Source organism: Rhamphochromis sp. 'chilingali' (assembly GCF_963969265.1).
Source record: "Rhamphochromis sp. 'chilingali' genome assembly, chromosome: 13".
NCBI lineage: Eukaryota > Metazoa > Chordata > Actinopteri > Cichliformes > Cichlidae > Rhamphochromis > Rhamphochromis sp. 'chilingali'.
The window spans coordinates 13460840-13605018 of NC_137940.1; the positions used below are offsets into that span (position 1 = coordinate 13460840).

The 144179-nt window shown below is 43.7% G+C and overlaps 1 protein-coding gene across 2 annotated transcripts; it reads left to right on the forward strand.

Annotated features, from left to right (window-relative positions):
• The first annotated feature begins 15588 nt into the window (after positions 1-15588).
• On the forward strand, positions 15589-117054 carry fat2 (FAT atypical cadherin 2). Of its 2 annotated transcripts, XM_080901632.1 has the most exons (30): positions 15589-15819; positions 29139-29225; positions 32911-36177; positions 37307-37618; positions 44285-44343; positions 45747-46058; positions 46850-47057; positions 53334-53473; positions 54650-54712; positions 55337-55549; positions 55788-55998; positions 56955-60622; positions 63028-63424; positions 67426-67625; positions 68866-69019; positions 70677-70910; positions 75820-76209; positions 83411-83622; positions 84605-84742; positions 84824-84967; positions 88335-88532; positions 89282-89882; positions 89968-90168; positions 91672-91829; positions 103292-103730; positions 105000-105153; positions 107201-107294; positions 107385-107533; positions 107619-107893; positions 114123-117054. In XM_080901632.1, the coding sequence occupies exons 3-30, from the start codon at positions 32919-32921 to the stop codon at positions 114620-114622; spliced, it is 13083 nt and encodes a 4360-aa protein (XP_080757758.1). In that variant the 5' UTR covers positions 15589-15819; positions 29139-29225; positions 32911-32918; the 3' UTR covers positions 114623-117054. The 2 variants fall into 2 exon arrangements, with proteins under 2 accessions (XP_080757758.1, XP_080757757.1); XM_080901631.1 differs by lacking the exon at positions 29139-29225.
• The last annotated feature ends 27125 nt before the right edge of the window (positions 117055-144179 follow it).

The window sequence follows — 144179 nt, forward strand, 5'->3', positions numbered from 1 at the left end:
TGATGATACCAGCCCAAACCAGTACTCCACCTCCACCTTGCTGGCGTCTGAGTCGGACTGGAGCTCTCTGCCCTTTACCAATCCAGCCACGGGCCCATCCATCTGGCACATCAAGACTCACTCTCATTTCATCAGTCCATAAAACATTAGAAAAATCAGTCTTGAGATATTTCTTGGCCCACTCTTGACGTTTCAGCTTGTGTGTCATTAGACCACACCCCTTCTCATTACAGAGATGCACATCACCTAATATGCTTAATTGGTAGTAGGCTTTCGAGCATATATAGCTTGGAGTAAGACAACATGCATGAAAAGGATGATGTGGACAAAATACTCATTTGCCTAATAATTCTGCACTCCCTGTAGTACGATGCCTGTGCTTGTGCAGGCGTCATTCTAGCGATAAATACCTTCACCTTATTCGATCTGTAATGAGGTGTCAGACATATTAGTAATAGTGAGATTATCATGAGTGTAAAATCAACTGCTGTATGTGGCAGCGTGCACACCGTAAACAGAACGCATGGTGAGGAGCCGCTGGGCACGTGCAACGTTATTCTCTGAAACACACAACAGTGCTCAACCAATCAGAAGCAGAGGTTTAAAAATACTCCACAAAGCAAGCCAGGTTTTAGCTCAACTTTGTCCTCTCTGTCTCCTACCTTTTGCTTTTCATTTCCTTCTCTCGTTATTTATTTATGATTTTAAGATGAGAACTTGTTCTCGTGCATTTTCACGTTTTAACGGTTTGTTTTTCAACTTTTCCCATTTCACTCATGGTTGTTAAGTGTCACTCAGGAGGCATGGGGTCAATCGTATGAATATTAAGTACGTTCCTCCATCAGATTACCTTTAGTTTGAATGAATCTCATATTTCCCTGTGCCAAATCCTTGAGATGATGGCAGGTATAAATATTGATGTTTATGGTTCTGGCTGCTGTCGGCGTTGTTGTTCGCATAACATCCTAGCATGGTGCCGATGATTATACACCACAGTGACATGTTTAACAACCTCAGAGACACAGTGCGCTGCCTCCCTGCACAACACAAACACCCAGAGAGATGCCGTGTTCACAACAACACGTCCACAAACTCCACAAATAAACAGCACGCCCATATGTATGCTAATATTAGTAGGGAGAAAACTGTGATTTCACAGCTGAATAAATGATTTGCTTCCTATTTGATCTGTAAAATTTCTCCTCTATACTCAAGGGGTAGTTTTTATTTCTCTCCATCTGCTCATTGGCTTCCACTTATTCCTTGAGTTATTCCCTCAGTCTCTCAGCAAGCGAGTTATGCTTGGAAAGAGGGAAGAACCAAAAGATGGAGAGAGCAGAGGAGAAAGGGCTCGCTGAAGGAGAAGAGGATTTTTTTCCAAACTCTGTGTTATTGGAATGAAAAAGAGATGTTCCTAATGTGGGAAAATCCTCTGACATCTGTGCAGGCAGTGAGATGACACAGGCAGTTGAAATCTTTGACCTTATGCTTATTTGGTTATCTCTCCGTTACGAGCTAACAAACATGAAGCTTTACAAGCTAAGGACTCGATGACGCGATGAGTCAAGGATCCATCTGAAAGACCAAAAGTAGAAACGATTATTAAAAAGAAACAAAAAAGTCAAACTGCTGACAGTAAGATTAGTCTGCTGTACTGGCTGAGCTGCACTTGGAGAGATCATTAATCACTGAAAATTTGCTATTATCACTTCTGATTAGATTATCAGACTGAATATAAAAGATGTCTGTACTCCTGTGCCGCCATCCACATGTCAAAGAGGCCACGCCCCTAATAATGAAAACAGGTGAGTTTTCATTATTATCTCCTTGGTGGCCGCTTATCGGGGCCTGGAGCCTGGGGCTCGCTCGGGCCACTTCGGAGGTGGGGTGCCCCCGGCCTCTCGGCCTGGGGCTCGGTCACTCAGGCACGGCTGGCTGCCGGCGGAGCTCACGGGCGCGTCACTGCAACCCCCCCTGGCTTCTGCTCCGCGGCTGCTGAGTGAGCCCTCATCTGGGACTCTCCTCAGCTCTTTCTGGGACAGTGGCGCGGCTGCCCCTCTGTTGGTCTTCCTTGGTCTCTTGTGTTCTGGGGGCCTCTGGATGTCTGGAGTTTTGATCTCCTCCATACCTGCTTCATGCCCTGGAGGACGGGGCTGTGGCCCCCCCACACCCTCTAGCAGATCATTACATGAAGGAACCTTTTAAAAAACAAAACAAAAAAACAAGCGCGTCCATGCTCACAGGTGTACACACGGGTGATCACACCCACAAACTACACCCTTTTTGGCTCCTACCTCAAAGCACACTGTGTTCTGTTGATCTTATGTGCTGCACAATAATGTTTAATATTTAGTATTTACTGTCATATTCCCATATATCATTGTGATGTTGTTTATTCTATTACTCTTGTTCTCTTCTGCTTGTTTTCTTTTTTCTTTCTCAGCAGGTGATCCAGGTGATCGATATATGCATTTTTTTTCTGCTCATTCTGTTGGTTTTTGTTTTTTGCCCTTCTCCCCCGTCCCTCTTCTCAGCTGTTTCTCTTTCCCTCTTTCTTTCTCCCCTTCTTTCCCCCAGTCAAGTCTGTCCCGTATTCAGCAAGTGAAAATAAAAAAAACAATAAAAGGTGAATCAAATGGACCATTACGGCAAGGCTGGGATGGTCAATTTGGTAAAGTAAATCCGTTGGGCATCTTTCTTTGCCTTTAGACAACAATTCTGATGGCAAAAGAGCCAAACGGGACAGGCGGAAAAAAAAAAAAGAAAAAGAAAAAAAGAAAACAGGTGAGTTATAAAAACATTTGCAGTTGTGATGAAGGTGGAAAATACTTACAGAGGCTGCTGTAAAGTTTTACCATGGGAGTCTATAGGGACTGCATCACTGCTGCCTCTGCTGAATATTAGAAGAACTGCAGGTTTTAATGATTCGTGTTTGAGCCCTGGAGGCTGCAGATGTTGCTACTTTTATACGACAAAATTGACATCGGTAAGACCAAAGAAAGATCAAATTATGAATGAGAAACACAAATAATATTCTTTTAGATGCTTCTTTGCAAACAAATATTATACTATTATTATAGAGCGGGATAACATGCAGACCTCATGTATCAGTCTGTTGGAGAAGGAGCTCTAGTCTCTCTGTCTGTGCAGTGAGCGGCTCAGAGGGCGGTCAGGATACAATACAATACAATTTTATTTATATAGCACATTTAAAAAACCACAGGTATGCCAAAGTGCTTCACAGAATGAGTTAAGAGCAGTAATAAATACAAATATAAAATACAAATGAAATATACTAACAGGCGGGTGACATAACTAACCAATAATACACCAGGCATAGTAGGCACCAGTGAAGTCCACACAAAATGCTGAAGGTTAAAACATTATAAACATTAACAAAGTGATAAAGATAAGTTCCAGTACACTAAAAATGTGGGCTCTGGGAGGCGGGGAAAGCAAGGCTAAACAAATAAGTTTTTAATCGACATTTAAAAGATTGAATTGAATCAGACGCCCAAATAGCTAGGGGGAGGTTATTCCAGAGGTAGGGTGCGACAGCGGCGAATGCGCGGTCACCTCTGGTCTTTAGCCGAGATCTAGGTCGCACCAGGAGCATTTGGCCTGCTGATCTAAGCGCTCTCCCAGGGATATAAAAGCTGAGGAGATCCGTAAGATAGCTGGGCATGGTGTTATTTATGATTTTAAAAGTGAGCAATAAGATTTTGAAATCAATACGAAATTTAATAGGGAGCCAGTGCAGGTCGGAAAGAACTGAAGTAATAGACTCAAACCTGCCAGTTCCAGGTAAGAGACACGCAGCCGCATTTTGAACGAGCTGCAGTTTGTGAACAAGGGCAGAATGGAGACCACTATAAAGGGAATTACAATAATCTAACCTTGATGTAACAAAGGCATGGATAAGTTTCTCCAGGTCCTTACGTGGTATGTAGGGCTTGGCCTTAGAGATTAGACGTAGTTGATTGAAACTCGATTTAACTACGGAGGACACATGTTTGTCCAACTTGAAGGAACTGTCCAAGACAACACCCAGGTTCCTCACAGTGTCAGAAAGAGAGTCAGCAAAGGGCCCAAAAATACCAATTAGTTCAGCCCGAGAGAAGGGAGTATCAAAGATTACAATTTCAGTCTTCTTATCATTTAGAATGAGAGAATTGCTCAGTAGCCAGTTTTTAACTTCCATCCATACAATCAAAGAAGTGTTGCAATGACGATGTGACATCCTCAGCTAGTTCAAAATAGATTTGAATGTCATCCGCATAAAAGTGAAAAGAAAAGTTGTATTTATCAAAGATTCGGCCCAAGGGTAACAAGTATAAAGAGAACAGCATGGGACCCAGCATAGACCCCTGGAGGACACCAGAGGTAACAGGGGCAATGGAGGAGGCGTAGGTACCCAATGGTGACAGAAAAGGACCTTTCTGAGGTCTTAAACCAGCTAAGGTTTCAGATCATAGGATGATCTATGATGGAGAACAGTTTGTTCAGTAACCTCCTCGACACGCAGCACAGGTCCTCAGAACCTGGGGCTGATGCCGTTAGGACCTCCTGCCCTGCTCTGGTGTAGTTTCTCCAGCTGTTGCCTGCCCACAGCCAAGCAGGGGTGTGATCCACAGAGTTCACATGGGAGGACAAAAACCAGTGAAAGTGTGGAGGCAGCAGAGGTCTGTGAACTAAACCTGTTGAAATCATTCAGCCCCTTTGATCTCCAACCCTCTCCAGGCTGCCCGCTGCCTCCTGTACCAGTTCTTGCAGTCCTTGCAGTCCTTCACCTTCATCCTTAAGCTGTGCTCCTCAGGTTGTTCCCATCTCCAGACCTGAAGACATTCTTCATTTTGTCGCATTAAATCCGTCTTTTACGTCACTGACACAAGACAGGCGCCAATTATCAGCGCCGGAGAAGCGCCTGAGAAGACATCGCGAACGCTTCCTGGTCATCCAGTGTAGATGTTAGTGAAACTGTTGGGAAGACAACGTTGGAGAAATGTGAACATTTTATTTGTACTGTATAATCTGCAGATTCTGACAGAAATCTGCAACTATCCTTTGAAGCACCACTCCTCTCTAAAACAGCAATAATGATAATTATTAGGTTATCTACATTATTATGTAAATAACAAAATAACTTAAACGTAAAGTCCGAAGTCTTTATATTAAGGGCCATCAGTCAAATAATATTGTTTGGTCTGGGTCTAAACAGAGCACGTTGTGTGTGACATCTTTTGCGCATGCGGGCCGCTTTGAGCGTTCACACTAGAGCACGTTTGCTGTCACATTTTATTTGTAGTGTGAACAAGCAGACAAAAAAATCGGATTTGATCAAAAAATCGGAATTGAGCATTAAGACCTGCAGTGTGAACGTAGCCTTACAATCCGATTTTACTGTTCTCAAAGCAGGACACATTCCCACGGCTGGTGCAATGTTGTGTTCACAGGATTTGATGTGTGATACAATCGAACTGTTACCACATGTCCTCCCCATGTGGGCCTCAGCCTCATCTGGATAAAGGCTGTCATTTAACAAGAGGTAAATACTTCAGTGTCAGTGGGAGTAGATTATCATCAGATCTGCTCGGGGGAGGGGGACGGTGGTGGTGGGGTGTATGCATTAGCAGCGTTTGCTCTGTTTCCTCTGGCGGAACAGCTGACTGCTGGTAAAAAGCTGATGGTGCTGGTGATGTTCTGGTTAAGCTCACCAGTAAAGGCAAACACACTCTGATCTAAAAGTCAAGTTTCATGTTTAACACTGAGATTTCTAACAAATGCTGTGAGCATGTGTGAGCCTCATCAGGCAGCCCAGCAAGGTGGGAACAAACGGGGGTGCAGGGTCCGGGGGGGGGGGGGGGGGGGGGGTTACTGTTTCACAACATGAGAGAGTGGGGGAGGCAATGGAAACCTGAGACACACGTCAGGGTCGCTGAAAGCTTTTCCTCTGTGTGTGTGTGTGTGGGTGTGTGTAAGGAGTTCACACACACCCACACACTGATTTCCACAGTGAAAAAAACCTCCAGGAGATTGAAAGACAAGGCTGATGGCAGGAATGCTGGTATCACTCTGATCGCTGTGTCTCATGAGAGTTCACAGATGAATACCTCAGGAACTCAAACACACTGAAGCATCAGTGCACCCAGCGGCAGAGCTCCAGAGGAGAAACGTGGACTCGATGTCAACTGGTCAGGGCGGCCTCGAAGCTTGTCCCTGTGTTTGACCGAGCAAACACTGTGTGAGGGTGTGTGTGAGAGAGATATACAAGTTAGACTGACACCCCTCCTCCCAGCTCCTGTCCTTCTCCCGACCCTGGATTTCCTGTCACCTGTGTGAGGAGAGAGAGAGCCGGAGTGAGCTTGTTGACAGATGCGTTGACAGGTTTCGGGTGGGGTCAGCTGAGGACAGTTGGAGGCCCTGCAGCCTCGCTCCATCCCTGCACCTGCAGGCCGGTTTTGGCCAGTGTGTTTGTGGCAACGGGTTTCCTTTCACTACTCACCGATCTGGAGGCAACAGCGAGGAACTGAACCTATGAACTCGGAGCTGTCCCAGAGATCACGCCGATGAGTCTTTCATAACACGACAGTTTAACCCACGGCTGCAGCACGAGATTCACTGAAGTAATTTACAAACCAATTTTATTCATTCATCTGCTCATCTACTCCGATAAATTCATAGGTTAACAGTGTAAACCAAACATATGTATGGTTTACACTGCTTACACTGGACATGGTGATGGAGTATGGTCACACACACACACACACATTACATCGAGTGTGTGTATTGTTGCTACTAAACAACAAATGACTGAGACAAGCCTGAGACACTGAGCTCATTCTGTGGATGAACACACACACACACACACACACACACACACACACACACACACACACACACACACACACACACACAGGCTCAGCTGTGTTTTTTCAGTGCGTTTCCAGAGGATCAAAGGTTTAGAGTCAAACTGCACTCAGAAAATCTTTCACAGATTAAAGTGAATCTGAGTAATTGCAGTGGGACTAAACGTTACGACGGTGTTGGGGCCACATTAAGGAGAACACATGAGGAGGAAACGACTTCAATTTTAGTCTCTTTGACTTTTCTCTGAAACGTTTTCTTTAGATGTGAAAAAAAGGACCTCTCCCTCATTCCCAGCATTTCATCTTTGTTATTTTTTTTTAGAAGAATTCCTTCATTTTCCCTTAATGTGGACCTAATCTTCTATTTTAAACGGGCAGTTAAAAATAATGTCGAATGTATAGAAAAAAAGCAAAGCATGCAAAACCAAATAAAGAATAGTCAATAAGCAAAAGTGTCACTCCATGAAAAATTAGCCTGAGCTCCCCAGAATCAGCTGATTTTCATATACAGCTTTAAATGTTTCATTTACCTTCATACTATGAGCACACACAGACGGGTGTCAACTGAGAAACAGCTTTAATACTGTGAAGCCACTAAAGCTTAGTGGGACAAGTCAACAACGGGAGACCATATATCCCAAAGATAATGAGGGACATGGGAACAGGTGGGGAAAACAGCTACAAACACAAGAAGAAACGCTTACCAAAATAAAACAGGAAGAGACACAACGGAACACAAAAAGACAAAAAGACAAAGGTGAAGACTGAAAAGACAGAAATGAGGGAGGCGGGAAAAAAGCCACAAACCAGACTGAAACCAGGAGCAGAAGCTGAAATACAAACGACACAAACCAGGGCCTGCTGTAAGAAAACAGTCACAGGGACAGCTGAACATTCAGTGCTGCACTTTGTAGACGCTCCCTGCAAACAGTCCAGAGGTGTTAGTGGATATGAGAGGATGGGGTATGAGTTTTCACCCCAGAATTTTAAATTTGTGCATTTATTCCCAAAAAAAGAAGCCATGATGATTTTTTTCTTGTAAGCTTGCTTGTTTTTTTTTCATGAAAGTGTCTTTTTTCACAATAATCTGTTGTTTTAAAATAATAATAATAATAATTTAGCCTTTTTTTCATGTAAATTTCACTTTTTTTCAAAATAAAAGCCACTAAGACTCACATTAACACATTAAAGTTTTGGTGTTTGGGGCTAGGACACAGGCTTATTTTAAAATGAATGTGTGGATGTCAACATGCTGGAGTGCAGAGACGTGAGTCTCTGTTAAATATGTGTCCCTCTCTTTCTGTATCTAAATCAGTCAGACACTCTCATCGCTGATCCAGAGCCTGAAAAATTTTTTTTACACATATTTTAGTCATGAAACATGAAACTTCAGACATGTTGACACTGCTGTGTGATTGAGTGAATGCGTGTTTCTGTGCAGAGGCGTCAGTATGCACGGGTCAATACAGTAGCTCTGAAAACGAATGTCACTCCACTCCTGGCAGACACGTTGATATGGTAAATATTGGAGGAAAGGCAAATGATGCATGTTCTACACCAACAGCCTGCAGAAGTGTGAACTCCACCAAAATGTGTCTGCTTAACCTCAAATGACTTGATCTGTCACACTGGTGGAACGTAAACAGGGACAAAATAGTAAAGGTGACTCTGACCAATGGTACAGACAGCAGATGAGTTTAATAAAAAGGTCATAAAAATGCTTTGTTCATGTAAAAGTTAAAAACATTTCTGGCCCAGTTTGGTCTGATATCCTCGATAAATATGGCTGAAAACATCTGCATCTGTAAAGACATTCCTGCTGTCTAATGTCTGACGGTTTAGTTTACATTAAAAGTTAGAGTTACAGTTACAGTTAGAGTTTAACACAAGATTCATGTTCCACCTACAGGACATTGACTTTATGATTACATATGACTTCGATATACTGCATCAATGAACTTAATACTTGACAAAACATGACAAAAAATGGGTGGGACCAGAGATGGGCAGTAACGCGTTACTGTAATCCGATTACTTTTTTCAAGTAACGAGTAAAGTAAGGGATTACTATTGCAAAAACGGTAATTAGATCACCGTTACTTTCCCGTAAGCCTGCAGATCAACAATGGATAATATATTGAGTGCGGCAGATAGTATGAGCGTGCAGCGTTTAAAGCGTGGAAGTACTGACCTTACTTTGAGTTTGATTCCATAAAAAGTGACAAAAACATTAGCGTCCATCGTGCGTGGGAAGAAAACTTCTTTTTGCAGCGAAAAAAACCGCTAAACTTCCGAGCAAGCACCGAGTGCGCTACGACGTAATGGGAAACTCACAGAGAAACTCGCAGATTCTTTAACTGACCGCGGCACACCTGCACCAGGGCAAACCTCCGCCTGCCCCACTCCTGCTTTACAGGTGAAAATAGAGCAACGGGACCGCTGAGTCTTTGACTTTATTTATTTTCTGCTGTTTTACTTGCATCTATTTGAAAGACTGAGTGTAAGCACAAAAAAATATTTTATTTTATGTGCTGGAATGTGCAGAAAATAGGTTTAAATGTTAAACAAATTTCTTCCAGTCAGAGAATGTTGCATATAATAAAATTTTTGCTTGATGCATAAAGTTAAAAGATTAAAACTAATAAAACAGGTTTTAAAAAGAGACTTTTCCATTTGATTACATTTTGTATGATGGATTATGCAGAAAAAGTAGAATTGGGCTGAAAGATCTATCGCTTTATCACCTCTTCAGGTTGTAAATCGTGTTTTTAAAAAGTAACTAAGTAATTAAGTAATTACTTTTGAAAATAAGTAATCAGTAAAGTACATATATATATAGATAGATAGATAGATAGATAGATAGATAGATAGATAGATAGATAGATAGATAGATAGATAGATAGATAGATAGATAGATAGATAGATAGATAGATAGATATACACACACTAACTACACAAGATCTGTGCTAAGCGTTGCAAATCTGCAAAACAGAATTGTTAACGTATTAATTTTAATTTCAATTCAGGTTTGATTTTTTTTTTGTGCGCAACGCAGATTTTCTGTGCAGAGACCGTGCCAGCAGTGTGCAATTGCGCATGTGCGCAGCTTAGAGGGAACATTGGTGGGACCTGAGATAAACTCCTCTAAACTGCCAGGATGCTGTTGATGAAATACGGTAGGAAATACATTAGATGTTACCCAGGCAACAGGTACAAGTGACCAGCTTCAAAAAGATGTGCAGTGAGCCAGAGCAGACGCCCGCGCTACACTGTTACAGGGCAGGCTCAGGGATGGGCTGTTGTAAAGGCCGAGTGGGTTTTCCATCAGTGCACCAAACAGAACTGGAGATGGTGTCTTAAATGTGGCCATGAGTGATGAGGCTGTGATACTGATACTTGTGTCGGGATGAATATGTAAACGTTAAAGTGGTGGACTGAACAGCGTGAGATGGCAGCGGGATGCATAAGGTGGATCTGAGCTTTCATTTCCTCCAGGCTCTCCTGCCCTCTGTCCAGCTTCACCTGCTGCCAGTGGCTTCCTGCCCACCTTCTGTTGGTGTTTATTTCTAGCTCAGACCTCCTCCCTCCTTTTCTCCTCTGTTCATCTGTCTTCCTTGCCTTTCCTCCCCCTCGTCGCCCCCTCCATCTCCACCTTCACCTCTTCGTAGTTCACATTTTCGATCTCATTCATTTTGTCCCTCTGTCACCAGCCCTTTCTCCCCTCTGTGACCTGTTTTCCATTCTCTCTTTGCTTTCTAACTCCCTGCTCACATTTCTCACTGTCACTCTTTCCTCATTGGCATTTGTTCCACACATTGTTTACCTTCCTCCCCCTGCTGCCATCTTTTTTTTCATTTCTCTATCTCACCTTTGACGCTCTTTTTTCTCCTTCTCCAACTTTATCCTCTGTTACCTCATTGCTTCTGTGTTTCTTCAGTCTGTCCAACCTTGGCCTGGAAATCCTGGACATGGCCCCGGGGAAACTTCTGCTCACCTTCTGATGCAGCACTAAAGCGAGGACAGTAGTACAAAGCTCTGTATATACATATACATGTATATGCGCACCAATAGTGAGCAACACTAACTTAAATTAGCCCAAACAATTTAGTCTATTAATCACTAATATCAGCATAGAACCGGCACAGCACAGACTGGAACACAGACTTCAGTTAAAATTTGTTTTATTTATATAGCGCCAAATCACAACAAAAGTCGCCTCAAGGTGCTTTATATTGTACAGTAGATACAGAGAAAAACCCAACACCAATTCTCAACACCAATGAACCCAATTCAGGGAATTTAAAATAGAAAGTAGCTCGTCCACAGAAGGACTGGTAGCTCCCCTTACGATAAGGGTTCAGATCGCGCGAACAGGTGTGAAATGTGTGTGTTTAGTTAGTTTGTTTGTTTGCTTGTTTTAATCAATTTTAAATCATGCTTTTTATTTGCTTTTGTTTCTAATGTCTCTGTAAAGCACTTTGAATCACCTTGTTGTTGAATTGTGCTATACAAATAAATTTGCCTTGCCTTGCCTTGCCAACAATCATATGACCCCCTATGAGCAAGCACTTTGGCGACAGTGGGAAGGAAAAACTCCCTTTTAACAGGAAGAAACCTCCAGCAGAACCAGGCTCAGGGAGGGGCGGCCATCTGCTGCGACCGGTTGGGGTGAGAGAAGGAAAACAGGATAAAAGACATGCTGTGGAAGAGAGACAGAGATTAATAACAGATATGATTCAATGCAGAGAGGTCTATTAATACATAGTGAGTGAGAAAGGTGACTGGAAAGGAAAAACTCAATGCATCATGGGAATCCCCGGCAGCCTACGTCTATTGCAGCATAACTAAGGGAGGATTCAGGGTCACCTGGTCCAGCCCTAACTATATGCTTTAGCAAAAAGGGGAGTTTTAAGCCAAAGCTTGAAAGTAGAGATAGTGATCTGGCATCAAGCTGGCACTTCCGACTGACTGGTGTCATGGCAGAGTGTATTGTCAACCAGATGTGGGCCAGGTCTGGCAATGATGCATTATTTATGCTCCTATTTAACTATTTCAGTTAGAAGACCCAAATGCCATGTTGCAATACTATACTGCTATGGTAGCCAACGTTTCAAATGCATGTTTGACAGGTTTGTGAGTGTACACTTTATCCAAAACCTAGTGAGGGTTTACTCATCTTTGCCAGTGGGTGGCTGTAGCTCAGGTGGTAGAGCAGGTCACCTACTGATCGGAAGGTTAGTGGTTTGATCCAAGGCTTCTCCAGTCTGCATGTTGTGTGTGTGAATGTAGTTAGGAAGCACTCAGTTAAGAGAAAGTGTGTGACTGGGTGAATGTGGCATGTTCTATAGAGTACTTTGAGTAATTTGGGAGAGTTGAAAAATGCTATATATGAATCAGTCCATTCACTGACTAAACAGAGTTTTGTCATGCTACTTTTGCACTATTATGCACATGTTGTTATCACATGGCTTAATTAAGGTACACATTAGGCTGACATCTGGGGCCAGAGCTGAAACTGTTCGGGGCCAGAGCTGAAACTGTTCTCGGCCAGCACAGGGCCAGCAGTGTGTCTGCAACTGACCCGTGGTTGCACACAACTTACACATAGTCCACATACCGCAAAGAATGACGGCCTTTTGGTGGTCCAGATCTGGTTTGCCAGAGGTAATCCACACATGGGCCAGCACAGGACCACCAGTGTGTCTGCAACTGGCCTTGTGCTGGCCCATGTCTGAGCCACATTTGGCAAACCAGATCTGGGCCACCAAAGGGCCATCATTCTTTGCAGTATGTGGGCCATGTGTAAGCACATTGTGTGGGCCATACCAATTTTACTATGTGGGACATTAATAAAGAGAACACAACAATAAATTGGATCTAAACCAGCAGGCTGAGAGTGAAGTGCTCTGTTGGGGTGATACAGTGATTATGAGGTCATGGTCAAGATGGGATTATTATAAGAGCTTGAATGTGAAGAGAAGGATTTTAAATTTGATTCTGCATTTAACAGAGAGCCAGCTAGCTTAGCTACACCGCCTGTGTAGATGGCGTTGTCACATGAACTTTCTCATCGTTGTAGCTGTACACGCCAGGCGCTCAGGCGCCAAAGCATGCAGCAATGTTTTATTCTGGTCTCAGAATGGCTCAGTACTTCTGTTTGCTCTCCATCCACCCATTCTCTTCTGCTTAAGGGTCGTGGAGCCCATGCAATCTGCCATATGGTAGCTGTTTGTTCTGCTTACCTGAAATGATTTCTGTCACAGTCACATCTTTTCCTTCGGAGAGACGAATTATAGCAAACAAACTGCATAAAGCACAGGTTTATTTGGCTCACACAATGATCCCTCTTTGTGACTTCTCCTTCCAACTATTTTGACTTCAAAAAGAAAACTACAGAGGATCATTATTGCTGATAGTGTTATCATTACTGTATTATACCTCTCTGTAATAAGTTGTACTAGAGTCGACCTGTGCTGACAGATAAGTGTGATTTGTGTCCCTCACAGGCCACGGTAAGCCCTTTTCCATTTTTCAGAGTTTATATGACAGGAGAGACTTAATACGTCTTTATTCAGTCATGTAGCACAGAGCAGATACCACCCCCACAGCCCTGATTGTTCTCTGTTTCATTTCCAGCCATTAATGGCCCGGGGCCAGACGTTTGAATCTGTATGCACTCAGATTATTTGTAGTGTTTGCACAGCAGTAACACAAAGCCCGCCGATTCTCTGCTCCAACTGAAGACCACAATGACTCAACTGTTAGTCTCACCCACCACTATCAGCAAGGCAACAGAGTCACAGTCAACTTTGTTAGTTTTGTAGTAACAAGAAGGAATCGGTGGTAAAACTAAATTAAATGCTGAGCCATGAAAAAGAAAATAATTAGATGTTATAAACATTCTAAAAGCCTATTTACACAATTGCAGTCTATGTACTTTACAGTGCAACAAGAGGGATGCAGAGGACTTCTGCTTACAGTCAATCAGACAACTAATAACAGCTGTAGTATGAATCTGTCATAATTCAGTGAAATTTGCTGAGCAGCTAACTATTCATCAGGATATCAGAATATTTGGTTATGATTGTCAGGCTCACGTGCAGCCCTGTGTCACATTACAGCTTTATCATGTGGAAGGAGTGGAGCTGCACAACAGTTTAAACATAATTTTGTGTTTTGCAAAAATATTGTACTAAAGTAAAATATGTAATCCTGCTTATACAGTTCCAATTGAAAGTTTAAGACCACTTGAAAAATGGCAAAAAACATAATTTGCATGGTTGGATCTTAACAAGGTTCAAAGTAGAGCTTCAATATGCAACAAGAAGAAATGGGAGTGACACAGAACATTTTTTGAGCATGCAGTTTAATGAAAACAACACTTAAACTACAACAGATTTTACAGCTGATCAAAAGTTTAGGACCACACTGCCAAAAAAACCCCTGTAAACCCCCCAAAACAGAAATCAAAGTTCCAAACATGAACTCAGTAATGAGTAGCTCCACCGTTACTGTTCCCAAAGTTGTTGATGCAAGCATTGTCATGAGGTGAGTGGGAACATTTCTCTAAATGGTGAAGACGGCCGCATGAAGGGCATCTACTGTTTGGAACTGTTGTCCATTTTTGTAAACGTCCCTTGCCATCCATCCCCAAATGTTCTCAATTGAATTTAGTCAGGGGAACAAGCAGGATGGTCCAAAAGAGTGATATTATTGACATGGAAGAAGTCTTTTGTCCTGCGGGCATTGTGTACTGTAGCGTTGTCCTGCTGAAAAACCCAGAGGTTACCACACAGGTGAGGGTCATGAGGACATGCTCTCTGCAACATCTGGACATAGCCAGGGGCCGTTTGATTCCCCTGCACCTCCTGAAGCTCCATTGTTCCACTGAAGGAAAAAGCACCTGTAAAATGTTCTCATTATGTAAAAATCAAACACATTATTGGATTTTTATTACCCATGTATTGCTGGGCAGCTTGAACTATATTACTGTTATTTATCACAAACAATGATGGTTTAGGCAACAAAGGACTCTTTGACTCTGCTCACATTAGATCTCTGGTTCACTCTTGTTTTATTCACTTTTTACCAAGCTGAGTTCCTCTGTGTCAGGCTCTGAGGTGGAGATTATTATTGGTGCCTTTATTTCATCACATCTGGATTATAGTTAATCACTGTGTTGTCTTTACCAACCTCCCAGGTTGTTCAGAGTGCTCACATTCAGACTTGCTGCCCATCAACCCATCAAGCCCACTTTAAGATTCTGCTATCGACTTTCAGACCTCTGCATGGACAATCACCAGAGTACATCAATGAGCTTTTACATCCAAACCTCCTCAGCAGGTCACTGAGGTCACGTGATCAGTGTCTCAGATCTGTGGATTAAACAGAAAGTGTTATCGAAATGTTTTACTGAATTCTGGGTTTGGCTGAAGGTCTGTGAGCTCTGACCTCAGATTTGTTTTTACCCTTCAGGAAAAATCATATTTGCAATAAGAGAAATGTTAAAAATGAAGAGACTGGATGTACAGGATCAGAAACACACACATATGCACTCACCACAGAGGCTCAGTGCTGGCTGAGGCCCAAAGGCCTGAACCCACAGGCAAAGAAAGGGGGGGCAGCCCACGATCTGGGCACATGGAGGGTGTGTGTGTGTGTTGCACTGACAGAGAGGAGGGACAGTGCAAGAAGTGGGTGGAGATGAGATCCTGAGGGAGTGCTGAGGTGTGTGTCTGGTGCAGATCCTCTGAAGGCGCTCAGGCTGAGACTCACTCCTGTAACTCTGCATGTTTGTACACTCGTCTTCTTTTTCTCATGAACTTTGCACCAAACTGTGATGGGAGGACGACGGCTGTCGCCGTGCGAGCAAAGGATTTCTTTTAAAGTTTCCGAAGCGTGACGGGAGAGGAGAAAGAGGAATTCCTGGAAAAGACGTCTAACTGGACGTCAGGTAAGGTTTCCACGCTGCTTGCTGTTTATTGTGAAGAATAATACCACTATTTAGCACCTCAGTGTCACAAAACAGTAGCCAGGAGGAGCTTTAAACAGGACAGAGGAGCTGAAAACTACATGAAGCTCACATGTGAGAAAAGTTCAGTTTTTGCTTCAGTTTTAAAGCACATGTAGGTTTTCTCCGAGGGCAGCATCTCTCCTTGGGAGGATATCTGAGGTTTAACACAGAGAATAAATGACACGTTTTAGAAAAGAGATGAAAGTGTGAGTGTGTGAAGTGTGTGATCTGACAGGTTTCGCTCCGAGCGTTTGTATGGGAGGAGAGTGAAGGAGCACATGTCAGCGCATGCAGGCTGACGTCCTGAGCTTCAGCCAAAGTTTCTCGGCCTTGTCTTCATATTTGTCCTCAAGCTGATTTACTGTATGAGCAGTTAAATCAGCCTCTGCAGTGCGCTAATAATTTGATGGTTTTGAAATAAGGGTTAGAAGGCGCTGAGGTGCTCCCGTATCCGCCTGCAGGGTCTGCCTGCAAACTGAGTCATGGTGTTTGAAACCGATGGAGGCGAGATAACCTTTAAGGACAAAAACACATAACTTCTCTAAAAGCACACTTTCCCTTTTGCCCTGAACCTGGCTTGACCTCACAGAGTCTGTGTTGTGTCCAGTTGTAATTTGGCTGCCGTGACCCTGGAGAACAGCTGTATCTCCTTCTTGTTCTTCTTCTTCTTTTGTTCGATGCCTTAGCGGATTTGGAACAGCAGCTTGTCTGCCCGTTCTCTGGTCGGCATGTTTGACTTGGTAAGGATTTTACCCTGGACACACCTGGAGCCAGGCCGGCACATGCTGTATGTTAGCTGGTGATCCCGTCAGAGGTGGAGTAACCAGATGCCACATCTCTGATGGGATGTAATAGATTTACTAGAAATCTAGTAAATGGAGTTTCGTGTTTTTTAGGAGTGGATGTTCTGCTGGTATTTCAAAGCCAAGCGCTCCGTCTGGACCAATGGGTCATTTCTCCAGGGCCATTTAATGACAGCGTTGATAACACGGTTGTAATGACTTGTTGAGATAAAGACGTAGCTGGAAGGGTGGCTGAAACTACCCGCCATAAATGAGAGATGGATGGTTAGCTGGGAGCTATTAGTCCAGCCTGCTGGGCTCTTGATGGGACTGAGCTAATGTCTCACAGAAGATTACACAGGATCAAAAACCAGTGCTGAGAGGGCAAAATGAGGTTACATGCACCCTGATTCAAACACACACATGCCTACCAGAGCAGCGACACACTTCTCCTCCTCTTCCTCACCGAGTCCGAACGAGCCTGATTGACTGATAGCTGCTGCCTGTTAGCATCCTGTGGAACTTCTGTAAATACAGTGCTGTGAGGCAAGAGTGACCCTGTGTGATTTAAACAGTCCCGCAACCTCACATCACATGACTCATACCTTCACACAGTGGCTTTGTACCTGTTCAGGTGATCTGTTTTGGTAAACGCTGGGTGCAAAGGGGTTAAAAATGTCTCTCACAGCCACTGTATCAGAATCAGAAAGGGGGTTTATTGCCAAATGTTGAGCAGGTTTACAACATTAGGAAATTGCTGCGGTAACACACACACACACACACACACACACACACACACACACACACACACACACACACACACACACACACACACACACACATATCTGTGACGTGAGAGTTTTTATGAGGGCCTTCAGTGGTGCAGCGCCACATCTCTCACAGATGCTCCACCAGTAAAAGCTTTGATTGTAAAACAGAGCTCGAACAGAGTTTAACAGCAGCATGTAAAAGCTGTGGCTGTCGGGCGTGGGTGGGAGGGGAGCTGCTCCTAAACAAGGAAAAATGTCTTATTTTGATCACAGATGTCGTTAGTCTGCAGACGGAAAAGGACATGAAGGAAAAACGTGTGATTGTACAACGCTGCAGTAACGTTCAGTTTAAAGGAAAAAAAACAGGTTAGTGTACTTGGGGCAGATTTTTAAGATAAGATAAGATAAGATAACCTTTATTAGTCCCACACGTGGGAAATTTGTTTTGTCACAGCAGGAAGTGGACAGTGCAAAAGTTATGACGCAAAAATTAGAATACAATAAGAATAAATACAGTACACAGCTGTACAGAATAGAATAAAATAATATACTATATACAGTAGAATAAAATAGAATAAAAATATACAATAAGATAAAAATAGAATACGAATGCTATATACAACTGAGTAAAAATACAACGATGCCAGAAAAGATTATTGCACTTAGTGTTATTTCACATGTGTGGATGTGTGTGTTTGTTCAGTTAAAGTCTTTGTTGTGGAGTCTGACAGCAGTGGGGAGGAAAGACCTGCGAAATCTCTCCGTCCCACACCGTGGGTGCCGCAGTCTCCCACTGAAGGAGCTGCTCAGTGCTGTCACAGTCTGCTGCATGGGGTGGGAGACGTTGTCCAACAGGGATGACAGCTTAGCCGCCGTTCTCCTGTCACTCACCACCTCCACTGGGTCCAGAGGGCATCCTAGAACAGAGCTGGCCCTTCGGATCACCCTGTTCAGTCTCTTCCTGTCCCCAGCAGAGATGCTGCCACCCCAGCAGACCACACCATAAAAGATAGCAGAAGCCACCACAGAGTCATAGAAGGTCTTCAGGAGTGGGCCCTCCACCCCAAACGACCTGAGTCTCCGCAGCAGGTACAGCCTGCTCTGCCCTTTCCTGTAGAGGGCGTCTGAGTTATGAGTCCAGTCCAGTCTGTTGTTCAGATGAACACCAAGGTACCTGTAGCTGTCCACAGCCTCAATGTCCATACCCTGGATGTTCAGTGGTTGCAGTGGAGAATGCTTGTGCCTGCGGAAGTCTACCACCAGCTCCTTGGTTTTACTGGCGTTGATCTGGAGGTAGTTCAGCTGGCACCAGTCCACAAAGTCTTGAGTCAGTCCTTTGGCAAATTAAATAAAAGTGCACACAGTCGTGGGGGCTGGTCGAGTGTCAATCACATGATTTTTGAGTCATTAAGACAGCAGATAGCTGAAAAAAACTCTGAAAATTGCAGGTACTGCTATAGTTTAGTCAGACTTTTCTCCAAAGGTTCATTCTGTTCATCTGGACGTAGCGTTTTGTGGGAGAAACGTTTCGTCACTCATCCAAGTGACTTCTTCAGTCTCAGCTGACTGCAGGTTTCCCCAATCCCCAAAACAGTACATGTGCATAATGACTGAAACCAGCCCACTGAAGGAACAATGGGCTGGGAGGTCACCTTCATCATAATTATGCAAATTCTCATGACCATTGATCAACAACCACTGATCAATGACCATGAGTACCATTCACAGAGAGTTGGGGAATGGCTGCAATCACAGCACTGTAAGATGGTGAAAGATGTACCCTTAGGCCCCCTCCTCGATTCAGAGATGGTCTTTCCCTTTTCACGTAAATGGCCTCCTTGACTCTCCTGGACAGATGTACAGATGTGTACATCCTGGACAGCCTGCCTTTTGATTGTTTTCTTAAGGCAAAATAATGCATTCTGGGTAAACTTTGAGGGGTCGTGTTCAGTGGGATAGGTGTCTGAAAAAGGTTCATTTTTACCAACACATGATAGCAGCTGTTATCCATGAACCCTCATTAAGTTGCGAAGGCTCAAAAATAAAAATAAAACCTTCAAAGGCTCCAAACAGTAAAAAGATTTGGAGGTAAAAGTTTGCATGGCTTCATTAAATATGTTAAAGATAGTGTAGGTCAGGTGGGGAAGCTCTGGTTGATTTATCAATCTTTGAACTTCTCTGGCCGTGTCAGCGCACTGTGACCACACGTGTGTGTGTGTGTACTTGAATAAAGCTCATTTGATTTGGTGGACACACACAGCCCAGTTTGACGTTGCATGATCCTGACCACTAAAACCAGAAAAACCTCTGAAAATGTTAACATTTAATAAACCACCAGTTATAAAACTGAACAGTAGAGCTCAGATTTTCCACATCCAGCCTGTTTAGTGTCTCTCTCACAGAAAACTGTCTCCGCGCAGCAGGCCAGGCCACCTTACTTTGCCCGGTATGGCAGGCCGAGGCTGATGTCCGGACCGCAGCTCTCATCTGCCTTTGGTCACGATCACCTATGACTCAGAACGGTGAGGAGTCCCACGTGTACGCTGAACCGGGGAAGATTGGACGTTTCTCTTTGAAACCCCCTGCTGAGGTTAGCGTCTCTGCTTTTGTTGTAGAGCAGAGCTCAGAGTAAAGGTCGGACACATTTCTGATCAAACCCAGAACATTAAATCATTTCACTCACTCTTTCCTCAACTCCTTATTTCTGACGGACTCTCCGTTTGAGGTTTCACTCACAGATGTCGGTCATCGAGGCCGGGTTAAGTCCTACCACACTGTAACTCACTCAGATATAACCGTTCAGCTAAAGGCCTCCACGCTCCAGCTTCACTCTGGGTGTGAATGGGGTTAGTTTGGAGGCCATGACCTTTCCAGACAGAGGTCACCATTGTAGCCTCACCCTGACGAAATCCAGCATCTGAATTTCAGCTGTGAAAGCTGCTTAAAGGGCTTAACATCTGCTTTTTAAGTTAAACACACCCCAGAAAGGCCCAGACTGCTGATTTTCATCAGATTACTGTGAGGAAGCTGGACTTTCAGCTCAAATAAAAAAACAAGCTGCCCTGCCACGAAGCTCACAGAGTAATGTTACTCTCAGCCTCATTATAAAGTCCCCCTAATAAAGCCCCGAAGCACTAATTTATATATGAGAACAGGTGAATAATTTGGGATGGTGACTGGAGCTGACCGTGCAGGGGTCAGGGGTCACAGTCATTGAGCTCTGCTAACGATCACGCAGGAAAAAAGCTATAAAGCGAGAGCAGAGCTGTGAGGCAGCTTCCATCAAAAAGAAGAAGTCATGGGGGTGGGGAGTCAGTCAGTCATACCTCCGACTGGCAGATGCCCAAGAGCCCGATTTTAATTGGTACCTGGAAGTAGGAGCGCATACAAGAGCAGCTGTCTGTTCTTATTTGAGTATTTTTTCACTTCATACCTCAACAGCCCTCAAACAGCGGAGCACGTTTCACTTCTCCTGTGAAGGTCCAAAAACACTCTGCAGACCTCTGGCTGTAAAAGAAAAAAGCTGACTGACACTTAACACCATGTAGAGTTTAAAGCCCTCCTAACCTGACACGTGGAGCCATCCTGCACCTGGTTGGTCCCTGAACTTAACCCGAGGTCTTTACAGATCTACGTGATGGAGGGATCTCTGTTCTGGTTTTGTCCTCTGAGGAATAAATCCAGTTGACCAAATGTGTCACACTGACAGAGTCTGCACTGTGTGCTGGTAGAGTCTCGATCAGTCGGACTGTTTCAGGAAACTGAGATGTCTGAATAGCAGAGAGGATGCAGGTGAAAGACAAAATCGCGTGTAAAGACGGGGCATGACTTCATGAGAAAACACAGCGTATGTATGAAAGCACCAATAATGCTGCACGTTACTGAGACAGCAAACAGATAAACTGCAGCTGCACGTGGCCGACAGGGTGGCTGTGGAAGTTCTGCCTTGTTGATAATCACTGATCACTGTGGGGTTGGCTGGTATTCGCTCTTCTTCATAGTCAGTTTCAAGTTCCAACAGGTTTGGCTTCATTGAATCCAACATTACAGTTAGGACTAGCTTTGCAGCGTCTGAGTGTCGGCCTCATTCTGGGCCACAGTCCAAGCTTCTGGAGGTTTATTTAAAGTCATGAGCCAGTGGTCGCTCTGCTGTCTGCTGCTTCATGAATGTAAACGTGAACCAAGCTGCACATTTTCACTTTTCAGAACAGTTAATCAATAATAACCTATGGTTTTTCCCTGATTGTTGGGGTTCTCTCTGCATTACTCTAGGTCTTTACCCACAGAATAACGTACTTTGGTGCAACTGCTGTTGTGATTGAAATAAAACTGAATTGAACTGAAACTGCCAGCCAGAGTCGGCGAGAGCCTTTCCCGTCATCTGTCCATCCACGACTAACAACAATCACTCTCAGCGATGGTCATGTTCGAGATGGCGTTCGTCATTTTTACAGCAGTAGCCTGTGAACTGTGACAGATCCATACCTGGACGATTCCTCTGAAATCACCTCACTAATCTGTCTGAGATGAGCCTGTAGGTGTTTTCGCATCAGAAACTATGAAATGATTGTGTGAGGGACACACACTGTGCATAGATGTTCTGCAAACAGCAGGCATTTCAAATGGCTGCTGACAATTTGCAAACAGTGCACCAATACAGGGATTAGCGGGGATTATAATGGACAACTCTTCAGGATTAATAAGAAGACCTTGAATCCCCTCTGAGGAAACTGGACCTGGCGTCGATGTTATTTTAAATGTAACTTATGATTCATGAGACATCTTCTTGTTTCATGTGCTGCGCTCTGATTGCTGTTCTTCATCAATTTTAAAACTCTTTCCATCATTAAGCTGCAACGATGTGCTGCAGAGCTGCACGTGTCACAGAGCATAAAGCGACCTTTCGTCTGAAGGCGAGCAGCTGCTGGAGCACCTCATTGTCAAATTTGACATTTGGGGCTGATTTTGCTCTTAAAGGAGGAGGAAGACATTCTTTACGCTTTGCAGTCATCAGATCTTAGGTGTTTTTTTCACCTTAAAACAAAAATGAGTACTTAATAAAGTGGCAGCGGGCGAAGCCTCCCCATCCATCACGGTCCGGCGCTGCAGCCCAGACTCATTACTGTGTGAGATTGTCCCAGTGTAACGACCCTCTGTTGTTCTTTTTAATGGCTACCAAGGAAATTGAACTCTGCAATTATGCAAATGAAGATGAAAGTCTGAAAGTAAGTTGAGTTTCTGGCAGAGGAAAACATGCCGCCGTGCCTCGGCCCAGACGACTGAGCGCATTAAAGGATAAAAACTTCAAACCGCATTCTTAGTGTTTGTGTGGCTTCAGAAGAAAAAGGCCGCCACGTTACCGGCTCACTGATGTGCAGCTGTGGGCATGCTGGGACACTGGGTGATTAGTGTCAGTAAGTGATTTGTACTCAGCTAATTACTGATTGGTGGCACAGGTGAAATAACGTGAGCCAATCAGGCTTAAGCTTCAGTTTGAACTGTCTCCAGCTTCCTGCCTGAGCTTTCGGCTGTGCCGAGTTTGCTCTGCACAGAGCTCAGCTGTTTGTCAATAATAAGAACGATCATTTTTAGCTTTAACACAGCGGTTGCTTTGTGAAGCTTTCACTGATTTCTCATCCTGAATTTGTGCACTTGTCATGGCCTCGTATTTATATGTAAACAAGTACAACATAAATCAGGTAAAAACTGCTGATGGGAACTGTTCTCAGACTTAAATACATGGTTTTGTGTATATTTCTGAACCTGCATCCTGTCGGGGTCTCAGCAGGACAAACCTCCGACCTGCTGAGCCTCTCTGTCCGTTTCCTCCGTGCGCCATTAGCAGATGTCCCACACCTGGACCGAACAGGTCGACTCACCATAACCAACACTGGATCCAGCTTTTAGATACGGGATGGCAGTGATAGGTTTGTCTGAACTTTGTGTCTGTTTAAACTTCCTGGATGAATTAACAAACCTCCACGGGAGCTCTAATATCTAACTTTACTTATGTTAATTGAACACTAGAAATGATCGTAGGTCTGCTTATTATGGGCCTAAAGTCAGCTAAAAAGGCTCCCGTGCTGTGCATGCAGTGAGACTAAAGCTCTATGTGTACCTGGGTTTGTAGTATAAATGGATGATTTAGCTGTTAGAGAAATAAATAAAACACTGTTTTCATTTATGGAAGTGAACCTCAGCTCTGTGAAACACCTACACCTCAGCAACTCCTTTATGTGAAGACTGGGATATTAAATTTCAGGGCCCTCGTCTCTGCTCGCTTTTTTCAGAATGGGGGTGTAATCACTGACAAAAAGCAGGAAGTGGGTTGGTGGGATTAATACACTCACAGAGGGAGCAGGAGGAAGAATAATGCCAGATAGTTTCCAGTGACAAAAGGAAAACCCTGAGATCCTTTCACTCGCTCTGCGTTTCACTGCAGTTTCCTGGAGGAGAAGCTTTTGTACAAACATATGGCCGTAATTATTGTGCTCTTCAGGCTGAAACAATGTGCCCTGCCCTCCTGTTATAAAATACCCTCAGGTTTTCACAGCCAGACTGGCAGCTCTGCGGATCCATGATTCAACTTGTTGCAGGAGTCGTCACACAGGAAACAAACTACTACCTTCACGCTCAGTGAAGTGACTCATGTTCAGCTCCTCGTAGCATGGATGAGTAAGAACATAAGAGCAAAAGGCTTAATTTATAATAAAACTGAACTAGACAGAGCAGGCTGGAGGAGGGTTCCACTTTATGCAGGAAGTCAGACTATAAGAATAAACCATTTTTAGAAACGTATCACTTTTCAAAGCAAAACGAGGCCTGAAAAAGAGAAAAGTGTGACGTATTTCAAGGATGAGGCCTCATGTAGTTTTTTTCTTTCCTTGAACAGATGAGTCAGATTTAATTTTTAATTTAATTTTTAATTTTGAATGAGTCTGAGACGGTCATGATCAGTTCAGGAGGAGATAATCTCCATGTGAGGACACTTTGTTCCTCTCACGCTCCCTCTGCCCAGTATATCTGGATTTTTTTCCAGAGGCCTGTGGCAGTTCTATGAATCCAGATTCAGTGATAAGACCCGCCAGCTTCCTTGTGTCTGATGGTGTGGAGGAAGTCATCTGGTTTCAGGAACTGTTTACTCTGACATGCAGCTGAAACCTTTAACTGAGTTTTCTACAAAATGCCCTCAAAGTGGATCTCTTATTTCTTTCTATGACTTTTCCAAAGCAGCTTTGCATGATTAATAGTTCAAAATAATCCTTCTTTGTGCCCCACAGCTCCTCCTCATTATTAATAAAGCTCTTTCAGCTCTGATTGGCTGCCCCCTGCTAACAGAAGTTTTAAACAGCAGGTAGGTGACGAGACCACATTAGAGAAACCTGCTCTATGTGACATCATCCAGAGCTTGGAGTGATAAAATGAGTGTTTGTATTACAGCACATCATCAGAAACATGTTAACGTCAGCATGAACCACTGGGACTCAGAGTTTTTTACATGAATGCAAATTATTCCGATTTTAAATCGGCGTGTTGAAAGGTTGCCCAGTTTGAGTTTTAAGAAGTGTTTGTGTCAGTTTAACTAAGCAAACGTTGTTGATCAATTGATTTTTTTTTTTGCTTTATACTGTGTTGCCAGGAAGTTTACACCTGATAAAATGCGAGGAAATTTAAGATGAAATGAAAAGATTATGCTAAAAATAAAAACCGAGACACAGCAAAGTCGAGAAAAAATAACAAAGATCTTAAAGATTGCTGAAAAAATGTACCAGCATGCACAACTGTGTTGAACTTAGACACTGCAGATAAGATGCACATCAGGCCTCTGTGCTAAAAGTGCTGAACAGAGGCGGCGACCATTAAAGACAGGAAGCTGTCTTTGACCCCATCCAGCTCGCACTGACTGACGGGGCGGGACCAGGATGCAGATGCTGCTCTGTTTGAGCCCTGAGCCATAGGGGTGATGTGGAAATGTAAGCCATGCATTTGTTTGTGCCCCAAAATGAGGTCTGAGGGGGAAGCGCTGAGCTCACTGAACGGACAGTTTGCCATTTCCTGTGCAATGGGGCCGTTTGCTTTCAGAGCAGATCATCTCTCACATTCCTTTAAGTGATTTTCGCTCAAGTTCTGCTAGGATTTTGAATCCACATGGAATTAAATTGTACCTGAGGTGTTCTTACTGATCAAAGAGCTGAGAACTTGTGGTCCTCCTCATGCATTTGCCCTTCTCCCTGACCTGCGCTTCTGTGAAGGATGACATGTATTCCTTCATTTCCTTTGCCTGTAAATTTCAACCAAAAGCACTCCGTGTGTTTTTTAAACCTTAGTCTGTTAGAAATAAGACAGCTTAAATCATCAGCCCAGAATGCACTGCAGATCCAGCGTGCACGCTATCCTTCGCAGGTCAAAATGTATGTTAAACATTTACAGTTTATGGCATCCTAAGGCCCACACAGTGGTCCGTTTATCCAGTGTTTGATAAAACAGAGCACCAGCGCCACTGCAGCCCTCTGAGCAGTGTGTATGAACGCGTGCTGATGAAACAAATCATCCTGATTTGTGAGGTTCATTACAGGCCGGCTCAAAGCTCATTAGATTCAAATGGATTTCATAATGTTTTCCAGTTTCCCAGCGAAGGTCGAATCCATCTTCGTCTCCCTGCTTTGGTCCTTTTTATTTCACCACTAGATGAAGAAGCATTAGATTCCTCCTGTGACTTTTAATGTTCCCAAACTGTGTTCAATACTCTAATATGCAGTAATATCAATATGCAGGTGCAGACTGGCACAGAGCAGACTACAGTCGTACGTAAACTCCTTCAACAAGACGTGTTTATTAATCACTCTTTAATAACTAATTTTTAATAGAATACCTGGCCTACTAGTTTCTCCAAAAAAATGCTAAAATTCAAATCCTATTAGAGGACATGCTTGAACCTAAATCTGCATGATCAGGGAATTCCTGTTTTATGCTCAAAATTCCTCTTTAAAAAACACGTTACTCTACGTCCCCATGCACGTGGTTTAAATTTGTATATCTATTTGTATTTGACTGTCTCTAAGTGCTGCTGTACAAATGGTAAATATAAGACTTATCTTGTTTTATCTTATACTAAAAAATTATATTATATATTTATTTGATAAGATTGCTTTAACCTTGAAATATTCAAACTGGACTAAATGAACATGTAAATGTTTAGATTTGACTGACATGAGGCTGAATCAAACAGCTTTGTCTGAGAACACAACGCTTTGCTTTGATGTGAAGATAAAAAATAATAATATATATAAAGACATTATGCATGTGTATAGTGAGATGTTCAAGGGCCTTTTAATAATAAAGGAGAAATTAAATAGAAAAAACAAACACAGGCACATGACGGGAAATCAGATTCAGGCTTCTCCTTAAAACTTATCATAGAAACTAAAGCAGTGAAACGGGCACGTCTGCTTTCACCTCAGCTGAGCAGGTAACACTTTATAATACTGCTCCGACTAAGGGCTTAATTCTCCTGTAATTTATGTAATTATATTTACTTACAAATAGTTAAAGGTAAGACCAGGGGCGATTCTAGGATCAGAGCTTTGGGGGTGCTGAGCACCCAGAGAGCTGCCCATCCAGGCAAGGTAAACTTTCCTCATCACGATGAGACTTCTTCCCTGTCTCTGTCAGTCCCTGCATCCTTAAATGTCTCCCGTTGTCCCGAGTTCCCTCTGACTGTCCCCTTGGTGCATTTAAACCCCTGGTCCTCCCTGTCCTCGTCCTCTGTTGTCTTCATCTCCATTATCAGTCATCACAATTTTACCATCTCTGTGCAAGTCTGCAAATTTCTTTATTAAATCATAAGATTCTTAAATTCATCAAGTCTCTCTGTGCCTGGGTCCTCGTCACAAAACATGACATCACTGTTTTGTACATTTTAACACAATTTAATCCCCACATTTGTGAAAGAAAAGCAAAACACTTTTTTGGAAAGTCTGTAACAAAACCATCAAATCTGATCAAGGTTATTTAAATGCTGCAAAAGAAGAATGGATTGGAATTTTTAAAAAATACATATACTAATAATTGATGGCATTCATATAGCAGGGCCCTCAAAGCACTTTACAATTCTGGTGGAGGCAGGTACACTTGGTGACAGAAGCGAGGCTGCCATATCGCGCCATCGGCCCCTCTGGCCATCACCAGTAGGCGGCAGGTGAAGTGTCTTGCCCAAGGACACAACGACCGAGACTGTCCGAGCCGGGGCTCGAATCGACAACCTTCCGGTTACAAGACGAACTGCCAACTCTTTGAGCCACGATCGCAGTTTCCTAACCTTAATTACTGCGGGATAATAATGAATGATGCTCACTGTGAGTAAAAAGTAAGCTGGGTGCATTTTTTGGACAGAGATTCACTTTTAAAGTGTATTATAATACAATAGAGATACATAAAAATACACTCCAAAAATAGAAGAGTCCTTGAAATGTACAAAATATTATTAAAAAATGTAAAAAAACTGAGACACCTTAGCCTCTGGTACAATGTATACAATGTATGAAAAGATCTTTACTGCAGATACTAATATGGCTCTGCAGATTTTTTCTTGTCTTTTATCCTCTGTCGCCTCAGCTTGAGGTTGGCAAATCTGTCTATCACATTTTGGTGTTCAAGTCTCTCAAGCATCTCTTTCTCAACTGACATCACAGCCAGGTGCTGGAGTCTGCTTTGACCCATGGTCCTTCTCAGCCAGGTATGGAGCTGACTCAAGACACTAAAAGACCTCTCACAGCTCCAGCTGCTAACTGGGTTTGTTAGGACAACCTGAATAACAGTTTTCAGTTTGGGGAAGATCTGATTATCCAGAAGATTGTACAATGTTAACATATCTGGGATGGCACCAGCCTCACTCTTGAGCTTCAAAAAGTCTCTGGCAACCGTGACTTCCTCTGACTTAAGCTCAATATGGTAATGCAGTGCCAGGGCTGACAACCCAGTTTGTTTTGCAGACTGTGTATAGCAGCTTTAATCCGGTTGTTCAGTCTGACGTCACTAGCCGTGTCTGGGTCTAAACTCCGCTGCAGGTCCATATATCAAACGATCACTATGGCATTACTGAGAGTTGAAAAACTGTCTAAAGTCTTTCATCTTTAATAAAATGATCAGCGTTCTACTCTACCAGGTGTAACAATTGAGTTTAACATCCAGGCATCCATGAAAACGGAATTTATGACATTTAACGGAGTTAGAAGTTAGCAGGGAGTTAGCTCGCTAGCTTCTATCTAAATACAATATAGCATGTCCTGACTGCGGGGTTTTGGAAACAAATTCAAACGTACAGCTCTGTTATCACTTCCAGCATAAATGAAGACAGAAAACTAAACAGCAGTGACGTTTGTAGGGTTACTGAAGTTGGGCTAGCTTGTAGCTTTTCCAACTATTTATTTATAAGTGACTTATGTATGTATGTATGTATATATATGTATATATTGTACTATTCTTAGTTAGCGTATTGTCTGTCTTGTCTTAATGTTGGTTTAAAATGGAGCACTGTAACAAAAAATAATTTCCCCCAGGGATCAATAAAGTATTCTGATTCTGATTCTGATTCTGATATAAAGATGTGCTACGTGACAGCTAACGACACAGCTATGTTAGCATAATATAAACAAGCTAACTTTTTTTCCACTCTATAAAAGTTAACGTGAGTGTTCTCGGTGGTCAGGAACAAATGTAATCGCATGGCAGGATGCTGTAAAAGGACCAAACTTCAGCCAGGAGAACAACTGAGATAATCCATCCACAATACGAGGTTAGTCATTCATATACTGCTGCATGGGCTGGGCTGTAGTTACATCCTAAGGTTTTAAAAACTGAGCTTAAATAAATGATTAGCGGTAATAAAAGCCGAGGGAGGTCAACAGGGATCACTGACTGTTTTAGGAGCTTTTTGAGATCAAATAGAAGAAAATACATAACATTAAACATGTTAACAACACAAAAGCCATATTAAACGCAGACTACTTTAGACCCGGAAGTAGGATTCGTCGCGTCATCATTAAAAAACCGGATAGTTTAATAGTTGTGTTTTTTTCTTTGCCAGTTTAACAGTTTCTGTTGTGCCTGTTAGTACTCCCTGTCTGTTTTCTTACCTGGTTCTTCCTGACCTTGTACTTTCTCCTCATGTTCTCCTCTTTCCTCTCTCCCTCTTTGGACTGACAATCATACACAAATTGATTGTATTCAATTAGATTAAAAAATACTATTAAGATCACTAATAAAAAAGAAGTCCTCTCTCAGTTTACTTTTAACCAAAAGGCAAATAAACAAACCACATGTACATCTAATAAAGGATATAAATATTGAAACACTGATCCAACATTATCCTTTATTGATGAATCATTTGATTTTACACTTTTACCTGAATGTGGCTCCTTTTTTTGAAAAAACTACCTCATATCCATTATGAACCTGGCTGTCTCTCTGTACACAAACAAACACACACACACAACAGGAGTTATAAGGTTAATGGGCATCCAGTCAGTTAGCTAGTTAGTACCTTGGGTTCAATATCGGCACATATGACAAAATAACCAGTTTCTCTCATTACATTTAAAACAGGATGGTGGTAACAACAGTAGGCTGCGGACAATGTTACGTTTTACATTTTAAATAGGCTGCATACATTTAAATAGGAGCAACAGGACGGTCAAATGTTGCTGATTTTACTACAAAGCACGACGGATTGTAGGGTAGCAAACATAGTCGGAAAACACGTTTTCAACACTGCAGGTTACCTGGTGTAATATTTTTCAGCTAAAAAGAAACATGGCCTGACTCCTACCTAACTATATAAAGAGTAACTGAAGGTTAAAGGCAGCTAACATGTCCTGTTTTAAGCCAGGCACTTACACCTCTGCTCCGCTGCGTCTCAGCCACCATCGCTCTGGCAGCAACGGCGCTAGAGCCAGAGCAGGGGAGAGCTGGAACAAACCACTTTGGGAGGGGGGAGGGGTTATCTATACTTTTGTTGTTAAAATGTTCCATCTCAATTACGTACTGTATGCTTTTTATATTTTTAGTAGTGTGTCCCACAAACAGCAAATATTGTCAAAAAAAAGTAAGGAATCTTTGGGGGTGCTTTGATTCATTTTGGGGGTGCTGAAGCACCCTCAAAAATGGGCTAAAATCGCCCCTGGGTAAGACCATTTAAATAAGGAGGTAATAAGTCAGGTTTTAAGTAAGTAAGTTTTAGCGCTTGCGTAACAATATTTCCCAGTTTTACATTATAAGCACGCTTTTACAGGAAAAGAGACATTTGGACTGTGATTATAAAAATAAAGATGTCCCAAAATGTCCACATTTCCAGGCAGCATAAATATTCTCGGTGGAGAGATCAGCGATCTGTGAGGTGTCCTAAAAAAGTCAAGTCAAACCCTGAAGCAGTGCATCTAAAATGTGCCGGTCACAAAATAGACGTGAGCACCAGAAAAAAATGATGGTGCAGAAAGCCTGGCTAAATTACAAAACACCTTGCCTCTCTTTTGAATTCCAAGCTGTGACGTTGGCGTTTGTAATCTGATCAACTGTCACCATGTGAGTGGAGATAACACCCCTCATACCTGTCACCGTCCAGTGAAAGCTCCAGCGCCAGCCTACCTGGAGACTCGGGACCAAACCATCAGCGCGTCCGGGAGTGCTGTTTTCCTAAACCCACATGAGTGTGAGATCGTGTGAGATACTGGTATTCATAACTTTCTGCCACAATAAGGCATCTTTTGTCTTGCCCTGTTGTGTGTTCAGATTTGTTTAGACAACTGAAACCGAATGGTTGGTGTGAAGGTGTGAAGATATTCTATTTGAAATAGCTTATTTTTGTGGAGGAACCGGAGGTAGAAGGGAGAACTTTTCATACCTCTGATCTTGGAAAAAGGAGTTTGTTCCTTCCAGATTCCTATGATTGGATGAACTGTCAGAGACGCAGTGAGGATGGTGTGGGCATCCTCATTATTTTCCAGATTCCTTGGACACATCAGACTCTTTGTACTCCTCTGAATAAAGGGAGCTTCACTTTTAAAGCAGTTGTGTGATTCATGGTTTTAGGTCATTTGTGAGTTACTTTTAGCTTTTTGTGTCCTGATGGGGTTGATCTTTCTGCCAGCACGCCTTGTACACACCATCAATCAGAGGCTTGGACCACATGGACATGATGAACCACAGGAAAACATTAGCATAGGTAGATATGGCGATTCCAGAGATGCTGAAGAGTTATGCTACAATGCTGATGTATGGAAACATGGATTAGGTTCAGAAGGATATTGTGGGTCATGATTTTGAAAGACAAACTTTAAAGTGTAAGACAACACTGGCAGTGACATCCTTAACTTTTGATGTATGTCTTCATCAGATTTGAGTTTTAGGCCTCTACATCATCACGGGGATGTCTTCATCCTAACCCCCTTAAATGATTTCGTTTGTATAAACAAATTGTGAGCAATACATTGGACAAAATGCTGAATGTAGCAAAAATGGAAAAAATCTTTTGATTTTTTTTGCATGATCATCGTCATCATCATCAGGTTTGGTCCAAGTCCATCTTTTCAGAACATGTTCAGCTGCTGCTGCTGTGACTCATTTATGCAGAAAGTGTAAACAGTTTAAAACCACTGTCTTTCCCTAAGGCTAACCTGGTTTAGAGTCTGAAGTTTCCCAGGAAGTCAAAGAGAAAGTAAAAAAAGGAATTATAACTGCACCATATGCCTCCAACCTCCCAACAGACACTGTAGGTCTGTTACTCAGGTCCGTTATTTCTCGCTGCAGCTGGCGCATGAATTGAATCTGATTAAAAAGCATTGTCTTTCAGAACACCTTATAATAAAAGATGCTGTTAAACTGGAAGAATAAAAGACAAAACACACATGTGAGCTTTGTAGAGTTGGACATGAATGTGGGCTTCAGGTAGTGATTGTTGGTTTTATATGTTTAACTTTTTGATCAGGTCTTCCCTGTAAAAGGTTATGGGTGTAGCAGTTTAATGACTCATGCCTCCACGGATAAGTGCTCTCAGTCTCTGAGCCACCCACCATCACCTACCACTCCTCCACACATCGTTGCAATGACTGAAGGCGATTATTGGGACAACTCTGCGCTGCTGATATTCAGCCTCAGAGAAATGATTAGGGGGTATTTGGGCTGCCAACTCTCTGAAAAAGCTTGTTGGCCTGAAACAATCCAGCGTTTTACTGGTTTTACGTTTTGTCAAGACAAGTTAGGACAAGAGTGAGACGCCTCTCCGCAGCCTCCCCTCGGCTGTTGTGTCAATATGCTTTCTCTGTTGTACTCTTTGTGCTCGAGCTTCAGGGAAGTGATTGGTCTATTTACAAAATAGCTTGGAGTGTACATTTCATGTCTTGTCGTGTGATACAGGCAGCTGTTGTCTCTCCCTAAAGGCTTTTCTTACATGACTTTTATTCTTCTCTTTTCTGTCTTTTTTACAGATGTGAAAATGTTCAAAAAGGGGATTATGATGGCAGCTTCAGGAGCAATCCTTCTTGTTTTTGCCTCAGTCCTCACATGTGTGACAAGATCTGAAGGTAGTTATAGACTTGGAAAAGGCAGTTCTCCTCTGCTGTTTACACACCACCTCTACAACGCTGCCATCAACGAGAACTCAGCCCCGCGGATGTACGTTGAGACGCAGGTGAAGATGGGCATTGAAGTGACAGATCCGCTGTGGGACATCAAGTACAACATCGTCTCAGGTGACGATGACAGCTTCTTCAAAGCAGAGGCAGTCAAAGTCGGAAATTTCTGCTTTCTCAGGATCAAGACGCGCAGCAGCAACTCGGCTCTCCTCAACAGGGAGGTCAGAGACTCGTACACTCTCACTGTGGAGGCAAAGGAAAGCACTTTTGGCTTCGAGGCAATGACGAAGGTCTTCGTCCAGGTGCTTGACACCAACGACTTAAAGCCTCTCTTCTACCCGGCATCGTACAATGTGGCCATCAGGGAGGACGCTCCTCTAAAGTCAAGTGTCACCAAAGTCAGCGCTACAGACGCCGACATTGGGAGCAATGCTGAGTTTTATTATTCATTCACCAGCAGAGCTCATCCGTTTGTTGTTGACCCTTTCACGGGCACGGTGAGCCTCATCAAGAGGCTCAATCACACTCGCGCACAGCGCTACGACCTCACCGTATTAGCAGAGGACAGGACAAAAAAGATATCCGGTGTTCAGAAATTTGGGAATGTCGCCAGGGTCACTGTAAACATACAAAAGATGACCATGGCATCTCCAGTTATCACACCGCCCCCTGAAGCTACAGTGTCTGCAGATGGAAAAATAGATATCAATGTCCATGTGGAGGAAGGAGTTAAGCCAGTGGAATCCCTCAATATCATTGGAGGGGATCCCCACAAGTGGTTTGAGGTAATCCCCTCAGGTGTGCAGGGCAGTGACTTCCAAGTGATCTCTACAAAGAGGATTATCTGGTCTCAGGCTCGTTTTGGGTTGAATCTTTCACTGCAAGCTAAAGACAGGAGCTTGCCAAGTTTCCTCTCTCCAATCACACAAATCCACATTCCAGCCTATCATTACAGCCCACTGGCATTTTTGGAGGACACCTACATTGTGACTCTGAGTGAGTTTTCACCCCCACAGACTCATGTACTTAAGGTTTCTGTCACCTCAGTTCCCTTTAACGTTACCTTTAGTATCAAGAACAATCCAGACACCTCTAACTTTAAGATCAATCCTAAAACTGGGATTATCATAACTACAGGGAAATTTGATTATGAGAGGAAAGATCGATATGAGTTTGATGTAATGGCCAATCACGGTGAAGCTGAAACTCACATCGTGGTGGAGATAACGGATGAAAACGACAACAGCCCAGAGTTCACACAGACATCCTATCAGGCCACGCTGGATGAAAACAGCCCTGTTGGCAGCAGCGTGTTGAAAGTAGCAGCTTCAGACAAAGACAAAGGCAAAAACGGCTTTGTGACTTACGCGATTGCAAATTCAGGCCCTTTGCCTTTTACAATAGATCCATTCACGGGCATCATCTCTACCTCCGAACACTTGGACTATGAACTGATGAAACGGCGGTATCACCTGAGAGTTTGGGCGTCGGACAGCGGCGGCCCCTTCAGTCAGGTCAGCGAAAGCCCTGTGACAATAACTCTGAACAACATCAACGATAACATCCCTCTGTTCGAGCAGGTGGGCTGCAATGTTACTGTACCTCTGGATTTACCTGTGGGACACGAAGTCGCAAAGCTGTCAGCTATTGATTTAGATGAGCTGCAGCAGCTGAGGTATGTCATCGAGTCAGGGAACGAGCTCCAAGTGTTCGGGATCAACTCTGTGACTGGAGTCATTGCCCTGAAACAACCTATCCCTCTGCTGCAGGGTTCATTCACTCTGAGAGTTGTAGCCACCGATGGGAAGCATCACTCTGAAGCATCGGTTGTCAGGATAACCATTACTAACCGAGGTGAAGATCGAACGCTGCACTGCAAGGAAACTGGCATTGCCAAACAGGTCACTGATAAACTAATCAAGTCAATCAAACCCATTTTAATCAATCAGGAGGAGGACACATTCTCAGATATCCACATCACCAATCGACATTCTCCCAAGTTTGATACAAGCATTCCCAGTTCGATTGATCTCGTCGAGAACCATCCATTAAATTCAACCATTGTTCAGTTCAAAGCAACAGACAACGACTCTGGGTTTAATAGTAAGCTTGTGTACGCCATCTCGAGTGGGAATGAAGATGGCTGTTTCTCCATTGATACGTTCTCTGGTGATCTTCGGCTAGTTTGTCCACTTGACAGAGAGAGAAAGGGGTTCTACATTTTGAACATCACTGTTTATGACTTGGGAATACCGCAAACTTCTGCGTGGAAATTCATTGCCGTTAACATCATGGATGTCAATGACAATCCTCCTGTTTTCGATCAGCCCAGGTACGTGATCCACGTGCCTGAAAACAAAGAGGTGAATTCGGTTATTTTTACATGTCGCACAGCAGACCTGGACTCAGATATGAGTGGTAAAGTCCAGTATTCCCTCCTGACAATGACCGACATGTTCAGGATGGATGAATTCACCGGAGAGCTGACTGTGACGGGTAGACTGGATCGAGAAAGCTCACCCAAGCATGATCTCCTGATTGAAGCAAGAGACCAGGCTACAGTCGGCCCTCAGCTGTTCTCCACTGTCAACCTGGTGGTGATTTTGCAGGATATAAATGACAACCCACCCAAATTTGTGCCCAAAGTGCATAAAATAAAAGTTCCAGAAGATGTTCCTGTGGGCACGCTGCTTGTCTGGGTGGACAGCATGGACTTGGATCTGGGCAGTGGAGGCCTTGTCACCTATAACCTCAAAAACACAGAGAGCGGGATCTTCCATCTCGACTCCTCCACCGGCGCCCTCACCCTCGAGAGAGAGCTGGACTTTGAGAGGCGGCCATCTTACAATCTCACAGTCTGGGCAGTCGACCACGGCCTCCCTCGCTCCTTGTCATCGTCATGCTTCGTGGAGATCGAGGTTCTGGATGTCAATGAGAACCTCCACCGGCCGGTGTTCTCAGAGTTCGTCTATGAAGCTCTGGTAAAGGAGGACTCAGCTGTAGGGACATCTGTGGTAACTCTCACGGCTTCAGACAAAGACCTGGGCAGAGACGGGGTTGTCAGGTACCACATCCATGATGGTTCTGGCTTAGGAGTGTTCACCATTGATGAGGAAGCAGGTAACTAACACTTGGTGATTCAATTTTTGTTGTTGTGATGTTTTTATCTAAAAAGTAGAAAAGCAATGTTAGCAATTTTTAGTCAGATGTGAAGCCTGATCTCGCTCTCATAGTTTAGCTTAGCAGAAAGACTGGGAAAAGGCCTTTGTCCTCTCCAAAGGTTGCACCATTAAATCTCACCTGGTAACACACTAGGTTTCCATATAGAAACAAAGTTTAGGAGCTAAGAACCAATCTGACTGAAAGCCAAAGCTAACCACCTGCTAAATAAAGCACTGTTTAGCAGAGTGTGTCTTCAGTGAAGGGTAAAGATTATAGACTAGTTCTCAGTAGAAAGGTCAAAGGTCAGAACCGTTGTGCTCTGTAAACAGTAATTAGCACTGCAGCATAAATTAAACGGCACAAGTGTTGCATGGTAACATTTGTCTTTTCCACCTCTCTGACACGCCTCGTGCTGCATTGAACTTTACAGCTGTATGCTCATGTGCTCACTCTGATAGAACGGGACGTGTACTTGCTTGAAGAAGCAGTTCTTCGTCTGGGGTTGTTAAAGTAGTTTGTATATTTTTCCATCAGCATATCCTTTGCAGAGGATACCCTGCGACCTTGCAGCGTATCACAATGTATTCCATTGGCCTGCTGCTGTACTTAAGACTCAAATAAAATCAGACTGAATGGTGTTCACTGTGACAAAAGAGTTATGCTGAAATATGTCTTTGTCTCCACGTTGCTGCTTCATTATCTCTCACTTGGGGCATCAACATTTAAACAGCCTCTTCAGACCACTGTGCAGAGGAGTACATTTCCATTGTGTTCAGGCCTCTGTGCGGGCCTCTTTTCTAGCGTATTAAGCTAACACAAATATGTCACACATTTTGCTGAACAGGGAATAACTTAAAATTTCACAACCCACGTCTGGGCTCCTTTCCAGATTTTTTTTGAATGCAAAGAGACACCTTAAGCTCAGTGACGGCGCAAGTGGCTGCTAGTTCCTCCCGGGCTGTACAGTGATTAAGCATGAACAGATTAGATGGATAAGTGATTCATTCCTGAGGCAGGGCAGCATGTTTGAAACATGTGAATACCAGTGTAGACAACAATGATTTAACTGTACCGTTGGTGTGTTTAGGTGTGATTCGTATGACAGAGATGCTGGACCGCGAGACGGCGCCTCATTACTGGCTCTCCGTCTACGCCACCGATCTGGGGACTGAGCCTCTGATCACCTGGACTCACGTCTTCATCGAGGTCCTGGACATTAATGACAATGCTCCCGAACTTTCCCAGCCAATGTATTTTGCATCTGTCCCAGAGAACGTGGACACGGTCGAATCCGTCATCAAGGTGTCGGCCACAGATGTGGACACGTCCTCTGAGGGGAAGCTTTCCTTCCAGATGCTGGAATCTCACCGATTGCACTTTGACATCGATCCTAACACAGGTGAATACTCTTCAATGAAAAATATAATCAAAGGAGACCTTGATGAATTTCAACATGTCACAGAAAGTTTTCCTGGCTCAGAAAGGTAAAACAAGGTGATATCATGTGAGTTATCTCAGTCGCAAACTGAGGCACAACATTTTAACACCAAGTTTTGAATGGCAAGCTAACCTGGAGAATTTCTTATCCATCCAGACCTTTTATTTAACTTGTCCAATTCAAGGCTGCAGCGTCACAGGGCGAGCGGCAGAATACAGTCTGGACACTTTGCTAGTCTGTCCCACAGAGAGACACACACACACCTACAGTCAATTTAACCTCAACAGTTTATTTAACGTCAGGGGTGTCCAACTTGAGAGCTACTGTCCTGCAGCTTTTAGATGCATTCCTACTCCACCACTGCTGAATAAAATGGTTGGATTACCTCTTCAGTATGCCATCAATTTTGGCAAAGGCCTGATAACAAGCCATTCATGTGATTCAGGTGTGTCGGAACAAAGACTGGAGTTGGACACCCCTGGTGTATGTCTTTGGACTGTGAGAGGAAGCGTGAGTACATGGAGAAAGGCCAAACTGCCCCCAGCTGTACAAAGAGTGTTTAACCTTAATTATGAGTACTCACCAATAAAAACATGGTCAGTACTCTGAACTCTGTCCTTAAAGTTCCTAAACCTTCATAAGATTGAAAAAATAATTTCCAGACAGGTAGCACTTATTCCATCCAACAGGTAGACATTGTGTTTTTAATTGCAGCTATAATTATTTTGTTATTGAATTTATTATTAGAATATAGTACAAAAGTACAATTTTCCAGTTTTCCAGCTTTGGCTCACGTCTCCTCCCTCCCACTTAAACATTTCTCACCCCTGAATCATGGTATTGAAGCATTCAGTGAGCAGCATATGTGCAGGCAAAAATACAGGAACTCTGGGATGTAATTGGATCAAGTTGCTCAGCGTCATTCTGGCATTTCACGAGCAGCTCGAGCAGAAAAAGAGACTTCATGCTCTCATTGCAATTGATTTACATCTTGATTCAAACTCCCTTTGTGTGTGCAGGACATCTGGCAGGCCTCTGTTGCAGAGTGTTTTGGTATATCTGTACGTGTTACATTTTGATTCATGGGTGAAAAGCTAACAAGCATATGCATGCTTGCAAATGCAGTGTTGCAAGCATGAGTGCAGTATGTGCTGCGGAAGCTAGGTCTGTCTATACCTATACAACAGGGAGCTCCCTGAGAGTCACTCACAGAGTCAGTCACGTGCGACCTGAAATAAAAACTGAGTTAGCATGACGGGAACAATGAGGAAGCCTAAACATCTCTGCCTTCCTCGCTGACAGTTGAAGCTGAATCACCTGGCGAGGACTTTGAAGTTAAAGCTATTGAGCGCAGCATTAGCTGTGATGCTACCAGCCGCTACCAGCCCTGTCCTCGTCCTCTAACATGCTATTTGTCCACGCCCCGAGGCCAGTGTACCGAGGGATTACAGAGATGTCGCTCAGAGACGGGGCAAAGGTTTGCTGCCAGCTGGAGTGTGTCACATTCAAACAAGTATTTTTCTATAAATGCAGGTGTATTTGGTATCCATTTACTCATGCATAGAAGCACAGGATGAATAGTGTTTTGCTGAAAAGGGGTTATTAAATCTCTGTGAACCTTTTTGTATTCTGAGGCTGCAGGCTGAGGACAGCTGACTGACACTGACCCAAATTCTTGCAGAACTGACCGAAGTTTTATTTTTTTTATCCCTGTGCTGCAAACTAAAAATAATTAAAGTAAAAAAACTCCTAAAACCTGAAGTTCCTCTAACATCTAGCAGAGGCTCCAGCAGTGATAATAAACGTGCAAAAATAAACGTGCATTATTAGGGCTGTGGTCTCTTTGACTGACGGGTGGCTGGTGACCAGTGTTGCCAACTCCTCAGTAAGGAAAATCGCTATTGGCTGTCCTAAAAGTCGCTAGAAGTTGCCAAATGACGTCATCGCCTAATTTGCATAATTGGTCATGCTAATGTAATTGTAACCTACGGTGTTTTAGAGAGAAATAACATCGTGGAAGAGACAAAGTGAGTAAAAAACGTCCTAAATGCAGTTAGAATTTATTTAGAACTACAAATTAAATTTCTTTCAATTATTGTTTTTTAATGTCACAATTCCAACCCTGCTCCTTTTTCTGGGCCTGGACCGGCAAAAGTGACCTGAAATAGGCACTCTGGTGGAGTTACTGTGTGTGTGAGAGTGTGTGTTTATAAGTAGTTTTAAACCTTGTGATCCACAAAACAGCATAAGAGTAAAAGAAGAACAGACTGCGTTACAGTCAGTGCGGGAGCAGCGGCTTCGCTCATGCGCGATTCATTTGCCGTTTGGACACACAGGTGTGAACGTCTCCTGCCCTGATAGCAGCTGGGGAGGACTATCCTCCGCCTGTGAGCGCTTTGGCACGGGTGAGGTGCTCACGGCAACACCGCTGCTTGTTGAGAGTAAGAGCGATACGCGTTTTCATGTCAAAAAGTCGTCATAAATAAGTCTCCAATACCACCAGAAAAAGTCGCCAGATTTGTCGCTAGTTGCTTTTTAGAAAAAAAGTCGCTAAGGTGATCTGAAAACTCGCTAAATATAGCGACAAAGTCGCTAAGTTGGCAACACTGCTGGTGACACAAGTGGCTGTAGCTGCTAGCTGCCTGCTAGGCTTCTCCTCAGCTAGCTGGAGTTCCTGAACTGGACCTGTGGACTAGGGCTGGGTATCGTCACTGATTTCTAGAATCGATTCAATTCCGATTCACAAGGTCCCGAATTGATCCACGATTCGATTTAATTCGATTCGATTTAATTCGATTCGATTCAATTCGATTTGAATCTGGGAAATTTTGACAGTCAGAAATATTATAATTCAGATCAGTACATTTACATATTTTTGTATCTATAAAAAGGAAGCTGACACACGCAAGACTTTATCAAAAGTGTGTGCATCACAGCAGATGCCTTTAAAGGCATCTGCTGTGATGCACAGAAACACAGAAAAACATGAAGGTGATTTTCCTGGCCTGGGATTTTATAAAAATATTCTGCAGTACATCATAAACGAAAGAAATCCATTAATCAATAAATGAACATTACCTCTGAAGTTACAGCGGTTTTATTAGAGACACAGTTAAGTGTTTTGCATTTTGCATAATTTTAAAAAGTTTAAATTTGTTCAGTATTGAACGGCAGAAATTAGGTTTTCTTTTTGGAAGTATATAAAACGGAAAGAAAAAAAACGTCGGCCGACAGCGCTGTAAACAACAGCAGACTTGTGCGTAACAAGCAAGCGAATAATGAAGAAAAACTGTTCTTGAAGTACAGAGAGAGAGAGCTGTGCATCGTGGTCGAAGCAAAACAGTAAAAGTAAGAGTGAATATATGACGATGTTTATGTGAAGCGTAGTTTGGATCTTCTTTTGCTGCTGGTTCGGTCAATATTGTTTGGAGAGACATCAAACTAACAGCTTTAGAATCAGCGCATAAAGGGTGTGAACACAAAGCGCGGACCCGCCGACAGATCAGAATCAGCGAGCTGTCGGCTTTCAGCCCCGACTGTGAGAAAGGCGACATCTGACTGATTCTGATCCGCGGGTTGCGCTGTGTGTGCAGAATCCATGTTCCTGCTCTCATTTACTGTCTTAGCTGTTTGGTGGTTGTTGAAATTTTGTGAGGTTTCACCAGAGATTCTGGCATTTCGGGCAAAATAAATTTATATTAAAAAATCGATTCAGGATTTTAATGAATCGATTTCACGTTATCCAAGCCAGAATCGATTTTAATCGATAAATCGATTATAAAAACCCACCCCTACTGTGGACCACATTTGTGCTGTTGGAGCTCTTGCTAATAGTTTTTACATTAAATCGCAGCTTCCACAGGTCCAGTAAACATCAGAACAAATGCTAAACAGGCTTTTTGACTTCGAGGTCTGCAACTGGTTTTTGTGGTTCACTGAAGTCCAAATCAACAGGAAACCTAGTTGCCAGTTTGTGGCCTCTAGAGCTCTGACCTCAGCTTCTTTCAGCTCATACGGGATGAACTGGACTCGAACTGGGACCTCATCTTCTGCCTTCAGTGGTCACTAACACTCCTGGAGCCATGTCGGAGCACAGGCTGTCATAGCTTAAATCAAACAGACTTTTAGGATGTGCTGACATCCTCTCTGACTTTTACTTGTAGACAGCAAACTGAGCTGTCCTTAAAATCCTTTGACAACAAAGAATCAAAGAAATATCGTGTACTAGCTTATATAGATTAGAAAAACGGCGTAAGCAGAGGGAGATCATGTTACCTGGAACCTGTTCCTCTTTGGAACATGACCCACCTTGTCTTACTGTTAACAAATGAACCTCTTATTAGTAATATGAGGGTGAAACCACTCGTGCCTTGACAAGATGAAAGTGACTCATGACCACAGCGCTGTGTCCGTTTCAGGCGAGAAGAATCGAGGAAGCTTCGTGCTTTAATGCAGAAATGCACATGAAACATTGTCGTGTGTGTTTTGAGAAAAAGCATCTCGTGGAACACTTCATTATGTGTTTGTTTGTTGACAAGGCCAGGCAAGTCAGGAATGTGCCCACTTCATTAGCATTTTGCAACAGCAAATTCCTCAAATGGCTGTAGGCTGTTGATGATTCAAAAAGTGATATGATGCGATTGTGTATTTTATATTCTTGATATACACAAAGCACTCACCAAGATGTATGATATTTTTCTTACTATTAACAAATTTACATGAAAAAGAGTCCAACACCTGAGACCAACTTTTATATGAAATCTGTCTTGGGTAGCACATTCTCAGTCTCAGAGCCTGAGACTGAATTATTACGTCTATCGAGACGGGAACGATACACTGTGTAAAGGAAGGATGCAGCCAAAAGCCCAGCTTTGAAGCCTTAATGTGTTTTGGCCGTTGCCATGTTGGCTTTTTGGAGGCAGGAGTGACTGTATGTGGATGAGAGGTTGGAATGCCAAGGCTCCACCGACCTTGTTATCAAGCTGAATCCACAGACTCAGTGGGAATGTCACACAGACACAGATACCTGCTAATTACCCCTCAGTAACATACAAACAAAAATTCTCAAACTTTTTTCTCATTGGCATTTCTGAAATAGTTCTCAGAAATTTGCGATGTCTGAATTAAAAAGCAAGTGAAACTAGTCCACATTCAAAAAAGAAGAGACGTAAAAATGTGATGTGAATCCTGCGAAAAAGGAATGAACGGCCCCTGACGCAGAAGCAGCTGTTTGTCCTCGTGTGGTTTTGACAGGCGTCCTGGATGGCTGAGTGAAAACAGGCGGTGGGGAGGGACGAGGCTTTAGCCGTGATTCCCACATCTGCACTAATGACAGGAACACACTTTCTAACGTTCCCACCTGTCCCTCCCAGCAGGGCTTGTTTGCTCTGTCATAAAAGGACTCGATGACGCTCAGTGGGGCCTCTTTTGCAGCACTTACGACCCCCTCCTCTGTCTGCAGCTCCCACACCTCTTTTGGTTGGAGACACAGAGACTTGTATTTTCCCAGCCTGTTGCTGTGTGTCTAGGACGCTTCTCCCAGCAGCTGCAGACACTTAAACACGCTGATTCAGCAAACTGTCAGCCGCGGTTTCCCTCGCGGTGTCTGATAATCACCTGTCACACAGTTCAGAGGCCGACTGAGCTCAGGCGGATGCGGCGGAAGCATCTGATTGGCTGTGAGTGACCCCTCCTCCCAGTGATCAGTCAGTGTTGTGCTCTGAGTGTAAGGTGACCCAAATTGCTAATTTCCAACTGTAGAGCAGCTTTGGATGACAAAATAGTGGTTTTGTCTTTCAACAGTAAATTCCACTGGTCCTGTAATGTGACACAGGTGCTTCCCGTATCTCCCAGCCATGCTGAAGGTGATGCCCTCCCCTTATGAGCAGCCGCTCTATGCTTCTGTCTCCTGTTGGTTATTTTGAGTTTATGGGCCTCCAGTTTTTTCCTGTTCTGCCAGCATCAGTACCGACAGCTCCAGTTTCTGTGAGAAAACGATCGAGTCCGGACGCCCCAGCCTTTGCCTGGTGGCAGCGGGATGGGCTCCAGCCCCCGCCCCCACGACATTGAAGTGGAGAGCGGAAGGAAATGGAGGTTTTTTAATGTCTTCTGAAAGTTTATTCTTGATATTAAACAATGCAAAAAAAATGGATGCTGTTTCTTTTTTTAGACAAACAGAAGAAAGTCCTTTGCAAAGCTCCTCGATGCGATCTCTGTCGTGTTGAAGGCGGCTTGTTCTCTGCTTCAGAAGTTTATCACGCGATCCATCGCTCACTCTGTCCCTGTTTGATATCTGTATCAGTCTTTATTCAGGTCGACTTCACCTCAGCACTGCATCACACCGCCATCATCATCATCATCTTTTTTTTAGCTGTTTGTTGTAATTTTTTATAGCGACATAAACAAACATTGAGTGACCCTCAAAAACAAAAACAACAGAAACAACATCAAGAGCTGTAAAATACAATGTGTTTTCTTCTGTTACTACTCAGGGACACCCGCCTCCATTCCCAACCGCCACAACACACACACACACAAAAACTCCCAACTCTGTTTGTTTATGTGTAACCTGCACTCTCACTTCCTGCTAACAGCACCTGTGTTTGGTGTGTGTGTTTGTGTTTGCAGGTGTTATCAGCACTGTCTCAGCTTTGGATCGAGAGGATAAACCGGAGCACAGTATTGAGGTGAGACTCTGATAAACAACATTTTCTCTTCCCATCAGATCGATGCAGAAACAGGAACACAAATCCAGCTCTGCTGTGAATCGCCGACGTTCCCATAAATCCAGAATACACAGCAGTGCTCGCTGCTTTACTGACACGGGTAACGAGCACCAAACGTGACGTCAGTGTGGAAGCTGCTCTTTTTTTAATGCTATAATTTTAGTGATCGTTCAGTCGATCGCTGACCTGTGAGTCAGGAAATAGCACAACCCCCCCACACATAACGATTTTTTCGAGAAAGTTTTCAGACGAACAAATAAAAGTGAAAAAGGTTTTTTTGCCCCGTCCGAATGTGTTGTGATCATTATTATTTATTTATTTCCAATATTTTTTTTTAAAGGCCAATAGTTCATCTTTTAGTGTGTCTCTGTTGGTTTGTGTTGTTGGCTCATGTTAAATATTTAAGATATATATGGTTAAAAAAATGCATGGCATAAATGAACCGTGTAACTAAGAGTGCATGAGGCTGAGAGTATGAAAACTGGAATTCTTCCTCAGGGAAACAAGCTTTACTTCAGTTGGAAGCTCCACTTTAAAACTTCCACAGAAATGGGAATCAGTGCACAGTCATTACATTTAATTATGTTGTTGTTATGTGGACAATCGGAGGTGTGTAATGAGATAAAAGCAGAAAGAAAAGGCATGTGACTGGTAACATTTAGATGCTGGTTCAGATATTTCAACATCAGAAAATCAAACCACATTTCTGGCTACCGACTAAAAGAAATGTATCTCAGCTGCTTGGAAATTAATCTTCCTTAACTGGTGTGACATTTCAGGACAGACCCAAAGTTTCAGAGATTTGAGCCGTCCATCTGAGACCATTTTTATTTTTTCTGATATTATCTATTCAAATCAGTTTTATGTATAGAGCTCCAAATTAGAACAACAGCCTTCTCAGCCTTCTCCATTTTTTTGTAATGATACTACAGAGAAAACAACAACAGGCAGATAACTCCCCTATGAGCAAGCGCTTTGGCGACAGCGGGAAGGAAAAACTCCCTTTTAACAGGAAGAAACCTCCAACAGAACCAGGCTCAGGGAGGGTCAGACGGGTTGGGTGTGAGGGGAGGAAGGTGGGACAAAGACAAGCTGAGGAACAGAGCCAGAGATGAATAATAACTAAATAATAAGACAGGTGCATGACCACATGGAGAACATCTCCACCCCAACCTCCCCCACTCCTAATAAAGGAAAACTCTTAGCAGCAACACAAAAATACCCCCGCCTCCAGCAATCTTTGTCGTAGCTTTAAAACCCCAAGAAATTCATTTAGTGGTTTAAAATTAAGTCAAAGTAAATATAAAGATCAATCGTGCTTTTATTATGCTGATGTTGACCCTCCAACTCTTTTTCACCTTCAGGTTATCGTGTCGGATAACGGATCTCCGGCTCTGAGCTCCACCGCCACCGTTGTGATCCAGGTTCTAGATGCCAACGACAACCCTCCCAAGTTCATGGAAAAACGTTTTGACGTCAAGCTGCCTGAACGGCGTCACGACGGTGGCAAACAGGAAGTCTGCAGGATACTCGCTCAGGATAACGACGAGGGCCCGAACGCGGCAGTAACCTACAGTCTGCAGGAAAACGTGGACGAGCAGTTTGAAATCGACCCAGTGACGGGCGTGGTCACATCGCACGGCGACTTCTTGCCCGAAAGCTACAATATTCTCACAGTAGGTGCTGCAGAAATTTTCACCACAGCAAGTTTACTTGTCCCGTCAACGTTTCATACGGCTGATGAATCTGAAGCTGTTACAAACCTGTTGTTAACGCAGTGTTTACTCATTGGATGAATTTACTGCATGTATGATTATTTTATCAAGCTCAATTTTTCCGATGTTTTGTGATGCAAACAGATCTGACCAATCAGACCACTGCATTTGGCAATAAGTGCACTCACAATACGGAAATAGTAAAATAATCGTAGGTTACCTCTGCTCCGGCTCAGTCGGCTCTCTGAACGGATTATTACGTTTCCTCAGATGTGTTTCCACCTCTGACATCCTTAAATCAGGACGTCAGGATCTCATCATCACTTTTTTTCACCGTTGTTATTTAAGGATTTTTTTTACACACACTTGCGATTTGTGTCCCAAAAATTAGGAATTTCATGTCTTTTTTATTTTTCAGAATGCGCTCGTTGTGCAACACCTTCAGTCTGTCAGCATCTATGTGTTGATCCTGACTCAGTCAGAGCGCCCCCTAGAGTCAAAATGACATAAGCAGTATGCGATTGTTATTGTATGTGGCACGACTGTTACCATAGTTACCATAGGTAACCAGTGAGTCCAGGCCCTCAGCTGTTAGTTCATCTGACGCGGCGACATGAGTGACGGTGTAATCGTCATTTTTGGTGAATCTGAAGAAAACATCTGGACGTGAGCTGGAAGTGTTTTCAGTTACCTGCTGGACTGGATGTGCAGGTGTGTCACAGCTTCCTGTTTAGTTTCTCTGTTTATTCCAGATTAAAGCTACAGACCAGGGCAGCCCGTCCTATTCATCCACCGCTCGACTCAACATCGAGTGGATCGCCCTCCCGCCTGCCTCTGCGGAACCAATCGTGTTCGTCGAGCCACACATCAACTTTGCTGTCATAGAAACAGACCGCGTCGCTCAGATGGTGGGCGTCATCTTGACGGAGCCGCATCGGGAGAAGTGGTTCGATATCGTGGGTGAGTGGAACCACACACACACTCTGAGGTTTGACCTTTGATGGAAGCCGAGCATCACACAAATGGCTGTAATGACCTTGAAAGTAAGACAAATGATGGGGAGAAGTGCTGCTTGCATTCACGCCTGCAGAGCGCCCACTTCCACAAAGAAAACAAATTAGAGGAATCACCTGCATCAGAGCTGGCTGAGCTCATAGTAATGATTCAGAGTTTCTCCGTCTCCGCTCCTCCCGCTAAACTCTGCGGCCATGGAAATGATATTTGACGTTCGGCATATTTCCACTTAGCCCAGAGTGCTGACTCGGAGAGTCACAGCTAACAGGGTCTCATCATTTTACAATCAATCCTCATGAGTTTCCAGATGAGCTGAAGTAGTGTGATTTTCTTAAGGTCAACCAATATAATGCAGCCCGTGCAGGACGAGAGCACCGGAGGAGGGAAATGTTTAGATGTTGGTGATTTATGTAATTTTCCTAAATGTGCCTGCTCGGCTTCAGCCAGAAGTGCCCCAGAAGTGTGTCGGCTTCACTGAAAGGCCGACATTCCCATGCGACATAACTCGACCCGCATGAGCAGAAAAGTGAGCGAGCGGGTTCATTGCTTGAAAAACTCAGAGTGACAGTCGAACCGAACCTGACTCAAGAGATCCAGTCACGACGTTTATTACTACAGTCATGTTATTACAATAAAGAAAATTGATGCAGGCGTTTTTTTTACGTGAAAACATTTGATTGATAACTGAGGCATGGTGAACTGGTCCCAGAGCCGTGACCTGTGTTCACTCAGCGAGATGAGAGACCCCGGAGCGAGGCATCTGTGGGATAATGTTTTCAGCTTCTCCCTCTTCTCTTGATCGCCGATGTTCAGGGTTTATTTCATCGATCAATACAAAGATTGCATGAATGATTCCAGCAGGTGGCGAGGTGTCAGCTCCAGTGTTGGCATGGCTTTTATCTCGTGTGTGTGTTTGTCAGATGTTTGTGATGACACTGCAGCTGGATGTCATCACCAGGGGCCAGTGTTAGAGATGGTGTGGGGTCAGGTTTACGTCATCAGTCCTTCAGATGAGCTGCTGCAGTGAGGACAGAAGTCAGAATGTAGAAAGATTTTCCTGGTGATTAAATCAAACAAAGTCTGTGCTTCTCAGTTTTCCCCCTCCTTTTGTGCTGGACTTCCACCAATCAGCAGCTTACTTTCAATTCAACCTGTGTGTTTTCTGTTTAAAAAATCCCAGGAGTTAGATGTGACTCAGAAGGACAGATTCATCCTCCCTTTTCTGATTCGTCAGTCATGTAATCACTGAATAAACATGTGAAATTATGCTGTTACATACTGACATTTGCCTGGCGGCATCTCAGGCTTCTGTCTGTGCACAAGTGAAAAATCTGCAGTGCTTTCAGAAAACAGGTAGAAAAACTAGCAGCGGATAAATAATGCAAAAGGCCGGCGCTGCCTGAAGAGGGGGAAAGGATGGAGGAGAGGAAAAAAAGGTCTTGGTGTCAGCGGTATCAGCAGGACGTTTCTCTCTGTGAGCAGGACACAGCAGAGCTCCTCTCATCACCTGCCAGATCCCCACTGCAGGGACAACTGGCCTTTCCTCCTCTGCCTCCTCCCTCCTCTCAGGAGGCCGCCACGGACAGCTCTACAGAAATCCATGAGAGGCATGACATCACATTCAAGTGGAAGTCATCGCTGGCTGTTCCCTTTGAGGCTTGCAGGAAAACACATCAGGGTTTTGCCAAGTGCTTCCTGCCAGGCGGGGCGACGCGTGCAGAGAAAGACCGAGCTTCCTCCTGCTCGGCTGGCTGCACCGAGCTCGGTCTGAGCCAGAGCCCGGGCGTGACCCTGTGCGTCCCAGAGGAGGCGCTCGGGTCTGCTCATTCTCACATTTATTGTGATGGAGGAGCTTGTACACACAAATTCAAATTGTAAGAGTCATTTTGTCTGAAAAAAACTGATAATCTTTATAATCTTCACCCTGTGCCTCCTCCTCCTCCTGTGTTTGCAGGGTTCCATCTTCTTCTCTTATTTTACTGTTTGGCACATGGGTGCTGATATCTGATGGGACTCTCTCAGACAGATATCATCAGGTATTTATTCCTCTGATTTGCCCTCCCCCCATCAGATGTCTATCGCCGTGCTGTGTTAAGGGCCAAGTGGAAACGGCAGCAGTGGGATGTTGGCTAGCAGGCGAGGAATGCAACCCGGCTGTTTGTGGATGGATGTGGCGCCCTGCAGGTTCACTGGGCACTGATCTGAGATCTGGGTCCTGGATCGGGTCCCAGAGGGGTGCATTAGGATGAGGCTCCAGCTTCTGTTCAGACAGAGCAGTTTATAAAATGTTTATCCCGAAAGGTGACATTTAACCCAAGACATGTTTCACTGATCAGACTTAGGAGGAATGAAAAAAGAAAACCACATATGCAGTAAAAATCCAGTCATGTCATGTTAGAGGTTAAAGGTGTGCTCACACAGCTGTTAGCGGCTTATTGTCGATGCTTTTGCAGGATTTAAGTCTGAAATAAATCGTGCACATGTGATTTACTACTTTGCTCCTGATGTGGTTTTAAGCTTTAAGCTACGAGTGTTCATTGTTTTTGGAGTGACAGACGTCATCAGAACAAGCTCAGGTCTTGCTCTGTCCTGCAGGTGAAGACTTCACCCACATGTTTCTGAGCACAGATGATAATTTGGGCTGAAGTTGATGTGCAGTGTGGGCGGGAGGACGTGTCTGCAGGAGGTTGTTTTACAGCAAGCAGAGCGCTGTGCGCAGAGATGAAGGAAACTGTAGAGCACAAACAGCTCAGCAGTTCTCTGCAGGATCACGTCAGGTACACAAACAGAGACGTTTGCAGCAGTGAGATTACGTTAGTTTAAAGTCTGAATATGAACGTTAATAAAGACGTACAGCCGGCAGAGCGACAGCTTCATTTAGTTACAGTAACTTCGGCAACACGCAGCTCGTTCTGGTCTTAAAACATCTGATTTTAATGCGTGTTGATGTTCATGAACGGAGGAACTCCTCACTGATGCCTTTGCTTCAGCGGCCTGCTGCTCACAGTCACGTGTTGGTGAGCTGTTGAGCTTTAACTCTGCCGATAACGACGCTTCTCTCATTGTGTGTTTGCGTGCTCCTGTAAGTCATGAATCTGATTTGCTGTATGTCTGCGGCGCCGCAGGAGTGAAGACAGTCCATCTTCGTTTTCTGACCCTCGGCCAGTGACTCGCGGCGCGCAGCAGGAGATGTGAGAAAATGAGCTTTTCCTGGTGGGGTAGCTGACCTGACCCCCTCTGCGGCGGCTCGGCCAGGTCAGGAGAACAAGGAAGCTGGCGGCCGAGTTGAGAAATGAAAACTTCCAGGTTTGTGCCTGGGAACAGTTAGACGGGGGAAGCGCAGCAGGACGTCTGTTGCCGGTCATGTTAACTCTTCCTCCTCGATTCGCCCTGAATAGGCGGTGGCTGCAGCTCTGCCGCAGTGCCCACAGGCAGTCATTACTCAGACATTTGTATGGTGATGTAGGGATGACATATCAACTACCACTGAGGCCCTGCAGGACGTTCAGAAGCAGGCTTACCTGTCCAACACTTCACACCTGAAACACAGGAAAGGAAGACACACAGAGACATTCGCATGTCATGTGTTAAATCTTTGCTTTCTGAACAGAGAGGCAGGGCTCAGATGTAAGAAGTTCAGGTGTTACTCACCAGTCTGACATGCTACCCAGAATGCACGTGTGAAGTTTCAGCGCTGGTTTGTCTCCACTACGTCACAGACGTGAAACTGCTTCAATTCGTTCAGACCGATGGATCCATCGGTCTGAACAAGAGCAGATTTAGTCTTTAGTTTGGTCTTGGAGGGCTGGGGTGGGATTTGGGAGGTCTGCAGTACTAATGAGATATAAGGGCTCAAAATCCTAGAAAAAAAGCTTGGCCTTCCGGCCACTGGCACCTTGCCCTGGTCGACATTCACAGGTTATGTAGACGGAGATAAATTCCTGAGATGAAGCTCTTTTTCTTCTGTGGGTCATTCTTTTCTTAAAAAAGCCTCCAGTGTCCGCAGGGATCATATCATTTTTTTCCCTGGAGACGATCAGTAAAGTGAATTGCTTGACCCGATTATCTATCGATCAGGAACAAACGCCAATGAGAGACTGTGTGTGTGCGATGAAGAAGTAAAAAAGAACAAGAGGACATCGAAGGCTTAGTGCAAAAATAACACTGCACTGCCTCGCTCATCATGTTACACAGTAATATCAGTGTGTGTGTGTGTGCGTGCATGCATGTGAAACGAGGATATCGTAATAAACACCATCTGGCTGAGCAGGCATGAGGCTTACCTTTCTCACGTACATCCACAGAACCTGCTGAGAAAGAGAGACAGAGAAGGAAGGAAGGATAAAAGGGAGGAAGTGTATGAAAAGAGCAATAAACAGATGGTGGGAGGGGCTCAGTGAGCAAATGCACAGGTACATCACTGTATGTGTCATAGTTCAGTGATTTGTGACAAAAAAAGTCAAGAAAACTCATTGGATAACCACGGACAATGGGATTCAGGTGCACAGATTAGAAGGACAAACACGCTAAAGTTTCCTCTTCACCGCAGAGTAACCATCAATGCTACAGCTCATAAGGTTCATACAGAGTTAAACCCTTAAATATCTGGTCTGTGTTCCTCTGTAAAATCAAAAGATAAAGATGGGACTGAAGTGCAGTTTAGTAGCTTTTCACTCCAACTCACAGAATGAGGCCCCAAAAGACATTAATACCAGTGAAGAACTCTGTCGTTAGGCTGAAAAGGGGCAAAATAAAACTCCTGGAGATACTCGAACTGAACGGTGTTGGTGTGAAAGCAGTCCAGTCTGAGAGGAATTTTATTCCCTTCAGCCTATTGTCAATGGCTATGTGTCTGTGACATCGAACACCAGGAGGAAGAGAGATGAAGGTTAATTATAGACGCCCCCTTACTGTTCTCGTGGTGCATGAAAAGATGGAAAGCTGTGATTGGTCACAGCTGTAGTGTGCCATATATCCGTGTCATGTTCCAGCAATAATCAGCTGATTGTGTCCTTTTTACCCTGGGAGGGTGCTGCCATTGCCCGCAGGGTGGATGGGTGGAGGTACACCTACTAAAAGTCTTTTTGATGGGTTTAAAGTTTTCGGACAAGTTTTCTGAAAGTCTTGTGGACACGATATCTCAAGAAATAGGTGACCTAGTGTTTTCAGATTTGGCTGCAGCTCATTAGGTGCAGCAATGCATCAGTTCATTGGTGCTTCCAACCCTGGCTGCTTCAGTTTGCCTGCCAAAGTATCCTGGGGAGAGATTGTGAACCCTGAGTTGTATGTGAGTGTTAGATAGAAAGAACAAAGTGCTTCTGTGAATGAGGCAAGCTTGGAGTGCTGCGGTGGAGTAGAGAAGCACATAAGAACCCTCCTTTAACTGTTTACCGAACCAGAGGTGATACTACAAAGTAATCAACTGGGAATACTTGGAATGGTGTTATTTGAGCAACACATTATCCTTCTAGCTTCGTGATTATGATGAGGAAATGGTTTCACAATCCTATCTTCGTTATAAACAGACACACAGTGTTTCAGCCTCTAATCCTTTATCTGTAAGTAAGACTGAACTCTGTGGATCATATTTCATGCCTCAGACCATGAGCCACTGCAGCACATCCAGCTGTTTTCCGGCGTGGACGCGAGAGCAGACGAACCAGTTTCTGCTCTGTTTGAACTTGAAACAAGCTTCAGTTTAAGCAAACCAAAGGTCACCATCAAAGGGAAGCGATGCATCGGAAAGGTTCACATGTTTAGTATCGAACTGCATGCTGCTCCACAAATCCAACATCTACCGCTGCTGTTGACAGGAAACAAACAGAGATCTCGGACAAGTGGTGCAGACAGGTGAGTGGCTCAGTGGGCCAATAAGAAGGCGTCACAGAGTTGTGCTGTGGACTCTGGTATGAGTCTGTGTGTCCCGCCTTACCAGCGCAAGAGTGTCTGACACACATTTGTTTCAAGTAGAAAGTGACCCGCTCTGCACGCTGCCTCAGTGTGGGTCACATGATGTCATCATAATGGTGATATCATAATGGTTCATAACTGGCTGTATGTGTAATTACATGTAAATGAAAAGCAGCAGCACCAACCCTGAATGCCCCCCCAGAAATTATTGTTAACACAGATTGCAAAGTGAATCTGTGTTAACGATGCCAATAATCGTCACAATCAGCCTAACTGGTAATAACTCAAACCTGTCCCCCTCTCGTCTCTCAGGTGGGGATGAGCAAAAAGACTTTGACATCCAGAAGAACACTGGGAGGCTCTCCATCGCCCGCCAGCTCGATGCGGCCCGGCGCTCCATCTACAACCTGACTGTGCGGGTCACAGATGGGCACCACAGCGCCATCACACAGGTTAGGAACACAAGTGTCTTCTTCTTAACTAATAAACAGATGTTTCAGCGCGCAGATAACAGCAGCACTTAGTGTTGGTGTGTGGACAGAGGAGATGAGATGGTGAATAAAATAAAGGTTGTTCCACTCATTACCAACGGCTGGAGGGCAGAATTCGATTGTTTTTACCTGCCTGTGTTTGAAACAAGTGACGACCTTTGTCTTTTCTGTTTACGGCTATTAGATATTTATATATTTTGATGTTTAGCATCAGGAAATCCTGAGACTAAATCTGCCTCATCGCACTCACATCACACATTTGGAAGCTGTTTGCGAGAAAGAGATAATGAGGCCAGCTAATTATTAGGCTCAGTTAGGCCTGCAAAGTTTTTAGTTTCATTATAATTATAAAAGTATACTGTTAAAAAGTTACACTTCGAAACACATCAGCTCTCAACAACTTCTGCTGAATATCTGTACTGAGGAACCAAAGGAGCCACATTGATCAGCTTACAGAATTCACCCCAAACATCATATGTGGGTGTTTTTGGGGGTTGTCTCCTTGTTACCCCTGGTCTTAATTTCATTAACACCCAGTTTAACAGCCCCCTCTGATACCTGATGCTGTACTTTGTGAGGAACATGACACTTTTGGCTGATACTGAATTAACAGTTTGGGTCTGTCGTTTATTTAAAGGGCCAGTTCGTCTCATTTAGTCTTCTAAAAATAATCCTTGTCTGTTAAGGAGGCACTTCACACAAATGGAGTCTGGGCTGACTCACAGTGACAGTAACTCACAGCTGTTTTTCATTTAATGAGACAAATAAAGGACTGAGACAACGAGCCACTTTTCATGTGAATTTATAGATTTCTGTGTTTGTGAAGCCACAGTTTAAACCACTTGTTTAGTCGAACTTAAACAAATACATCAAAGCGTCCAAACGTCATTTTCTCCCTGTTTCTGACATCAGAGGAAACAAACGGCGTGTCTGATGGCAGCACGCTGTGGCAGCAACACATACAAACATCCTACAACTCCATTTGTGTCTTCATTTTCAGTCTCAGGGTTGCTGTAGAATCTAACTCAAGATCCTGCGGGCAGTCACAGATCAGCCGTTTTGAAGCTTGACCTTTCACATTTGATATTGTTCATGCTGAGAATCCATTTTCTCAAACCCTGTGTGTCCCAACTGCAGGTCTACGTCCAGGTGCTGAACATCAATGAGCATCGGCCCGTCTTCCTGGAGCCGCTGTACGAGGTGAGAGAAACGACAGCCCGCTTGCATGTTCTACAAAAAACTGTGCTTTGTTGTGTATCTGACGGACAAACACCAAACCAGTTCCACATCACTGCTTTCCGCTTTCTCCCTTCTCATTCTCCGTTGCCGCCATGCTTTTTTGGCCATGTGCGTATGAAAACAAAGGCACATCTTCTATCGCGATATTTCATTTTCTTATCGTTGCCTAACATTGTACCGGTATTACCATGAACAGTATAATATGGCCCAGCCCTAATGAGAATAGATTCAAGCATACTGGAACCAGTTAGCGTTTGGAGTCCTGATGATGACGTCAGAAAGTGACGTGAACATTTTGAAATGTGTTTAAAATACTTATTCTGTGAGTTTGGATGAAATTTCATCCAATCTGTGGTTTTGGCCCAACAGTGATGGCCCAACTTGCATTTACTTTACATTTTATTTTAGTGTGTTTAAAAAACTCTCACTGCGCTGTTCCTACTGACTAAAATGTCAGGCTTCTCTGGATTCACTCGATAATAGCTGGTTATGAAGTCTCACAGTAAAATGTTTTGGAAGTCCTCTTTCTCTCAGTTGTTTGTCGGTCACAGTAATCAGCCTCCAAATGTTCTCTGTGGGTTTAAGGTGAGGGTTCCTGAGGACACCTCCCCATGGAAGGACATCCTACAGATCAGCGCTCAGGATGGTGACACCAACAGCAAGCTGGTTTACTCCATCCACAGCAGCCTCCACCCGGACAGCACCAAGCTCTTCCACCTGGACCCGAAGAGCGGAGTGCTGGTGATGACGGAGGAGCTGGACTACGAGAAGATCGCCGTTCATACGCTCACCGTCATGGTATTGAAAACTGCTGATTTACTACCACAAACATGTTTATGGAAGAAGAAACTCAGATTGTGTTTTCCATAATGTCCAACAGCATGAACTTTGAATGCTGATGTTAATTAGAATAATAAGATGAAAAATAATCTCTTCGTCTGATCAGAACAGTAAAGTAAGACTTTTATTTGTCTTTATTCAACCCTTCAGTTTCTTTGTTCCTCCAGCAGTTCATTATCTCCTCGCTCGTCTGCAGGTGCGTGACCAGGGGATACCAGTGAAGAGGAACTTTGCAAAGGTGGTGGTTCACGTGGAGGACTGCAACGACCACTCACCGGCTTTCCTCAGCCCTCGCTATGAGGTCGGTGTCTCTAACCTGGCCCACGCGGGCACCGAGGTCCTCCGGGTCAAGGCCCTAGACAAGGACATGGGAAGCAACGCCCACATCAGCTACTCGCTGCACTCTGGTGAGCAGGCCTCTCTTTTTATTCATGGTGCTCCCTTTTCTCATTTTGAAAGCTGGAAACCTCTGAGTGTCAGGCACTTGAAGTGAAAGGTTTAAGGGCACAGCGATGATATCCGAGAAATCGTCTCTGTGTATTCACAGCTGCAGTTTCCTCCTCTTCGATCTTTTCTTACCTCACAGCTGAAGCCTGCTTTCGGCCTGCTCTGTAGGTTTTTCTCTGATGCTTATCGTGTGTGTTCAGAGCGGTTATGAAAATGCGTGACGGAGCATGGCGCTCGACCCGAGTTGCCGCAGTGGAATCCTTTATGCCTGCTTGCTGTGTTTCAGACAGCAGAGAACATCCATCTTTACAAGTGTTCTGTCTCAGATTCAGCTTTCAACACTTCTTTTTTTCTTTAAAAAAATGGGCAGTGGGCAAGATAAATGTCTCCCAGAGGAGCTTCTGCTTAAATCACTGCAGCAGATCCAAGAAAATCCCTCTTTAATTCAAATTCTTTGAAAATCTTCCTAAAAGTAGATCGTGGAAACAAACAAAGGTAATTTCACATTGAATACTTTAGCTTTTGTTCACCCACCTGTTTTTGAAACAGAGGAGTTTATATGAGAGAAGTGTGTTCAATATCTTGATATCTAGATTGATAACAGTCTTAAATTTGTTAAACCTGAATGGCTTTTCCTTTTTTCCTGAGTTTCTAATAATGATCATTTGGATCTGAGTACATCATGGTCGTCTCAGGCAAACTGTTCCATTTAAGAGGAACAGCCAATCAGAAGAAAACTTTCTTAAAGAGGAAGGGGCTAAAAGATCTTGTTTCAGACATCATTTTGAAAGCTCAGTAATAAAAGGCATGGAGCTGATTTGATTTCTTGGATTGCCAACAATGAAAGGTATTTTTGAGGTATTTTACCAGTGGGATATTTTATTTGTGTCAAACTTCCTTTTCTGTGTCCCTGCAGGTAACATCGACAACGTTTTCAACATAGATCCAGACTTGGGATCCATAAGCGTCTCCAAATCTTTGGATCTGCAGCCTCAGGACCTGTTCCACTTGACTGTGAAGGCCACAGATCAGGGTTTTCCTCAGCGCAGCGACCTCTGCTCTGTCCACATCCACGTCCGGGTCTCTGAACAAACCCCACCCACTTTCCTCTCAGATGATTACCTGACGGAGATCAGCGAGCTGAGCGCTATTGGTACTCCCGTTGTCACCGTGTCAGCCTCAAGCCCAGCTGCGGTGCATTATGAGATAGAAAGCGGTAACCGGAACGGAACATTTTACATCAACTCCTACACGGGGTTGATTTCCACACAGGGGCGCCTCGATTATGAGACCTGCGATTCGTACAAGCTGAGAGTTACAGCTTCCACCACAGCTGGAGCCGTGTCCAGGACGGTCGTTCACATCTACGTGGTCGATGAGAATGATAACGCGCCTGTGTTTGAGCAGAGGGAGTACCAGGGGCAAATAGGTGAGTCCGCTCACATAAACAGCATGGTGATGGGAGAAAGAAACACCCCCCTGGTCATTCGGGCCTCGGATTCAGATCGAGATTCAAATTCCTTGCTGACTTATCAAATCCTTGAACCAGAGGCCCTGAAAGTCTTTAGAATAGACTCGAGTATGGGGACCATCTCCTTAATTTCACTGCTGGACTTTGAAACCAAGGCTGAGTATCACTTCACGGTACAGGTGAAGGACTCAGGGGAGCCATCGCTGTATGCGGCAGAGCCGGCCAAGGTCACTGTTCGCATCCTGGACCTGAATGACTGCCCACCACAATTCACTGCCTCTGTGTATGAGTCATCCATCATCCTCCCAGCTGTCAGAGATGCAGAGGTGGTGTGCATCACAGCTTATGATGCTGACTCAGCAGTGTCATACAGCATCACCGAGGGAAATCTTCATAATGCCTTTTCAATTCACCCCAATACCGGACTCATCACTGTGAACAACGTGTCTGACTTCAGGCCGTTTTATCAGCTGCATGTCAAAGCCTTTGACGGCCTCTACAGAGATTTAGCTATTGTCAACGTAAGCGTAACAAACCTAACGGAGAGTGACCTCAGATTTGAGCACAAAGTCTACTCAGCGAGCGTTTCTGAAAACATAAAGACTGTCAAAACTTTAGCAGCGCTCAAAGTCACAGGATGCTTTTTAAACGAACCTCTTTTATACTCTGTCCTAAACCCAGCAGGCAGGTTCACAATCTGCCCAACAGCAGGCCTACTCGAAACCACAGGAGTCCCTTTTGACCGGGAAGAACAAGACGTTTATGACGTTGTGGTTAAAGTGCAGGACATGAGAACCCCACCGAGAACAGCCATCACCAAGGTCAAGGTTTTCATAGATGATGTCAATGACAACTTGCCACAGTTTTTAAACTTGCCTTTTTCAATGATGATTTCCGAAGACGCGGAACCAGGAGATGTTTTGTATCAAGTGACCGCCATCGACAGAGATCTGGGAGAAAACGGAGCCATTGTGTACAATTTGGAGGAAGACTATGGCCTCTTCAGAATAGATCCAGACATTGGCGACGTGTCCCTTCAAAGACCTCTGGATTTTAATGCCCTGAATAAGTACGTACTAACGGTGTCAGCTATAGATGAGGGCGAGCCCAGTCACAGCATCATGGCTCAGCTCAGCATTCAGGTGAGGAATCGAACCAATCCAGTCTTCCAGACTCTTCTGTATCCGCTAAAAGTCCCTGAAGATGTTCCTCCATTCACCACCATCCTGCACGTCCAGGCGAGGAACCCCGAGGGTTACAGGCTCATCTACAATCTTGAAGAGGAAAACGCTTCAAAACACTTTCACATTGATTTCAAAACTGGTGTGCTGACAGTCACCAACCCCCTCGACTATGAGAGCCAGACCATGCATGTGCTGATAGTCAGAGCTACTGACTCAGTGACCGGAGCTTTCTCAGAGGCCTCAATTGAAATAGAAGTGGAGGATGTCAATGATAATGCCCCGGTTTTCTCTAAGCTAATGCACAATGTGAATATCGCGGAGGGGCTCCCAGTTGACACCTCTGTGATCAAGCTTTCTGCCTCTGATAAAGACTCTGGTAGAAATAAAGATTTGACCTTCCACATGGTGAAAACACACGGAGATGAGAGTGATTTCTTTAAAATAAACTCTCAGACTGGGTTGATTGTTACAAAACAGGTGCTGGATTATGAAAGCAGGAAACATTTTAATTTAAAAATCAAAGCCACAGACAATGGGACCATCCCTCTCAGCAGCGAGACTTTTGTGACTATAAATGTCACCGATGTCAACGATAACCCTCCGGACTTTGACAGCTCCCGGTATAAAGCCACACTTGATGAAATGGCAAAGTGTGGCCACATTGTCATCAAAATCCAAGCTTCAGACCCTGATACTGGTGACCTGAATAACCTCAAGTACAAAATTCTCTCAGGGAATGAAGGCCGGTACTTCAATATAAACGAATCCTCGGGTATCATCTCCTTTTCTAATGTCTGCAGGAGGAATCTCGATCCTCACTATAACCTGACTGTGGCGGTTTCTGATGGCGTGTTTCAGAAAACTGCCCCCGTCAGTATCGATATGATAAACAGCAACAGGCACAATCCATACTTCAAGCAGAGCATCTATGAAGCAGAGCTGGCCGAAAACGCAGAGGCGGGAACTCGCGTGATCCGGCTAGCTGCAATCGACCCAGATGATGGGCCGTACGGTAGCGTTGACTACACCATCATAAACAAACTTGCTGATGAGAAATTTGCAATCAGCAAAGATGGGCAGATTGTCACAACTCAGCCACTGGACAGAGAAAACCCCTCCCAGAGGGTCATAGCAATCAAAGTCATGGCTAAAGATGGAGGTGGTAAAGTGGCGTTTTGCACTGTCAAGATTATCCTTACAGATGAGAATGATAATGTACCGCAGTTCAAAGCATCTGAATACCAGGTTTCAATCCAGTCGACAGTTAATAAAGGCTCCCCAGTCATTCAAATCATGGCTTATGACGCAGATGATGGCAAAAATGCAGACGTCACCTACCTGGTGGATGAAGCGGAAGAAGTGACCGAAGACATTATTGAGATAAACCCTTTCACCGGAGTTGTGAGTGTCAAAGAGAGCCTTGTGGGCATGGAGAACAAGATCTTCAACTTCAAAGTCAAGGCTCGTGATGGCAGCCTTCCTTTTTATAACTCCACAGTCCCCGTCCAGGTGAAGGTTGTTCCGCCAGAGGTTCCTCTTCCGAAGTTTTCCGAGCCACTTTACACCTTCTCGGCTGCAGAGGACATTCCCATAGGGACTGAAATCGGCGCTGTGAGGGCGGACTCCGACATGCCCCTCATTTACAGCCTGGTGAATGGGAACACCGTTGAAAGCAACAAAGACAAAGTGTTCAGCTTGGACCAGGAAAGTGGAACTTTGTTGTTGCAGAAGAGCATTGACCACGAAAAGACAAAGTGGTACCAGATAGATGTGATTGCCCAGGGGAATCACAACGGGACGGACGTGGCATCTTTGGTTTCTGTCAGCATTCAAGTCCAGGATGTCAACGACAACCAGCCAGTGTTTGATGCAAGTCCATACAGAGCTTTCCTGGCTGAAAACATGCCTGTTGGAACCACTGTTATTCAGGTGAGACACAGGAAGCTTCATTTGATACCCGTCATGGTTTAAGCAAAGTGTGTATAAAAGTCTGAACTGTTATACACACTGAAAAATGCACTATAAACTCGCCCATCCACTCTAGTTACCAGACTGCAGTGTATTATATGTTCTGTCTGAGAAAGGACTGTTTCCTCTGATATCCTTGGGTAAACAGGGAGTTTCCAGCAGGGATTTTCCTTACCTGTTTTTGTAGCAGATCATCATTAGGTTGCTGAGGATGGTCTTACACCCAACGAAGCTGCTTTAGGCGGAAATATTTACCGAAGGTTCAGGAAAGTTAGACTCTGCTTTCAGTGCAACAACTGCATCATTGCATATATAAATATATTCCACACATGTAGCAATTAAAATTTAATGCTATTCTTCCAGCTGCTCTCACAGCGGATTATTTTCAGATTTCATACTATTCATCTTTTTAAACTAGCCCTTTCAATACATTATTGAAAAATGTAAGGGAAACATCACCTGTGATTTTTGGGCGTAGAGCAGACTGAGTAGAAATGGTGTCATTATTGGTTTGCTCTTTCAATAATAGAGTTGAGCAGCCCAAGAGATTTTAAAGCCACTGGAGTCAAGACAAAGCCAAGGCTTTGTTCTCAATTTTTACAGAGGATGACATTTAGGCACGGATGCAAGACTATCACACTTTGGATACCTTGGTTAGCTTACTTCCCCAGGACTTCTACAGTGTGGAAATCCAAATAATACACCATGTGCTGGAGCAACTGCCCCCTCTAAGAAACAACCAGGACAGGAGTTTGTGAGAATCAAAGTTCCTTAAACTGTTCAACACACAAATGAATCCATGATGTGTTTAGGCTGGTTCATAAGTTCAGAGAAAAGCAGTTGGTGCTTCAAATATAACACATACAACATAGTAAACATGGAGTATTTTTCTACTGGCAGTGCCAAAAAATGCACATTAGCATAGATTCAGATACCTGCTAATCAGTGTTCATTACATCCAAATAAAATGCTAGAATTTCACTGTGCACCAAGCCTGGAGCTCAGACAGAGTACAGTAACCTCCCCACAGACATACCATTGGTCAGATAATGTCATTGAAAAGGCTCCAACAGCACAAAAAAATGGTCCAGAGGTCTAGTTCAGGCAGACAGCTAGCTGTTACAACTGCGTGTGTCACCTGTCAGTCAAAGGGGGTGTCCAAATTCATAGGTTGCATGAAGCTGCATTTATACGCCGATTACCTCACAGTGACGCGACGAAGGCTGTCCAAATTTGTAGACTCCAACAAATGCGGCCGACAAATGCGTCCTCCTTTTCCCCAGATTTCAGGATGGGTCGGGTGTATCCTTCGTGGCCCAACCTATCCCTGTGCTTTGACGTTTTCAGAAATGTCTGTTACCCACCAGATTGATAGCTAGCCGGCTCACTAGAGCCGTTGAAAACAGCGGACTCCCAGCACATCGTTTTCAAACCCCCACGGTCTTTCGCTACTCAGGTTAACCATGATATACAGGTCACTTAGATAACTTAAAAATGTTATTGTTTGGGTATTTTCTGTGTTTTATTTGTTTCTGAGTAAATCGGTTTGGCTGAGATTAAAGTTATAGTTTTTACACAGCTGAATAAACATCAAACAGAAAACGGATTAAACAGAAGTGTGAGATGGTTGAGAATTTACGCCAGTGTCCTGTTATATTTTAGATAGCAAGGAGCAGACAGCTGAGTTTATTAAACTACACCGAGACAGATCGTGACACAAATCTGAAGGCTACACCGTACAATTTCACAGCTGCTCACTTCTGGGCTACCCGGCCTTCGGAGGACCCAGCCCACATAGACTGCATCCTCCTGAGGCTGGGTCCTCAGGAGAATGCAGCCTATGAATTTGGACACGACTAAAGAGGCCATGCCCCTAATAATGCAGACAGTAAGCCTTAATCCAATTTAATCAGGTCAGTTATAGAATAATTTTCTCCCCGTGTTTTGGTGGGAGAAATTATCTATAGAGACCATTATAGTTTGAGCATCACACTGTAAACGTGTTTATTCCAACATGGGAGTCTGTGGGACTGACTCTGCTGGATCATCTGCTGGATGCCAGAAAAACTGCAGGTTTTGGCACTTCGGGTGTCAGTTTTTTTCAGTTATATCAAAGAAGCTGATTTCGAGTTTACAGAAGCTGTGATGACAGGTAAACTCAGTGCATACCTCTGAAAATGCTGAATTATGGATGTTTCCCTGGTTTTCTGTTTATTAAGCATTAGCATTAGCAAATACAGGCCATTTAGCTTAGCTTAGTGAAATCCTGCAGCAGTGTATGAGCTAAAGAAACACCTGGATTCTGCAACAGCATCCCATGTTCAGATACAGTCTCAGCACAACTCTCTGCACGTATCCACCTTTAGGTAACGGCCAACGACCCGGACACAGACACCAACGGTGTGGTGACCTACACCTTGGAGCCGCTGCCCGATGACACTGCGTTGGACATTACTGAGGTGTTCTCCATCGACGGGGAGAGCGGCTGGATCACCACACTGCGAGAGACCGACTGCGAGGCAACCAGGGTGTACAGGTTCAACGTCGTCGCCACTGACCACGGCGGCAACGCAAAACTGTCATCCAGCGTCCTGGTGGAGGTGATGGTGACGGACGAGAACGACAACCCGCCAAAGTTCACAGAGGAAGTGTACCGCGGCTCGGTGGTGGAGAACAGCACTCCCTACGAACCCATTGTCTACATGACGACCACGGACGCTGATGTGTCGTTGGAGAACCGCCTCATCACGTGTTACATCACAGGTGTGTTCATGGGTGTGTGTGTTTGTAAATTTGAGCCTGTTTGTTTTGCTCTTGCGTGTCTGGGCATTACGTTTGTGTGCGTGTGTCAGCAGTGTTGTTTTGTCCGTGTTTGCGTGTTTATCAGCGTCCCGTCGAAAGAGTGGCCGCTCTGTTACGAAGACGTTAATGAGGTGAAATGAGTTACGTGTTAATCACCCCCAGCAGAGAGTCAATATTATTGAGCCTCAGATTAATCGCACTGCACTGCCAGCTAACGAGGGGAGAATACCAACAGGTTGCCCTGCAGCTAACAACAAAACAAAGCCTCGAATTAATGCAAATCCTGTTTTCCCCCAGACAGTTAAACCGTTCTAAAGGAGCTCTCTGTCACACTGCGGTTTTCCTAACAGACGAGTATTTGCTTTGGAATAATTTATAATAGAAGGTTTGTCTGATGCTGACATTTGCTCTGCTCTAAGAAGCGAAAACAGAAACAAAGCCTGCCCACCTCTGCTGTGATTGATGAGAGGATTTTACTCCCATCACCACAGGACGATTTTCTATTCTGTTTGTTTTTTCCTCCTATATTTAATTCCTTTAACTTTGCAATTGCACAAACATTCACATTGTTGTTCTGGGGGCTGTTTGAGACGCTTCACGCTGTAAAAATGCTAATCTGGCTCCCAGTGAAGGCAGCAAAAGACATAAAGAACGTCCTGTGTAATGAGGACATGACTTCAGCGTCTTCAGCAGCAGTGCAGACTCTCAGCTTTAGTTCAAGCAGGTTAACTAAATGCTAACTGTTCAAGAGTGACAGAGTTCCTCCCTCTTTATTGTAAAATCATTTTAAATGTTAGGAGTTTTTTCCCCCTGCAGTCTCTCTCATGAACACCTCGAAGAATACCCCATTCCTCTGTGTTGAGATGCTCTCAGGTTGCTTTTGCAGTTTACTTTGGGTAATTATCATCTGTTCTGCTGTGAAGCTGTGCAGAAGTCTGTACACGTCACACTTCATCCTGCTGTTTCTATTAGCAGTGAGATCATCATAAATCACCAGAGAGCCAGCTCCACTGCAGCCATACAGGCCCAGGCCATAACACCGCCTCCGCCATGTTAGACAGAGGATTTGGATGCATGCACTTTTCTCTCCATCATTCTGCTTCATCTTCATCCTGTTTTCATCTGTCCAAAGAGTTTTACCAGTACTAAATAATAAAAATAAAAAATATATAATGAAAAGAAGAACGATATAGAGAAAACCTTTCTTCACTTCTGTTTCTTTAAAAAAAGTGACAAAAATATGAGGTAGTGCTGAATTCCTGCCAAAATAGTGCACAGATTATTTTCCAAATACAGAAACAAAAACATCAGAAGATTAATTTAAACTCTTTATTAGTCAGCTGTGTGGAGACCAGTGTTGGGTAAGTTACTTTAAATTAGTAACTTAGTTACATTACTAGTTACTTCTATCAAAAGTAACTCAGTTACTTCAAGTTACTCATTACTTTCAAAGTAACTAGTTATTAGGAAAAAATAACTTTGGTTTTACTCAGAATTCTCTTGTTAATGTGTTGCTTCCGTAACTGGATACCAAGCAAGAGTGCCAGTCTTCTAGCTTGCTTACTTGCCACAAGTGCGCTGTGCCACCTACCAATAGAAAGGAAAAAATAATGTGCATATTTCCACAAGAGAAATCCCACGCCTGGACCGTCGTTGTCCGCCGCCATGATTCTAGCACAGCGTCATGTGCACTTTTTACATCCAACACAAAAACTGCAGTCGTGGTGCTTTCGATTGTACTCAGAACTCGGGAATTCTGCCTTCTGAATAGGAAGATGTAGGTAACACCAGACTGCATACAGGGCTGGACTGTGACAAAAAATTGGCCCGGGCATTTTGACTGACCGGCCCACCATTATAGGAAAAAATCATAAAGCCTTTGAATGAAAATAAACACTGTTGTGACAGTGATGTACACTGTTTTGATGGTATATATGTATCAATCTAACAATCGTTTGTTGTAAGATTCAGATAATTATTTTTTAAAAGCTAGACATTTTAAATGAGAATAAGAAAGAAAAGTATTTCTTTGTGCCCCCCTTTCCCTGTTAATGCCCTACATGCCCCCCTGGCAAAACTTTGCTAGACCCGCCCCTGCACAGTTACCAGCTGTCAGCTACACAAAAAAGGATCCAGGTGTTATTTGTCTCTCAGAAACAGTTCATAACTTCCCTTCAACTCATTCATGTCACCTAAAAGGTAAACCTGTTTCTCCATCACCTGTTCAGCTCTGATGATCCAGTAAGGACATCTCCTGGTTTCATCTTCATGTTTCCCTCTCACCAGATAACCAAACCATATCATGACCAGCAGCTTTTTTACAGCTGTGGCTCCAGCAAACATCAGCTGATACTAGAAAGTAATATTAAATAAATTCTAACAACAGCTGACCAAGCTTAAACGTGCTGCTGTTGTTTAGCGCGACATCCGCTGGTTTCCTCTTTCTGGCACAGAGTGGGAGATAAACAAACAAGAGAGAAAAGCCGATCAGCTGATCACTGATCAGTTTCATGATTGAAGTAGAAACGGGAGAGGGAGGGGAGAGAATGAGAGAAGAAGAGGCAGCTGTGCAGCAAAGACACAGAATAACTCCAGCTTTGTGTCTTTTTCATTGTAGCTGAAGTCCGGGACAAACTGTTCCTTTTCACCTCAATAAGAAACGCGTAATATTTTCTCTGAATACCAGACGATTCCGTTTTTTACAGGATGGTTGGCAATTAGAAACTCCGTCATGCTAGCTAGTACCCAGTACGAAAAAGTCAGCATAACGAAAATAATCTCCACCTAAACTTGGTTTATGTCTGACCCAGATAGACTGCAGACTCCTCTTGCCTCCCCTTTCCTTCATTCACCTGCTGGCCTCCAACACTTGCTAATGTTACTGAATCTGTGGAAGCTCCACGATAGCCACCACATGAAGTAACGAGTAACGACCCTATCTAAATCCCAGTAACGATTAACGCGTTCCTGATTTTGGCATAATAACTAGTTACCGTGCTCGTTACCACAATAATAACGTAGTTACTGTAACGCGTTACTTAATAATGCGTTAGTCCCAACACTGGTGGAGACAGAGCAAGGCGGTTGTTTCTCAAATCCATAACATGAAGTCTAACACTTTTATCTTCAGACTGAAACGCTGACCCATAAACATCAGGAAAAAGTTTTCAGAGCAGAGTGTGTCTGTGTTTTTAGGTTCTGTCTGTAAAAGTGTTGCTACTCTCACATTATCATGTATTTAATATTTTGGGGGATTGCTCTGAGTATTTGATGCGTGAGTGGAGGGGATTTATTTTTTTTGACTGAGTTATAGATACTTAATATTAATGCAGAACATTTAAAAACAACAAGCTGACCCGAGGTGCCTTCAAGTCACAGCAGAGGGTATAAAAATAAACAGGACTCAGATAAAATATATTAAAAAGTTAAACTTAAATGAGAACAACAGATTAAAAATGCAGCAGGACGTATTAGACTGAAGTAAGAGTGAAGACTGAGGTCAAACAGCATAAAAACACGATTAAAATAAAAAGACTGGAAAAGAAATAAAAGGAATCAAATCAGAAATTAAATAAATATTCAAACTTCAGCTACAGGGAGTCAGGAAAGAATTAAAAGTTGATTTTCCTTCACACCAAATTGTAAACAGGGATACACAGGAGGGTCTGACTGATCTGATAAGGTTCAAAATGGGACAGGTTAGTCAAAATTCATCCATGCTGACCATGTCGACCCCTTCCAGAGTGAACCGATGAACATTTATCCAAAAGTTTGAGTCACAAAAGAAAAGATCAGAAGAGAAAAGCTGAATTCACGCTCATTAACGTGATGCTTCAGCAGAATGAAGGACAAAGCAAGCTTTTCTGGTAGAAGCCTAAAGCAACAGTGCTCACGGCTTTCTACCTCTGAGAGCATGACGCCAGGCCTCTCTGCTGTCACTCACGTCCTTCTTGCTCCTGCAGCCGGAGACCCGCTGGGTCAGTTCGCCATCGTGCAGGTGGACGAGGGCCAGTGGGGTTTGATTGTGAAGGAGAGTCTGGACCGAGAGGCCAGAGACAGATACGCCTTGAGAGTCACGGCCACCGATGGCAAGTTTGAGGCTCCCATCAGCGTGGACGTCCATGTGCTGGACATCAATGACAACAGCCCGCTGTGTGAGCAGGTGAGTACAGGTTACTTCAGCTCTGCAGTTAGATGCATGGAAGCCACTCAGAGTGAAAATGGTAAGGGGAAGTGGACGCTGGGCTGTTTTTGAACCTTTATTTTTTAAAGCGTTTGTTTTTCCTTTAAAGGTGCTTCTGGGAATATCTCCACATTAAGAGTAAAGACAAAAGCTGCTGCTTCCTGTACAGGCTGTAAAGCCCCCGAGGCTAATTTATGAAACTGAGCTATTAAAAAAAAGATTAGTCTTGACTTCGTGTAACATTTAATATTAAAGATGGTTTCAGTATAAAGCCAGTATTTCTCCCTGTCTGTTTCCTCACAGTCATTACTAGAGTTTAATGGAGACAGATGCATGAAATGTTCACCATCATAGATCACGTATCATCCAGCAGCCAGGAGAAATATTTCTATCATAATAACATATTGTTTAACTGAAACCAGGTAAATAACATTTGCATGAATAATCTTTACTTAACAGTTAATAAAGTCCTTTTAAGTCTTTATAAGCCAGTTATAAAACTGGCTTTGACACAAAGTCTTCTTAAAACAAGACTATATGGAGTATTGCATCATAAGCAGTTAATAAGTAAAAAATAATTTATTTATTACGCTTGGAAGGTTTGTGGTAGGTTTGTAACATGTATATTAAACAGTTAATTGTGACATAAATCCATCCATCCACCCCCTCCATGTATACATCCATCCATGCATCCACCCATCCATGTATACATCCATCCATGCATCCACCCCCTCCATGTATACATCCATCCATCCATCCATGTATACATCCATCCACCCATCCATGCATCCACCCATCCATGTATACATCCATCCACCCATCCATGCATCCACCCATCCATGTATACATCCATCCACCCATCAACCCATCCATCCATCCATGCATCCACCCATCCACTCACCCATCCATCATGCATACATCCACTTATACATACATCCATTCATCCACTTATCCATGTATACATCCATCCATCCATCGATACATCCATCCATCGATACATCCGTCAGTCCGTCTGTCCCTCCCTTCCTCCTTGTGCCATATGTTATGGTGTCAAAGTTCAGATGTAAGTAACAACTTACTTAACGTGACCTTTTTCTCAGCTCTGTAGGTGTGTTTCTGCTGCTTCCTGTTTTTTCTCTTTAATCCAACGCTGAGTAGCTTAACTGAAACCCACCCAGTAAATGCAGGCCTGATTATTGTTATTATCCTCCTGCTGCAGCTCGTGTACAAAGAGGTGGTGATGGAAAACTCGCCCTCCAGCGTGTTTGTGCTCAAGGTTTCAGCTTCCGATCCAGACGTGGGCACTAATGGCCAGATTTCCTACACACTCCACGGGCCAGATGCCGACAAGTTCCACCTGGAACACAGGACAGGTATGATGGTGTCTGTTTGACGTCAGTGCACGGCATCCCTGTCAGCGCGAGTTTGAGGGTGCAATAGCATGAACTGACATCCATCACCTGATATCTTCACCACCTGCTGAGACATCAGTCAATCTTTTGACCCACTCACAGGTCAAAAGCCGCTCTTGTCATATTGTGTGTAAAACTAGAGGTTGATTTTATACTTGAATATAGAAAAGTAACACGTGCATGGATTTCCAAAAGTTCAAAGCTGCTTTAGATTGAAAGTTGATTGTATCATGATGTGAAATTTGGGCACTTACAGCCCCAGACTGTACAGACTGTTCAAATCTTGTCCAAACAATCCTCCTCTAAGTGTCTACCTCGTGTGGATACTTAGATCATTTAAAATATATATATAATATAATAAAGAAATGAATGTTCTAAGTGGGGCTTTTAAAGTTCAGAAAAGCAAGAACACTACCACAGAAAGTTCTTGGTTGGGCTTGAAGGTAAATCAAAGCTCCTGAACTTCATGGAAGAGTCATTAGAAGAAAAGCTTTCCTCTGGAAGTCTGAACATCAGAAGGATCCCGGTGCCTTCGTGAAACATTTTCAAAAGAAAGTTTTTGTTAGAAAGACGTTTGGAGAACAAAGAGTACAGGATCTATGAAAAGAACTCCTCTCTGTGGGGGTGCATCAGGAAGAAATGGAAAGCCTCCATAAGTGGATGGCTCATAGCAGAGCACAGTGATCCTAAACACACCTTAGCATCCACTGCAGACTAAAAAAACACAACGGGCTCAACCCGAGGCCAAGCTGAAGGCATTAGGATTGAAAACCTAGACTTCAAAAGAGGCGCACCATAACGCCGTAAAGCCCATGAAGATGAGAATGTGCCCAAAAATCCTAAAGCAGGAATTCAAAGACTCTCCGTTCCCTGTAAAGTCTTTACAAGCTGTGATACCTGCAGCAAAATAGAATCCAAAATAATCAAAGAGACATGCTCACACCTTCACGGGAGCCAAACTTCAGCAAGTTGTGCATGAAACACTAAAACACCGACGGGGACAAGCTGGTGATGTGTTTAGGTTCCGCTGGAGTTTAGCATCCTGCCATTCACGCGACAAAACACCAAAAAGTTTTAACATTTGACTGAGTAATATAAGTTTATAATACTCGGGCCTAAAACTGTCACCTGTAAATGAGCAGCACCACAGTCACACGATGTTTGTGTCATGGCGATGAATAACGTGTGCGGCCTCTTTAAGCTGCTCGTTAGCGGAGGCCTGTCCTTCGTGGCTGGGGTATTTCCTGAATATTTTATTGCTTATCAAATGTTCATAAAGAACAGGAAATGCAGACACTTTTGTTTAGTGAGGCAAAGCAGTGTGACTTATCTGACTCCATGCAGACCAGTTGGACTTTGTCTTTTTGGAGGGAGTGACTATCAGTTTTAAGCAGGAAACACCATGCTCACCTGCTCACACCTCAAATATTAAAATAACACCTCACAATATTCATCTCAACACGCTACATCTGACCTGAAGATGACTGCTGATACTTTAATTATAAGACATACGTCATCATCTGCATGTGCATCACCAACGTGTGGAGATGTGTTGGCCTTGTTTTGGGGATGTTTGTGTTCCGCGGTTTGATGGTTGTGTGTCGTACACCTGTCCCAGGTGAGCTCTTCACGCTGGCCGTGCTGGACCGTGAGAGGAACGTGGAGTTCAACCTGGTGGCGAAGGCGACGGATGGCGGGGGTCGATCCTGTCAGGCCGACATCCTGCTGATGGTCCAGGACATGAACGACAACCCGCCCCGCTTCTCGTCCAGCCACTATGAGGTCACCGTGTTCGACAACACCACTGTCCGCACGCCGGTCGCTGTGGTGTATGCCAAGGACCCTGACACAGGTGAGCTGCTGCTGCTGAGTTTGACGTGTCGCTGTGGGTGCAGCGAAGGTGGAGTAACTAGACAAACTGAACATGGAGTTGTTTATGTCAGGTCCGAACATGTTGGGACAAACCCTTCATTCTGGTATCAGGTTAAAGCCTGATGCTCAGGCGTGCCTGTGTGTGTGTGTGTGTGTGTGTGTGTGTGTGTGTGTGTGTGTGTGTGTGTGTGTGTGTGTGTGTGTGTGTGTGTGTGTGTGTGGTTTGACTGATCCCAAACATAATAGGCAAAGCCGTCCATGAAACACCCACCTGAAGTTCACCTTTGCTGTGTTGTTCCAGCTGTGATGGGAATTATCTGCATCACGTAGCTTTTAACCTTTGACCCCTGCAGCATGAGCACCTCACTCATTTTACATTTTTAGCTTCAGTTATAGCTGACTCTTTCTAAAAACATTGCGCTCTAAAACAAAGAATCCTAATTAATCTGTTTTCATTAGAGTCTGCATTTCAAACCTGAACTTTCACCCTTTAGATTTTTACTGCCACATTTCTGCTTTTAAACATGACATCAGAGCTGCCGCGCTTCCTGCAGTCGGTCGCGTGTCTGCGTGTCCTCATTAATGTGTGAAAATACGTGGGTGTGCCTTAATGACAAAGCAAAACCAAAGGCCACTACAAAAGCAGCTAAAAATAATGTCAGCCATAAAAGCCGTTTAACTTGGCTTTGGTGTCACATTTGGACGTCTGTTATTATTTCATGCAGTGTGGGTAGTCCTGAATTACTGTAAACACTGCCTTTTTTATGTACAGGTGTTGCTTTACCTTTTTAAAATGACAATTAAATCTAGAGAAAACTTTAATAAGACACTTTAATGATAAAAAGTAGTTTTATATGCAGTTTTTGTAGTTATTTTAAGGACAGCCAACGTCTGTGTGAGAGCTCTGATCAGTGTCTGTGGGGTGGGGGGTTTCGGGGGATGGAGGGCAAACACGCCTCTGCTTTGATGTGTAATTTGTGAGTGTAGCGGGAAAAGGTTGGACATGAAACGAAAGACGCTTATTTTTCAGAACCAGCTGCAGGCTGATGGCTCGGTGACGTCATCAGAGTTTCTTAAACATTTAAAGTGTGAACGCATATTCATGCATCACTTAAAACTTTAATGGCATTTCTGCATTGACGCTGCTGTTTACGAGTCGCACGCAAAAGTTTGTCACAAAAGTTTCACTGCTTTTTATTTCCAACACGTAAATATAAAAGAAATACAAAATAACATAGTAACATTAGTAATATCTCTGTGTGAACAGTTACACACGTATGAATACAGAAACACTTTTTGCATCTTTAGCAGGGCTCTAGACTAACTTTTTGACATGGGCGCACCGGTACGCCTAACTTTAAAAATTTAGGCGTACCGGCACAAAAGTTAGGCGCACTCAAATTTTTCAACCGCATCGCTTAACACCGCAGTTTTACATGTGCACTTTCTTTGGGGGGGGAAGTCCATACAGACAATATTAATTTCTAAATTATTAACTAACAAACTTGTGCTTAAAGTGCTTTGTCAATATTGTAGAAAATGTTAAAAACTTAATCATCATCTTGGCCTCCTCTGACGACCTGTTTGCTGCTGTCTGCTGCTGAAAGGCCGTGGGGAGAGGGGACACTTGGGCAGTGCATTTACTGCAGCATATAATGTGTTTTCTGGATACACTGTGCTTTTTCAGCATTCAAATATTGATGGCACCGTGTCAGAGCACTGGCTATGAATTTCAGACAGATCAGGCCTTAACTTAACAGAAAAGTTATCAATAGTTCTTTTCATCTTTTCTTATTACCCACAGCTACAGTACATCCACTTCTCTCAGGCCTAGGCTGCTCACTAGGGCTGAGTATCATCACTGATTTCTATAATCCATTCAATTCCGGTTCTCAAAGTCCTGATTTGATTCAATTTAGCCTCAGACAGTCAGAAATATTATAATTCTGATCATTTATCAGTACTGATACACATGAGACTTCATCAGAATTGTGAAAATCACAGCAGATGCCTTTGTGTGAAAGTAACTGAGAATAAAACACAGGAAAACATGAAGGAGATTTTCCTGGTCTGGCTTTTTATAGCAGATAACCTTAAAAATATTCTGCAATTTTGCATAATTTTAAGAAATTTAAATTTCTTCAGTATTGAACAGCAAAAATTAGGCTTTCTTGTCCGAGGTCATTTAAGTGAAAAAAGAAAAAGCGCTGTAAACAACGCTAGACTGGTGGGTAATAAGCGAATGAATAATGCAGAAAACAGATTTGAGACGGGAAACTGTTCCTGAAGTACAGAGAGAGAGAGAGCTGTGCAGGAAGTGTGATTTTTATCATGGTGGAAGCAAAACAGCAAAAGTCAGAGGGAATTCATGACGACATTGATCAAATGTGAAGCGCAGTTTGCTGCTTCTTTTGCTGCAGGCTCGGTGAATTTTGGTTGGAGAGAGGCAAAACCTGCAGCTCAGAATCAGCGCAAAAAGACGTAAACACAGCGCGGACCCGAAGAATCGCTAAGCTCCGACAGCGTGTCCGTGTTCAGGCCGTCGGGTGAGAAAGCCGAGAAAGACGAAGCTGATTCTGATGTGTTGGGTCCGCTCCGTGTTTAGGTCTTTGTGTGGAATCCGTTAATGAATTGATATCGCTTTATTCAAGCTACTCACCTCTCTCTTCCACCTGCACTTTCAACTGGACCACGGCCAATCAGAGAGGTCCCGCCCCTGACTATCTCTGATTGGTTTAGTCCACGATAGGGGCATAATGTGTGTCTGTTGTTGACCACACGGAGAGTTACAGAGATTTTTTTTTTTGTTACCGGAACAGTTGGTCGCACCTGTGCGACCAAATATTTATTTTTAGTCGCACCACTGAAAAATTTGGTCGCATTTGCGACCAAATTGGTCGCACTCTAGAGCCCTGTTTAGATTCATCGCAGCCTTAAACTGTAGGCCCACTGGTGTCCATCTCACACAATATTCAGAATACTTTCTGGCAACAAATGAATGAACTTCAGACATCAGCTGTGCTTTTTTCAGCTCTACAAAATCCAAGAGTTACAGAGTTTATCTTGAACACGAGTAAAGACTCTTTCTTTGTTAAACCTTCTATTTGTATTTTTTTCCCCAAATACCACAAATTTGGTCTTCTTCATGAGGATTTACTTTTGTCAAACCGTTTTTAAATATTATTCATTTCAAAAATCTGTTAATGCTACACTTGTAGGCCGCTTGCTCTAAATCCCGATAAGAAGAGTAAGAAGCAGCCAGTGTTTCACATTGGTTGGTATTATTTGTGCAGAGGTGGAGCTGCGTGTTCACTTCTGTCTTTGTGGTTTCCTTTGTGCTGCTCCTCCTTCCTGTGATTCATGTAAAGCCCGGGGTTTTGTAATCAGCACACGTATCGCTGATGTACCCCAGCCCTCTCTTACTGAGGCGAGCGGCCACACTTTGCTGCAGATTGCCAGTGCAGTCGTAAACACCTTATTAATTAGTTTGAGTGCTGCATGGGTGAAGTCACATTAAAGAAAAGAGCTCGGTTTGTGCAGGTGTGTGTGGTTTTCGATGTGTCATTCAAATGGTGGATCACAGTGGGACTGCACACACACATTAGTTTGTACAAAGGTGGACAGATTCAGACAGGTAGGACACACACAGCCCCAACAGGCTGGCCACGCCTTCAGATGTGCAGCGGCATGTCCTCTTTCTCAGTGCTGACGACTTTCTCACAGATGCCAGTGACTCACACTCATGTTTCCATTTTTTAATGCTTTATTTGCCAGATAAATGGATAAAACCACTTCAGCACGCAGAGAAAAAACTGCAGGCATCAAAACAGAGATGTGGAGTCACATGTGACGGTGAAACTGTGCAGCAGAGCTCGAGCAGCAGACAGAAAATAACCGTAGTTGAAGTGCTAATCCTCTGAAAAACCAACACAAAGTGTTTGACCTTTACCCGTAGTGACATCTTTAGGCTGCTTAGTCTGTTCAGCAGGAGATCAGACAACGAATAAAAAGAGTGAGAAAAATAGAGGCGTTATTTCACGAGCTCTGCGGGAATCTGAATGTTCTACTTATTGCTCTGGAGTTAGTGGTTAACGAGCCTCCTCATGGGGAGGGTCATTTTTATCATCAGTGGTTTTCATTAGAAACACACATGCTGGGCTTTTCACCCACACACTCCCACTGTAAATGTGTAACTGTGCAGAAACAGTGGGATCTCCTGGATGCTTCGTGTTTTTTCATGTTTACAGCCCGGAGAGTTCAAAGCGTGCGCTGATTATTCTTTCTTTTGATTCTTTTAATTGGCGCTATGTGGAAATCCAGATGTGGCTTAGATAACAGTTTCTTGACTAATTCATATTTTTCTGTTTGGATAAAAGGATCAGTCACACCCAACAAACCAAAGTAATAACCTGACTCTGGATGGCCTCCAGTTACACTCTCGAAACAATTTTGGATAACTCAAAACAAACATGTTGGACTTTCATCTCTGCAAAATCAAAGTCCCGTCATCCGGGGTTTCACAAACTTCCTGAAACACCTTCAGTGGATCCAAAACACCTGAACTCAAGGGGAGAACAGCTTCTGTTCATTGGCTCAGGGCCTCATTTACTGTCAGCCAATCACAGCTGGGATCGGCTGACAGTAAAATGGAGACGTATTTGTTTCTTGATGACCTGAGTATATTTATTTATATAGTTACATTTATTTATATTAACATATTGATTAAAGCCGTCTGCTTATACAGTCTGTCTCTATAAGAGATTTCACTGCTTTAGTCTTTATGATTCTAACCTGAGCAGGATAAGGTCGCTATTAAAAGTGATGACCTGATGCAGAGAAGCAGGTGAGACATCCTCACACACCTTACCTGTCCGTGTTCCTGTGCTCAGGTATAAACTCCGAGGTGAAGTACTCCCTCCTGTCCGGCGATGACGGCTACTTCTCTCTGGACGAGTTTTCGGGGATCCTACGGCTGGAACGACCCCTGAACCCTGAAACTCCGACCACATTCGAGCTAAAGGTGAAGGCCACCGACCGCGGCCTGCCTCGTCACCTCCACTCTGTTGCCACGGTGACAGTGGATGTGGTCTCTCTGGACGACTACCAGCCCGTCTTCATGAGCTCCGAGTACACCGCCCAGCTCCCAGAGTCCTCGGCGGTCGGGTCGGAGGTGCTGAGCGTGTCTGCGCTCACCAGAGACAGCAGCTCCCCGGATCCCATCGTGTACCGTATCATCTCTGGGAACGAGGACGGCCGCTTCCAGCTGGACTCACGAACAGGTCAGAACAGCTGATTACACGAAACACTCGGCGTTTCATTATTGCGCTTAGGCAATAGTGAATAGTGGAATTGTAAAGCGCTTTGAGGGTATCGAAAAGCGCTATATAAATGCAATCCATTATTATTTTTATTATTATTATTAGGCGTACAGGTACAGGTGAGCTTTACACCTGAGCGGCATTTACCCGGCCCCCCAGAAACAAGCCACATATCAAATAATAATAACAACAACAACAACAACAACAACAACAATAATAATAGTTGTTATTATTCTTATTATATAGGTCCTTTCAGCTGGAGAAAAGAAAACAGCAGCAGAAATAATGAGTGAGGGTTAGTCAGCTGAAAACAGACAAGCCAAAACAAAGGGCTGAAAGATGCTAAACCAAATATCAGGTGACCACTCGCTAACAGTAAATATAGACACAAAAAGGATTTCAGAATAAAAGCACAAAGAGAAAATGGGACCGTTGGTTGAGATTAATTTATTGTGACAGAGTTTTCTCCACTTTTGTTACTTTACAACAAAACGATATACAACTTTTATTGCTATGGGTGACTAGAGGCTCACTAATTAGCTGAGTATTTAAATTCATGACAACGGTAATATTTCCTCTGCATTAATATTCAGGTAAAGGAAATGCTTTGGGCTCAGTCTGAATTTAAACAGTTTAATCATTTTGGACAAATAATCACAAGGTTTAAGTTTTTCTACCTGCAGATGTTTTTAAAAAGGATTAAGACTGTTGCCTTGGTGCAGAGAGGCTTTATTAATGCTGCAGGTGGTGCAGCGAGCGCTCGCGAGCTTCGCCCTCTGCTGGGTTTAACAGTCGGACTGAACTGCAGTGTGGGACTCACAGCTCGTTGCCAATAAATCATTAAAGGCCAGAAGAGGTGCACTCATCTGTTTATTTTGAAAAGCCAAGACAAGACGATCAGAATCTCAACTAGATGGGATTCACTGAGATTGCAGGTTATTTTTGGTTCGTATGACACTTTAAAGCTGAAATGGAAAAGTGTGAAACTGTTGGCTCGGCCTGCACACCAGAGCAAAGAGACCAGCGAGCAGCACCACAGTTCCAGCAGTTTAGCGATTTCACTGATCGATGCAGCCTCTGCAACAACGCAGGTCACTAACTCACATGTCTTTACTTATTCTCAGTTTGAAGCGCTGTCAGCCTGCAGCACACACTCACGCTTGCATGAGTGTGTGACGGTCCTTCATGCAGCTGCTCTCTGGACAGCAGAAATAGTTCTGTGATTGTTTTGTTTTTTTAACAGCCGGCTGACACTAGTTTCATATTTACCCAGCATACAGGATGTGAGAATATGATTGGTCAGCGTAGTTATTTTTAGTTTGGTGAACTTTGAGCTGGTCGATGCTATGTCAGTGAAGAATTCCAGGCGAGCGGGTTGTGTTTGACCTGAATCGTGTGTTTTATGAATGGATCCTTCCCCCTGCAGAAGAGGGAGTGCTGTTTGTGTGTCGGAAGCTCGCACGCCTCCGGCGGGAATCGCCAACAGGAAGAGTTCAGCTTTCTGTCTGAGATGATTCACAAACAGCAGAAGCTCCAGTTTCTCCTGTTTTTCTCAAAGTTAATTTCCAATCAATACTCATCCATCCACAGCACGATTAGAGATGAGTGACTCACTGGCTTGTGGATAATTTATGATTTGAGTTTTCTGATGACTGCAGAATGATTCAGAATTGAATCAATTATTGATCCTGTGCATCATCCATAAACATCTCCGAGCATATTGTGGAGTACGCGGTCGTAAATAGTAAATCTCCCTCCGGCCTCTGATCAAATCAGGGGCGATTTTAGCCCATTTTTTAGCCCATTTTTGGGGGTGCTTCAGCATACAGTACATAATTGAGATGGAACATTTTAACAACAAAAGTATAGATAACCCCTCCCCCCTCCCATAGTGGTTTGTTCCAGCTCTCCCCTGCTCTGGCTCTAGCGCCGTTGCTGCCAGAGCGATGGTGGCTGAGACGCAGCGGAGCAGAGGTGGAAGTGTCTGGCTTAAAACAGGACATGTTAGCTGCATTTAACCTTCAGTTACTCTTTATATAGTTAGGTAGGAGTCAGGCCATGTTTCTTTTTAGCTGAAAAATATTACACCAGGTAACCTGCAGTGTTGAAAACGTGTTTTCCGACTATGTTTGCTACCCTACAATCCGTCCTGCTCTGTAGTAAAATCAGCAACATTTGACCGTCCTGTTGCTCCTATTTAAATGTATGCAGCCTATTTAAAATGTAAAACGTAACATTGTCCGCAGCCTACTGTTGTTACCACCGTCCTGTTTTAAATGTAATGAGAGAAACTGGTTATTTTGTCATATGTGCCGATATTGAACCCAAGGTACTAACTAGCTAACTGACTGGATGCCCATTAACCTTATAACTCCTGTTGTGTGTGTGTGTTTGTTTGTGTACAGAGAGACAGCCAGGTTCATAATGGATATGAGGTAGTTTTTTCAAAAAAAGGAGCCACATTCAGGTAAAAGTGTAAAATCAAATGATCCATCAATAAAGGATAATGTTGGATCAGTGTTTCAATATTTATATCCTTTATTAGATGTACATGTGGTTTGGTTATTTGCCTTTTGGTTAAAAGTAAACTGAGATAGGACTTTTTTTATTAGTGATCTTAATAGTATTTTTTAATCTAATTGAATACAATCAATTTGTGTATGATTGTCAGTCCAAAGAGGGAGAGAGGAAAGAGGAGAACATGAGGAGAAAGTACAAGGTCAGGAAGAACCAGGTAAGAAAACAGACAGGGAGTACTAACAGGCACAACAGAAACTGTTAAACTGGCAAAGAAAAACTAATTTTACTCGTACAATCTGGAAGTTGTGTTCTCCCTATGTTAAAGCTGCTATACACAGTCTGCAAAACAAACTGGGTTGTCAGCCCTGGCACTGCATTACCATATTGAGCTTCAGTCAGAGGAAGTCACGGTTACCAAAGACTTTTTGAAGCTCAAGAGTGAGGCTGGTGCCATTCCAGATATGTTAACATTGTACAATCTTCTGGATAATCAGATCTTCCCCGAACTGAAAACTGTTATTCAGGTTGCCCTAACAAACCCAGTTAGCAGCTGGAGCTGTGAGAGGTCTTTTAGTGTCTTGAGTCAGCTCCATACCTGGCTGAGAAGGACCATGGGTCAAAGCAGACTCCAGCACCTGGCTGTGATGTCAGTTGAGAAAGAGATGCTTGAGAGACTTGAACACCAAAATGTGATAGACAGATTTGCCAACCTCAAGCTGAGGCGGCAGAGGATAAAAGACAAGAAAAAATCTGCAGAGCCATATTAGTATCTGCAGTAAAGATCTTTTCATACATTGTATACATTGTACCAGAGGCTAAGGTGTCTCAGTTTTTTTACATTTTTTAATAATATTTTGTACATTTCAAGGACTCTTCTATTTTTGGAGTGTATTTTTATGTATCTCTATTGTATTATAATACACTAAAAGTGAATCTCTGTCCAAACAAATGCACTCAGCTTACTTTTTACTCACAGTGAGCATCATTCATTATTCTCCCGCAGTAATTAAGGTTAGGAAACTGCGATCGTGGCTCAAAGAGTTGGCAGTTCGTCTTGTAACCGACAGGTTGTCGGTTCGAGCCCTGGCTCGGACGGTCTCGGTCGTTGTGTCCTTGGGCAAGACACTTCACCTGCCGCCTACTGGTGAGGCCAGAGGGGCCGATGGCGCGATATGGCAGCCTCGCTTCTGTCACCAACTGTAGCTACCTCCACCAGTGAGTGAATGAATAGTGGAATTGTAAAGCACTTTGAGGGCCCTGCTATATGAATGCAATCCATTATTAGTATATGTATTTTTTAAAAATTCCAATCCATTCTTCTTTTTCAGCATTTAAATAACCTTGATCAGATTTGATGGTTTTGTTACAGACTTTTCAAAAAAGTGTTTTGCTTTTCTTTCACAAATGTGGGGATTAAATTGTGTTAAAATGTACAAAACAGTGATGTCATGTTTTGTGACGAGGACCCAGGCACAGAGAGACTTGATGAATTTAAGAATCTTATGATTTAATAAAGAAATTTGCAGACTTGCACAGAGATGGTAAAATTGTGATGACTGATAATGGAGATGAAGACAACAGAGGACGAGGACAGGGAGGACCAGGGGTTTAAATGCACCAAGGGGACAGTCAGAGGGAACTCGGGACAACGGGAGACATTTAAGGATACAGGGACTGACAGAGACAGGGAAGAAGTCTCATCGTGACAAGGAAAGTTTACCTTGCCTGGATGGGCAGCTCTCTGGGTGCTCAGCACCCCAAAGCTCTGATCCTAGAATCGCCCCTGGATCAAATGCTGTTTGTCACACACCGGACACACAGCACTTTTTCTCTCTTACTGCAGCTCTGTACTGTGAGCCAGAGCGCACAAATCTCTGCGAGCTGTGTAAGCTCCAGAACCAAAAGACAGCGCCATCACACAAATGAGGAAAACCTCAGTGACGTGTCACTTCACGCTTCTGCTCAGGCAAAAACACAACGTCAAGCTGGAAACAAAAGTCTTCCATGCATCATCGTTTCAGTTATAGGATTTGAGATGAACAATTTATAGCATCACAGTTTGATTCTTGGGCTGGATTACAGCAGCTTCACATGAGTCACAGTTCAAAATAATCCTTCTTTTTCTCGCACTGGACCTCAGTTCATCCTCTGTCTGAAACAAGCTGTTTAAGCCCTTGAAGCTGGCTTTGTTCTGATTGGCTGACCATTATAAACAGACAGTCTAACAGCTTCCTCTCTGTGATGTAATCCTAATCTAAAGAGTGTTTAGAGCACTCAGGCTTCCCTGGCAGTATGGGGAGGTGATGGGGGAGAGGGAGGGCTTTGCTGCTCAGGGCCCAGATGATAAGTGAAAGAAAATGGATGAATGGATCTATTGGTCTTTATTTTCTTTATTTTCTTGTACTTTTGTCTTGTTTGCCTGACTTTTAGGATTTCTAGGGCCTCCTCCACCTTCTGATAAATATATGAGTTGACTCTGCCCTCCATGGAGACACTCGTGATCAGCATCTTTTGATGCTTCGTGGCCGAGTTGTTGGGGGGTTGTTGGGACCAGAATGAAGACTCTACTGAGCTTGAAGCTGAGCTTGCTGCTTCCAACAGTGCGAGAAAAGCTGCTGTAGAAAACCCCGATGATCCGAGCTGCCTTTAACCTGATTCCGGATGATCCAAGAATTTTCCAGAGGCTTTAATGTTTAGCAGCGTTTGTCTTTCAGGGCTGTGCTCAGTAATGTGGGTGGAGATCTGAAACCAAGCTTCGAGGCGGGCTGCTCTGTTAGTGTTCCGCACATTTCCTCTTAGACTTTATGTCTTTTTTAGTAGTTGTTGGGAAACATTACCATGCACTGAAAGTTAGTTAATGGCACAGAATTGCAGCGGTGACACAAAGGGAGGAAAAAAATAGTAAATCTGCAGAGTAAAAAGTGAAATCGCGGACTTCCTGCCAAGTTTGTAAAATGTGTTTCTGTTACTTCACTGAACGTTACTGATCTTTCACAGGCTGCGAACTTGAGGAATGTGTGAGCTGAAAACGCTCCAAAATCCCTCCTTTGACATTTGCCGGTAATGCGCCATTACGCCCAGAGGTCATTTGTGTCACCAAATCATGTGGGTGAGATCAGAGATGTTAATGAAGAGGGAGACGCACCGTGGCAGCTTCCAGTGAAACGAGTCGTGAATGACAGGACTCGTCAAAAGCAAGCTAGCCTGGACTTGATGTCTTGGCTCTCTGATTATTTTCTTTGAGCCCACACACACCAGCGCACATTAGCGCAGATGTGAATCAACCCGTCAGGAGCTGCTGTCACGCTCTCACATTCTTCATGGTTTTTCTGCTTTTTGCTGTGAATAAAATTCATAATTGTAAAGATTTCATTTTTCACAAAGAAGCTTGGTTTATTTTATTAAAGTCATCAGTTTAAGCTTTTAAATCACGGGTGTCAAACATTTGTCCCGGGGACCAGTGCCGGCCCCTGAGAGGTGCAGCTTTGGTCCCGTGGAGGGTCAGTGTGGATGGAGGGTTGAACTGAAAATGAGCTCTTCATTTAGGGTTGAGTCCAAAGAGGGCAAAACTATGACCCACTGGGAGACTAACTGGAATTATAAGAAACCCACAGTGAGGCTGAGAAACACTAAAAAGGTTATCAGGGAAGTGTAAGCAGCTGGGCAGAATGAGACACCGAACACGACACGGGGGAAACAAAAACAGACGCAAAGCACAAGGAACAGCTTTCAAAATAAAACAGGAAGTGAGGTCCGAGATAAAGGATGTGGTGTAGGAGCAGAGTGGGTGTGAGGAGCGTTAAAAATGTGTCCAAACTCCTGGAGTCGGTTGGTCACACAGGGACTAAATACATACAGACTTTGTGGGGCCGCTTGTGGCTCATGGTGCACACTGAATCGTGGGAAGTCGAGCTCACAAAGCAACCTTCTGATTAGCAGGCCGCCTGCTCTGAGCCACCAGATACAACAGATCAACAGTGAGGAGAGTGAGGGCTCCATCCAGGTGATGTGACCCAGTTACCTGCACCACTTAATTAAAATTGAAAGAGATGTAAAAAGGTTGAGTCCAGTTTACTTTATCTGCCTTTTGGCAGCGCCATTAAAAAGGCCTATCATCCCCAGTTTCTGATTGGTCGAAGGGCTTCATCAAAACAGTAATTATGAAAGAATTCATGTGCCGGTTTCGGTCTTGTACCCACTTGTGAGCGTTTCCCTGTAATGTGTTTGTAACTGCACAGTGTGCGTGCCTCCGCAAACCCTCAGAAATATGAGCAGTGTTTGATCTAATGTACGAGGTGTTCACTTCTCCACTATCAGCTACGATCAGCGCTCTTAAGCAAGGCATTCAGCTTATTGCTTTAACACATTGGCTGCAGAGCTGCTGAGTGGTGATAAAAGCTGTGCAGTGGACTTACTGTCCAGGTGAGAATGCACAGAGGCGTGTCACATGATACCATACACAGAAGGAGGGAAGTTTGTACTGCAGGGAAAGAGGAAGGAAGCGAGGGCACTCTGATTTACTGAGCTCAACTCTTCTCTCCTGTCCCGTGTCTCCTGCTTCTCGAGGCGAGGATGGAATTTTGAGCAAATTTAGCACCAGTGTCGGAGCACGTGATCAAACCAGCCGTTTCCCTTCATGCAGGCCTCGTGACCCTCGTGGCCCCGCTGGATTTTGAGGTTTCCCGGGAGTACTACCTGTCTGTGGAGGGGAGCCGTGGGAAGTCGCCACTCAGTGACATCGCCACGGTCATCATTAACGTGACAGACGTGAACGACAACCCGCCGGTGTTTGGGCGCAGTGACTACAGTGCCGAGGTGTTGGAGGATCTATCACCTGGGCGCCTAGTGATGAAGGTGAGAGGTGTGACTCACACGAGGTCGGTCGTTGTTCTGTATGGAGTCCGCATGCTGGGTTTATGTAGCACATGCTCAAGCTTTTAATTAACAATGTTCCCCAGGTCGTACACAGAGATGCACTGACAGCTTCACAGCTGAGGGGCAATCTGCATGTATTTAGTGCTCATGCAAGCTGATGATCTCATAACACGTGCTAATGTAAAGAAAACAAGTGATGAAAAACATCATTCACACACATTAATAACAGCACGGGAGGAGCACGCACACACATGCAGTTGTTCAGCAGCACGTCAGCGTCATCCTTTCAGGCCAGCAGCAGAGATAACACAGCTCACCGCCTCCCGACGGTCACAGCTGGGCTGCGTGATTCTCTCCTCCTCGTTTTTCTTGTCATTTGTTCCCACGTCGTCAGGCTCACCTTTAAATAACGAGACAGAGGTTCTGGTAGCGGAATGAAAGGATTCGTTAGTTGCAGTCACAGAGGAGGAGAAGTCGGGCGGGACAACTTCAAAACACGGCATTATTCATTTTCAGTCTTTTTTTAATCTATTATCAAGTTTTGACTTTTAATAATAATGTTACAGTCGAACCAACCCAGATTAACTGGATGACTCATTGAAGTTATTATGTTAGAGAGAACAAAAGTATGATAATGATACTGAAGCTGAAGAGGCAAAAATCCAAGTCCAATCTAATCCTCATTTAAATGAAGGTGAGAACGAGTGCGCTGTTGTGAGGAAGATGCACGCTGTGCGGACGCAGCTGCTGAAAGCTTGAGAGGCTGGATGTGAAGAGTCCTCCAGCCAAGGAGCCACATTCAGACCTTCGCACAGAGCTCAGCTCTCCGTGACCTTTGACCCACTCGCAACTCAATTTGTCGGTGTGTCGTGGGGATGTTTTGTGTGACCCCTGACCTCCAAAGAGGTAGGCGCAGTTATTCCTCTCCCGATTTTCATCCTTGCTTTTTCTCCATGTCCAGGTAACTGCCACAGATGAGGATGGCCCAGTCAATAACCTGCTGCGCTACTCGATTGTGAGCGGCGACCTTCTGCAACAGTTCTCCGTCGACGCTCGCAGCGGTGACATCACTGTCCGCACTGCGCTGGACAGAGAGGAGGTGAGCGTGCTCAGGAGCAATGTGAGCTGCGTCGCACTAAAGAAGCAGCAGGTCACGTGAAAACTCTCTCCTCATCTGCAGATCCCTCACTACTCCCTAACGGTGCAGGCAGCAGACGAAGGCAGCCCACCTCTGTCCTCGGCCGTCCTCGTCGCCGTCACCGTCAACGACGTCAACGACAACCCGCCCGTCTTCTCTCAGGTCAACCACAGTCTGCTGCTGCAGGTACAACGACCCGAGCGTCACCCACCCAGGCTGGAAGCCTTTATTCATTTAAAATATTAATGTTATTATTATGCTGACAGATATTCCCCAGATTCCAACTCGTGTTCCTGCTGCTGTTCGAGTTGACCTAGAAAACAAGCTTTAAAATGAGCTGCAATGAGCCCAATACACCACATTTGAGGGGTAATGAGAGAGTCTCACCATGTTCTGTAAATATTCAGACTTTATATTCTCAGGTCAAAGGTTTGCTTCTTAAGTAGTGATTTTAATCTCGGAGAAGTTCTCCGCTGTTTTATCCCTTATGTGTAACTTTCTAAGAAAAACATCCCCATTTTTTTTGTACATTTGTTGTTTTTTGATCCAAGCTCAGTGGTCCATATATTCCCCCGCCTCATGCCCAGGTTTATAATCACTCTGTCACCCTGCAGATATGTAATGTGGCTCTGCAGCTTTAAAAAGACACAATCATGACTGCACCACACGCCTGCGTCAGGAAAAAGAGAGTTATGTCGAGGGAAAGAAATACGTGTGTGTACCCAGAACCGGCCAGAATGAATCACCTGTCATTAATAAGCTCGGCTGTCCTCAGGGAGGGCGCCACAGTTACAGTCCTGTGTGACTTTTGACACCTGTGGATAAACACAGACAGAGACAAGCGGTTAAGGCGTCCCCGTAAAGCAGCTGCTCGGCCTAACAAGGTGATAATGGAGACAGATGACCTGATGGCTGCAGGTAATTAAAGAGAGCTCACTACAGGTGACCGTTTATCCACCTGTCAGTACTCTCTGTGACAGGTGGATATATGCTGCTCCGTCATCAGAGCGGTTTCTGAGCTTTCAGGGATCAAAGCGGCAGAAAGACGTCAGCGTTTCGCTCTCACCTGAAACTCCTAATTACGTTGCAAAGTCAAAGCTTTCGCTCCAGTGTGTATTTTTGGATGCTTCATTGGGATGTGGATGCCCACATGCCTGCGTGCGTGGACATGAATTCACGCTGCTGGCAGTCCCATCGCAGCGCCTCACTGACAGTTACTTTTTCCCCCGCCAGCTCGCAAACTTCCATCGAGTCACTGATTCAGGACCGAAACACTGCCAAACTGCCAGTGTGAGGACAAATCCGGACTCTGGGTTATCGTCCCATCTGCCGACAGCTCCGCAGCCAGCTCTGCCTGATGAAGAAACTCAGAAAGAATGCAGCTTTAAGATAATTGCACGTTCCACCTGCACATTGGTCTCGCTATCATGAAGCTGAGCTTCGTCTCTCCTGCGTCCTGTGAGGCGTGCTGTAGTTGGAAGTTTAAAGGTCCTCTCTCGGAGGTGTTGCACATTTTAGTCCATTAACTCTGATGCATCCTCTCCCAAAGCACGCCGCATGTTTTTAGATTGATAACCTATTTTTCCAGGAAGCTCTGGTTTCTATTAATTCCCTACAATATGAAAATCAGCATGCAAAGCCTCTTAAATTAGTTGAGATAGTAGGTAATCCATCACAGCAAACAGCTGAAGGTCTTCATTATTTTCTGGCACAGTCAGTGGAAACAGGAGGGAGTCACTCTACAAACAGCTTCCATGAAACGATGCCGAAGTGTCTCTGAGCTGTACAGACATGCCAGCTGTTCTTTAAATGACCAGTAAACACGGCTGGAGTGCTAAACAGGAAGAGTGTGATCAGTGTGGCTCTGTCCAGCACACATAAGATATTTGACATCCATCCATCCACCCACCACGCTATCAATCCACCAATTCATTCAATCATTCATTTATCCATCCATCTATCCATCCATTCACCCACCAGCAGAGATGGGCAGTAACGCGTTACTTGTAACGTGTAATCTGATTACTTTTTTCAGGTAACGAGTAAAGTAAGGGATTACTATTGCAAAAACGGTAATTAGATTACCGTTACTTTCCCGTAGGAACGCTGCGTTACTGCGTTACTAAAACCGTGATTTCTTTTTTGCGAGAACATCTCATGACAGTGACGTAAGCGAGTGCGACGTTCGTGACAACAGCTGTGTGCAGATCAACAATGGATCATATATCGAATCAGAACCAGAATCAGAAAGGGTTTTATTGCCAAATGTTGAGCGGGTTTACAACATTAGGAAATTGCTTCAGTGCAAACATACTGTTATAAATACTGTTATAAATTAAGCTTAAATAGACATGAAAATAAAAATGAGAATAAGAATTAAAAGTGCTAAGTAGATAGAAGGATAGAAAGATATATACATGATATATACATGTATGAATGCGGGAGAGAGTATGAGCGTGCAGCGTTTAAAGTGTGGAAGCACTGACCTTACTTTGAGTTTGATTCCATAAAAAGTGACAAAAACATTAGCGTCCGTTGTGCGTGGGAAGAAAACTTCTTTTTACAGCGAAAAAAACCCCTAAACTTCCAAGCAAGCACCGAGTGCGCAACGACGTAATGGGAAACTCACAGAGAAACTCGCGGATTCTTCCACTGACCGCTGCCGCACACCTGCACCAGAGCACACCTCCGCCTACCCTACTACTGCTTTACAGGTGAAAATAGAGCAACAGGACCGCTAGTCTTTGACTTTATTTATTTTCTGCTGTGTTTTACTTGCATCTATGTGAAAGAGTGAGTGTAAACACACACAAAAAAATATTTTAGAATTTTTGGAATGTGCAGAAAATAGGTTTAAATATTAAACAAATTTCTTCTAGTCAGAGAATGTTGCAGATAATTTAATTTTTGCTTGATGCATAAAGTTAAAACTAATAAAACAAGTTTTAAAAAGAGACTTTTCCATTTGATTACATTTTGTATGATGAATTATGCAGAAAAAGTAGAATTGGGCTGAAAGATCTATCGCTTTATCACCTATTCAGGTTGCAAATCGTGTTTTTAAAAAGTAACTAAGTAACTAAGTAATTAATTACTTTTGAAAATAAGTAATCAGTAAAGTAACGGGATTACTTTTTTGGGGGAGTAATCTGTAATTAGTTACTGATTACTTTTTTCAAGTAACTTGACCAACACTGCCCACCAGTCACTGAGCCTAAACAGGCCAGTGTGAGTGAAATGGATGTGAGCCGAGTGTGTTTGAGTATAATCAATGCTTCACATGTTCCTGCAGACAGAACATTTCTAACTGTCAGATTAAATCCTGCAGAATGAGCTGGATGACGTTGCAGTGTATCTCCCATCACATGCTTGATGTCATGAAATAGGCAGAGCAACTATACAGGCAGTGTTGCATGTGAATGATTTAACATGAGGTAGAACATACAAAATCTCTGGTTAATGGGAGCTCTGAGGTCGATGTTGGAGCTCTGTGGTGCTGGGATAACGAGAACATCCTTAGAAGCACAAAACTGAATAAAAATGTGTCCCGCAGGAGGGCGAGGCGGTTGGCAGCAGCATCCTCCAGCTGGTGGTGACGGACAAAGACACCCCAAGGAACGGCCCGCCTTTCTCCTTCCACATTGTCAGCGGGAACGAGGACCGCCGTTTCCATGTGGACCAGGGCGGCCTGCTGTCGCTCTCTGCTCCGCTCAGGAAGAAGGTGAAAGCTCACCATCAGCTCAAGATACAGGTGAGAAGCTCTTGTCTTTCTCTCACAAACTCTCACTGCAGGAAAGACATCTTAGAAAGTTTGTCTCAGCTTTGGAAGTGCTGAGCGTCGCTCCCGGCCTCAGCCACTGTGCTGTCCAGAGAGGTGAAGAAAAGTTAGAACAAAGTCGTCTTTATGGTTTTCTGTGGTTCTGAACTGTCAAGACTGACCCTGCACACCCAGTAATGATGACTGAGTTTGAATACAGGAATTATTTAAGCTGGAAAAATGAAAGTCAGAAGAATGACCCTGCTTCAACTCTTCACTATAATCCGTTTACAGAAGGGGTTATTCTGAGGGTTCAGGCTGTTTCAGGTTGCAGCTGATGGTGCATATTCGTGTCCTGCACTGTATGGATTTTGTTGGCTGGAACAAATATATTTTGGGATGCTGAGAGATGATACTTTAGTCCAAAATGCTTCATTTTTCATTTTGTTCTCTGCTGTCAGAGGGAGAAAAAAATAAATCACAGTGGTTGGACAGTGTTTGGTTGATCACAACAAAGAAACAAAAGGATTAATATGAAATGTGAAATACAAATGTTTTTGCTTTGATTGCAAGTGAGAAAAAAGTTTATTAGAAAGCATTAGAGAGGAGGGAGACACACACCTGCACACCTGTAAATGCATAAGGAGAAACAGACATGTTACCTGTCCCAGCTTTTACATTTCAATGATATTTCATAAGAACAAATCAAATCATTTAATTTTTTGTGCTCCACCTTTGCCCAGGTGACAGACAGCGGCCACCCTCCCCTGTCCTCCATCTGCGTGGTCAACATCAATGTCACCGAGGAGAGCAAGTATCCTCCGTCTGTGGTGCCGCTTGAGGTCTCCATCACCACCTCCGGAGGGCTGTTTGCAAACCGGGTTGTCGGCAGGCTCCACGCCTCAGACCAGGATGTGCAGGACGTCCTGACCTACAGCCTGGTCTCGCAGAGTCCCGACGGCAGGAGCTTCTCCGTAGACCAGGCTGACGGCAAAATCTGGGCAGACGAACACCTGGAGGAGGGCTCGTACGCGCTCAATATCAGCGTGAGCGACGGGAAGTTCACCGTCTGGACCGGGGTCAAAGTTCACGTGTGGGTGGCCACTCAGCAAGCGTTGGACTCTGGACTGACTCTGCAGCTGGTCGGGATGTCGCCGGAGGAGTTCCTGGGCGATCACTGGAGAGGCCTCCAGCGCAGCCTGGGACAAGAGCTGGATCTCCCCCGGCAGGAGCTCCACCTGGCCAGCCTACAGCAGCGGCCTGACCCCCGGGCCCTGGAGGCCCTGCTCATCTGGAGGCCTCAGGGCGGCCCCGTTCGGCCCCTGCCCACCAGCAGGCTCGCAGGTGAAAGTGCTGCATGATCACACGTGGTCAGTGAGGTCAGTGTTCAGTATGTGTGCCATCTGACATGTTGGACTCTTTGGTACAGGAATTATATCGGACATCGAGGACTCTCTAGGCCTCAGCATCCTCAGAGTGAGTCACAACGGCTGTCTGGGCAGCGGATGCCCACCGCGAGGCTGCAGGAACTCCGTGCGGCTGTCGGGAGAGAGGCTGGGCCATTTCACCACCGCCAGAGCTACTTACATCACCCCGCAGCACACCTGGGAGAGCGCCTGCCCCTGCAACCGTACGTCCACCTGTCTGTCTGTACTCAGAGCATATGTACGTATGAGTGAGCTGACAGGGTGCAGCAGCTGTTTCTGACATCTTCTGAAGAGCAGCATGTTTGAATCGTAAAGTTCGGGCCTGCAGGTTTGCAGGATAAGTGTGCTGCAGTAGAGTCATGTGACTGAACACCCACAGAGGGCACAGCGTCCTCCTGGGTTATTCAGCTGTGGTGTACCTGAGCGAACCTGACATGAGGCCGGTTCAGCTCTTTATCGAGTCCTCTGTCACACGTGTAGGACTAGGCTTCTAAGCGAGCTTTCTGTTCGTGGAGGCTGGTGACTTTAAAGTGAACATCGTTGTAGGGTCTCTACCTGGAAAACGATATATACTGCATGCTTACATGCTGTGTTATGATGACGAGTACACTGACCTCCTAACCCCTGACGTCACTCCATATTCAAAGAGCTGCAGAGAAAATGATCTTTTCATGCTTCAGTGTGTGCAGCCGGAATTTCGTCCTTTTCTTCCTGAGATCTGAGGATGAGGAGGGTAAATATTCTCACCAGTGTCAGCCTGTTCTGGTGCATCATGTCGTTCAGGTTAACCTCCCTGCGGTTACACAAGCTGAACTGAGGGAGTAAATCCCCGGATTTCATGAATGGCTGTCAGTATTCCCTCAGCGGGCCACATTGGGATTTGTGCAGGCATTCCTGTATGGATTATAGCTGCAGGGGGTTTTCCTCTGGCTCTTCTTGTCACCAACATGTCTGACTCTACTTTACTTTTTAACCCTCTGCTCTTAAAACCAGTAAAGGCTGAGTTTTGTGCCAGATGTGCCACACTGCAGGTCCAAATGAAACTGCTGCCACGTGTTTCTTCTGCAGCTCAAAATTCACAAGTTCAGTTTAGAAAAAAGGTAAAAATCAGAGTTCCTGGGCTCTGATCGACTTTGGTGTTGTTAGTAAACCTCCCCACAGGCATCATCAAAGTTTAATCTTAGACCAACTAAAAAACAAAAGCAGAAGAGAAATTTGCTCATGGCTCTTATTTGCTCTGGGTTGCCAGACTGGACTCGTGGTTGCTGTCTGTGCCTGACTCTTTGCTCCGTTTTTTTCCTTTTCCAGTAACAACATCAAATAAATTTTCTCTCAGATCAGAGATCACACATTACAGGTTACCACCTCGTTTCATCTGAAGGTGTAAAAACATTAAAAAGAGCCGCGCCTTTTAACACAGATTAGGATTATTAAAGATAAGTGGATGCCTAGCTGATTTGGTGAGAACTGCTCTGCAGGTATTTAGTGAGACAAACATAAGATTCCTGATCTCAGAAGCTCGCCGCGGTGGCACCCTCATGGTTGACGCGGTTAAAGTCCGAAAGACAGAATACGTAGAAGTCATCCAAAAATAAAAATCAGATGATTAGCACATTTACTCAGGAGAGGATAAACCAGGCAAACGCCTGGCCAGCTCATTCTTCTGTGTGTGACCTCTGCTTGTGTTTCCTCTGTTTGTGTCTCAGAGTCGGCGCTGAGGTTCGACAGTAGGTCCTACCTGAGGTACCTTCACCGTAAGGACGAGGACAACCAGGACTTCAAACTGTCACTGAGGTTCAAGACGATCGAGAAGCAGGGCGTCATTGTGTCCACCAACAGCAGCACCAGCTGGGGAGCTTTACAGGTATGGATGCATCTGCGGTGCTGTCATCAGAGAGCCGGACATCTTTGGTTTTACAACTGATGTAGTCTTCCTGAGAACACATCAGAGCTCTCACTGTTTCAGAAGTGTGCAATGAACTATGTCTGCCTGATCCTGTTGAACACTGTTGCAGTGTAGGGGTTTGTGTGAGAGGTTACCCAGAATGCACTTCGTTCCAGTTTATTCCGACTCTGAGAGAAGCTCACAGAAAGGCTTGAGTGGCTTCGTTAAATACACTAAAGTCATTGCTGCGGATTAGAGGGGTCACATGACCAGATTAAACCGGGACCTGCGTCATGCGCCTCCTCAGCCAGCGTAGAAGCTTCATGCAGGTCTGCGATTCAGAACCGCTTCTGAAATTCAATCAGGCATTTAGGACATGAGCACATGAAAGTACCTGTCACGCAGAGATACAAGAAAGGAATACCCGATATGCTCTCGATTTGTCGGGAGAACCAGCATGATGGTGAGGAGTTTTATTTCAAAGCAGTGACTAAAGAAAGCTGAACATCTCTACAACAAACTCCACTCTCACGCTGGCCTGCCTCGTCAGCTCACAGAGGTCCGGGACATCGCTGGAATTTCACACCGAAGAAGGCAACGTCGTCTAAAAACAGGCGGACTGACCCAGATTCACCACAGTGAGAAGAACACAGACCAGCAGCTCGGCGGGTATCAGATACTTCACACACACACACGGCGGCCGGCAAACAGGAGCAAATCAAATATCGGTATTTACGATGATGTGAGTGGGGATGAAGTGAAGCACCAGGTCATATCTGTGAATCATAGCTGGAAACTTTCAGGGTAGGTGTAGAAAAGAGGACTCGTATGCAGGACTCCTTTGGGAGAAGACAGTGGATGTATTTACAGTGCGGTAAAGGTGTAACAGTATATAAGTGAAAACACACGTAGTGACTCCTTCCAAACAGTAATCCCGAGTGGCGGTCCAGCTCCCGTGATCTCTCTCTCCGTTTCCCTCCTGGTGGCAAACACACAAACACACACGGAGTAACTAAACAATCCTCAGATCAACGTAAACTGCCACAAAAACCATCCGCGCTGCTCTACTGTTCTTCACACAATGATCCAGCGCTGACCGAAGCTCGATCGCCCTGTTAAGTAGGCAGCCCGGGAGATGGCGGATAATTGGCTACAGCTGGTCGGCTCCGATCAACAACAGGTGCGGCCAGTCTCTGCGCAGGAATGCCGTCACAGCTCGGAGGTAAACAATCCCGTTACGAGAGAGAGAGAGAGAGTGGGAGAGAGGGGAAGGGAGCGACATGCACACAATAACACATGGGCAGGCATCCAGGCGAGGGCTGTCGGACCATGACAGAAACATTTTGGGATGAAAAGCCTCACTCGACGGTCCCCACAGAGACCCGCCTTAAATCAACTCAGCGGCTCTGCTGCTAAATTAGTGTCAAACAACGTTACTAAACATTTGCCAGCTGAGATGCCCAGCTCAGGGGAAACTTTCTGTGAATGAAGGAATCAGAAATCCTTGTTCCGCCAAATGCTGCAGTTTTCTTTCTTTGTGTCTCAGGAGAGCAGCAATAGAGACACACACGTCTTCTTACCTGCTTGACTTTGTAAAAGAGGAAAATGCGAGCACGCTGCTTATCGTGCACGTCTGTGTAGGAACTGTATTTCATCTCGATGTGTGAGTGTGGAGCAGGAATCAGTTCACATCCAGATCACAACAACACTCACCTTGGGTAACTCTACTGTTGGGGGAAAACTCTGTAAAAAACCCAGGAGAAATAAAGACACAATGAGACAAAGTTACTTTCTTTATCAAACGTGTACACGGGTGAGCTGCTAAGAACAACTCACACCATGCACAGTGGCTTGGTAATTTTTATAGGCACAGAGCACAGAGACAGTGAGAACAGGATAACAAATAATAAACAGATAAAATAAAACAACTCCATATATGGTGCTAGTCTCGTCAGCAGAGAGCTAGGGAAGATAAAACAATCTAAAACAATATGTCCCAGAAACAAGTCTAAAAAGATAATTCTAAACTAATCTAACCATAGGCAGAGGGCAGACAAAAGGCATCTTTGTACATTTAAAAGAAGGTAAAGAAACATAGAATCATTTTTCCTGTAACATTCCCTCCTGTTTTAACTTATTTTAAATGTATACAACAATTGTCTGTGAAGGTTATTTATTAAGTATCTTAAGCAATTTTTTAATTTTCAAAATGTCAGCATAGCAGAAATGGAAGTCATTTGGTCTAAAGAATAAAACAAAAGAAAATAATAAAAAGAAAAACATAGTAAATGAAATAACAAGTGGAATAAACAAGAAAAAATAATAAAACTAAAACTACAAAAAATAAAGGATAAAAACCTTATATTTTAAAACGAAAACTACAAAAAATAAAAGGATGAAAACTAAAATGAAAACTTTGTATTTAAAAATGATGAAAACCTAATATGTAAAATGAAAACTTCAAAAAATAAAAGGATGAAAACCTGCATAACCTACTAATGTTTTAATCAGTGCGTGATCACTTGACAAGTCATTTTTAATCACCACGTCATTCATTAGCAGTTATTACAAGTTCTCCTCTAACAGAATTGCAACAGGATGCTGTTCTTCTTGAGGCATGGCAACATAAGCAGTCATTGTAGTTGTTATCATCTTTGAAATCATTACTCTTAGACATGGCGGTGTAGCTGCTCCAGATGTGTGGTCAGTGACATATTTCTGCAGAATGGTCAAATTCTGCAAAGCTTCATAAATGTCTCCGCTTACAAACTCCTCCTTGTGATGCTGTTAGCAGGTCTAGAGTCAGTCTGTTCTGCAGCACCATCGTTCTGATGGCCTTCTGTTCTCCTGCTAAGGCGGTTCCCAGGGTCTTAGTCAAGTTGATGTGTCGTAGCAGAGCATATCGGTTGATTTCCACATGATCCCGCACCTCGGCAACTCCAATGCCGGGGATCAAGCTCTGTAAGAATTTCACTCCTCCTCAGATGCGAAACTCTGGTTCCTTTACTGCTTGGTGCCGTCCGTGCACATCCTGTCTGGTAATGAGTCTTTGTTTGTAGTATCATTCGGTAGCTGTAGTTGGAGCGACAGTTGAGGCTCATCAGTGTCGCGTTACTGGCACAGGTTTCGTTGAGTGAACAGTCCATACACTTCCTCTCGTTCCTTGGTGGGCAGAAAGTGTATATGTATTTGCATAGCAGTCAGTTTTATTATTCAAGTAAGCTGTAGTGTTCATAAACTGCCACCAGAAATTAGTGGCATAGCCATGGGGAAACTTGGTGTACTTTCCTTTGTCATACAGTGTCTGCCTTTTCTCCATGTAGCGTGACTTATTGTCCCTCACGGAAGCAAAGATGAGGAGCCCGGCCATGGTCAGGGCCACTGCAGTTATTAAGAGCCACCACCTCATGACGACGGGACACACCCTCCTGTCGCGAGTAGACCCCCCGGCCAGGAAAGCTGACCCCTCCACCGGGCGAGATCACAACAAGTGGGCAAGCCTGCCGTCAGCTGTGTTTAGATGGCTTCACTGACTCGCCTGCAGTGACTCTGATGGATCCAGGATGGTCGTTCCGCAATTTTGCAAGCTCCAGTTTTTCCTTTGGAGCACTTTGATCAGAACCCAGTCACCGGGCTGTGATCTGCAAGACACTTGATAGACATCATTACATTCTTCGTCATTTACAATCATCTCTTTATTTTCCTACAACTTAGACATACATTTTGCTACTGAAATTGTATCTGCCTTTTTCACTGGGTAGATTTCTGGCCACTTTGAGAATACATCTATAACCACTAGGGTGTATTTTTACCCTTGGCATTCATTTAGCTCAATAAAGTCCATATGGATTGTGTGGTCTCAGGTTTCCCTGAGCATTATATTTTTGACACGTCATGCACGTTCTGACAAATTGTTTTGCTGAGGTTTCAAAACGGTTCTAGCAGGCGTTGTCTCTATGTTATCTGCTGTTGCTGCGTGGCTGTCTGCAGCCTTGGTGTTTGTGACTTTGCTCGCCTCTCTGTTCCTGATAGCCACCTGCGAATTAGTGTTTTAGTCTGTTGTCAACACGTCAGCCTTATTTCTAAGTTACAGAATGCTTCTTCTCCTTTTTTTTTTTTTTTTTTTTTTTTTTTTTTTGGTTTGGGAGAATAGATGCAACTCTACATTTTCACTTAAGGCATTTTTAGATAATTTCTAGTTCTTCAAACAAGTCATGGATCTCACACATTTCAAACTTTCAAGTTAGGGTTGTTTCCCATTTATACATATATATATATTTAACTTTGCATTGCTCACAGCTCATAGCTCACAGCTCTAAACCTAGGCATTTTTCAATCATATGCCTAATCACTATGTGTCACTGTGATTCTCAAGTATGGTCACAAGTTCGTTTAAATTCGTTTCCAAAACCAACAAAATAATCAAACAAAAACAAAAAACATAAACGTGTCAGGACACAAAAGAAAAAGAAAAATGCTGCCACCCGTACAAGGCAGAAGTCTGCATATGTTGGCTTGTAATAGCATGCAGCTTGTAACATGGTAGACTAATGTGCCTGTGTTAATTCAGCTCCATATTATTGTGTGAAGTTGCACTGGGTTGGGAGTGGTTTTGTGGTTGTCACATTTTTGGTGAGCCAATGGCTGGAATGGGGTTGGACTAATTAGAGGCAGGTGTACTTGATTGCACTGATACACTGGTCTACATCTAGCCCACACTACAAACACTGCTGTGTTGTTTTGTCTCTCTGTGCAGTCCAGGGCCTATTATATGCCACAGCCTAAAGGCAGCAGAGTTCCAGAGGCTTGAGTGACCACTGACTATATGCTTGCAGGGTGGTGGGTCTCCAAGGACAACTTCTAACCCTGTTAAAGGCAACATGTGGGGTGCAACTTGGCCGTGTGGCATAGCTGGCTCTGGCCTTGGGACTGTGTGTTTTTATACAATTCATAAGTGGGACACTGGACTGTTTTATCTTTTATCTCTTGATATATTTTTCGTCAATAAATTATCTTTTAGAATTTTATTGACTGACATCTTTTTGCCCATGACTGAAACGGTTGGTCAGACCTAGAGTCTTTCTTTGGGCAGAATAGCAGCTTCTGCTCTAAAAGAAACAAATAAATAAAAAGAAAAGAAAATGTGGAACATGCTCATCAGCTTAGCAGTGTCTACATATTTAATTCAGCTTCTCAATCCTGTAGTTTTAGCTGTTGTCTACAGGGTTTTGCTTATTGGTTGTTATTATAGGTGTGCTCTATATCTCAGCAATGTGTCATTCTAGGATGATAGGTTTCAAGCTGGTCAAGTGCCTCTATGCACTTCATTAGTTTAGTTATTCTCTGTATTGTCTTCATCTCACATGTCATTACACTGAGTTTCAGCAAACCTTAAGCTTGATGTAGACTACTGCTTAACAATTATCCACCTTACATCATAACCGATTAAGGTGCCTCTTCATATTAATATTATGTCATTGTTAATATTATCCTCTTTGTCTTATATAACAGCAATAGCATATTATAATATTTTATCAGTGTGTACCATTATACTACTACTGAGCCAATTTGTTAGTTAGGATCATCTTATTCAGCAAACAGATAATTTAGAATTCATCCAATCTGCGGTCACATTTGTTCTCTCTGTTGCATGGCGGACCAGGCAGTTCTATTATAATATATTATTTATATTTTATTTTGTATCCATCAAGGGCTTCAGATGACCTGCAGAATCATCCTTTTCCCAGGGTGGAGACAGTTACCTTTTCACACACTGTCCTTGGCTGAACAGTGACACAGCCTTAATATACCTTATTTATGTTATTAAAATATTTTCGTGTGAATTATTTGCTTTATATTCATTTTATACATGCTGGGCATGGTCATCATGCCAACTGTGTTTCATTGTTAATATCACTTTACAGGTTGTTATCCTTGCTATTATTAATTTCAAATACTCTAAAGATAATTTCTACTGTAATTTTCCCTTCATCTTTATTTCGTACTTTTTATATTTATATCTACTCAGTGGGGTCTGTTTTCAACCCTTTTAAACTACTTCAAACTACTTTGATCTCTAGTTTTCACTTAATAAGGGATTATTAAGTTCTTCCTGATATGGGTGGTGCTGCAGATGCGGCTGCAGGAATGAGTGATGGCTTTCTAAAAGGGTTGTGGGCACTGCACAGTGTCTCGTCTTCTGGTTTTACTAAACTGGCAGTTGAGTTCTATTCTTCTGACTGTTTATATTTTGTTTTCTTAAATCTCTCAGTTTACAGACACTGTTTTTGTCCGGCGTCTGGACTTTTCTTTTCTCACCACTGCTCATCAGGAGTGAGTTTTAATTTCACTTGCTTGATTACCCATCTTATTTATGTATTTACTTATTTTTGTTTAAGTAATATATACACAATACAGCTGCTATCACCTTCGCTGGTATTAGAGACGAGAGTGGTTGCTCACACGCCCTTCTACTTTCGGACTATTTCCAAAAGCGGTGTGAACTTTACGAGACGGAACTCGACCGTTCTCTCAACTCACCAGCACGTCAGTGAACAGCAGTAAAAGAAAAAACACAAGAGGAGCAGCTCAGTCTCTTATTGGACCGTGAAAATTCAGCTTGCTCCGTTAATTAAAACAATACACACACATACATTCACATTCACACTTATTCGCGCGATCGGAACCCTTATCATAAGGGGAGCTGCCAGTCTTTCTGTAGACGAGCTACTTATTCCCTAGACCCAGCTGGGGGAGCTACCCAGAGCTCCAAACCTAACCCACAGAAGTGGGGAGCTTCCAGTCGACGAGCTCCAAGCTACCAGCCGACGAGCTACTTTAAACCCACAGAGGTGGGGAGCTTCCAGTCGCGACGAGCTACTTTCGCTATTTTAAATTCCCTGAATTTAAAATACGCTTTTACGCAAGATTGTGTCAGTGTGTCTGTATCTACCTGGTCAGTGTCGCCGGGTCTGGTCCACCTCGATCGGGCCCCACCACCGTGGGTCGCTTTCTAGAACGTTGGCCAAGACTCGAATTTAACGCCCTTGGTCTTTGACCACACACCTAGTGTGTGGGCTGTCGACAGACGAACAACGTGGACTGGTCACGGAGATGGGACACGATGGAGGCGCTCCGGCTCCGAAGGACCAAGAAATGTTGGGGGAAAACTCTGTAAAAAACCCAGGAGAAATAAAGACACAATGAGACAAAGTTACTTTCTTTATCAAACGTGTACACGGGTGAGCTGCTAAGAACAACTCACACCATGCACAGTGGCTTGGTAATTTTTATAGGCACAGAGCACAGAGACAGTGAGAACAGGATAACAAATAATAAACAGATAAAATAAAACAACTCCATATATGGTGCTAGTCTCGTCAGCAGAGAGCTAGGGAAGATAAAACAATCTAAAACAATATGTCCCAGAAACAAGTCTAAAAAGATAATTCTAAACTAATCTAACCATAGGCAGAGGGCAGACAAAAGGCATCTTTGTACATTTAAAAGAAGGTAAAGAAACATAGAATCATTTTTCCTGTAACATCTACAAATGCAAAAACTGAGCGAGAGGGGCTGCTATTGTGTGTGTGTGTGTGTGTGTGTGTGTGTGTGTGTGTGTGTGTGTGTGTGTGTGTGTGGATAATAGCAAACACTGAAATACATTTTTGCACGCAGGAATGAATTTTGTTCACTCAAATTTAGCTTTTCTTCGCTAAATTTCTCCTCAAAATGCAACACTTGCACCTGCAAACTTTTTTTTACGTGCGCTCAAATTTTTTTTACGTGCGCTCAGGATAGTGGCACAAAAATATCACCATAAACCTGCAGAGTTTCACAGGCTGTAAGTTTCTGAACTTAAAAAAAAAAAAACAAGTAATTTCCCCATGGGGGATCAATAAAGTATCCATTATTATTATTAAAAAAAGAAAAATCTCCAACATTTATTGCCTCGTTTCGTGGAGCAGTACAGGAAGCTTTATTAAGCTGACTGAAAACAATGAGACCTGAACAGATAACTCATGACCCAAACCTGGTTTGATGATGTTTCCCCTCCTGGGCTTTCCTCCTCTATGAGCTCTCCGGCTCAATATTCACTCGCTCTGATTCTCAGGAAATTTCAAAAGCACCATTCAGCCTTTCCCAGCGTTCTCCCTCCTGGGCTTTGGATCTCGGTCCCTGCCCGCTTCATTATGAGCAGAAATGGCTTCAAAAGGAATTTCTGAGCAGCGAGAGCTCCCTCACCTGGGTTTGGTTCAGAGAAACTTCCTGAACATACGAGGCGCTATTCATACACCTGATTACCCGGGAGGACTGAGCGGACTGTATGAGTGTACTCTTCCACACCTCATCAGTATTCTCTGTCAGCTTTCACACCTGTGGGACAGGAAATGCGTGCTCACCTTCAGACCTGTTTGCTGCCATTAATTTCTTTGCTTCTGCATGCATGCGCTTGGAATCGGCTCCTTTCAAATGAAAATGTGTGAGCATGTGGATGAAAAGCTGCCAGGGTGAGAAGTGTAGAATAGGAAGAGGTGATTTGTCACTCCTGTGTGATGAGGAGTGTCAGTGAACACACTCCATACACAGTTGGTGTTTCTGCAGTGACACAAAATGCCTGAAATGTCAGTTTAGGCTTTTATCGCGGTGAGAGAGCAGCAGGGAATCCTGCTCACAGTCTCATTCAGCAGTCGTCCCTTTGTTTTATTAAATTCCACCAGTGTGGGTCTGCGGCGGGCGAGGCTCTGAGGTTTCTGTTGCTCACTTTGCTCCACAATCAGAGCGGAGGAGGCGATTTACAGAACTGAAGAAAAGGAGAGCTAAGCTGTCTGCGTTCCAACCTGCAGAATGAGCTGGTGGTGGCATTTGATCACTCTGGAGCCTCTTAGATGAGGTGTTTTCTGTCCAGCTGGGAGGAGCCTGGGCCGTGCTCAGGAAACTCTGGGGAGATTATATTTATTTAGGAACAACTGAGAATTGAGAAGGCTGTGATGTAGGGTTAGCAAGCCTACCCCATAAAACCCAAATTCCTACGGAAACATTGAAGAGGCTTGGTTTAGAAGGAGGACCTTCACACTGAAGACTAAGGACTTCATATGGTGAGGAAGCAACAGGACTGAAAATCCTTCTTTAAGGAAGATCAACATCAGTGCATGGGAGGAGGAAAGGCAGGCCACAGAAAACATCCGTGGGGTGTCCTGGTTTGTGTGTGTCTTTGTCCATTTCATCACAAAGACTCACACACACATGCGTGAGTAAGTAGGTGTAGGGACAGCTGCCCAGAGGAGCTGGATGGAGGTGCCGCCACCCAGCTGTCAGGCACAGAGGGAACTGTTATGAAGGGGGAAACTATTAACAGGGACCAGAACAGTTTCTCTGTCATGCTGTAAACGTGTTTATTTTAACAGTCGGTGGGAGCTCTTGCTTGGATGGTCTTCGTGTGTTTTAGTGTTTGAGCAAATGCTCACGAACACTGAATGGATGATTATTAATTTTCATATTTGGAAAACAGTCGCGTCTCCCTCAGGAGGAGTTTGCAGCTTTTTCTCAGTGCTGCTGAATTTTGATCAGGTGCAGGGCAGACAGTGATGAATATGTCCAATACTCTGAGGACGACATGAGTGAAAATGTAATTACATGTCTCCCAGGTTGAGTCACTATTTATCCCCAAAGAGAGTAAACAAAAGTTAATGCACTTTTATGCTAAATGTGAGAGCATTGCTCCTGATAAACATCGCGTTAGTGACATCAGCTTTTAGCCTCTCAGACTCTTGGCCCGTTTAGCCAGCCTGATTCTGAGCAGTCTGAACTGCTGCCTTTCATCCTCCCAAAATTCTCTCCCAGGTGCTGAAACATCACCTGCAATCTGCAGACTGTTAAAGACCAGCGTTCCTTAAAAACACTGGATTTATATCCAGGATGTGAGGATGCACACTCTCTGTCAAGTAGCTCAATTGGACAGGTATGCAGTTTCCTGGCTGTGCAGCTCTTCTCAAAGCCAAGAGTCAGTCCTGATGCAAGGAGCCTCTTTGAGTTTCATACATACCTCTGTTGTCCCCGTCCAAGTGAAGACACGCAGGATCACAAGTGTGAGCAAAGCTGAAATCCAGCCCCGATTCACTCACTTTAATTAACATAGCACCAAATCACAACAGCAGTCATCTCAAGGCACTTTGTATTGTAAGTTAAAGACCCCACAATACTACACAAAACCTCCACAATCAGACCACTCCCTTTCAGCAAGCACTTGGCAACTGTGGGAAGGAAGAACCATACAGGGAAAGGGGTGTGTCCAAGGGTTTTTCCTTTTTTTTTTAAATTGGAAACTTCTATTTTAATGTTTGAAGCGCGTCAGATTGCTGAGTTTTCCTTCTTTGGCCTGAGCTCGGCCTTCTCCCTCTCTGTCTCGGTTTGACACCAGCGCTGTAGTTTGCCTGCGTGCAGTCGCAACACACATCACACGCTGCGGGCACTCTCCAGTTTATCAGCAGCACTGACAGGATGTGATATATAGAGGCGTGAAGCACTGATGCTGCAGAGCTGAAGTCTCTGAGGAGCGGGATTCGACTTATGCTGCGCTGGTGCTGTAAAAGCCCGAGTGCATCATCTCCCTCACACGGCTGCCATAAATCACACCCAGAGTCACAGGAACGTACATGATACAGAATAAAGACGAGCAGCACAATTCAGCCCTCAGCTCCCTCCTTCAGCCCCGTGGGCTGTCATTAATCCATGAGAAGAGTCCTGCAGGTCCGGCCCCTCCGATATGAATCACTGCTGAAGCTTTTTACTGCCACAAGAAAGCAGAGAGAACATGCGGCAGCGATAGAGAGCAGTGCAGCATCACCCAGAGGACGGCCTGAACGCTCTAGAGGGCTGCAAATAAAGACAGGAGCACGCCGAAACAGACACAGCAGCTATCAATAATGCCTCCGGTGACCAGCGAGGCCAAAACATCCATGCTCCTTGGAAGTTGGAGTAGCATGGTGTTACATGTAGAAAACATGACCTGGCTTTGGGAACGCTGAGCGTGCAGAAACTCTGAGAGGATGCTGAGTGCACAGCATGACACAGTGAAGGACCTTTGACCCAATATTTTTGGCATTCATTCAAAATCTGAAACATAAGTCACAGCACGAGCGCCTAAACGAAGGAAGATGAATTTAAAGCATTTTGAGACTTTTTTCTAACAAACTACAAAACACTAAGTGATGGAACCACTGAAACGAATCTGAAAGGAGCATTAAATGTCAGAGCTGCTTCCAAGCAGGATGTCGGTGGTTAAATAATGTTAAATAATGTTGTTTCTTCATTTAACAGTTTCTTCTCCCCAGAAAGAAAGAAAATAACAAGTCAAAGGCTTACACTCAAAAACTGAGTCGGACGTATTCTTCTCTGGTTTTCGTGCATGTGTCTCACTGACCTTTGTCTTCCTCCCTCAGTTGGCCGGCGGAGACCTGCTCTTCAGGTACAGATGTGGAACCACCACCCCTGCCTCACTGCCGATTGGCTCTCATATGGTGTCAGACGGTCGCTGGCACAGCGTCCTGCTGGAGGTCAACTCCTCCTCGCTGAGGCTGACCCTGGACGGGCAGCATCCGGTGTCCGCCTCCTCAGTTGAGCCGTGCCAGATGCTGCGCTCCCATGGAGCGTTGCTCTTTGGTTCTCCTCCAGAGCTCCACCAACAGCCACATAATTTCAGCGGCTGCCTTGAGGGCCTGGAGCTCAATGGGGAGCCAATCAGAACAGGCGACTCGGCGGAATGGAGGGGGTCAGGGAGCAGGAGGGTGTTTGGGGTGTACCAGTGTTGCAGCGGGGGAGGAGCCTGCGACAGCAGCCCTTGCAAGAACGGAGGTGTCTGTGAGGAGGACGCCACGGGGGGTGAGTCGCCAAAAACTAGATTTTATTGAAAGTAAAAAAATAAAACAGAGATTTCGAGATTGTGCACAGAACTTCCTGAAACAGACAAATGTCCACACTTCAGGGCCAAAGTCCCGAGTCCAGCTCAGGGCTCTTACATCATTTAGTTTCCTCTCAGCCTCCAGTTTAGCCCGCCAAAATAAAAGCAGGAAAAATGTGCCAAAACATAAGGAAATACCACACAGTGTGTGTTCCTTTATCATAGTTTAATTAGTGTTTTTGTTATGATGACTTAATAAAATTAGATTAAAGCAAACAAACAAACAATGTGAGCTCAGTAACTAAAGTACTAAAGGAGAACAAGTGAAGTACCACAGGAGGAGGAGATGGACCGACGTGCGGATTCAGCAGGAACCCACACCCATTGGAGCTGAGGTTCTCCTCAGGAGGTTCAGCTCCATGTGTCCTCCTCTGCTCCTCCTCTGAGGAGGATTCGAACTTAAAAAAGTTGCTGTTTTTGCCCCTGCAGTCATTTTTATCTCATCACTAGAAGGAAAAAACAAAAATTTAGTGCCTGCAGGTGGTGGAAGTTAAGCTTTTAATGAAGAATCAGCCTCAGTACAGCTGCAGGGCAACGTTCAGTTTGCAACATTTTATGAAACTGTTGAAACAAATATGATTTTTTGTCTGTCCCCATCTCACAGCGTCGTAGCAACAGTCGTCTCAAGGCACTTTATATTGTAAGGTAAACACAACATTAAGGAGAAAACCCCAACAATCAGGTGACCCCATCTGAGAGACCGGTTGGGTAAAAACGAGTGTATCAACATGTCAATCATAGCATAGCCCCACCCTAAATCCTCCCCTGCTTCCTGTCGTTTACAAATCAGGAAAGCTTTATTTTTATGACTCGCAGATTAAGACAAATACAGGTGTATGTGCAGAAGTCAGTTTAGATTGTAGATTAGACACATGATAATGGAAGAGTCGTGATCTCAGCCTGTGTCCTTGATCCCTGCTTCCTCATCCTGGTGGCTTCCCTCTCTGATTCTGGCTGATGAAACATGATTTTTGCTGCCTTCTCAATTCCACGTGCTATTTTCTGCCAGTTATCCGTGGGAGAATAAAGCTTGCACGATTTTTCCCTTTAAACATCAACAAGGTGCTGCACTCTCCGGCCGGACCTTGCTGACCTTTGCTTTGATTATTTCGTGCCTGTAGGGGAGACTCGCTGTGGCTTTGATCAGTTGCTCTTGTCTCAGATGTCTGGGTGTTTTATTTGCTCTGCAGAGCCGCGCTGCAGGTGTGCAGGACTCTTCCACGGCGCCCGATGCGAGCTGACCGACAACCCATGCGCCTCCCAGCCGTGCACCCACGGCAGGGTGTGCATGCCCATGGATCAAGGTTACCTGTGCAACTGCTCGCGTGAGAACCCTGAGGCAAGGTAGGCACATGTCCACACACACACCTCATTCACCGATGCTTTTAACCATCACAGCCACTTTATTAGGTACAGTGGAGCCTGCCTTTGCCGTTCAAATCAATGTAAGCACAGAGTGTATCCTTATTCTTCATAACTTCTTCATCTGGCCCCAGCCCTGAGTGATGGAGATCCATTCCTGTCGCATCATCCTCTTTATAGTGTGCAGGTTTGTGATCATCTACTTGACTTTTAAGGACTGACCAAACTAAAAATGTCCTCAAAGACCAAACAAACAGGCAAAAGTGATAACTACTTAACTCAGACAAAGGGTGGAAACCAAAAAGAGAGACCAAGACTCAAGTGCATGAACTAAGATCCTGCAACAATAATCCAGAAGAGGAAAGAGAAAATTCAACATCAAGGTCCTGAGACCATGGCAACAAGCTCTTTGAGCATTAAAACGTGATTGGCTGATTAGATATTTGCTTTAGAGAGCAGCTGCTGCACATGTGCCACTGTGCAAAAAGCATTGTGTTTTGGGTGATATATGCTCCAGTGATAACAAACTAGTGTTGTCACACAGCAAGTCACTGAAACTAAACTGAAAACTAAACCTTTGTAATGGTCACTTCAGAGTTGGAGACCAGGTCTGCAACCACTCACAGTCAGCCGCCGTCTTCAAAGTGACTTCGGTGCATCGAGACCTTCATTTTTACCCTCGAGTTCAATCAGGTTACACCCAGTCTGCAACCCGCTGAGTCGAACCCCTGATTGCATTGCGACGGGGTGCAGACTGACTGCAACATGTTGGTAAATGTCTGCATTTATAAGTTAGATGATGATTATTTGCAAACCTTCAAATTTGCCAATCTGTCTGAGAGCGACTGCAGTCACACTGCAACTGATCTACTTCTGGGCTTTTTTTTTTTTTTATAGAGCAGTGAAACTAATAAAAAAAACAACTAAAATTGACATTTTGAGGGTAAACTGAAACTAAAGATATAAACACGAACCAAAAAACCCAGTCTGACACACACAAGCTCACCCCCCCCCACAGAGTTACGGCCATATTTGCATCTCCTTCCTTTCATTAAAGCTGCTTCGATCCCCGCGGCTCTGAGCCACCGTCCCTCTTCCAGGTGGGTTTGGTTTAATTCGCTGAATGAAAAATGGCTACTGCTGGATGGTAGTTGCAGGCGGCGTACTTTTGCTTTAGGAAAACATGCAGAGATATTTTATCAAGCTGTCACCAGCGTGTGTGGTGGACAGCAGCACACAACAGGACATTTTATTTAGAGTGTCCAAAGACATTCAGAAACGTTCCTCTGGTCTCCAAAGCAAAGTCTTCCTTCAGATAATAACAGGAAACATGTTTTTCTCTGCAAAGCGCTGCCGGGATACACTCTGAGTGAAGTAAAGCGGGGGACCTGAGCACCGGGGAAATAAACTGAGCTGCGGGCACATTTATGGAAAACAGTGTGCCGGCTTTGTGTGAGTGCTTCCGCTCCAGCACTCAGCAATCAGATCTGTGCCAGCAGGGTCTCAGGGTGGTGTTTCGTGCCCATGCCAGCTTTGAAGCTTATAGGATCATCACTGATTTAACCTCCACCTCTGTGCTCCTCTCCGCTAATGAGCGCTTGTTCAGACAGGCTTCAGGACCAAAGAGTAACCTCTGGAGTTTGGGCAGTCTCATCAGCAGAGAAGTCCAACTGAGGAGGGACAGGAGCTGCTGTGTGTGCGGCTATCACCGGAATCTTTTATCATTTTTTCATTTCATTTCCAACATAAATTCTTTTTACAAAGTTAAAAACTGTGGACACAGTCACATGAAATTCAGGTCCTTCTGAAACTAAAGCTGATATTTGCTCTGTGAGCTTTTGGGATGTAAAAGATCAGAACAGGACTGAAAATCAGTCCAGAGGTGCCCGAGGAGACGAAACTGAATGTGAGGTGTGCAAAGTTTAAATGAGAGTTTTGGTTCTTTTCACTCACAGTTTGCTGTTTTTTGGAATATTTTAGTTTTCCATCCTCTGAAAGTGCTTTAATGTTCCTCCCTTTAACCTTTTAGGTGCCAAGACACAGGCTGTTCACCCAACGAGTGTCCTCAAGGGTTCGGCTGTAAAGTCACTAATGGTGCCATCTACTGCGAGCCACTGCCTCTGGTCAGTCATGACGACAGACACACATGACCTTAATGTTCTTTCTTCTTCAGTGGCAGCAGATCAAACTTTAATCATTTTCCCGTTCTTCAGGTCAATCCATCGTTTGGATACATGGAGATCATACAGATTGGTGCCGGTGTGCTCGGATTAGTCTTCTTGGTCGGCGTCTTTGTTTGCATCAGGAAACGACATGTTCAGCAGAAGAAGAAAAAACCCATCTGCGTCCAGGACTCCAACGGGTAAGAGTTTTTATTTCTGAAGTTATTCGTCAACATATTCCATCAGATCTTATTAAATCTCTAACGTCAGCTGCTTCACCTGCAGGTACTTACAGTCCAGTCTGGCCAAGAGCCTGAAAGCAAACTCCCAGGAAGTCAACCCCATTGAGATGAGCTCGCTGGTTGGTCCAACCAATGACCTCGACCACACACCGTTCAGATCGCTACGGCCACGCAGCCAGATCGGTTCGTCGGCGGGTGGGTCTCCAAAGACGCAGGGGCCGGTCGTGTGCAGCGTTGCTCCCAACCTTCCTGTCAGGCCGCCATCGAGCTCTGATAACGACTCCATCAGGAAAAACCACTGGGACCTGGACTATGAGGGTGAGTGTTGGTTTGAATTGGGGGACTGGGAGACTTTCTGATGAAACCTCAGCATGCTCTTGGACATCTGATTGTGAGCATTAATAATGAGAATAAAGCAGGACTATCAGCAGCACTCATGCAGCGCAGAATGTCATTAGAGCCGACGCTCCTGGGGTTTATCGCAGTGATTCTTCTAGCTCAACACGAATAGACAGAAGGATGACTCCACTAAAATTCAGTTTCGTCTGTGATCCAGACCCTTCAAACATTTTCAAAAACTCCTTCAGGACCTAAAGTGTGCGATGTTTGCAAACTCTTCCGCCGAACAGGTGAACTGTTCTGCGTTTCACAGCTGTGAGCCGCATTTAGACAGCCAAACACTGAGTGCATTAAAAAAAAAGGAGGAAGCAGGGCTATGAGATGATCCTGGTATCAGATGGAAGCAAAAGGTCTTTTTGAGCAGCCACCTGTCCCACCAACTGATGTGATCCATGAACGTTTACCCACAATACACTTTAGGGATTTTAACAGTGCTGCACTTTACATCATGCAGCATGGACATCATGCATCTTTGGTCTGAAGGTGTGTTGGATTTTGTTGATAGAGGAAACAAAAAGACAGCATAAATGTACGAGAGAAGGCGTTTGGACAGGCATGCAGATAACACCGGCATCCTTGCTGTGATCAATCCAGGGAAGCATGGAGTCTGTTTTAAAGAAGACTTGACTTCAGGGCAATAATTAAAGCTCTGACTCTTTAATAAGACGGCGTTGGAGTTTCAAATAATCCGACTGGAAAATCGTTTGGAGAGATGCCATCTAAGTCACAGCAGCATTTTCAGTCCTGACATATAGAAGGTCAGAAGAGACGCTGTAGTCACTCGATGTCGCCGTAAACACGCAGTTAATTGTGATGTGCAGTGCTGCATCATGTGAAACGTGCACTGTCTGTCAGTACACGGCACTGATTAAACTCTGGGAGATGAAACATTCAATGAGGCGACAGGAAGTGATAACATCGGGAAGCGATTTTTCTGTTTCACTGCTGTGATCACGTCACATCTGCCTCCTCACTGTCTCCACGTCTCGTTCTCGTTAGTACTCTTCCTTCAGTTAGCACCTCTCAGGCTCCCTAAATCTCTACAGCTGTCCCGGGGGTTTCTCCGAGCAAACGTTATACGTGCACATTAAACATGAAGCTGTGTTTCCACCAAGCTGCTGAAAAACGAAGTAACAAAAAGCATCCACAATAGACCGCCATGTTAAATGCTATCTACTGCTAGCAAACACTGAACAGCGTTTCATCGGCGACCTGGAGCTCACAGGCAGCAACATTTATGAGCTCTATCAAAATAAAGGACGTTCTCTCCTCGTCCAATCAGCTGCTGTCACTGACGACACTGATGAGCTGCAGTTGTGGTTCAACTTTACCAACACAGCATGAACCCAAAAGTGGTGTTTCCCCGGAAATAAATTCTATTAACAATCATAAAAAAGAACTTAACAATAAATTCCTCAACAACAGTTAAATGTAACTCCTGCACGTTGTTCTGCTTACTGGTTTATATGGAATATAAATAATCATATAAAATAGCTGCTGTGTGGTCCGAGCAGCTCCAGTTTCAGGATTTTATTTGGATGTTATTGATTGCATGGTGCACGGTGGTTAGCACTGTTGCCGCACAGCAAGAAGGTCCTGAGTTCAATTCCACCATCAGGCCGGGGTCTTTCTGTGTGGAGTTTGCATGTTCTCCCCGTGTTTGCGTGGGTTCCCTCCGGGTACTCTGGCTTCCTCCCACCGTCCAAAGACATGCAGCTTGTGGGGATAGGTTAATCGGATAATCCAAATTGTCACTAGGTGTGAATGTGCGAATGAATGTGAGTGCGAATGGTTGTCTGTCCCTGTGTGTTGGCCCTGCGACAGACTGGCGACCTGTCCAGGCTGTACCCTGCGTCTCGCCCTATGACAGCTGGGATAGGCTCCAGCGCCCCCCGCGACCCTGGAAAGGATAAGCGGAAGCGAATGGATGGATGTTATTGATTAGCAGGTATCTGTTTCTGAGTGATGTTTGACGACCAGTCTAAGTGGAAATCACATGAAGATGTGATGTGCCAACTTAACCCCACCATCAGTGTCACACAGACTGATATTCGATGATGTTTAATCTGCGCCTGGTTTTAGTTCAGAGAGTCCGCGTTGGTTCTGTCCCGTTTGCACACCTGAGCTCAGGTGTGGAGCTGTCGTTGTCCTCTTCTGAACTTTTTCATGAAGCAGTTTGAGTAATTCAGCCTGTGAACAGCTCAAACAGGTGGCCTTTATTCTACTATGAAAAGGATTTTCATAGTAGTGCAGGTCTTTATTTTCCTGCTTTGTCGCCGTGAGGCTGGCCGATAAGATAACGCTCCTGTGTGAGGCCAACGTCTGCTTCCATGTTTGTCTCCCTCTCCTGCTGTCGTGCTCATCTGTCTGTAAGCGATCCATACCACCGAGCTGTGAGTCCTGCGTCCGTGGTCGTGTTGCTCAGACAGATGAAGAGGCAGATTGGGTGTTTGTCATGCCATCGCTCCTCAGGCAGCACCCGGCTGGCAGGTCGTTCGTCTGTTCAACCTTACGAGCACAGGAAAGGACACGTTTCTGTGTGAGCCGCTTCATTCGTTGTAAGACTTATTGTTAATGGTGACGCCACCCGAGGCTGCCGAGTGACCTCCATATCAAACTCTTCACAGGATGATAACATGATTTCTGAACTGAGTCAGGCCTGGCTTTAGAACAAAGGACTGGCTGTGCATCCGTGAGGGAGGTCTCTGCCTCACCCTTGGAAAAACCTGGAAATTGTTCTAATGATCATCAAACCACGACTTTATGGGCATATACTCAGGTGTCAGAGCTCATCATTAAGGGTGCTGGAGAGGTCATCGAATGTTGTCTTTAAGGGGTAAGAGTCCAGTCTGGTCCTAAAGATGGTCAGCATGTGTTCGCGAGGACTGCTTCAGGTTTAAGCAGCACTAATGTTTGAGTTGATACTTCATTTTAATTCTCCATCAAGATTTTATGCTTGAATGAGGATTAAAGCCGCCACTGCTGGTGTGAACACAGCGCCGTAATCTTCCAAACATCATGAGCTCGCTGCTGATATTTGATGTTTTCATTTGTTTTCTGTGTTTCTGGATAAAATCTCAGTGAAAGTTTCCAGCAACACTGATCTGTAGTTAAATCATGCACACAGTGGTAGATGGCAGCCCATTCAGCCCTGATATGGGATTACCGCCTTGCCCTTGGTCAGCCTTTCATTTGTGTGATTTGGAAGCCTCACAGAAAGCCTCCAAAGGGGAATTTCATTACTTTTAATGGTCTTTTCAAGGCTGTTTGAATATCAGACTTTACAAAAACAGCTACAGGGAAACTTTTTGTCCCCAGTTCTCGAATCTTTCCAGCTCAGCAGCAGCTAACCCTAAACAAACATGATCTGCCCACTTCAGGCACAAATACCCATGGCGGTGAATTCTAACACCAATTACAATTTTTGCTTTTACACGTCATTTCACTGATTATAAATAAGGCCCAGAGGCTCTGGACTTTCATCACACATGTGTAAAGAAAAATGATGCAACTCCCCAACAGGACTTTAGTCTGAAAACATTTTCAGATAGAAAGCTTCCTCTAATTCTACCTCAGTAGGAAACAGAAAGACAAAGAGGGAGCTTTAAAGTGACCTGCCGTCTAAATACAACATCATTTATTAATTTGTCAGTAAGCATCCTAAATTTCAGAAAGTCATCCGTGTGAACCATCCTGTTTATCTTTATACATACAGACATTGTTTCAGTTTCTACAAATCCCAGGCCCTTTGGAGCAGCTCGTGCTGTTAGCCTGAGCCACCGATCGGAGTTACTGAACAAAGACTGTTGGTGTGGGTGAACCGTTAAAGATGCTGTCAGGCTTTCATCGCCGAGCTGTGTTTACTTCATCCTCTCATCAGTCACGTCTCTCCTCTCTCACCTTCCATCTGTGCTTTTCATTTCATCTTCCACCCCCTTTCCCCCTCATCTCCTCGGCTTCTCTCCAGCGTTTCCCTTTTGTCTCCTTTGCATTTCCCTCGCTCCTCTTTTGTCTCATTTTGTCTCTGTGTCTACATGTCAAGCAGCCGGGAGTCTGCTTGGTATTCTCAGAGACCAAACTAACAGCAGGAAATCCTCTAAAGTTTGTCTGAGCAAAGTGCCGAACACGTCTGCTCTGTTACTTTGAGATTTGGGGATGAAGGGCAGGAATATGAAGTGATAATCCTCGGGAAGCAACTTTGTTTTCTGCTGAGCCCTCGAGTCTGCGGGAGTCTCTTCTGGGACGTTTTGGGACCATTTCCTCGTGATGATGATGATGATGATGATGATTAGTGTGTTGGTATCACTGTTCAGAGGTTTTAGGCACAGACTGGCTTTACAGGTTTCCACTTGACTGCAAGGGATGATTTTCTACCTGTTTTCATGACTGTAACTCCTGAGTAAGGATTGACTGTTTTAAGCTATTTAGAAAGCACAAAGGCAGCCCTGTTGAGTTTGTGTTCTTTGATATTTTCTCATTTTTCGTATTGTATGACAGTATGGGCCCAAGCATCTGCTGAAGGCTTCGTCCAGCGAGGCTCAGGAACCCGGGATCAAGAGCCTGTTTGATGGCAGCACTGTCACATCTGACAGTGTGGGCTACTTTAGCTGTCATCAATCAGCTTTCAAATCAATAAACGTGATGTCACGGCGGCTTTGCTGATGTCACTGGTGTCGGGATGATATCACGGCAGCTGTGATGTTGTCACGGCAGCTGTAAAATGTCAGTCATGTTTAGGGGTAAAGGTCAAAGGTCAGGCAAAAGCAAATAAGAGCTGCAACTCTTTAATTCATTATATGATACATTTATACTATTATTATGTGTAAGCAAATTTAATTAATATGTACTCTGTAGTCTATTTCACTGTGTGTATGTGAGTAAGGACACAAGAAAATAATTATTGCATCATATTGATTTTTATTTTTTTTGTATTTTTAGTGTCCCATTTTATGGCTATTTACTTATTATTTTATTTTTTCTAATGAGTTGAGCTCTTTCTGATAAAATGTTAACCTTAATGAACTTTTTTATTAAAATTAATAACATTTTTTTATTATTTATTGTTGAATTAATGATCAAATTCAAGTTACAACTTTTAAAAACTTATCAGTGATTACTGTAAAAATGCAGAGCACATCCAGAGCTACAACAGATTTTTATGGATTTACAGACTTTTAGTTTTTACGGTAATTATTATTATTGATGTTTAATATTAATAATAATAATTATGTGATAATATTATAATTAATAATAAATATGAGGTTTGAGGGCGGTGTTTCGTAGCTGAATTATAGAATGCTTTTTACACATATGACTATGTCTGTGATGCTCTGATGAGTGAACTCCTCTTTGTGGAAGTGACGCCGTGCGTGTGCTCATAACCAGATGTGTGTTCAGAGCGGTGACCTCTGACATGACAGATTAAATGTCGCCGAGTCACCGCTAAGGTTACGTAAGCGGCACGTTTTCCTCTCTCCTCACCGACTTCCTGCTTGTTTAATAACTAAAGTCTGAAGCAGCTGCTGCACATGATTAAAAATCCTCCTGACGGTCACTTTTGCTTGGGATGAGCAACCTGAAATCACCAAATTAGTATTTCAAGGTTGAGACGTAGCTCGAGATTACAGCGCAGAAAGATGGAGGAGCTAATCTTTAAGGTTGCCCTTGAATTGTTTTAATCTTGGCCATAGAGAAGTAAGGAGGATTATTCTACTAAGGAAGTCATTAGACATGTTTCTGGATCAGTCGCCTGCCTCTAAGTGAAATACGGTGACCTGGGGACGCGGAGCTATTCTCACACACACCCACTGAGTGTTTAATATGCAGATTGTTAAAGCTTTTGAAACCCACTTTCAGCCCTGTGTTCAGTGTCAGTAGATGTGGAGAAGTTTCACTTTGATTTCAGCGTAGTAAAGTTCTGACTCCATCCCGGTGGGTGGGGATTTTCAATCCCTCGTTTCCAGCGAGTTGCTGTCGCTGATGATAGACGACATTGCAGTAAATCAAATGTAAGAGCAGGAGTGGCCTGGGTAGTGTTTGCCTGGGACATTTTAGGTGAAAGTTGGAAGTAAGTGATGATTTTCTGAGCTGATTGTTTGAGTGCGAAACCATCAGTAACCAGAGCTCTTCCTCTGCTTCCTGTCCTCAGTCTACCCCGCAGACCCGGACTATTACGGCCGTCCGGCGGTCCAGGATTTCCCTCAGTTTGACATCGTAGAAGACACTTACTCCACCTCCACCATGGACTCCCGCAGGAACTCTAGGTTTGGTGGCTTCCCGTTCCCGCTGGACCGCTGCGACCGCCGTGCACCCCTGCCACCGTGCTACAGCAACCAGAACCTGGATGATTTCCTGGGTCCAGACGGTCTTCCTCTTCCGAGCTCTCAGTGCCCCAACGAGTACACCGCCATCAGCTACTACCCGACCCAGCACACCCGCAGCCTCGACAACGTCACGGGCTACAAGAGACTCAGCATGCGCCTCAGCGTCGCCATGCCCTCATACGCTGAGCAGGCCAGCCCGCCGCCGGCACCGAACCTGAACCAGGCCCAGCCTCAAACCCGAAAAGCACGACAGAACCCACGCAGCTGCGATGGGTCAAGCATGGTGGAGAGTGACTACGGGAGCTGCGAGGAGGTGATGTTTTAAGGTGGTGACATGTGGGCGTGGTCCTCACACGGCAATCAGAAGAGATCAGATCTCTTCGTCGCTCTGTGTGAGATGATCACAGCATGTGGAATGATTCTTCACACACCTCTGATTTGTTAGACTCTTTAAAGTGTTGCAGTCTTGCTGCGCCAGATTAGACAGAGCATCTCAGGATGGCTCGCTCACCTCCGCAGAACAAGTTCAGCACAAGTTCATCTTCTGTTGTTGGGACACCACCCAGGGTGTTCGCTGTCTCGACAGGGCTGTGAAATCATGGACAATATTACCCAGCGGGCTGTGAACTGCTCAGACTTTTGAAAGCTTCAAAGCGGAAAAGTCTGCCTCTCTGCACTCCAAACACACCTCCCACATTTCACCGTTCACACACACTCGTCTGATCAGCCACACAGCTGGAGCTGTGCTGAACACGGACAGCACATCCTGCTGGGTGTGTTCGCTCATATCTGCTCCTAAAAGTGCAGAAACAGGTTTATGGTATGTCTAAGGATTTCAAATCTCAGCGTATTAAAGCACATTTCATACAGGAGAAAGGTGTCGGTGTTTGTTGTTAGCATTCAGAGGGCTGGATCCTCGTTAGAAACATGAAAGCGATTAAAAAAGTGACGTTATTGTGAAGTGGACTTTGTATTTTTAGCTGTAAGAACTCTGTAAACATCTCTTTGTGGATTTCAATGAGTGAATTTGATGACAGTATTTTCCGTGTTTGTGTATCGCTGCCCTGCATGATAAAGGGAACTCTTAAAGTGCAGCAGGAGAGAATCGTCCATGCAGCCATTTTAAATGGATTGAATGAGCAGAGAAGCTCGGAGTGCACGATGCAGCGTTTTTATAAGTGACTGTTAGATAGTGAAGAGTCGATGTTTAGTTTAGTTTTGTCAAATCAACAGTTTGACCTTTTCTTTTTCCCAAAGAACTGAGCAGAGACGACTTGTTTCTAATAACACATAGAGTTGGTCAGTTCATTGTCAAACTCCCTCCTGCCAAATTACGTGTGAAGGTTATGATCTGAACTGCAGGAAATTACAGAGGAATATTTGGATGTGAGCAGCTTCAGTTAAAAGCTGAAATAATTGTTAATTGTGACTCACAGACTGGTTGTTTCAGTGTTTCTGCTTAGTTTTCAACTCTGTGGTAGCCGTGGCACTTTGTGAAGATAAAACTCTCAGGATTCGCACTGTCCTCCTGCTACCTGCTGGTGCACCGACCACTTCTTTGATCCTCAAAACTCCTAAGTGGTCATCCTCAGCCTCTCCTCTCAGCTGTGTGCAGTGTGTCTGTAAGCTCAGGTTTTAAAAACTCAGTGTACCTACAGCACACGGGGAGCTCATGGTGTCCCAGAGACCAAATATTTGAAGGCTTCAGAAAAGGCGAGCTCACTTTGTTGCGACAGCTGGAAGAAGATCCTCATGGATCATTTTATTGGAGCTGAAAGAATCTGGATCTTTTGTTTGATTTCAGGGATGGAAGGACAGAGTAGAGCAGGTTAAACGATGTCCAAGCCTGAAGTTTTTTTCAATGAGCTCCTCCAGGCGGTTTGTGGATTCCAGGACAGAAGATCAGATCTGGGACACTGAGTCAATCTGGCTGCTGTTTGGTCAGTTCATGTTTCTGTAAACGATGAAGTGCCGGCTGAATATGAGCGCTGTGTTTACCGCTGCCTCCAAAACGTGCCAAGGCTGCAGATGTAAAAATCAAAGCCTGCATAAGCGGCGTATGTGGTGAGCTCTCGGAGGCTGGGGAGATAAACAGTGCACGAGAGCAGCACTTGTATCTGGAACACGGCATTTGTAGTAACGTGAAGGCGTTAGCAGACGGTGATTCGGGCAGGGCTGGTTCTTAATGTCCTGACTGTCCAACCTGTCCCATCTGGCACCATAATGTCAAATTGCCAAATCAAAGCACGCACACTCCACATATGATTACATATTACTCCTGCTGAGCTTTGGCTTTTGGAAGAATTCGGGTTGAAACAGAGACATGGCTACCACAGTGTGATTGTCTCATACTTTTGTTTATGTTACGCACAAAAACCAGGGGCAACCTAAGGGCCAGCCGTGACTAAGGCTGAGGATGTGTGTGTAGATGTGTTATGGACATGATCCTTCTCTCACTGGTGGTTCCACTGTGAGCTCTTTCCCTTTGTTTTGAGTCCTTTGTACAAAAGAGATCCCATAATCCGCTCGTGTCGTGCTGTACAGTCTGTGCCTGTGTGTTGCTGTGCTGAATATGAATCACTTGAATGTATTGACATGTGTTGTTTGTATTCATTTCATCCATAAAGTTTATTTTTGTACCAATGTGGGCATCCCCATGTTTTGCCCTGATGTTTTTCTCTGAGAGATTTTATTAAGATGCTGTCTGTCCATTTGTTTTCCAATATTGTAAAGAGAATATGAATAAAGATATTATCTTCTGTAAACACCGACCATATCACGCTCTGTTCCGGTCAGAACAGGCCAGGTGGAAAAACAGCCCTCATCAGACAGGATTAGTGTTATCACAGGAATTTGATCTTCACATCTGGAATGCAGCACGATGATAAACTTTTACTGTTAAAACTACTAAAATCTCCCCATTCCTCTTTAACAGGGCAAGTGGTGTCCCCCAGAGGTCTGTTCTAGGACCTTAAACCTGTAGTCAAGTTATCAGTTCAATTATATTTTGTTTAAATAGCAGCAAATTGCAACACCAGTTGTCTTAAGGGACTTTATAATGACTTTATAATGTAGGGTAAAGTCTCAATAATATCCTGATGCATGCTCAATCATCCAGGTAAGGATGATTCTGTTCATCTGGACGTTTTCAGTGGGAGAAACATTTCGTCACTCGTCCAGGTGACTTCTTCAGTCTCAGCTGACTGCAGTTTTCCCCAACCTTATAAACAGTGCTTTTGCACAATGACTAAACTAGCACCACTGAATGAACAATGGGCTGGGAGGTCATTTCCATGATCATTAATATGCAAATTGTCATGACCATTGATCAACAACCACTGATCAAAGACCAACGCTGAGGAACGCTGGTTTGAGCGGGCAGTCAAGGTCATTTACGGGAAAAGGGAAAGACTGAATTGAGGAGGAGGCCTAAGGGTACATCTGTCACCATCTGTCACAATGCTGTGATTGCAGCCATTCCCCAACTCTCTGTGAATGTAACTCATGGACATTGATCAACGGGCTTTGATCAGTGCGAAAACCTAATTGTCTCTCAGCAGTTTGTGAAATACCTGTTCAGTTCAGCTTGAGCCAAGATGACTAAAGCTGGGCATACACTGTGCGATTTGTGGCCCATTTTGAGACATTTTTCAGTCATGCGACCATTTTGGGGATCGGCCTGAGTTTTGCCTTAATCGTGTGTCGTGCATTGTGTAGTATACATGGGGTAATGAGAAGCGATTAACACCTCACAACCAGCTCCCGATCAGCAATTGTACGGTCATAAGAAAATCAAACCTGTTTGAAATCCTGGGTGCCCCTCGTGAGGGTATCGCACTGTTGAAGCAGTGCCATGAGCCGATTTAACGCAACCTCTCACGCTGTGCATGCGCAAACAGAAATGGAAGTGAGAAAGATGGAGTAGCACGGCAGTGCAGCGTGTGATCTGGACACAAGCGATGGAGGCCCAACTTGTAGAACTTTGGCAAGCTCATCCGTGCCTTTTTGATGTGGTCTCACAAAATTATCACGACTGCAACAACCGTGAAAAGAGTTGGATGGATGATTGTAATGACCACGGCAGACCCAACAACATGAACATGCTTTTAAGCATCACTTTATTGCACACACTATTTAGTCAAGGGAGCTTGCAAAGAAAAGCGTCTGGACTTCTTTAAGTTTCTTGAAGACGTTTCACCTCTCAGAGAGGTGCGATGACCTGGATGACTGAGAACCTTCACAGACGCACGCTATTTACACTTTTCTCACGGATGCTGTGCACACTCGGCTGCAGTTCTCCTGCTGCCAGCCACACACATCAATAACAACAACATGATAGGACTCAGTTCAGCCTTTTAACCCAGCGCCTACCCTGCAGCGGCACCGCTGTTCACACCCCGCCGCATAATTGCTGCTCGATTGCAGCTGCCTGGTCAATGTTTTTCCTTAGCAGTTTAGCAAAGTTGGTGGTGTGAGTGTGTGTGTCTGTGTGAGTGAAAGACAGAGAGGGAGAGAGAGGGAGAACGAGAGACAGATTTTGTGTTAGAAGATTTTGTAACACTTCATGTTACCACTTCATGTTATTATGCACGCACAGAGTGAGCAATCAGGTCACGTCAGAGCATCAGGCCGTATAGTATGAGACTATGCATTGTGACCTATGAACTTCTAACCCCTGCGATTCAGTTGTACAGTTTGAGCAGGAGCTGAATAACGTGACTAAAAAAATTGCAGTGTAGGCCCAGCTTTAGATAAACAAGATCACTGCACAGGAAGCAGAACTGTCAGTTTCTCTAGTTGAACCTGTGGAGGGATCATGGACTGCCTGCAGTTTGCTTACAAGAAGGTGCTCTTCACAGGTTCACCTACAGGAACCATCGCCCAGCACATCCAATCATATTCCTCGTGGAGGCGTCACACCACACACCAAAGAAGAAAGTGCAACAGGGCTCGCTTTGTGAAGAATTAGAGTAGTTTCCCGGAATGAAAAGTGCATTCATCTAGATTGTTAATGGAGCGTGTTTAAAGACATGAAACGCTGCAAAAACAAGCAGAAGCTGCAATATGATGATGATGAATGATTCCCCACAGACTCAGTCATGTTCCTGAAATGATTAAAGACACGTAGTGAAGAGCAAACGAGATACGAGCACCTTCGTCTGCAGACTGAGGCTGTGAGAGTGTGATGGGACGACAGCACGTTGAGAGATAAATGCAAGACAGCATGTGCATGTTTTAAACTCCCCTTTTAAAACAAATGCTCTTATCTGGCCGAGTCTTGACATTACCTGATAAGGTGTGTCTGTTTTGGGTGAACCTGCTTTCAGCTACTTCCACTTCAAGTTAGTGACTCCTGTTTTCTAAAACTACAGGTGAAACTTCAGCTGATATTGTGTGCACTCATTATCCATCTATGTCTGTCCATCCGTCCATCCGTCTGTCCATCCGTCCATCCATCATTTAATCTGTCTGTCCGTCCATCCATCAATCCAACCGTCCATCCATTCATCCAATGTCCGTCTATCCATCCAATGACCATTCATCCAACCATCCTTCTCCAGTCCTGAGCACTCATGAGCTGAGGCGTGTGTTCCGGAGCATTAACACCAGGAAGGCGGCCGGGCCGGATGGAGTGCTGGGCCGGGTGCTAAAAGACTGTGCTGCGGACCTGGCGGACGTCTTCACCTCTATATATAACACCTCGTTGTCCTGTTCACTGGTACCATCCTGTTTCAAAGCAGCAACCATCGTTCCCATCCCAAAACAGTCAAATGTCACATGTCTGAACGATTTCAGACCTGTGGCACTCACCCCCATTCCCGCCAAATGCCTGGAGAGACTGGTCATTAAACACATCAGAGCTGCTTTTCCACCATCCCTGGACTCGCACCAGTTTGCATACAGGGAGAACCGGTCAACCGAGGATGCGATCGCCACAGTGCTGCACACATTACTGAAGCACTTGGAACACAGGAACACCTATGCACGGCTCCTCTTTGTAGACTACAGCTCGGCTTTTAATACCATCCGGCCATACAAACTCCGTCCCAAACTCCACCAACTGGGACTTAACTCCTCTCTGTGCAACTGGATTGTGGACTTCCTCACTAACCGTAGACAGAGTGTCAGAGTGGGTAAGAACACCTCTTCCACCCTTGTGGTCAACACCGGTGCCCCTCAGGGGTGTGTTCTGAGCCCTCTGCTATACACTCTCTTCACCCATGACTGTATTTCCTCCTGCGCGTCCAATCTCATTGTTAAGTTTGCAGATGACACTACAGTGCTCGGACTTATATCCAACAATGATGAGACAAACTATAGGACAGAGGTGCAACAACTAGAGTCATGGTGCCACGACAATAACTTGGTCTTAAACACCAAAAAGACCAAGGAGATCATTGTAGATTTCCGGAAGAGGGGTCATAACAACCATCTGCCTCTCTTCATTGGCAGTGAGGCGGTGGAGAGGGTGAGCAGTTTTAAATTCTTGGGGGTAACTGTGACCGAGGACCTGTCCTGGGGCAACCATATCACCTCAGTTGCACGGAAGGCCCAACAGCGCCTCTACTACCTGAGGAGACTGCGGAGCGCACACATTCCCAGATCTCTGATGTTGAACTTCTACAACTGTGCCATCAGCAGCGTTCTGACGTATGGATTTCTAGTGTGGTTCCCCAGCTGCACCAAGGCCGATCAGCAAGCACTCCAGCGGGTGGTGAAAGAAGCTGGCAGAATTATTGGAACAAGTCTGCCAGAGATCAGTAATATCTTCCCCACTCGCTGTCTGAGGAGGGTGCACAGTATCCTGTGGGACCAACATCACCCTGCGCGCCACCTTTTCCATCTGCTGCCCTCAGGGAGAAGGTACAGGTCTATACAGGCCAGAACATCCAGACTGGCCAACAGCCTGTATCCACAGGCTGTGAGGCTCCTGAACTCTCTGCCCCTCTCTCACGGACAATAACCATATCCAACTTCTTAATAGCAATGAACTGGTCTGCATTGGTGCATCATATCTTTATTCTCTTCCCCCTCCTGCCCCCCCCCCTCTTTCTTAAATAGATAACTATCATATCTGATATCATATCTCACAGTACAATAATATTGAATGGGTTGCATTGTTGTATTTTGTCATGTTTCTCAGGTCTTTGTCTGAATTTCTACGAACATTATTGCTAAGGATTGTCTTATTGCATTGGAGTCACACTGGGTTAAATATGTACACTTGGGTTTTAAGGGGTATTTATTATTTTCTTCTTTTTTTGGGTTGTATGGAAGCCCCAAACGCAATTTCATTGTTCTTGACAATGACAATAAATAAATACTACTACTTTTTCCAGCCGTCCATCTATCCAACTTTCCATCCATCTGTCAATCCGTCTATCCGTCCGTTCATTTATCCGTGCATCCATCTATCCGTCCATCAGTCTGTCCATCATCCATCTGCCCGTCCGTCCATCCATCATTTAATCCATCTGTTCATCCATTCATCCAACCGTCCATCCATCAATCCAACCTTCCATTCATTCATCCAATGTCCGTCCATCCATCCAACTGTCCATCTATCGTCTATCTGTCTGTCCATCCATTCATCATTCAATCTGTCCACCCATCCATCCATCCATCTGTCAATACGTCTATCCATCCGTCCATTTATCCATCCATCCATTTATCCGTCCATCAGTCTGTCCATCATCCATCTGCCCGTCCGTCTATCCATCATTTAATCCATCTTCTGTCCATCCATCCAACTGTCCATCTATCGTCTATCTGTCTGTCCATCCATCATTCAATCTGTCCATCCATCCATCCATTCGTCAATCCACCCATCCATTCATCTGTCAATTCTTCTATCCGTCCATCCGCCCATCCATCCATCAATCATTCAATCAGTCTATCCATCCATCCATCCATCTGTTATTAAGTCCTTCCACCTGTCAGTCAGTCCATCTGTCCATCTCTCCATCCATCCCTCCATACTCAGGGCAGACTGCACAAATCACAGCAGCTGCATTCTGTGGAAGGTTTTATTTCCGTGGTTAATTCTTTCTACAAAGAGTAATCTTACATTTAACCTCCACACATCAAGCTGCTCCGTCTGCAGTGCAGCAGAGGCTTTCCCACCAGCTGTTTGATGCCCACAGTTTCCTGATTATGTCATCATCCTGACAGCCTGACATGATCTGACTGATTACAATGATGATGTTTCAGCGCCAAATCACACAGACCCCGAAACACTTGCTAATGACTAAGTATCTCCTCAGCCAACAATTTACCCTGCTTCCTTAGCATAATGAGTGCGATATAATACTTCATATAAGAATATGACTCTCATTATTCCTGGTGAGGAAGGCCACAACCTTCCTGCACAGGACACTGCAGGAAACCTGGGAATAGGCTGATTGTTCCTGAACAGTGCAGCAATGTGAGAGGAGGTAAAAATGCTGAAAATCTGCTGGTTAAAATTTTATATTATACAGTGGGGCAAAAAAGTATTTAGTCAGCCACCGATTGTGCAAGTTCCCCCACTTAAAATGATGACAGAGGTCAGTAATTTGCACCAGAGGTACACTTCAACTGTGAGAGACAGAATGTGAAAAAAAAATCCATGAATTCACATGGTAGGATTTGTAAAGAATTTATTCGTAAATCAGGGTGGAAAATAAGTATTTGGTCACCTCAAACAAGGAAAATCTCTGGCTCTCACAGACCTGTAACGTCTTCTGTAAGAAGCTTTTCTGTCCCCCACTCGTTACCTGTATGAATGGCACCTGTTTGAACTCATCATCTGTATAAAAGACACCTGTCCACAGCCTCAAACAGTCAGACTCCAAACTCCGCCATGGCCAAGACCAAAGAGCTTTCGAAGGACACCAGGAAAAGTATTGTAGACCTGCACCAGACTGGGAAGAGTGAATCTACAATAGGCAAGCAGCTTGGTGTGAAAAAATCAACTGTGGGAGCAATCATCAGAAAATGGAAGACATACAAGACCACTGATAATCTCCCTCGATCTGGTGCTCCACGCAAGATCTCATCCCGTGGGGTCAAAATGATCATGAGAACGGTGAGCAAAGATCCCAGAACCACACGGGGGGACCTGGTGAATGACCTGCAGAGAGCTGGGACCAAAGTAACAAAGGTCACCATCAGTAACACACTACAACGGCAGGGAATCAAATCCCGCAGTGCCAGACGTGTTCCGCTGCTGAAGCCAGTGCATGTCCAGGCCCGTCTGAAGTTTGCCAGAGAGCGCATGGATGATACAGCAGAGGATTGGGAGAATGTCATGTGGTCAGATGAAACCAAAGTAGAACTTTTTGGTATAAACTCAACTCGTCGTGTTTGGAGGAAGAAGAATACTGAGTTGCATCCCAAGAACACCATACCTACTGTGAAGCATGGGGGTGGAAACATCATGCTATGGGGCTGTTTTTCTGCCAAGGGGACAGGACGACTGATCCGTGTTAAGGACAGAATGAATGGGGCCATGTATCGTGAGATTTTGAGCCAAAACCTCCTTCCATCAGTGAGAACTTTGAAGATGAAACGAGGCTGGGTCTTCCAACATGACAATGATCCAAAACACACCGCCCGGGCAACAAAGGATTGGCTCCGTAAGAAGCATTTGAAAGTCCTGGAGTGGCCTAGCCAGTCTCCAGACCTCAACCCCATAGAAAATCTGTGGCGGGAGTTGAAAGTCCGTGTTGCTCGGCGACAGCCCCAAAACATCACTGCTCTCGAGAAGATCTGCATGGAGGAATGGGCCAAAATACCAGCTACTGTGTGTGCAAACCTGGTAAAGACCTATAGTAAACGTTTGACCTCTGTTATTGCCAACAAAGGTTATGTTACAAAGTATTGAGTTGTATTTTTGTTATTGACCAAATACTTATTTTCCACCCTGATTTACGAATAAATTCTTTACAAATCCTACCATGTGGATTCATGGATTTTTTTTTCACATTCTGTCTCTCACAGTTGAAGTGTACCTCTGGTGCAAATTACCGACCCTTGTCATCATTTTAGGTGGGGGAACTTGCACAATCGGTGGCTGACTAAATACTTTTTTGCCCCACTGTATGTCTTGTAGAAAGACATAACCGGTGGACATATGACCCAGAGCCAGTAAAAATATGTCAGCCAGGTAGGTTAGCCAGCTGCTTCTCTAGTTTCTCAGCTACGAATCACAGCTTTGAGCTGGTGAAATACACTGACTGTGGAAGTGTGACGGGCCCGGGCAAGGGGAGGTAACATGTAGAGAGAAGAATGATGGGATTTTGTCAACGATCCACATCACTTCACTTTTCATGGTTAAGTTGGAAAGAAATTCACATATTTGAGCTGCGGTGATCAATAACTCATAAGAAGCATTATTAGAGCATTATTAAAGGATCAGCAACAGCTCTGAATCTTCCTCTGAGCTGGACCGACAGCACTGGAAAAGAGCACAGACACAATCGGTGATAACTTTGTGTTGATACATTCTTACATTTGGTCCCATCAGTTTCTACTGTAGTCACTGAGTTTTTAATTTTTTGTTCCAATTTTTTTTTTAAATGACCAGACAAAAGAGTGATGTCCCGCTAACTCACCGTGAGGAGGAGATGTGCCCTCTCTGCATGGATACATTCAGTCTCTGGACTGAAGTTTCCAAACTAAGTTATTCTTCTTTTCTGTTTTACCTGACGAGAACTCTCCTACAGCAACATGAAACACATCTTCCTAACGTATGTATTTTGGCTGACACTTTTCACAGTACTGAAATAATACTTTGAGCACTGTATAGCTTTCAGTGGTTAACTGAAATACAAATACTGACAAAATAACCATCATGCAATATGGCGAGACGATAGCGAAAGCTAGCTTACACAGCAAAATAAACAGCGCACAGTTCACCTCTTACAGTGAACAATGACGGACTAAAAGTAACACGAGTTTTGTGCATTGTAATAACCTTAAACAGGAGAAATAGTAGTGGGGGGGGGGGGGGGGGGGATAAATGAACATACTTGACACACAGCTTTCGCTTTCACTCGTCTGTATTGAATCCCTCTACTGGAGACTTGAGGTATTACCAATGGATCAACACCTAAAAACCTCAATGAATCGAAGTAATGTAAAGAACAGTGACCAAAGTTCCTCCACAGTGAAGCAACAGACTGGAAACATCACTGAACTTATCATGAGGTGGACTCTTCTCTGCCCGGAGTGAGGTACAAACTCTCTGTCACATGACTGTATGAGCATGTGTGTGGAAACAAAATCATATACACTATACTGCCAAAAGTATTTTATTATTTTATGTATTATTAGAGCTGGGCGATAGAACGATAATGATATGTATCGCGATATAACTTTTACTCGATAGAGAAATTAAGCTATCGCGATAGACCTCGCCGCTCTTGTCCTCTTTAAAAAAAAAAAAAAAAAGGTCAGCCAATCCAAATTAAGTAGCGCAGAGCCGAACCAATCACAGCCGCAGCGTCACGTCGCGTGACTTGTTACATACAGCACAAGTGCCAAGCCGCACGTGTGTTTGTTTGGGAAGCAGCCAGCGGGTAATGGAGCCAGCGGGTAATGGAGGAAATGAGTGTGCCGACTAGAAAAATCAACCGAGCGTGACCGAAGAGAAAACAGATGATGGTTCCAATGCCGGAGAGATTGTCGAACGGAAGAGCCATAGAAGCTCCGCAGTGTGAAGGTATTTCGGCTATTTCAAGTCTGACAAAAAACAGAGTAGCGCGCACTGTAAATTGTGCCGAAAGCAAGTCTGGAAATACAATAAACTGGTGCATGCGTCACACTGTGCACCACGTTATTGTTTCGGTGAAATGAATTTCTACAATACTGTTACTGTTAATTCTACTCTCTGCAGTGTTTAAATGCTTACATATACACACAGTTACTGTCCCTCCACACATACGACTCGGTTCTGCTTCTATGCCCCAGCTTTGTTTACTTTTTCCCACCGAGGCTTCTAGACTTCTGATTGGCCAACATTTCTGCACGGTTAGGAATCTAGCGCCACCTGCTGCTTTGGCATGTTCATAGCAGCGTTTTCCTTCATTTCTGCCTTAATGTGTGGACGGGATTATTTTTTAAAACGAAAACGGAAAATCTCCGTTTTCAAAAATACCCGTGTACGTGTGGACGTAGCCTCAGTCTCTGACTGGAAGCGCTAATTCGTCATTCGGCTTTTGTCAGACTAAAGTAACTGTTAAAACTGTTTGAAAAGCTAAGCTATACAACAAGGAGAGATTGAGAATTTCCTTTTAGTTCTCAGTTTATTTGATATTGACAAAAGTTAGTCAATTTTGTCTGTTCTTCTGTAAAACAAACTAAGATTTATTTTTAGAATTAATATTTTGTTTCTAAGTGGAATTGACAATTTAGTCTGTTTCGTTTGTTCTATTTTGAAACTTAAACGCTTTAGCGGCTGCCTTTTGTGTAGTTTGCAATATTTGCCTTTATTTATCTGAAAAAGTCTCATGTTCCTTAAGTACATCTACCCTGTTGAACTTATTGTGGGAAATAAATATTTAAATAAAAACAAGCTGCTGATTATTTCACATTTTACTTGTGAGCAACGGCACATTTAAATCTTACAAATATAGTTATTTGGCTTATATCGTGATAGATATCGTTATCGCCTGAAATGAAAAAAACATATCGTGATATGAAAAAATCTCATATCGCCCAGCTCTATGTATTATATATTATATTATAATAAGAGTATTTGCTTGTCTACCTTCACTTACAGTCTTTATGGCCCATGCTTTGTTCACTGGTGTGAAGTCATGTTGGAATAGGAAGGGACAAACAGGGCAAAGGTGTAAACCCCAGCAGAGCAAACCTGCCATAGTCTGCACACACGCACACGCACACACACACACACACACTCAAACCATATTAGACGGTGGCCTGCTGGATTTTAGAATCAAGGATCAAATATATAGGGAGTTCATATTTATGTGCACAGGTGTGTGTGTGTGTGTGTGTGTGTGTGTGTGTGTGTGTGTGTGTGTGTGTGTGTGTGTGTGTGTGTGTGTGTGTGTGTGTGTTGGAAAGACATCAAACATCTTCAATTATTTCAGCACCTCGGGTGTCATTCTCATTATCTACGACCAGTGTGAGAGGGTGTGTTTTCTTTTTTTTCTGTCCCGTTTGGATCGTTAGCCATCAGAATTGTTGTCTTAAGGCCAAGAAAGATGCCAAGCGGATTTATTTTACCAAGTGGATCATCATGGCCTTGCCATATTGGTCCATTTGATTGACCTTTATTATAATTATGAATTTATTTTATTTTCAGTTGCTACAAACGGGACAGACATGACTGGGGGATAGGACAGGGAGAAAGAATGAAAGAAAGAGAGGGAGAGAAAGAAAACCAAAGGGAAGAAGAGACGGTGAGAAGGGGGGGAAGAAAGAAAAAACAAAAACAAAAACAAACAAAAAAAAAACACCTGGATCACCTGTATGGAGAAAAAAAAACAGAAGAGAAAGCAAACAACAAAGAGCAACATAATAAAAAAAACTGTACCATCACAATAAACTAGCTAGCAGTAGATAACAGTAGATACTAAATAATAAACGATATTGTGCAGCACGCAAGATAGACAGCGCACAATGTGCTTTGAGGCAGCAGCCAAGAAAGCTGTTTGTCTGTGAACACCCGTGTGTACATCTGTGTGCATACCTGTGTGGATCAGCATGCTTGTATGAGTGGGTGTGTTTTCATGAGCAGCGAGTTGAACAGCTGAGGAGTAACACAAACGTCCCAGAGATACACACACCTGTGCTGCTTTATGGAGCACGTGATGCAGAAAAACATTGATGGCAATGAAGAACAAGTCAGCGCTGGAGTCAGCAGACTTTCACTGAAACGTCTCCACTCAGACATCTGACCTTAGAGATGGACCCCAAAATGACTGCAAGATTCCACTCAGTTGTGAGCAAAACTTCAACCCTGCACAACTCACATATAATAAGCCACAGAAGTAATTTTAAATCGAGCACTATTACTGAATGTTTGTGGAACTGCTTCATTAATCGTTCATTGCTGTTAGTACAGAAAATAAATGATTGCCTTAATCTTCCACCTCCTGAGGCTTTATGGAGTTTTACAGTAAGTTTCAGCCCTTTGTTGTTTACTTGGTGTTGTATTTTTCAACCACAGCAGGGGACCGTTCAGCAAGAAAAGGCTCGGAAAGCCCACATCGGAATATAGAGAACAAACCATTTGAGAGCTACACATTTCATTTTAATGCCAGAAAGATCATTGTGTATTTAAAAGTGTCTTTACGACGGCTGCTGCAGGTTTGATATGGGACTGAGAAAGAGCATGTGGTACTCACAAATACAGTGATTACCTGCTGATGCCAGGGTGTGAGGATTCATACCTCAGCTCAGGCAACCTTTTCCAATCCACACGGTGACAGGGTGGGTCAGTGAGTGACCTCCTCCATGGTGACGGATTAAAGAGCCTCTCGGATGAGCGCTTACGACTGACACAGCAACTCTAAAACCTAAACTCAAGTCGAACATTTTTAACGAATAAAAAGTAAATTGTCACCATCCATCTGCCAGTCAAAGAGGCCACACCCCTAATAATGCAAACTTTAAGCCTTAATATAATGAACGATATTTGGAGACCAGAGCAGTTTTTATATCAGGCTGTGAACATGCTCCCTCCTGGGAGTCTATGGGACTGGCTCAGTGCTGCCTCTGCAGGAGGTTTGGGTGCCTCAGGCTTCAGCCGTGGCTGCTGATGCTTGTTTGCAGCTAAATATTTGCTTTCATCACGCAGATGAAACCAGTTCTGTATGATCTGTACGAGTTGTTTTTCTGACCTGAGTGGGCATTCATGAGAAATTTCTCTGCTCTGCAGGCACTCAGAGTGACTCAGCAGATTCATTTTTTTCATTCCTTGACCTGAGAGTAGACTTTACAATTGGCCCAGACATTTGTTGCTTTTCCCCCCGCCTGCTGGTCATCATGCATAAATTCCTTATTTCCAGGAGAGCTTCTGTGCTTCTTCTTGATTGAATTTGGCGAGCGGATGCCTCGGGGTCTGAATAAATGCACCCTGAAATCACTGACAGGAATTTGTGCGTGATGCACTGATGCATAGAAGATGTAAATAAGAAGCAACCGATCCCTGGTTGTATCTCTTTCTCTGTGTTTTTCTTGACATATGAGGCTTTCTGTGCCTCGTACAGCAGAGCGACTCTCGCTCATCAATAATAATGTACAGTATAAAGCATGTTTCAGCTATCATCTCAAAGATGCAGGTGTATTTGCATACATAGATGTGTGCATCAAAAGCACTGAATCACATTATTCACAGTGGAGACTCGGGCACCAACAAAGTGCATGTGAGATGAGGCAGACGAGTATTTGGCCTGTTTGGATGAAAATCCAAAGACTTAGTGAGCGTTATGTTTGATGTGGAAATGAAAGATTCAGATTCTCAGGGCGCCATCTTGTCTTCTCACACCTCAGCCTCCACCCTCTTCTTCCTCTGCTCTTGTTTTGGGGGAAGGCGCATGATCCAGATCTGTCTCCTCATTCAGTCTGTACTGTACTTCATTCAAAAACAGGTGAGCTTCTGTTTTTGCTTCTGGTCCTTTATATTTAGTCTGCACCAGTGTTGGGTGTTACGTGTTACTAAGTAACGCGTTACTGTATTTAACCCTTTACAGCCGATCGGAGCGGGCACGCTCCATTTTGCGTAACTATTTTTAAATCCCGGTAGCTCTGCAACCACGTAAGCTAGCGCAATAATTTTTTTTGCATATGAAACCGGAGGAGTTGTACTTACATCTGATGCCATCAGCTTGTCCTAGGTCACAGTTTCCTTCCACATATAGCTTTGCAAAAACTGCATAAAAATCACTTGCAGCAACAAAAACATGATATTCCAGAAACACGCTTCGCCGATCCATCAGCTCTACACTTCCTACATCCATCAGCGCGAACTATCACATGACCGCATGACCTGCCCGAAACCGGAAGTGACGTCATTTTGCGGAAATGTAGTTTTTTTTACGATCGGGGCCTTATGAGCCTATACTTGTGTTTTAAAAAGTTATGTTTGACTTTATGACTTTCTGTGTCGTTTCTGGGATGCTTAGGACTCATATTGCACTGCTGGAAATAGTTTATTTTGATGCATATGCTGTTATTTTGCAAATTTGCACTATAATATTTATTTTCGTTTTTCCTGCAGTGTATAAAAATTGGTGTATTTCAAAAATAAAACTATGAAATTTAGGCTGTAATGGTTGTATTGATGTATAGCAACTTGAAATGCTCCCAAAAATGGCTCCACAGCATGTAAAAATATAATATAAGCTCTGGCGGACTTGGTTCTATGGTAGGTCTTAAAGGGTTAAATTACTTTTCCACTGAAAAAGTAGAGAAACTAATTACTGTTCATTTTTAGGTATTTTAAATACAATTACTTACAATGTACTTGCGTTACATTGTAAAATAACTAAATTCGCTGAAAATCATTATGTAATTTCAATAATTTATCTTCTAAAGGTAAAAATAAACTCTGCCGCTTTAACATCGCTGTAGTGCAGCTGTACGTCATTTCGCGCCAGTTTGCCGCATAGTCGTATTCTACAGCGGAAGATGTCGGACTCGGCTGAAGCGAGGGCCTGTTTTATGAAATATTCCCGTCACTTCACTTTTCTAAAACAAGCAGACAAGAACATTACGGTAATATGTAAGCTATGTCCTGGGGAGAAAAAATTATCGTCCGCTGTCAATAGCACGAGTAATCTCCTGAAGCACCTGACACGGCAGCACAGACAGAGACTTCTGAGTGAGCCATCTTCATCATCCATGGATAACACCGCGGCAACTCCTGCTAAGCAGACGAAACTTGATTTCACTTCAGCAACACAGAAAGTGTCTGAAGGTGAGCTTAAGAAAATGATTGCAGGCTACGTTGTGGAAGAGATGCTACCGCTGCGTATTGTAGAGTCTCCGTCTTTTAGGTGCATATTAAACAAAATACCTGCGTGTGGCAAAAAAGCAGCGCTGCATGATCGAAAAACGTTTTCTACTTACTTCGATAAGTGTTATGCTGACATGGAAATGGAGCTTAAAGAGACATTCGAGAGTTTGGAATATATTTCCACGACTGCTGACATTTAGACCAGCCATAACAAAAGTTTTCTCAGAATGACGGCACACTGGATTGATCCTTCTACTTTTGTACGAGGACATGCAGCGCTAGCATGTAAAAGAGTTTGAGGGAGACACACATATGATGTCATCGGCAATGAAATCGAGCAAGTACATTCGGCTTATGGACTGAACTCTAAGTGACAGCCACCGTGACAGACAACGGGTCCAATTTTATCAAAGCTTTTAGAATGTTCCAAAAATCAGACTCTGATGAGGAATCGGAAGAAGATGAAGAGGTGACATTTACTGATGTCACCTCTTCAGTAAGACCCTCTCCACAGAATCTGAAGGACAGTTTTCTCTCCCTCCACACTTAAGGTGTGCATCACACACACTGAACTTAATTTTTCATGATTTTGAGAAATGGCTTCAAGCAAATGAGGCAAAATTAATCTACAGAAGTGCAACTTCAAAGTGTTCTGCAATGTGGACAAAAGCAAACTGTTCTTCTGTTGGTTGGAGTTGGTAGATAATTTTTTCAAGAAAAAACTCGTAGTACCTGTTTCAACACGATGGAATTCATTTCACGACGCTCTGTCCAGGATCACTGACATTCCCCTTGCTGAATTAAATACTGTCTGCACTCAGTTTGGAATCAAATGCTTCACTGATCGGGAGTATCTGTTCCTAAAGGAGTATTGTATCGTGTTGAAGCCACTCACTGTTGCATTAGACATATTGCAAGGAGAAGAGAACTGCTATTTTGGAATCCTTCTTCCAACTCTGGAGATTCTAATGTCCAGGATGCTGGCACTGCAGGACGAGCTTAAGCTGACAGCATCCCTCCCTGATATCATTGTTAAGGTAATATATATATAGCCTTACCCTAAAATTAATTTTTGTTTTATTTATCATGCTCTTATGTGAAGTGTCTGATGTATTTTTTTCTCATAGGCGATCAAGGTGCGCTTTTCCTCAATGATGGACAATAAAGAAGCTCTCCTGGCTGCAGTCACTTTGCCTAAATTTAAGTTACGCTGGATCAGAGAAGAAGAGAAAAAAGACATGGTTAGGGCAATGCTTACTACAGAGTGCCGTGGGTTGTCTCTTGAAGACCAACAACCTGCTCAAGATCACAAGAACCCTGCTAACTCCACTTATGACTTTTTTTCATTTGAGGAGGACGACTGTACCTACTTTGCTGAAACAGAGGTGATGGAATATTTGAAATCTGCTGGGTCTGAGCTGGGTGGTCTTAGCCAGTTTCCCAGGATTAAGGCCATTTCACTGAGGTACAACACAGCCACACCATCAAGCGCACCAGTCGAAAGGCTTTTTAGCCTCGGCAATCTTGTGCTTACACCCAGAAGAAACAGACTGTCAAGTGAACGCTTTGAGAGACTTACATTAATGAGATACAACAACTTTTTCAAAAACAACACAGCTAAGTAGTACAAAAAATGTTTTGGAAAACATGAGTGCATACAGCATGCAGGAAATATGGTGCTCATTGGTTTGAGGAAGTTTCAGAGGAATTCTGTTTGTTAACCAAAGTTCAGAGTTAACTTCACTTTGATGAATCACATGACATGATTACATACATTATGTATGAATATGTTACTCATTTCATTGAAAATGTAAAAATTTTAATGTTCATTGCGTGAAATATGTCATGTTTAACATTTTTTAAGTTAAGCTTTTTTGTTATTCAGATATGTTGCAGAAAAATATATTTGTTATTCTGGAATTGTGTTTCTTAGCTAAAGAAAGTGTCACGGTTCTGGGTCCGTTGGACCCAGTATTTTGAGTTTATTGTGTTTTGATTTAAGTTTTCATCAGGGATTGTGTTCTTGTTCTCTTGTCGTGTTATGGTGATGATTATGATTTCTATTATTAGAGTTCCATGTTTCTGTTTATCTGGGTTTACGATGTGAGTTTAGTTTCATATGTCATTTCCTGTCTGTCTCTCAGTGTCAGGTCTGCGTCTTGGTGTGGTGTTCTCATTTCCTGTTTTATTGTGAAGGTCTGGGTCTCATGTGAGTGTGTTCAGTTTTACCTTTGTCTCGTCTTGTTGATTATTCCCAGCTGTGTCCACCACCTGTGTGTAATTCCCATGTGGTTCTCTGTGTATTTAAGTCATGTCTTCCGTCATTGTTGTTGCTGGTCCGTCTGTGTATTCCACCCTGCGTCATCTGTGTATCTACCATGTCACATCCGTGTGCTCTCCCTGCTGTCCATCGTCATTCTCCTCTGCTCGTTCTCATTCAGGTTTGTGCTTTGTAGTTTAGTTGTTTCCCAGTATAGTTTAGTTCCAGCTCCATTTGCCGTTTGTATTTACTTTCATGTTCAATAAACCACCTTTACACCTTCACGACTGCCTGCACTTGGATCCTCCTTCATTTCCTCCACACGGCTCACCTCACTCGCCGTGACAGAAAGTTACATTCCTTACTAAAAAATGTAATTATTAAAGAATGTTTTTTTATAGAATGTAATAAAGATGATTCAGGAAGCAAAAAGGCTAAACTGTTTCATGTTAACTCGTATTTTTTTTAAATTATTTATTATTTAAAGAGTTTCATTTCTATTGTTTGTCCACTCAAGGTTTATGGGGATTTTAATAAGTATTTAGTTAAATTACTTATTGAGTAATTAAGTTACTTTTCAGACACAGTAATTAGATAAGTATTTTAAATACAATATTGATTAAGTAATTAGTAATAGCAGTGGCGGTCCTAGCCTGTTTGGCGCCCTGGGTGAACACTCCCTCTGCCCCCCCCCCCCCCCCCCCCCCCCACACACACACACACACACACAGACAAAACATATTAAGGATTGTACATTAACATAACACTATTGTACACACACACACACACACATATGAAGAGAGAGAGAGTATGCATAGTATGCAAACGGCTAACAAACAGCCATCATAATTCGTCATACAATGAGAACAGGACAAATCAACAATTGACGATGACTAATTAATATTAAAATCTGTAACATAATGTATTGTTTGCAGTTTAGTCTGTTACTGTTGCTATTTTTACCATTTCTTCTTGGAGCAATTGTAACACACATAATTTCCTTAGGGATTAATAAAGTATTCTGATTCTGATTGTTTCAGGATATATGCCTTTATCCAATGACACATCTGCTTACCTGATAAACGACAGCATTCGCTGTTTAAAGCATGTCTGTCGTAAAGCTGAGTGTTTGTGGAGAAAGACTCGTTTACAGGTTCATCTCTTTCATTTAAAAGACCTTGTAGTTTCTTTTAACGCTTCAATTCGTGATGCAAGGGCTGCTTATTTTTCAAACCTAGTCTCTAGAAGCAGAGGTAACCCTAAGGTTTTATTTGATACAATTAGGGATATTGTTGCTCCGGCTTCTGCTGCTGTCCCTATTTATTTGAATGAAGACTGTGAAAATTTTCTTTCCTTCTTTGTTGAAAAGGTTAGCAATGTAAGGAGCAACATCTCTCCCTCCATGTACCATTTGCCTGTTCCGATTTTACTTAAGTGAGCGACTGTGGCTAAGGGGGTTGGGAAGCGCATCCATAACTGGAAGGTCGCCGGTTCGATCCCCAAGCTCTCTGTCCTGTCGTTGTGTCCTTGGGCAAGACATTTACCACCTACTGGTGTTGGCCGATGGCACGATATGGCAGCCTTGCTTCTGTCAGTCTGCCCCAGGGCAGCTGTGGGTACAACTGTAGCTTGCCTCCACCAGTGTGTGAATGTGAGAGTGAATGAATAGTAGCATTGTAAAGCGCTTTGGGTGCCTTGAAAAGCGCTATATAGATCCAATCCATCATTATTATTATTATTATTATTAAGCCTGTCAGATTTGAAAGATTTTCACCTGACCTATCAATGAGATCCTTGATATTTTATCCGGGTCTTTACTTAAAAATGTTTTTAAGTCTATTGGTCCTAGTGTTCTTAAAATTCTTAATGCATCTCTACTCTCTGGTCAGGTCCCTGTTTACTGTAAAAGTGCTGTCATTCACCCACTTTTAAAAAACCTAAACTTGATCCTTCTTTGCTTTCCAGCTACAGACCTATCTCAAAATTGCCTTTTATTGCCAAGATTTCAGAAAAGGTTGTGGCCAAGCAACTCACAGTTGTTCTAGGTGAACATAACATTCTTGATAAATTTCAATCTGGCTTTCGTAAGGCTCACTCTACCGAAACTGCACTTCTTAGAGTGTCTAATGATATTTTGATGATTTATGATGCTGGAGAGTGCACTGTTTTGATGTTGCTGGATCTGACCTCTGCTTTTGACACTGTTGATCATCTTATTTTGTTAGATAGATTAAACCACTGGGTGGGTGTATCTGGTACCGCATTGGAATGGTTTAAATCCTATTTGTCAAATTGATCTTTCTCTGTGGCTACCTCTAAGTTCAGATCCTCCGTCAGCTCTCTTGCCTATGGGGTGCCTCAGGGCTCTGTCTTGGGACCAGTATTGTTTTTGTTGTATTTACTCCCTCTTCTGCAACTTCTTAGCTCTTACTCTGATATTTCATATCATTGTTATGCAGATGATATTCAGTTATATAACTCTTTTAGGCCACCTGATGTTTCTAAGCTCCAAATCCTGCAGTCCTGCTTAGATTCCGTTAGAGATTGGCTGGCTGGTAATTACCTTCAACTAAATGCTGATAAAATGGAAGTCATTATTTTTTGCCCCTGAGAAATTTGTTCCCCTCGTGGTTAAAAATCTAGGCCCTCTTGCTTCTTATATTAAATCATCCATTAGGAATTAGGAACCTTGGTGTTACATTTGATCCAGCTCTGACGCTGGACACACACGTTAAATCTTTGGTTCGCTCTTGTTTTTACCATCTAAGAAATATCGCTAAGCTGAGTCCCATTGTGTCACGTTCCGAATTGGAAATGATTATTCATGTTTTTGTTTCATCTCGCTTAGACTATTGTAATTCCTGGTTTACTTGCTTAAGTAATGCCTCCCTGGAACGACTGCAGGGTGTTCAGAATGCTGCTGCTAGGCTTCTGACAAAGCATCACAAATACTCCCATGCCACTCCCCTGCTGATTCAGCTCCATTGGCTCCCTGTCAAGTTCAGGGTCCAATTTAAGATCATAATCATGACTTATAGGGCCCTGCACGGTGTAGCTCCAACTTACTTAAGTGATCTTCTTCTTTCTTATCACCCCAGCAGGTCCCTGAGGTCTTGTGACCAGGGGTTGCTGGTTGTCCCGCATACAAGGTTAAAAACAAAAGGTGACAGAGCATTTGTATCAGTGGCTCCCAGACTCTGGAACTCGCTCCCTTTGAGTTTGAGATCTGTGGACTCAGTCATGTCTGTTTTCTGCCTCTGTAAAGCACTTTGTGATTTTATCTTGAAAGGTGCTATATAAATAAAATTTTACTTTACTTTACTGTATCTTTTGCTCGTTTCTCTTCCTCTTCTTTTCTCTTTTTTCTAAACTGTAGTGATGGGTCGGTCGCAAACGAAATGGCTCTTAGAGCCGGGTCTTTGACGTGAACGACACGAGCCGGCTCCTTATCGCGAGCCGTGGGGTTTTTATTCTTTCTCTCACCCTCTCTCTCGCACTTTTTTTCCGCTTCACTCCGCATGCGAGCCTTGTGCTTTACGCTGGGAAGAGGGGGGAGGGGCGGTAGTTACACTCAGTAGCACACGAACAGAGCCAGAGGGAGAGAGAGAAAGAGAGCCAGGGACAACAACGTGACATTAGAAAGGTATAGTAATCATCCACAACTATTTTCAGTTGCAGATGATAAAGGATTCAGAAAGTTTATTCATGCAGGCCCACATGACAGAGAATATGCATCTTCTTTTTGTTTTCATATTATAATTTATATTTAATTGTGTTGTGGTTTGCAGTGTTTTGTGTTGTTTCACTTTAAATTTGTAAAAGGAAAAAGCTGAAAATTTAAGTAGTTAAAAGTTGAAATGTGAATAGTTGGTTTTTGTATTATATGATTTATTTATTACATTTTATGTGGAGTGAATAAATAAAAGTATATTTACGGTGGCCCCTACAGACAAAGCACATACAAGCTCCAAAACACGTACAAACCCCGAAGCACGTACAAACTCCAAAACACGCAAAAACTCCAAAACGCGTAAAAACTCAGAAGCACATAAAAACTCAAAACACGTACAAAACACAACAGAAGTGCTCCAGGATGCTAGGGGCAGTGTTGAACTTTTGTTACCTAGTGGCTACACAAGCCAGCAAGTACCAACGACCGGATTTGGTGTGTGGTAATAACAGGTAAATGAACTAAATGAACTATATATGAATGCTTGTGTATAAATACACAAACAATACACATATGCTTTCATGCTTTGAATTGTGTAATTTAAGTGATCTAGGTAGCTCTGTTTTGGAAGTTCAGTTCATGCTAGGAAAATGTGTTTTGGAGTTTGTACGTGCTTTTTGGAGTTTGTACGTGTTTTGTCTCTAGGGGCCACCGCATATATATAAATAAAACCACTTTTTTTTTTACATTAGTAATTCCTTTTGTGCATAATTTTATATTATTGTTAATAATAAATTAATTAAAGCAACAAAACAACCTGAAGAGCCGGTTCGGACCGTTAGAGAGCCGGCTCTTTTTAGTGAGCCGAACCGAAAGAGCCGGTTCTCTAAAAAGAGCCGGAAATCCCATCACTACTAAACTGAGGACCTGATGGGTTTGAACTTTTCTTGTCCATCTTCCATCGGTTTTAATTTTGCACTCCAGTACAAACACCCATCCTTCAACCCGAGGATCACCACAACATAACCTAATAGACCTACACCTTAGTTCACAGATTCACTTTGTCTAGGGTGCATTTCTGAGATTTCACACAACCCAGGATTCAAATCATGAATTCATAATGGACTTGGATCTACAGCATCATGAATGGAATGTGCTCTATTTGGAAGCAGCATGGCCCCCCTCCCCTTTCGACGGGTTATGTGTGAGACTTTAAATCATCAAACTGTAAATTTTAAATTGTTATTGATCCCTTTACCCCTAGCCCTAAAGTTTATATTTATTTTCTTACTCTTCTTATATATATTGTTTGTTTACTTGCACTACTGTAACTGGAGCCTCGTCGTCTTGTCTCTCTATGTACTGGACTGTAGCGGAGATGACAATAAAGTTTACTTTGACTTCAGCAGCAAGCAGGTGCACTGAGGGCTCTCGCGCTCACTTTATAGAATTTCAAAAAACCATCGGTCCAAATTATAAGTCTGTATTATAATGTCTGGTGTTTTTGTGTTTGTTGGTTTGCTTTTATTTTGTTTTATTTTGTGAGTTGGTTATTAGATGTAGCTCCAGCCGGTCAGAGAATCCCCCGCCGCCCCGCCCTCTCCTCCCTGCGCCGCAAGCAGCAGGTGCACCTCGCAAACGAAGAGCGCCCTTACTCCCAGCAAATGGGCGATAGAAAATCGATCGGTGCCTATGCCATTCACAATATGCACTGGCTAACGTCGGGGCAGCATGAGTACGAGTGTGAGTACAAATATAACCTTGGAACAAAATATCATCCAACAATCAGTTTGTTCAGACTCATGTCTGATTGACCGTTTCAAGTCAAAAGGCTTTCTTGTTTCAGGAATGTGGATCTATGATAAATCACACTGCACTTATCACAGGTAGGCACCTTGTTTCCAGGGGTTCTTTTAATTACAGCAGTCTCTTTGAGCCGAACAACACAGACGAATCAGCAACTACTAAGACAGAAGACACAATTTAAATACACTCAGAGAAACACAGGGAGATTACACAGGGACACAGCTGGGAGTGATTAACGTGACGAGACCAGGGAGGCAAACTGAAAACACTCACATAAGACCGAGACCTTCACAATAAAACAGGAAACACATACACGTAATGACACAACACACAAACTTAACACAGACTGGGGGACTCAGAACATAGGAACATGAAACGTGAAAAAGGAACACAAAAACCCAGAATAATAATAAACTGAAACATAAACACTGAGTCACAAACTCCGGACCATGACAGGCAAAGCTTCACACAGACACACAGCTCCTCCCCTCACTAACAGCTGAAGTCGTTAACGCTCATAACACCGAACAACCTTTTAGGAGGAAGAAAATGTCCTTTATCAATGACACTGAAGTATCAAACAGTTACATAAATGCTAAGCTGGTCAGTGCACATGTTAGCATTAGCCATTTGACTATTAGTTACACAATAGTTAGCAGTTACAGAAGACGGTCCAGAGCTTGGCAAACTAATCAGAGCAAATAAACAGCGAAACAGTGATAAATCCCTCAACCTCTACAATAATTATATCACTCATAACCAGTGTTGGTCAAGTTACTTGAAAGTAATCAGTAACTAATTACTGATTACTTCCCCCAAAAAGTAATCCTGTTACTTTACTGATTACTTATTTTCAAAAGTAATTAATTACTGAGTTACTTAGTTACTTAGTTACTTTTTAAAAACACGATTTACAACCTGAATAGGTGATAAAGCAATAGATCTGAGAGCCCAATTCTACTTTTTCTGCATAATCCACCATACAAAATGTAATCAAATGGAAAAGTCTCTTTTTAAAACTTGTTTTATTAGTTTTAATATTTTAATTTTATGCAGCAAGCAAAATTTTAATTATATGCAACATTCTTTGACTGGAAGAAATTAGTTTAACATTTAAACCTATTTTCTGCACATTCCAGCACATGAAATAAAATATATTTTTTGTGTTTACACCAGGGGCGATTTTAGCCCATTTTTTAAAAAAATGAATCAAAACACCCCCAAACATTTCTTACTTTTTTGACAATATTTGCTGTTTGTGGGACACACTACTAAAAATATAAAAAGCATCCAGTACGTAATTGAGATGGAACATTTTAACAACAAAAGTATAGATAACCCCTCCCCCCTCCCAAAGTGGTTTGTTCCAGCTCTCCCCTGCTCTGGCTCTAGCGCCGTTGCTGCCAGAGCGATGGTGGCTGAGACGCAGCGGAGCAGAGGTGTAAGTGCCTGGCTTAAAACAGGACATGTTAGCTGCCTTTAACCTTCAGTTACTCTTTATATAGTTAGGTAGGAGTCAGGCCATGTTTCTTTTTAGCTGAAAAATATTACACCAGGTAACCTGCAGTGTTGAAAACGTGTTTTCCGACTGTGTTTGCTACTCTACAATCCGTCCTGCTCTGTAGTAAAATCAGCAACATTTGACCGTCCTGTTGCTCCCATTTAAATGTATGCAGCCTATTTAAAATGTAAAACGTAACATTGTCCGCAGCCTACTGTTGTTACCACCGTCCTGTTTTAAATGTAATGAGAGAAACTGGTTATTTTGTCATATGTGCCGATATTGAACCCAAGGTACTAACTAGCTAACTGACTGGATGCCCATTAACCTTATAACTCCTGTTGTGTGTGTGTGTTTGTTTGTGTATAGAGAGACAGCCAGGTTCATAATGGATATGAGGTAGTTTTTTCAAAAAAAGGAGCCACATTCAGGTAAAAGTGTAAATTCAAATGATCCATCAATAAAGGATAATGTTGGATCAGTGTTTCAATATTTATATCCTTTATTAGATGTACATGTGGTTTGGTTATTTGCCTTTTGGTTAAAAGTAAACTGAGATAGGACTTTTTTTTATTAGTGATCTTAATAGTATTTTTTAATCTAATTGAATACAATCTATTTGTGTATGATTGTCAGTCCAAAGAGGGAGAGAGGAAAGAGGAGAACATGAGGAGAAAGTACAAGGTCAGGAAGAACCAGGTAAGAAAACAGACAGGGAGTACTAACAGGCACAACAGAAACTGTTAAACTGGCAAAGAAAAACTAATTTTACTCGTACAATCTGGAAGTTGTGTTCTCCCTATGTTAAAGCTGCTATACACAGTCTGCAAAACAAACTGGGTTGTCAGCCCTGGCACTGCATTACCATATTGAGCTTCAGTCAGAGGAAGTCACGGTTGCCAGAGACTTTTTGAAGCTCAAGAGTGAGGCTGGTGCCATTCCAGATATGTTAACATTGTACAATCTTCTGGATAATCAGATCTTCCCCGAACTGAAAACTGTTATTCAGGTTGCCCTAACAAACCCAGTTAGCAGCTGGAGCTGTGAGAGGTCTTTTAGTGTCTTGAGTCAGCTCCATACCTGGCTGAGAAGGACCATGGGTCAAAGCAGACTCCAGCACCTGGCTGTGATGTCAGTTGAGAAAGAAATGCTTGAGAGACTTGAACACCAAAATGTGATAGAAAGATTTGCCAACCTCAAGCTGAGGCGGCAGAGGATAAAAGACAAGAAAAAATCTGCAGAGCCATATTAGTATCTGCAGTAAAGATCTTTTCATACATTGTATACATTGTACCAGAGGCTAAGGTGTCTCAGTTTTTTTACATTTTTTAATAATATTTTGTACATTTCAAGGACTCTTCTATTTTTGGAGTGTATTTTTATGTATCTCTATTGTATTATAATACACTAAAAGTGAATCTCTGTCCAAACAAATGCACTCAGCTTACTTTTTACTCACAGTGAGCATCATTCATTATTATCCCGCAGTAATTAAGGTTAGGAAACTGCGATCGTGGCTCAAAGAGTTGGCAGTTCGTCTTGTAACCGGCAGGTTGTCGGTTCGAGCCCTGCCTCGGACAGTCTCGGTCGTTGTGTCCTTGGGCAAGACACTTCACCTGCCGCCTACTGGTGAGGGGCCGATGGCGCGATATGGCAGCCTCGCTTCTGTCACCAACTGTAGCTACCTCCACCAGTGAGTGAATGAATAGTGGAATTGTAAAGCACTTTGAGGGCCCCGCAAAGTGCTATATGAATGCAATCCATTATTAGTATATGTATTTTTTAAAAATTCCAATCCATTCTTCTTTTGCAGCATTTAAATAACCTTGCTCAGATTTGATGGTTTTGTTACAGACTTTTCAAAAAAGTGTTTTGCTTTTCTTTCACAAATGTGGGGATTAAATTGTGTTAAAATGTACAAAACAGTGATGTCATGTTTTGTGACGAGGACCCAGGCACAGAGAGACTTGATGAATTTAAGAACCTTATGATTTAATAAAGAAATTTGCAGACTTGCACAGAGATGGTAAAATTATGATGACTGATAATGGAGATGAAGACAACAGAGGACGAGGACAGGGAGGACCAGGGGTTTAAATGCACCAAGGGGACAGTCAGAGGGAACTCGGGACAACGGGAGACATTTAAGGATGCAGGGACTGACAGAGACAGGGAAGAAGTCTCATCGTGACGAGGAAAGTTTACCTTGCCTGGATGGGCAGCTCTCTGGGTGCTCAGCACCCCCAAAGCTCTGATCCTAGAATCGCCCCTGGTTTACACTCACTCTTTCAAATAGATGCAAGTAAACCACAGCAGAAAATAAATAAAATCAAAGACTAGCGGTCCTGTTGCTCTATTTTCACCTGTAAAGCAGGAGTGGGGTAGGCAGAGGTTTACCCTGGTGCAGATGTGCCGCAGCGGTGAGTTGAAGAATCCATGAGTTTCTCTGTGAATTTCCCATTACGTGGTAGCGCACTCTGTGCTACGTTTTCTTCCCACGCACAACGGACACTAATGTTTTTGTCACTTTTTATGGAATCAAACTCAAAGTAAGGTCAGTACTTCCACGCTTTAAACGCTGCACGCTCAAACTCTCTCCCGCACTCGATATATTATCCATTGATGATCTGCACACAGCTGTTGTCACGAACGTGCGACGTTAATGAGACATTCTCGCAAAAAAATCACGGTTTTAGTAAAGCAGCGTTCCTACGGGAAAGTAACAGTAATCTAATTACCGTTTTTGCAATAGTAATCCCTTACTTTACTCATTACTTGAAAAAAGTAATCGGATTACAGTAACGCATTACAAGTAACACGTTACTGACCATCTCTGCTCATAACATCTCTGACTGGAGCACGTGGCGCTCACACGGATCATTTTGTTAAAGAAGCCACGTACATTTTTTTGCCTTCATACTGTGAATGCTTTCAGAGGCTGTTGAAGTGCACAGGCATGGCTCCAGTTTCACTGTTTCTTCCCTCAGATCTTCATGAGGATTTCACAAGATATCTACATGAAATCTTTGGGAGTGAGAAACATTTAAGCTCTGTTAAAGTTTTTACATCGTCCAGACATGATTCCCTCTGCCTCTGAATTTTTTAATTGTTAACGGGAGGATTTGGTGGAGAGACTGTATAACAAAGAAATCAGCGGATTCTGAGGTGGTCAGGTTGGACTGATTTTAGATGGAGTGACCAGGGATGGAACATAGATCTGAGTAATCCAGTTTTCATCCATGTTTGGCCTTAGCAGCAGCAGCGGGATGATGTGTGAGCATACCAAACCCTCTAAGGAAGACAAATTATTTTTATCTTGTGAACGCAGGATAATTATGGATGGGAATGCATTCTAATCTTCTGCATGAAGATAAAAATATAGAGAATATTTTGGTACTTCAGAAGCTCAGCAGCAGATTTTTCATCAAAATCAGGAAATGAGGCCTGTAGCTACATGTTTCACAAACAGCTGTCACCCCAAATCTCCTTTTATACTCCAAAGTTAAATTTGGAACTCTTTGTTCATTTTGGCGACTGTGACAGCTTACAGGAAGTTACAGGACGTGAAGCACCGCCATGACACGGAGCTTCACCCACTCTGTCATTTCTTTGTGAGATTTCTAACTTATAATGTGGGCATTCTTTGCTAAAGGATTTTTAAAAATCAAACATCACT

Coding starts and splice junctions, on each gene's coding strand:
- fat2 (XM_080901632.1), top strand. CDS start 32,919: ATGTTCAAAAAGGGGATTATGATGGCAGCTTCAGGAGCAATCCTTCTT. Junction 88,533..89,281: donor ACCATCAGCTCAAGATACAG/GTGAGAAGCTCT, acceptor ACCTTTGCCCAG/GTGACAGACAGCGGCCACCC. Junction 107,894..114,122: donor CTGGGACCTGGACTATGAGG/GTGAGTGTTGGT, acceptor TCCTGTCCTCAG/TCTACCCCGCAGACCCGGAC.